We start from the raw sequence: 121,633 nt of genomic DNA, 5'->3' as shown, positions 1-121,633 counted from the left end.
CCTTCAGTATCTTTTTTTGTTTTTGAGACAGATTCTTACTCTGTAACCCAAGCTGGAGTGCAGTGGCACAATCTCGGCCCACTACAACCTCTGCCTCCCAGGCTCAAGCGATCCTCCTGCCTCAGCCTCCTGAGTAGCTGGGACTACAGGTGTGCACCACCATGCCCAGCTAAATGTTTTTGTATTTTAGTAGAGACGGGGGTTTCATCATGTTGCCCAGGGTGGTCTTGAACTCCTGAGCTTGGGCAATCTGCCTGCCTCAACCTCCAAAAGTGCTGGGATTACAGGCATGAGCCACCACACCTGGCCAGTATCTTGTCCTGGGATGAGGAATGGTTACATAATTTGTAAGACCTGCTGCAAAATGAAAATGCAGGACCCCTTGTTTAAAAGCAGAAACAAGCTGGGCACGGTGGCTCATGTCTGTAATCCCAGTGCTTTGGGAAGATGAGGTGGGAAGGTCATTTGAAGCCAGGAGTTCAAGACCAGCCTGGACAACATAGGGGAGAACCTGTCTCTACAAAAACTAAAAAACTTTAGCTGGGCATAGTGGTGTGTACCTGTAGTCCCAGCTACTCAGGAGGCTGAGGCAAGGCAGGGATAATTTGAGCCCAGGAATTTCAGGCTGTAGTGAGTTATGATTGAGCCACTGCACTCCAGTCTCGGTGACAGAATGAGACCTTGTCTCAAAAAAAAAAAAAAAAAAAAAAAAAGAAAGAGGAACAAAGCTTTTTTTGTTTTTGTTTTCTACAATTTCTCAACCTGTCATGGTATTCTTTTATTTGATATTTAATGTTGCAGTCCTTTGGACACGGGGACACACTTTCAAAACATAAATTCATGCTTGAACCTGGGAGGCAGAGGTTGCAGTGAGCCAAGATCATGCCACTGCACGCCAGCCTGGGTGACAGAGCAAGACTCTGTCTCAGGGTAACAAAAATTATTAAGAATTTCAAGGTCGGCACAGTGGCTCAAGCCTGTAATCCCAGTACTTTGGGAAGGCAAGGCAGGCAGATTGCTTGAGCATAGGAGTTCCGGAGCAGCCTGGGCAATATGGCGAAACCTTATCTCTACAAAAAGTAAAAAAAATGCTGGGCGCGCTGGCTCACGCCTGTAATCTCAGCACTTTGGGAGGCCGAGGCAGGTGGATCACGAGGTTGGGAGATCGAGACCATCCTAGCTAACACAGTGAAACCCCGTCTCTACTAAAAATACAAAAAATTAGGTGGGACTACAGGCAGGCGCCTGTAGTCCCAGCTACTCGGGAGGCTGAGGCAGGAGAATGGCGTGAACCCAGGAGGCGGAGCTTGCAGTGAGCCGAGATCGTGCCACTGCACTCCAGCCTGGGTGACAGAGCAAGACTCTGTCTCAGGGTAACAAACATTATTAAGAATTTCGCTCTCGCTCTCGCTCTCCCTCTCCCTCTCCCTCTCCCTCTCCCCTTTTTTCGGTCTCCCTCTCCTTCTTTTTTCGGTCTCCCGCTGTTATCGAAGCTGGACTGTACTGCCATGATCTCGGCTCGCTGCAACCTCCCTGCCTCGGGCTCCTGTGACTCGGCCTGCCGAGTGCCTGGGATTGCAGCCGCGCGCCGCCACGCCTGAATGGTTTTTGTATTTTTGGTGGAGACGGGGTTTCGCCGTGTTGACCGGGCTGGTCTCCAGCTCCTGGCCTCGAGTGATCTGCTTGCCTCGGCCTCCCGAGGTGCTGGGATTGCAGATGGAGTCTCGCTAACTCAATGCTCAATGGTGCTGAGGCTGGAGTGCAGTGGTGTGATCTCGGCTCGCTGCAACCTCCACCTACCAGCCTCCTGCCTTGGCCTCTTAAAGTGCTAAGATTACAGCCTCTGCCCCGCCGCCACCCAGTCTAGGAAGTGAGGAGCATCTCTGCCTGGCCGCCCATCGTCTGGGATGTGAGGAGCCCCTCTACCCGGCCGCCCTATCTGGGAAGTGAGGAGCGCCTCTGCCCGGCCGCCCATCGTCTGGGAAGTGAGGAGCGCCTCTGCCCGGCTGCCACCCCATATGGGAAGTGAGGAGCGCCTCTGCCCAGCCGCCCCGTCTGGGAGGTGAGGAGTGCCTCTGCCCGGTCGCCCCGTCTGGGAGGTGAGGAGCGCCTCTGCCTGGCCGCCACCCCGTCTGGGAGGAAGTGAGGAGCGCCTCTGCCCAGCTGCCCCATCTGGGAAGTGAGGAGCGCCTCTGCCCGGCTGCCACCCTCTATGGGAAGTGAGGAGCGCCTCTGCCCGGCCGCCCACTCTGGGAAGTGAGGAGCGCCTCTGCCAGGCCGCCCACACTGGGAGGTGAGGAGTGCCTCTGCCTGGCCACTCCGTCTGGGAAGGGAGGAGCGCCTCTGCCCGGCCGCCCCGTCTGGGAGGTGAGGAGCACCTCTGCCTGGCAGCCACCCCGTCTGGGAGGAAGTGAGGAGCGCCTCTGCCCGGCCGCCCCATCTGGGAAGTGAGGAGCGCCTCTGCCTGGCCGCCACCCCGTCTGGGAGGAAGTGAGGAGCACCTCTGCCCGGCCGCCCCGTCTGGGAAGTGAGGAGCGCCTCTGCCCGGCTGCCACCCCGTCTGGGAGGAAGTGAGGAGCGCCTCTGCCCGGCTGCCCCGTCTGGGAAGTGAGGAGCGCCTCTGCCCGGCTGCCACCCCATATGGGAAGTGAGGAGCGCCTCTGCCCGGCCGCCCCGTCTGGGAGGTGAGGAGTGCCTCTGCCTGGCCACCCCGTCTGGGAAGTGAGGAGCGCCTCTGCCCGGCCACCCCGTCTGGGAAGTGAGGAGCGCCTCTGTCTGGCTGCCACCCCGTCTGGGAGGAAGTGAGGAGCGCCTCTGCCCGGCTGCCCCGTCTGGGAGATGAGGAGCACCTCTGCCTGGCCGCCCCGTCTGGGAGGTGAGGAGCGCCTCTGCCTGGCCGCCACCCCGTCTGGGAGGAAGTGAGGAGTGCCTCTGCCCGGCTGCCCCATCTGGGAAGTGAGGAGCGCCTCTGCCCGGCCGCCACCCCATATGGGAAGTGAGGAGCGCCTCTGCCTGGCCACCACCCCGTCTGGGAAGTGAGGAGCGCCTCTGCCCGGCCTCCCTGTCTGGGAGGTGAGGAGCGCCTCTGCCTGGCCGCCACCCCGTCTGGGAGGAAGTGAGGAGCGTCTCTGCCCGGCCGCCCCGTCTGGGAAGTGAGGAGCGCCTCTGCCCGGCCGCCCGGTCTGGGAAGTGAGGAGCGCCTCTGCCCAGCCGCCCCGTCTGGGAGGTGAGGAGCGCCTCTGCCCGGCTGCCACCCGGTCTGGGAGGAAGTGAGGAGCGCCTCTGCCCGGGCGGCCCCATCTGGGAAGCGAGGAGCGCCTCTGCCCGGGCGGCCCCGTCTGGGAAGCGAGGAGCGCCTCTGCCCGGCCGCCCTGTCTGGGAGGTGAGGAGCGCCTCTGCCCGGCTGCCCTGTCTGGGAGGTGTACCCAACAGCTCCGAAGAGACAGCGACCATCGGGAGCGGGCCATGAGGACGATGGCGGTTTTGTTGAAGAGAAGGGGGGGAAGTGTGGGGAAAGGAAGGAGAGATCAGATTGTTGCTGTGTCTGTGTAGAAAGAGGTGGGCATAGGAGACTCCATTTTGTTCTGACTAGGAGAAATTCTTCTGCCTTGGGATGCTGTTGATCTATGGCCTTTCCCCCAGCCCCCTGCTCTCTGAAACATATGCTGTGTCAACTCAGGGTTAAATGGATTAAGGGCGGTGCAAGATGTGCTTTGTTAAACAGATGCTTGAAGGCAGCATGCTCTTTAAGAGTCATCACCACTCCCTAATCTCAAGTACTCAGGGGCACAAACACTGCAGAAGGCCGAAGGGTCCTCTGCCTAGGAAAACCAGAGACCTTTGTTCATGTGTTTATCTCCTGACCTTCTCTCCACTATTATCCTATGACCCTGCCATATCCCCCTCTCCCAGAAACACCCAAGAATCATCAATAAATTCTTCATAAATTTAAAAAAAAAAAAAAAAAAAAAATTTCAAGGTCGGCAAAGTGGCTCAGGCCTGTAATCCCAGTACTTTGGGAAGGCAAGGCAGGCAGATTGCTTGAGCATAGGAGTTCCGGAGCAGCCTGGGCAATATGGCGAAACATTATCTCTACAAAAAGTAAAAAAATTGCTGGGCGCGCTGGCTCACGCCTGTAATCCCAGCACTTTGGGAGGCCGAGGCAGGTGGATCACGAGGTCGGGAGATCGAGACCATCCTGGCTAACACAGTGAAACCCCGTCTCTACTAAAAATACAAAAAATTAGGTGGGCGTGGTGGCAGGCGCCTGTAGTCCCAGCTACTCGGGAGGCTGAGGCAGGAGAATGGCGTGAACCCGGGAGGTGGAGCTTGCAGTGAGCCGAGATCGCGCCACTGCACTCCAGCCTGGGCAACAGAGCGAGATTCCGTCTCAAAAAAAAAAAAAAAAAAAAAAAAATTAGCCGGGTGTGGTGGCGCGCACCTGCAGTCCCAGCTACTCCAGGGTGCTGAGGTGGGAGAATTGCTTGAGCTTGGGAGACGGAGGCTGCAGTGAGCTGAGATCGTGCCACTGCACTCCAGCCTGGGCAACAGAGTGGGAGAGTTGAACCCTGTCTCAAAAAAAAAAAAAAAAAAAGAAAAAGAAAAATAATTTCAACATAACAATCTCAGAGCATTAAACCCCAAGCACAGAACCCCTTTCTGAGCATGGGGCCCTGTAAGACTCCAACAATGGTTACACACATTAGATGACTGGCCCTGCCTGGAACATCCTCCAGGATCCCCCTGCCCCCTTTTTTTTTTAGACAGAGTCTCGCACTGTCGCCCCAGGTAGAGTGCAGTGGTGCGATCTCAGCTCACGGCAAGCTCTGCCTCCCAGGTTCAAGCGATTCTTCTGCCTCAGCCTCCCTAGTAGCTAGGATTACAGGTGCCCACCACCACGCCCAGCTGATTTTTTGTTGTTGTTGTATTTTTAGTAGAGACAGGGTTTCACCATGTTGGCCAGGGTGGCCTCGAACTCCTGACCTCGTGATCTGCCCTCCTTGGCCTCCCAAAGTGCTAGGATTACAGGCGTGAGCCACCATGCCCAGCCAGGATCCCCTTTGACCAGTCTTTGTCCAGTGAGGGTGGAGACACTGAAGTGTAAGCTACTGGAGGCAGGGAATTCTAAGGGCTGCTGGCACCGTGTACCTCTAATCACAGCTTCAGGAGGCTGTGGTCTTGACAGCTCTTCAAGACACTGGGAAGTAAAAGCTTCTTGGTCTAAGGCTTGGGATGCCACAGGGCTCTGGATTTCAGGATGCAACTGTCCCCTCCTTAGCCCCCTAGGTTTGACTTGTTGGGTTCTCAGAACCCTGAATTAGGATCAGAAACCTCCTGAGCTATTTGCTTCCCTGACATACAGTCCAGACAAGTGTCCCAAAGCACCTTCTCAACCCTTCTTCACTTTGTCCATTGCTCCCTGTGGTAGACAGAATAATGATCTGGACAAAAATGTCCACGTCCTAATCCCTGAAACCTGTGAATGAAGTCCCTAAAACGGACATTGCAGATGTGATCTTGAGATGGGTGAATTAAGGATCTTTTGGTTTGTTTGTTTCCCCACTTATGGGAAATTTTTAATTTTAATTCAGCCTCCAGAGTAGCTGGGACTGCAGATATGAGCCACCACGCCCAGCTAAGTTTTTGTTTAGAGTCTCGCTATGTGGCCCAGGCTGGAGTGCGGTGCTGCAATCATAGCTTATTGCAGCCTCAAACTCCTGGGTTCAAGAGATCCTCCGACCTCAGCCTCCTGAGTAGCTGGGACTGCAAGTGTGAGCCACCATGCCCGGCTAATTAAAAAAAAAAAAAATGCCAGGTGTGGTGGCTCATGCCTGTAATCCCAGCACTTTGGGAGGCCGAGGTGGGCCTGAGGTCAGCAGTTTGAGATCAGCCTGGCCAACATGGTGAAGCCCTCTCTATAATTATACAAAAATAAGTCAGGGGTGGCGGTGCACATCTGTAGTCCTAGCTACAAAGGAGGCTGAGGCAGGAGAATCACTTGAACCCAGGAGGTGGAGGTTCCAGTGAGCCTTCATTGCACCACTGCACTCCAGCCTGGGCGACAGAGCGAGACTCCATCTCAAAAAAAAAAAAAAATTTTTTTAGAGACAGGATCTTGTTATATTGTCCAGGCTAGTGTTGAACTTCTGGCCTCAAGCTCTTCTACTGCTCTGGCCTCTCAAAGCACTGGGATTACAGGCGTGAGCCCCTGCCCCCAGCCCCTCAGAAAGCCTTCCTGACCACACCAGTAACAAGGTCTTTTCACAAGTACTCACAGGACCATTAACCTATGTGGCACTTCAAATGCGTTTTGGGGACCTGGGCGCATCCAGACTGGTGTGAATGGATATCTTCCATACACATGTAATTTAGCAAAGGAGTTTCCTGGGCTATGGCAAGAGCTGTCCCCAGACTCCTGGACACAAACGGCACACCCATTCTCCATGCAGTATCAGGGCCACACCCCACTAGAGCCAGTTCTGGGTGTGAGAGGGAGAAGACTCCCAGGGGAGTGAGCAGGTCCCAATGCCCCTAAAGTAAAGCTGGAACAACTGATCACCTTCCAGTGCTGTGACAGCCTGGGTCTGTCTTAATATCTTGCTGTTCTTTGTTCCCAGTCAACCATCTGCCCAGAGTCACTGGCTCTCCCTCCTCCTTTTTATTTTTTTTTGTAGCAATGGGGTCTTGCTATGTTGTCCAGGCTGGTCTTGAACCCCTGGGCTCAGGCAGTCCTCCCACCTTGGCCTCTCAAAGCACTGGGATTACAGATGTGAGCCACTGAGTCTGGTCACTCTCCCTCTTCCTCTGTTCCTCCTCGCCCTGCACCTGAAGGAGGGCAGGTGAGCTGCAAGCTTGCCTTTTGTAAATCTTATTCTTTTCCTGTACCCTAGTTTTTTGTTTGTCTGTTTTGTTTTTTTGCCTGGTTAAGGTGAGGTTATGTCAAGCAATACTATTTCCCCCATATTGGTAGGGACTTTGGTGTTTCTGATCCATGGGAGTTGAAGTCTTGTTTCTTTTTTTTAGATGGAGTCTTGCTGTGTTGCCCAGGCTGGAGTGCAATGGCACAATCTTAGCTCACTGCAGCCTCCACCTCTCAGGTTCAAATGATTCTCTTCCCTCAGCCTCCTGAGTAGCTGGGATTACAGGCACCCACAACCATGTCCAGCTAATTTTTGTATTTTTAGAGACAAAATTTCACCATGTTGGGTGTATTTTTTGTATTTTTAGAGACAAGATTTCACCATGTTGGCCAGGCTGGTTTCGAACTCCTGGCCTCAAGTGATCCACCCGCCTCGGCCCTGTAAAGTGCTGGGATTACAGGTGTGAGCCACTGCACCCGGCCAAGGGAGTTGAAGTCTTAAAGGAAAGACCCAGGAAAACAGATATAGGGTCCAAAAGGCAGAAAAGGATTCTAGGGGTTGTAAACACCCAGGTAACCCTGGTGAAAGGCTTTGTTGCCTCCAGATGGTGGGACAGGAGTTCCACCACAGGCAGGATTAGGTGGTATTTTCATTCATTTCTTTTTAGGTTAAATACGTTGGCTTAGGGACAGAATCCTATTTCAGGGCTGAAGGGGATCTTGAGAATCAACTTACCCAATGCTCTCATTTTGTAGGTAGAATCTACAGCTCAGAGAAATTAAATGATTTGCTCATGGTCACATAGTTTTTCAACGCAAGCACCAGGAGTGATCCAACTCTTCTAAATCCTCTCTGGGCCTCATCACTGTCCCAAGGGCCTGGGTCCCCTGGGAACAGGGGTGGGAGAACTAGAGGATATCTGAGTACCAAAAAAGAAGTGGGACGACAGGGGCAAGTACCCTACGTTTCTGATTTTCATTTTAAAAATGTATTTTATTCGACTTGGAAAACGAGTACAAATCCCTGGGTGTTTTTTATCAGGGAGGAGTGGGGAGTAGACAGGAAAGAGAAGAGGGTAGCAGGCAAGGTAAGTTATGAGCATCACAGTGGCTGCCTCAAGACCCTGCCCAGGGAGGGTGGGGTGGGCTGGGGGTTGAGCAGGGAGCTCAGGTCCGGAGGAACACCATGGTGAGGAGGCCTGGAGGGGGGACAAAGAAAGAACAGGGTTGCATGGGCAGCCCTGGGGCTCTGTTAGCTCTCCTCCCGTCCCTTCTCCCTTTTTCCTGGGGCCTGGGTCCCTGGCCACTACTGTCCTCACCCAAGACGTAGGCGGCCACCAACTTTTGTCCCAGGGAGACGTGCAGGACTTGAGGCAGCTGGCTGCCGAGTTCGTCCTGGAGTGGGAGCAGCAGGAAGGCCACAGAGACAATCCCCGTCAGCAAGAAGAGGAGGAAGGAGCTGGTGGCCAGTTGCTGGCGGGGGTCTGAGAAACAAGACTCATCAGATGCTGCAGCCCCCACTCCTGCCCAGCCCAGGTCCTCCAGGGAAAAGCCTGAACAAGGAAGATGTATCTACTTTTTTTTTTTTAATTATCTTTTATTTTTTGTAGAGATAGAGTCTCACTACATTGCCCAGGCTGGTCTGGAACTCTTGGCCTCAGGTGATCCTCCTGCCTTAGCCTCCTAAGTAGCTGGGACTATGGGTTCATGCTACCATGCCCGGCTAATTTTTAAGTTGTTTGTAGAGGGTTTTGCTATGTTGTCCAAGCTGATCTTGAACTCCTGGCCTCAAGCAATCCTCCCACCACTTCAGCCTCCCAAAGCACTGGGATTATAGGTGTGAGCCACCACACCCTGTATCTACTTTTTTTTTTTTTTTTTTTTTTGAGACGGAGTCTCGCTCTGTTGCACCCAGGCTGGAGTGCAGCCACACAATCCTGACTCACTGCAGCCTCTGCCCCCTAGGTTCAAGTGATTCTCCTGCCTTAGCCTCCCGACTAGCTGGGATTACAGGTGCGAGCCACCGCTCCCAGCTAATTTTTGTGTGTTTTTAGTAGAGACGGGGTTCCATCATGTTGGTCAGGCTGGTCTTGAACTCCTGGCCTCAGGTTATCAGCCCACCTCAGCCTCCCAAAGCACTGGGATTATAGGCATGAGCCACCGCACCCTGTATCTACTTTTTACTGCCCTCCAGGGGTACACTGCAAGTGTCCTCTCCTTCCTACAGCCTCTGTCCCCATCACCACAAGAACTCTCTCCTCCAGTCCCTCAGCATTCATTTTCTCTCTTCTGTGGACCTATCCGGCAGGCAGGGACCTCTCTTGATCTCATACCCAGCACACAACTTGGTACAGAGTTAATTGCTCAATACAGGTTTCTTATTGAACTGAACTGAGCTACCACATGATAGGAAGTACTGCGGTTACAGTCAAGGAAGAACTTTTTCCTCTAAGTAGAAGTCAGAAACTAGGGAAGCTGTCAGTCTTTTTCCCCCTCACCTGATATAAAATCTCAACTCGGAGGAATGTTTCCACCAAAAGACAAAAGACTGAACCAGGAGACTTCTTCAAATCCAATTTATCTCATCTCTAGGGAAATGCTAGTTCCTCCCTCCCTACAGAACTCAAGATCCCAGTCTCCCAACTCACGCTCCTGGAAGTGTCTGGTCGTGGGTGGTGGTGTCCCAGCAGGAGGCCCTGGGTGAGGTGCTGGATCTGGCTGTCCCTGAAGCTCAAGGGGGTACGCTGGGGCTCTCAGAACGGAGGTAATGTCCTTGCGTCCCACCACTCGGCCCTCAGCTCCTTCCTCAGACAGCTCAATGCGGAAGCGGTCCTGGACATCATAGTGGCTGGGAATGGGTGCCACATGGCGAATCACACTGGTCCCAAGGTAGGAGAGAAGCCCATTGGGGTGAATGAGGCAGTAATCCAAGGAAATCTGGGCCTCCCCCCAGAAGTCTCTCCCTTAGGGGCACAGGCAGAGGGTAGGGCAAACAGGTTAAAGGAGGGCAAGGTCTCAGACCTCAGACAACAGGTGGCAGCGACCCCTGGCTTCCACAAGCCTCCCCACCCTCCCAGCTCACTCACATGTCAATGCAAGACTGGGGCTTCACATATCCCTCTGCGTCAAACACCGTGTATTTGGCAGGTGCTGTGCACAGGACTGGGGGATAGAGACACACACAGACAAGCCCTACCATGTGGGTCATTTGAGTCCCCTCTGCCTTCTGCCCCGGAGGCTGGACATGACTTTCCCACTCCACCAAAGCTGGACGTCCAACCCTACCCATCTAACTCCTCCAGCCAACACAGCCCCACAGTGTCCGGCCACCAGCCCCCCTGAGGCGCCGATCCCTTTACCTCGGAAGCGAAGCGCAGTTCCTGTGGGGTTATAGAGGGTCAGCAGCTGTCGGGGTCCGCTCCGCTGGTCCGCCCTGAATACTAGATCCGGGGGAAAGACCAGGACCGGGACAACGGGTCCCAAGGGAGGAGGGGCGCCCCGGGACCCCCGCCCAGGGGGCCCCGGACCCACCAGCTCCTGGTCCTGGGGCGCCCCACGGCGCATGCAGGCTCTGGGCGGTCGGACATCCGAGGGCAGAGCTCAGGGGACAGGGCCTGGAGTCAGAGCTGGGGGGCGTAAGGGGCGAAAGGGGACAAGATGAGCTCCCGGGGCAGGGCCTGGACTGACGCCGCCGCCGCCTTGGAACCCCGCTAGATGGGGCTCCCGCAGACCCAGGCCCAGGGCCCCCAAGACCTTCCCTCTTCCAGCTCTGCCCCAAGTTCCTTCGGACCAGCCGAGCCCCACCTCGACGGCCACGCCCACCCCGCTAAACCCGGCCCCTCGCAGCTCCCAACCCGGCCTTCTCCTCAGGCCCAGCTCGCGATCTCCATAAGCCCCGCCCCGCCGCTGGCCTCGCCCCTTCCGGGCGTTCCCGGACGCCCGCCTCCTCTCTCCAGCCAGACTCCGCCCGCTGTAGCGGCCCGCTGCGGAGCGACTTGTGATGCCTCGTGCTTCCTGGGAGACCTGTGTTTGCGTCTCCGGCCCCTCCCTAAGCTCGGACACGGGCGCCGTCGGGCTTCTGCCTCGAAACGGTTGCTCGCGCTAGGATGCCCGCCTTGTGGCCAAAGCACCTGCCAGTCAGCTTGTGGTCAGATTCATGGTGACATGTTCCCGAGAGTCCTTTTCTATACTTCCGCCGTACGGCGTCTGTCATTGGCTAGGACGTCTTTGTTTCTGCCGCAACTATACGCCGATTGGTGTGCTGAAAGACCAACCAGAACGCCCTCCTTCTGTCGTCTGCGATTGGCTGGATTCCGGTGACGTAACAGTTGTGCTGGCTCGAACTCGAGCCCTGAAGTAACTCAGAGAATCGGGGCGGGGTTTCGAACTGGGCTTTGTTCTTTCCTCCCTATTCTTGAGACCGTCCAAGTCAGTCTCCCACCGGGAAGCCCTTTTCCTTCTCTTCAATTCCAGGCTCTAGAAGCCTCTGCAGGAACCAAGCCTGTTTCCTTTTTTGCTTTTTTTTTTGAGACGAAGTCTCGCTCTGTCGCCCAGGCTGGAGTGCAATGGCAGGATCTCGGCTCACTGCAACCACCGCCTCCAGGGTTCAAGCGATTCTCCTGTCTCAGCCTCCCGAGTAGCTGGGATTATAGGCGTGCGCCACCACGCCCGGGTAGTTCTTTGTATTTTTAGTAGAGACGGGGTTTCACCATGTTGGTCAGGCTGGTCTCAAACTCCTGACCTCAGGCGATCCACTCGCCTCAGCCTCCCCAAGTGCTGTGATTACAGGCGTGAGCCACCATGCCTGGCCTCTTTTTTGCTTTTTTAGAGACAGAGTCTCACTCTGTCGCCCAGGCTGGAGTGCAGTGGCGCTATCATTGCTCACTGCAGCCTCCAACTCCTGGGTTCAAGCGATTCTCCTGCCTCAGCCTCCCGAGTAGCTGGGATTACAGGCGTGCACCACCACGCCTGGCTTTTTGTAATTTTTTGTAGAGACGATCTCGCTATGTTGTGCAGGCTGGTCTCGAACTCCTGGGCCCAAGCGATCCTCCCACTTAAGCCCCCCAAAGTGCATGAGAGCCACTGTCACTTCCCCAGGCTCAAAGTCTGTTTTCTATGGGTTGGAGGTTCCTCCCATCTGGGACTCTAGCCTAAGTCTCGCCTCCTGTTTCTCACCTTCCTGTAAGGGATGTGGGAAATCACTCACATTTGCACAGGGAATTAAGATTTGCTGATTTCAAACCCATGTTGTTCGAGGAATTATATATTTTAAAAAAGGATTTGCTAAACTCTGCCACTTTAATTGCATCGAATTTTCAACTCCTTTTACAGCCTGGATAAGGTGAAGAATCTGGGTCTCTCAGGGCACCCAGTTAGCAATGGAGCAAAGACAAAATTGATCTTATCTGAAAGTCTCCTCTGAACATCTTGTGAAGAATCTGGGTCTCTCAGGGCACCCAGTTAGCAATGGAGCAAAGACAAAATTGATCTTATCTGAAAGTCTCCTCTGAACATCTTATGTAGAATCCCCGTGTTCTCTTTTACATTTTCTTTCTCTTTTCTTTTCTTTTCTTTTTTTTTTTTTTTGAGACAGTCTTGCTCTGTCACCCAGGCTGGAGGGCAGTGGTACAATCATAGCTCACTGCAGTCTCCACCTGCTTGGTTGGGCTCAGCCAATCCTCCCGCCTCAGCCTTCTGAGTAGCTGGGACTACAGGCGCGCAACTTCACACCCGGCTAATTGTATTTGTTTTTGTTTTTGTTTTTTTGGGGTTTTTTTTTGTTTTGTTTTTTTGTTTTTTTGAGACGGAGTCTTGCTCTTTCACCCAGGCCAGACTGCAGTGGCGCAATGTCGGCTCACTGCAAGCTCTGCCTCCCGGGTTCACACCATTCTCCTGCCTCCCGAGTAGCTGGGACTACAGGCGCCTGCCACCAAGCGCGGCTAATTTTTTGTATTTTTAGTAGAGACGGGGTTTCACCGTGTTAGCCAGGATGGTCTCGATCTCCTGACCTCGTGATCCGCCCGCCTCGGCCTCCCGAAGTGCTGGGATTACAGGCGTGAGCCACCACGCCCTGCCCTGTATTTGTTTTTTTAATAGCACTTATAGTGATACATGACCTCCTATTTTATTGTTTCTCTCTCCTCCAGTAGAATGTTTTTTCCTTTTCACAAGAGCAGGGACTTTGTTTAGTTTTCTGTTGTATCTTTAGGACTTATGACAGTGCCTGCCATTTGGAATGAACAAATGAATGAGTGACTAGGATGAACTTTGAGCAGAGATCTGACTGGATTTAGGAAGTGAACCATGAGATATGTCTATGGAAGAGAATTCTGGATAGAGGAAACAGCAAAGGCTAAAACAGAAGTGTACTAGAAATGGGCAACAAGGCCGGGTGTGGTGGCTCACCCCTGTAATTCCAGCACTTTGGGAGGCCGAGGCGGGCGGATCACAAGGTCAGGAATTCGAGACCAGCCTGATCAACATAGTGAAACCCTGTCTCTACTAAAAATACAAAATTAGCCAGGCGTGGTGGCACATGCCTGTAGTCCCAGCTACTCAGGAGGCTGAGGCAGGAGAATCGCTTGAATCTGGGAGGCGGAGGTTGCAGTGAGCCGAGATAGCGCCACTGCACTGCAGTCCAGCCAGATCATGCCACTGTGCTCCAGCCTGGGAGACAGAGCGAGACTCCATCTCAAAAAAAAAAAGAAATGGGCAACAAACTGTGAAGTTGCCAATGTGACTGGAACAGATGATACATGGGAGATAATAGACATGAAGCTATGAGGCAGGAGAGAGAATGCAGATAATATAGGGCCTTGAACCCTTGGTAAGACTTAGGAAACTAGGGGAAAGTTTTAAGTAAAGGAAGGACAAGATGTGACATAATCGGCTGGGCATGGTGGCTCACGCCTGCAATCCCAGCACTTTGGGAGGCCAAGGGGGTGTGGATCACCTGAGATTGGGAGTTCGAGACCAGCATGACCAACATGGAGAAACTCCGTCTCTACTAAAAATACAAAATTAGCTGGGTGTGGTGGTACGCGCCTGTAATCCCAGCTACTCGGGAGGCTGAGGCAGGAGAATCATTTGAACCCAGGAGGCGGAGTTTGCAGTGAGCCGAGATTGCGCCATTGCACTCCAGCCTGGGCAACAGGAGTGAAACTCTGTCTCAAAAAAAAAAAAAAGATGTGACATATTTTCTTTTCTTTTTTATCAGACGGAGTCTCACTCTGTTGCCAGGCTGGAGTGCAATGGCACGATCTCAGCTCACTGCAATCTCCACCTCTTGAGTTCAAGCAATTCTTTTGCCTCAGCCTCCCGAGTAACAGGCGCCCGCCACCACGCCCAGCTAATTTTTTTGTATTTTTAGTAGAGACGGGGTTTCACCATGTTGGCCAGGCTGGTCTCAAACTCCTGACCTCAAGTGATCTGCCTGCCTTGGCCTCTCAAAGTGCTGGGATTACAGGCATGAGCCACCGCGCCTGGCCAAGACGTGACATCTTTTCTTTTTACTTTTTTAGAGAGAGTCTTACTCTTTTGCTCAGGCTGGAGTACAGTGGTGTGATCACAGCTCACTGCAGCCTCAGAGTCCTGGGCTCGAGCAAGCCTCCCACATCAGCCTCCTGAGTAGCTGGGACCACAGATGAGTACCACCACGCCCAGCTAATTATTTTTTGTAAAGACAGAATCTGGCCATGTTGCCCAGACTGATCTCAAACTTCTGGCCTCAAGTGATCCTCCCACCTCAGCCTCTCAAAGTGCTGGGATTACAGGCATCAGCCACTGCACCTGGCCTGTGACTTACATTCTTTTTTTTTTGAGACAGGGTCTCACTGTGTTCCCCCAGCTGGAGTACAGTGGCATAGTCACAGCTCACTGCAGTCGTACCTCCCCGGGATCAAGCGATCCTCCCATCTCAACCTGAGTAGCTGGGACTACAGGTGTGCACCACCACGCCTGGCTAATTTTTGTATTTTTTTTATGGAGAGGGGGTTTTGCCATGTTGCCCAGGCTGGTCTTAAACTCTTGGCCTCAACAGTCCTCCTGACTCAGCCTCCCATTGTGCTGGGATTACAGCTGTGAGCCGCCACACCTGGCCACATTCTTAAAAGATTATTCTGTATAGTAAATATGTGTTGAATTAATTAATGAATGAAAAGAAATCCTCAAGATGGACCCCAATACCATAAGCATGGAGATCTGATCCACTCCTCGTTAAGAAACATTTATTTGGATAAGAAAGAAGGCCTGAGGGCTAGGGACCGGGGCTGGCCTGCGTCTCAGTCCTGGGAGGCAGCAGCCCGCACAGGTTGGGAGGGGCACTTCCTCTTGCTTAGGTTGGTGAGGATCTGGTCCTGGTTGGGCCGGTGGAGAACCACAAAGCTCTCTGGAGGAAGGACGGGGCCTCTGTTCTCTTCTACCTGGCCCATCAGCAGATAACTGACTCCTGGAAGAAGGAGGGAGGGGTTGAGATCTCTTATTCTTGAGACCTGTCAGCAGGTCTTAAGATTCCACACCTTGAACGTTTCCCTGTGGCTTAGCTCGCCCCATCCCCATTTCCCCACATCTCTGTTACCTTTCTTCATGGGGGGGCACTGCTTGCAAGGCACGTAAAACTTCAGGGAGGCACCAGTGGGTGGAGAAGGCAGATCCAGTCCTCCAGTTTTATAAGCACCAATAAGACTGACAGTGACGGCGAGGCCCTCCCCTGGCTCCCGAACCATGGACTTCACTGTCGCAGTCACCACTGTGGGGGAATGGGAGTGAGAGATGAGGAGATGGGAGGTTCCAGATGGCAGAACTGGAAACAGAAGCGGGAGGTGGTTCGAGGAGCTGGAATGGGGTTGGGGGTATTCTTACCCAGGCTGCTGGCACAGAAGTTGCTCTGCAAGGTGCCTGTCCGGCGGCACTGCTTTGGGCAGGTGGGTGCATCTAGGAGGGAGGAGGGTGGAGGGTGACCTGCTCAGCAGGTAGGAGGGAGCACTGTCCCCATAACGGCCTCATTGACTTGAACTATTCAGAGCTTTGTCGGGCTTCCGGTCCCAGCACCCAGTAAGGGTGGTCGGGAGGAAGGAGGCACCAGTGAGTACCAGATGAATCAATGAGTGAATGTAGCCAAGGAGGAACTCTTTTGTTTAAGATGGAGTTTTGCTCTATTGCCCAGGCTGGAGTGCAGCGGCACAGTCATGGCTCACTGAAGCCTCGACCTTCCCAGCTCAAGCGATCCTCCCACCTCAGCCTCCGGAGTAGCTATGACCACACGCCTGGCTAAGTTTTTTTTGTTTGTTTTTTTGTTTTGAGACAGAATCTCACTCTGTAACCCAAGCTGGAGTGCAGTGGCACAATCTCAGCTCACTACAATCTCCACCTCCCAGGTTCAAGCGACTCTCCTGCCTCAGCCTCCCGAGTAGCTGGGATTACAGGTGTGTACCACCACACCTGGCTAATTTTTGTATTTTTAGTAGAGATGGGGTATTGCCATGTTAGCCGGGGTGGTCTTGAACTCCTGACCTCAGGTGATCTGCCTGCCTTGGCCTCCCAAAGTGCTGGGATTACAGGCGTGAGCCACCAGCCCAGCCTAATTTTTTATTTTTGAAAAGACAGGGTCTTGCTATGGTAAACTCCTAGGCTTAAGCGATCCTGCTGCCTGGGCCTCCCAAAATGCTGGGATTACAGGTGTGAGCCACAGCCCAGGTCAGAACTTTTTGAAATGGCTCCCTTCAATCTGTTTCCCCTTCCTCCCCTGTCCCAGACTCACCAGGGGCTGAAGGAGTTTCCTCTGTTTTCTCTGGAGGTTGGGACTTGGGGGGCAGCTTGACTTTGGGCTCAGTTCCCGGTTTGGGGCTGGGCCCTTGCCCTTTGGCAGTGCCCCGCGGCAGGGTCTTGTAGGAGGCTGAGAAGCCGTCAGCGGTGACACTGAGATCTGAGACGAACTGGACAAGGAGTTCATTCCCTTCGGAGGAGATGGAACTGCGGGTGGCCACCGAGCATTGGGGGAAGTGTCAGGGCGGGTGTGCACCACACTCTTCTCAGCCCCGTGACCTTTTTTGTTTGTTTGAGACAGGGTCTCACTTTGTCTCCCAGGCTTGAGTGCAGTGGCTCCATCTCGGCTCACTGCAGCCTTGACCTTCTGGGTTCAAGTAATCCTGCCCCAGCCCCGCAAGTTGCTGGGACTTACAGGCACGCCACCATGCCCAGCTAATTATTTTGTATTTTTAGTACAGACAAGGTTGCGCCATGTTGCCCAGGCTGGTCTGGAATTCCTAAGCTCAGGTGATCCTCCCGCTTCAGCCTCCCAAAGTGCTGTGATTACAGGCATGAGCCACTACCCCTGGCCGGGTGGCCTTTTAACTTTGTCCCGACTTCGCAGAGCCCCAGTCGCCTCTCTATCTGCGGACCCCAGACCCGGGGCCAAATCTCCTCTTTGCCTGGCCTCGAACCTGCTCCCCTCGCCGGTGTGGAGCCCTGGGGTTCAGATCCCGTCCCTTAAGCTGAACCCTGCCCCTCCAAACAGCCGCGTGCGCGCGGTCCCCCGACTCTCACCCGGACTTGCCCAGGTCCCGCCCCTCACCCCGGGACTGCGTCGCCGCAGAACTTCCCCAGCCTCCGGGAGTCGTCGCTCACGGCTCCGTTGAACACGCTGACGGAGTCGTAGCGGCAGTAGGTGTCCGGCTCCAGGTCAAACTTCTCGAAGGTCAGCGCGATGACCTGGCGGCGGGCGGAGGCGGGGGCTGCGCGGCGGGACACCCCTGGGCGCCTGCACCTCATTTTCTACTGGGTGCCTGCAGCAGCTCCCACTCCCACCTCCCGCGTCCCCTGGGCCCCTTTCCTGAAGGCGTTCACACCACAGCACGGAGGACCACACACACCCATGGGACCCTGCAGGGGCGTTGGTCGTCGTCGTTGGCAAGGTCAAGTCCTGGCGCACTCACAAGTGACAGGCCCGCGTGTTATACCAGGACCCTGTACCTCGCTCTCCTGAGACTTGTCTCAGTTGTAATTTTTACATTTTTGTTTGCGTGCATGCAGGGGTTGGGGCTGTTTTGGGTGCCCACCAGCGCAAGCGCAGTGTTCGGGACACAGCAGATCTTCAATAAATCTCTGCTGGCTGCAAGCTGGAGGGCGCCTCCTGGGTCCCCTAGGGCAGCCCGGGGAGGAGGGTCGGTACCTGGTCCGGGGGCGCGATGATGTGCCAGGAACAGCTGATGCCCGGGGGGTAATCGGACTCGGGCCAGTTGGGCGTGGTCAGGGTTCCCTGGGCCTTCTCCAGCCGCCCCCCGCAAAATTGGTGCTCTGGGGAGGGGAGAGAGGAGCGGGGGTGGGGGGCGGTGGAGACCCTCGGTCAGCTCGCGGAGAGCTCTAGGCTGGGAGCCCCGGCAGGCAGCTCGGATGTCTGGGGCTCAGGATGAGGGGACGAGAAGAAGGGGAGGTAAGACGGGGGCAGGTTAGCAGAGAGCGGCCGGGAGGAGCGCGGCTCGGGGAAGTCTGGGGCCGCAGGGCGCACTGGCGGGCGGTGGAAGCGGGAGGAGGAACTGGCTGGACGCCCCCTTCTGGCCCCTCCCCGACCCGCGGCCGCACCGCGCCTCTTCCCCTAGGAGATCCCATCTCCCCGGCCCTGCAGCAGAGTCCCCTTTCAGGCTGGAGAGGGTGTCCTCGACTTGGGGCACAGCCCCCGAGGCCCCCTTTAGGGAGGTCCCCGCCTGAAACATTGCAAGAGAGACTTCTGCCGCCAGGAGGGGGTGATGGGACCGCAATCGGGAGCCCAGGGCTGGGTGTAGGGGGCCCCCCCGGGTCGGAGGAACCTAGTCCCCCCAGCCCTGGGGTGCCCCCTCGCGCCCGTCAGAGGGAGCCCGATTGCGGACGGGGGCCGGCAGTTACTCACCGTCCCAGTAACCCCATGCCGCCCATTCCACCCGCGGGTCGGTGACCCATTTCCGCCTCGCGCCTGGGGGGGGCCCTGGAAGAGGGGATGGGTGGGTGCGGGAGGAGGGGAGAGAAGACGGGGAGGAGGGACTGAAGGGGCGGTTAGTGAGGAAAATGGGTCAGGGAGGTAAGGGGCCCTAGGCGCTGGGGAGCGGGGTGGGCGGGGCGGAGGTTAGGGCTGGGGGCGGGGCTGCGCCCGGGGCGGGGCCTGGAGGGGGGGAAGGCGGAGGTGAGGGAGTTCTCACCAGTGCCCGAGGTGGCCCGCCCGCTGTACCAAAGCAGGAAGCCTCGTCCTCCTGTGCCCTCATCCGCCGTCATCCTCAGGGTCACCTGGTTGCCGGGGGCGACTAGGGGCGCAGGCCGGAAGGTCCCGCAAAAGCGTCCGAGCCGCTGGCCGGAAGTCCCAGACCCAGCGAAGACCTCCAGAGCATCGTAGCGGCAGGCGGGGTGCAGCTCCAGGTCGAAGACTCGGAATGACAGGGACACAGTCTGGCCCTCGGGGACCTGATAGCGGGGACAGAGGCGGGGACCCACAGAGTCAGGCCCCACACAACCCAGCCAGAGGGCAGCTCCTCTGCCCCAAGCGTTTCTTGCAGAAACGGACTGAACGGGAAGGGGCCTCCATGCGAGTGCAGGGCAGAGGGCCTGGTCTCTGCAGCTCTGCTGGTGGCCTGTGCAGGGAACAAGAGCTGAGGCTTTGGAAGAGGAGGGAGGGCCAGGGACTGGAGAATGAAGATTTGAGGGAAGGGTTAAGAGGATGCGTGTTACGGTGGGAATGATGCCTTCAGTGACAGAGGGAAGACACTTGGAGCTGCCCCAGGTTGAGAAGGTGGTGCGGAGGGCGGGGGCGGGGAGGGGGTCCCCTCGCAGTCAGGCCTTTTTGCCTCTGAGACTTTGACAAGGGGTAGTGCCCAGAGGGGCTTCTCACCGTTATGGTCCAGATGCACTCCTTATTAGGGGGGTAGAGGTTGGGGAACCCCTCACTTGCCACGTAACCTGATTCCCCCTTCACATCCCCTCCGCACAGGAACACGGGTCTGGAGAACAGAAAAGGGATCAGGAAAGAGCACGGACGGGTGGGACGGGGGAGCACTGGCAAGATGGGGATGAGGTGATGAGGATGAAACTCCAAGGAGGGAAGCTGGGGGATGAAATGGAAAGGCCTTGAGAGACCTGGGGCAGCTTCCACCAGCCAGGACAGGGCTGGGGTGTCCCAGACTCCCACAAAGGTAAGGGAAAAGTGGGCCTGGCAACTCGACCATCCCTCCAACCCCCAGAGTCCCCACCCCCACCCCAACAGGAATTCCCGGAATCCTCCTCGGCCCCCCTTCCAGACTCCCGCCTCACTCTGCCTGGCAGTCCAGGGACAGGAGCCGCCTAACTACTTCCAGATGTGGACACAGCCACGAGGCGGTGGGGGGAAGGGGGTGGAGAGATGGAGGGAGCTGCAGTGGCGATGGCCCTCTGATTGAACCTGGAGGCCAGGCTCCGCGAGCTCCATACCTTAGCCCTGCCCCTGTTCCAAACTACTTCAGATTCTGACTCCCAAGTCTCCACTCGCTGCCCCCTCCTCCCCCTACAATCCCTCTCGAATTCCTTCCTGGAATCCAGCTACCAGGCAAGTTCAGGAGCTTGGCTCTCTCTTGGGTTCTATGGGGGGCCAAGGATCTGGGTGGGTAGGGAGACTTAAGAGACCAGAGGACGAAGGTGGGGGAACGGGAGCAGTGATGGCCTGCAGGAGACCAAGGTCTTGCAGCAGATGGGGAGGATTTGGGGGCCAGAGAAGGGTGAGGCGGTGGGGAATCTGGGGAGGGGTGTGTCAGCAAGGGAACCCAAAATATCTCCAGGCATAACCCCCAAGGAATTGGGGGTCCTAAGTTCACTGGAGCTGTCTGGAAGATGCCAAGAGACCTACCTGGTATAGTTGGGGGTCTGGCCCTGGGCAAAAGGCAGCAGGGCCCAGGCAGTGAGGAGGGGGCCCAGGAGGGAGGCTGTGGCTGCAGGCAGCATGGCCTGGGGGAAAGGCGCTGGGGTCCTCAAGACAGAGGCAGCAGCTGAATTTTGCAGAGCAGCAGCAGCGGTGGCGGCAGCAGCAGGATAATCAGCGCCAGATGGGGCAGCCTTGGGTGTGTGGGCGTGGGGACTGGCCAGTGGGGCGGGCAGTGGGGAAGGCGGGACAGTGGCGTGTCCTGGGACCTCTCTAGGTCTAGGACACATAAATGTTGACCTAAGGAGGGGGAGGAGCAGTGAGGGGCAGAGGCCGTCTCCCAGGCTTCAAGTAACGTCGTCGGGAACCCCACTCTGTCCAGTGAGGGAGTATCTCCGGGAACTTCTGAGGACTCCCTAGCCCCCATCCTCCCCTAGCCCCTACTTCCTCAGCTCAGGAACCCTCATTGCTTACCCACTGCCTGACCACCCCTGCCAGCTCATTTTCCACTTCATTTTTTTTTTTTTTTTTTTTTTGAGACAGAGTCTCATTCTGTGACCCAGGCTGGAGAGCAGTGGCGCGATCTCAGCTCACTGCAACCTCCGCCTCCCGGGTTCAAGCAATTCTTGTGCTTCAGCCTCCCAAGTAGCTGGGACTGCAGGCGCATGCCTCCACGCCTGGCTAATTTTTGTATTTTTAGTAGAGATAGGGTTTCAGCATGCTGTCCAGGCTGGTCTCAAATTCCTAGCCTCAGGTGATCCACCCGCTTCGGACTCCCAAAGTGCTGGGATCATAGGCGTAGCCACCACACCTGGTCTCCACCTCAAATCTCCATTGCCTTCTCTCCAGACTTGGGCCAGACTAGGCTGAGGAGAAGGAATTCTCACCCATGACCTCTTCCAACTACTTGAAGGTACAGGAAGCAAGGCAGGAGGCATGGGGTGTGGATGAAGGGAGTGTCCTTGTTACTCAGGAAGAGGTGGAAGGAGTAGAAAATAGAGCCCAAACCTGGGAGGTAAACAGAAGGAAGAGAGGAGGGGGCTGGCTTCAGGCCAAAGGGAGATGGGTGGGAAGCTTTCGGGGGTCAGGAGGAACAGGCTGCCTCAGGATGGGGACAAGTCTAGTGGGCAGGGGATCCCAGTGGGGTAGCCAAGAGCATCTGTGCATAGAGTTGTTCCAGAAGGTAGGGCCAGGACTACCCAGTCCAAACGACCAGGTGTGCTCTTGGGAGCAGGGAGTGGACAACAATGTGAAGGGTTTAGGCAGCATCAGCTCTGCTGCACCTGAGACCTGGAGCTGCTTGTGCTGCCTGCCCCTGCCTGGGTTCCTGCCCTCCTGCACCCACCAAGCCGGGCAGCAGACCCCCATCCCTGCCCCTGTCCCTCCCAGCCCCCAAGGCTTCCACACCAGGCCTCGCTGCAGCCTTTTATTCTATCCATCAAATCTCTTGTCCATGATAGTCAGGTTGGGGGCCCCTCCTGGGCAGCCCCCTGAACATTTTACAAAATAATTCCCTGCCTTACCCTGGTTAGCGGTCCCCACCCCCTAGCAACCCCTTCCCACACGCATGCGCACAATGGTCATTGCTCCTTAGTCCCTGGCCTGGGGCCGGACTCCCTCCAGGGACTAGGCTAGCATGAGGGGGATTAGGTCTCAGGGGCTGGGGGCCCTACACCACCCCCGCCTCCCTCAGCGCTCTGCAGCATGTCCAGGGCCTCCCAGAAGAAGTCCTTCTGTGCGGCCATCAGGGGCATCCACCCTACGATCTCCTTCATCTTCTCCATGCGGTCCTGCAACGTGTGGCAACTGTGGATCTGGCTGAGGTACTCCTCGCAGGCCTGGGCTGTCCCCCCGGGGTCCTGGGGCGCTCTGGCCCCCAGGCTGGGCTCGGGAGTCCCCACCACCCTGCTGGCCGGCAGGTCGCGATAGGGGGCGTGCTGCTCGATGTCGTGGCTGGACAGGATGTACAGGCACTCCCTGGTGGCACAGAGGGCGCAGGCACACAGAGGGACCTTGGAGGAGGAGAGAAAGGGGCATGGCTGAGTGGTGCTTTCCTTGCAGGGTTTCCCAGGGAGCCCGGGCCAATCTGCCTATTGCATTCTTCCCTCTCACACCAGCCCTGAGCCCGCTAAGTCCCAAGGGTGTGTGAGGTTGGGCAAGGCCAGCACAGTCTGCTAAGGGAGAGAGCAGAAAGCGTGGTGTGCGGCAGAGGAGGGAGGTGGGGTGGTGCTAGGGAAATGGGACCCCCTGGGTCCCTGCAGGAGCCCCAGCTACAGCCTGTGGGCTTCCTGGTTCATGGCTCTCATCCTCCCTGGGTGCCCACCCCCCTGACCCCGCTCTGACCTTGACTTGGAGCTTGACGAAAGAGGCACTTCCCTTGGGCCAGCCTGGGAGGCGGCCCCCAGCCCCACAGCCGCAGCCCAGCAGCTCCTTGCTGAACTCTGAGCTCTGGCTCAGCACCAGGGAGTGGTTGAGGCCGCACCACAGAGTGATGGGCCGCTGCAGGTAACGAACCTGGGGACACACGGCCAGGGGCCCTGAGCGGGGAGCACCAAGGGACTGGGGGGCTGGGGTGGGAAAAGGTTGACTGGAAGGCTTGGGGCAGAATGTGAACTGGGGAGGAAGAAATGGGAGCCAGCACTGTCCCACGCCCCAGGTCTGCCCTGCTGACCCCTGCAGCCCCCATACTCTAACTGGTCACATAGGGTCTTGCACTTCTGTTGGTACCTCATCTATGCCCCCAGAAAATCAGCTCCTTGCCTGAGCCCAGGGCCTGCTGTGGTGTACCCCTCATTCTCAGCCCACCCGTCTATGCCAGTCCAGCCTCTCATCCTGCCTGCCAGCCTCGGGGAGACTTGCTCCTTGTGCAATTCCAGGTTAGACCCCAACACCACCCTGAGGAAGGACTTTCCTTCCACTATCCCTCCCTTCCTGCTCTAGTATTATCTTTTCTTTCTTTCTTTCTTTTTTCTTTTTTGAGACAGAGTTGGAGGTTTGGAATGCAGCAGTGCGATCTCGGCTCACTGCAACCTCTGCCTTCCTGGGTTCAAGCAATTCTCCTACCTCAGCCTCCCAAGTAGCTAGGACTACAGATCCTTGCCACCAGGCCCATCTAATTTTTGTATTTTTAGTAGAGAAGGGGTTTTGCCATATTGACCAGGCTGGTCTCGAACTCCTGACCTCAGGTGATCTGCCTGCCTCGGCCTCCCAAAGTGCTGAGATTACAGGCATTAACCACTGTGCCCGGCCTCCACTCTAGCATTTTTATTTTCTCTTTTCTTTTTTTAGAGATGGGGTCTCATTCTGTTGCCCAGGCTGAAATGCAGTGGTGCAATCATAGCTCACTGCAGCCTTGAACTCCTGGGCTCAAGCCATCCTTCTGCCTCAGCCTCCTGAGTAGTTGGGACTACAGGTGTGTGTCACCACACCCGGCATGTGCCTATAATTTTTAAATTTTAAATTTTTAAATTTTCTATAGAGACAGTGTCTCACTATGTTGCTCATGGTGATCTCGAACTCCTGGCCTCCCACCTCGCCTCTAGCATTTTTCTTTTTTTTTTTGTAGAGATGGAGTCTCGCTCTGTTGCCCAAGCTGAAGTGCAGTGGCGCGATTTCAGCTCATTGCAACCTCCGCCTCTCCGGTTCAAGGAATTCTCCTGCCTCAGCCTCCTGAGTAGCTGGGACTATAGGTGCACACCACCATGCCCGGCTAATTTCTTTTGTATTTTAGTAGAGACGGGGTTTCACCATGTTGCCCAGGCTGGTCTCGAACTCCTGGGCTCAGGCAATCCACCTGCCTTGGCCTCCCAAAGTGCTAGGATTACAGGTGTGAGCCACCATGCTCAGCCTGGCATTTTCAACTTATCACATAATTCTTTTCCAAAATGGCCACTCTGTTTTTGAAAAAAAAAAAGCTTCTACTTGCTTCCTGCCGCTTCCTGCCTCTGTCTCTTAAGCAGCAGAGTTGGTTACATGACCAATCTGAGGTTGACCACATTACTGTTCCTTCCCACAGCCAGTCTTTCCAGCACCTCCCTGGGATCTTGCTTTTCTCTCTACTACATTACTGACATGCTCTTTCTAGAGGCACTTGGCCTCTCAGTGGCTAAATCCCAGGGCCTCTTCTGCCCCCTCATTCTCCTGAGCCTGTTAGCGCTTTAATTCCGAAGACACTGATAAGTAATTTATGGTCATTCTAGAAAAATTATGAAACATTGGCAAGCAAAAAATTAATTTTAAAATAATTGGAAATCCCACCATCTACTATTAACATCTTGCTAGATATTCTTCACTGTTGGCTAAACAAACAAATACACATAAGTTGTATATTTTTTATTTTTTAGAGATAGGGTCTCAGTGTCACCCAGGCTGGAGTGCAGTGGTGATCACAGCTCACTGCAGCCTCCAACTACTGGCCTCAAGCAATCCTCCTGTCTCAGCCTCCTGAGTAGTTGGGATTACAGATGCCAGCCACCATGATGGGCAAGTTGTGTATTTTTAAACAAAAAATGGGATGGGGCCAGGTGTGGTGGCTCACACCTGTAATCCCAGCACTTTAGGAGTCTGAGGTGGGAGGATTGCTTAAAGCCATGAGTTCAGTATAAGCTTGGGCAACATAGCAAGACCCTGTCTCTAAAAAAAAAAAAAAAAAATTATCTGGGCGTAGTGGCGCATTCCTGTAGTCCTAGCTGCTTGGGAGGTTGAGGCGGGAGGATCTCTTGAGCCCTGGAGTTGGAAGCTGCAGCGAGCTACGATTGTGTCACTGCACTCCAGCTTGGGAAGCAGCGGAGACCATGTCTCAAAAAAGTAATAAAAAAAGTAAAAAGAGGCTGGGTGCGGTGGCTCACACCTGTAATCCCAGCACTTTGGGAGGCCAAGGTGTGCAGATCACCTGAGGTCAGGAGTTTGAGACCAGCCTGGCCAACATGGTAAAACTCCGTCTCTACTAAAAATACAAAAATTAGCCAGGCATGGTGGTGGGCACTGTAATCCCATCTACTTAGCAGGCTGAGGCAGGAGAATCACTTGAACCTGGGAGGCAGAGGTTGCAGTGAGCCGAGATCGCGCTGTTGCACTCCAGCCTGGGAGACAGAGCAAGACTCTATCTTGAAAATAAAAATAAAAATAAATGGTACTATGTAAACCATTTCATAAAAGTCTTTTTCACCTAAAAATATGGCATGACTATCTTTTCCATGTCAGTAGTAAATGTATCTTACATTGTCACACCATCAATTAACCCTGCCACCACCCCCATTTGGAACTTCCTTCTCACGTGCCTTCTGGGACAGTATTAGAGGGGTGCACAGCCTGTCTTAGAGGCACCTCGTCTTCATCCCCTGCCTACCACGGGGCCTACTTCTCAGAGTTGCTTTTCAGTCTCTACTTCTGTCCGTTCAACCACGTTCCCAGGTAGAATCTAATTGCCAGCTAGATGTTTCCAATTGAGTGTGGTTTTTGTTTTGTTTTGTTTTGAGACAGAGTCTCTCTCCGTTGCCCAGGCTGGAATGCTGTGGCACGATCTCGGCTCACTGCAACCTCTGCCTCAGCAGTTCTCGTGCCTCAGACTCCCGAGTAGCTGAAACTACAAGCGCCCACCACCACACCTGGCTAATTTTTTATTTTTTCTAGAGACAGGGTTTCACCATGTTGTCCAGGCTGATCTCATGCTCCTGGGCTCAAGTGATCCGCCCACCTTTGTCTCCCAAAGTGCTGGGATTACAGGTGTGAGATATCATCTTTCTTCCAGAGCCACCTCTGTCTTATATCCCTCTCTTCTACATCTAATCAGTTTTGAGGCCCTATTCATTTTCTTCCCAAATAGCTCCTGTATCCATTCCTTCCCATTCTCGCTGCAGCACCAGGCTCTTGTCTCAAGTGCTGTCATCACTCAACAGCCTCCTGGCGGGCTCCCCGCCTTGGCCTCCTCTGCACAAGGCTCCTGACATGTTCTCAGTCACCTCTTGGGGGTTGCCTTCTCCTATTCCAGAACGTGCAGTGACTCTTCCCCAAATCTACACCTCTCTAGGCTTGTGCTCACCTGTACCACCTCATACCTCAGTGATTCCCAAGATGCCTTCTGTGCTTTAGTGAGACCCGTCTTGTCACTGTCCCAGGTATGTGCAAGTTTTGTGCCTATCCCCCTCCTCATCACACAGAATGCCTTCTCTATCCCTACCTAAGTCTTATGTAACCCACGATGCCCTGCTCACATCTTTTTTTTTTTTTTTTTTTTTTTTTCTTTTTTGAGATGGAGTCTCACTCTGTTGCCCAGGCTGGAGTAGGGTGGCACGATCTCAGCTCACTGCAACCTCAGCCTCCCAGGTTCAAGAGAATCTCCTGCCTCAACCTCCTGAGTAGCTGGGATTGCAGGCATGTGCCACCACAGCCAGCTAATTTCTTATATTTTTGGTAGAGACGGGGTTTCACCATGTTGCCCAGGCTGGTCTAGAACTTCTGACCTCAAGTGATCCGCCCACTTTGGCCTCCCAAAGTGTTGGGATTACAGGCATGAGCCTCTGCACCTGGCCCCTGCTCACCTCTTCCCTCTTCTAGAAGTTACTCTAGCCTGCCCAGGTCACCCACTCTACCCCTTCACTAAATTCCTATTGCATTTACAGTGTGCACTGCACAGAATGGACCTCATAGTGCCAACCCTGGGTAAGACATGGGGCAGTGCCACTGGCATTACATACTGATTGGCTTAACTTCCCAAAGGAGCAGAAACTGGATTCTATGGAATCTGGAGAAGAGGACAGATCTGGGGGTTAGGGAATTGGAGGAAAGGGGTTGGGATGAGAGTTGATGGGAAACAGTCTCACCTGTGTGGGTTCCCCTCGGTCCATTTTGTCCCCTGTTCCTAGCTGCCCGTATCTGTTATTTCCTTGCATGAAGATTCGGCCAAATTCATCCACCAGGCCAAGGTGGTTGTAGCCAAGAGCACAGAGTAGGATCTAGTGTGCAAGATAGAAAGGGGATAGGCATTCCATTCCCTCCAGAGGAACTCTGAGTTCCAGAGTCTTCCAGCCACTAACCTGCCATCCCCAGCTGATCTCCTTCTATATATATCCTTCTATATATATATATATATATATATATATATATATATATATATATATATATTTTAGAGATGGGGTCTCACTATGTTGCCCAGGCTGGTCCAGAGCTCCTGGGCTCAAGCGATCCTCCCTCCTCAGCCTCTCTCCGCACACAGCCCCCAGCTGATCTCTTGGCATACCTCTCCCTGGGGATCCCCTGCCCCTCTGGATCAATCATCTGATTCCTATAATACTTCAGACCTTTCAATCCCTACAGCCCCACCCCTCTGGTTTGCCCCGTCCCTCCAGGAGCCTACCTTGGCAGGCATTGAGAGAGCAAGCGGCATCTGCTGGTCCAGGGGGTCAAAGGCTTGAAGGGTCCCAAAGAGATCGCGATACACCCCTGGGGTATGCACCTCAAAATACACTCCCCCCTGGTCTGGGGGGTCAGGAGCCCTCAGCTCAGCAGCTTTGGGCACCCGTTTCCTAGGGATAAGGCCCCACCTGGGATGAAAGCTACAAGATCCAAGGAGTCTCATACCCACTAGGAATGCATCAACTATGATGCCTGGGAACTGAAAACACATCTTTTGAGACTGAGTCTCCCCTTGGTCGCCCAGGCTGGAGTGAAGTGGCACAATCTCAGGTCACTGCAACCTCTACCTCCTGGTTCAAGTGATTCTCCTGTCTCAGCCTCTGGTGTAGCTGGGATTACAGGCGCCTGCCATCACACCCAGCTAATTTTTGTATTTTAGTAGAGATGGGGTTTCTCCATGTTGGCCAGGCTGGTCTTGAACTCCTGACCTCAGGTGATTCACCTGCCTCGGCTTCCCAAAGTGATGGGATTACAGGCATGAGTCACCATGCGGGCCATAAACACATCTTTTCACTAGGATGCCCTCAGGGGTTCACCATGCAGCTGGAGTAAGGGTGAAGGGTGTCAGTGTTTGGAGGGTCTAACCAAGGCTGTGGGCTTGAGCTGGGGGGAGGTGGTCCATACCCGTGACATAGAGGGTGCTGCTCTGGTTGGAAGTCATGCAGGCCACGCGCAGGTGAGGCAGGTAGTGGGACACCTTCCTCAGCGCCAGCTGAACCGTGTAGGAGCGTGGCTGGTCAAGCTGGGTCTCATTCACTACCAAAGAGTAGATCTTTCCTTCCTCTGGGAGTAGGGGAAGCAAACAATTAGTTGGGGAGGGGATTCTCCAATATCCACATAAACATCTCAAGAGACTCCCTAAGCCATATGGGTGACACACTTACTGCCCTAGAGTGGGGCTGAGAAAGAAATAAGGGAAGAGTGACCCCAAGTCCCCCAGACTCCAGTTCCCACCATAAATCAGGGAAGTACTTCAGCATGAGAGATGAGCAGAGAGAAAAATCTAGCAGATTTGTTAGAATCCGATTTGAGTGAGAGGTCTGGGGATTGAGGGCCCTGCCTGGCATTCAGAAGTTTAGAGGTGGTCAAGTGTGGTGGCTCACACCTGTAATCTCAGCACTTTGGGAGGCCAAGGCAGGAGGATCACTTGAGGCAGGGAGTTTGAGACCAGCCTGGGCAACATAGCAAGACCCCATCTCTACCCTGCTCCAAAAAAGAAAAAAATATTTTAAGAAAAAGCCTAAAGGGTGATGTGGTTAAGTATAAAGGACATTGGGAGCAGTTTGGAGTATAGGGAGGTGCTTGGCATGGAAGCTGGGGAGATCTGATTTTTTTTTTTTTTTTTTGGAGATGGAGTCTCGCTCTGTTGCCCAGGCTGGAGTGCAGTGGCATAATCTCGGCTCACTGAAACCTCCACCTCCTGGGTTCAAGAGATTCTCCTGCCTCAGGCTCCCAAGTAGCTGAGACTACAGGTCCACGCCACCACACCCGGCTAATTTTTTTTTTTGAGACAGAGTCTCACTCTGTCACCAGGCTGGAGTGCAGTGGCGTGATCTCAGCTTACTGCAACCTCCACCTCCTGGGTTCAAGGGATTCTCCTGCCTCAGCCTCCTGAGTAGCTGAGACTACAGGCACGCGCCACCAGGCTTGGCTAATTTTTGTATTTTTTTTTAGTAGAGTCAGGCAGGGTTTCACCATGTTGGTCTCGATCTCTTGACCTCGTGATCTACCCGCCTCGGCCTCCCAAAAACTGGGATTACAGGTGTGAGCCGCTACACCCGACCTAATTTTTGTATTTTTTAGTAGAGATGGGGTCTTGCCATGTTGGCCAGGCTGGTCTCGAACTCCAGATCTCAGGTGATCTGCTCACCTTGGCCTCCCAAACTGCTGGGGTTACAGGTGTAAGCCACCACACCTGGACAGGGCCTTTTATTCATATAAAATATTAAGCAGAATCCTAGACTAGGAGACAGAGAAGGGCAGAGCTGTTAAGATGGAGACTAGGATAAGGTGGCATATGGAACCCAGTCTGAGGGGCCTCCCTCCCCCTCCTCTGCAGCAGGGTCTGAGGAATCTGCAGGAAACAGTTTGCAAAAGCCACCGCTTTGGGCCACACCTGTGAGGAGCAGTAGAGCCCGCTGGGTCTCCTGACCAACCAGCACGATCTGCTTGAAGGCCATGGAATGGTGGAATGTCATCTTGAAGACCCGCTGCCCACTAGACTGCAGATAGACCTCAACACAGTCACAGGCCCGGCTGCTGGTGGTACCCACCACTTCCTGCTGCTCCCGAGTGGCCAAGACGTAGAGGTATTTACGGTAAACTGTGTCACACCTTGGGTCCGAGGCAAACTGGGGGAAAAGATGAGGGCGTCTGGGATCTAGGGTTTCAAAATGGGATGGGGCTGGGGCAGCTGGATCCCGGGGTGGGAAGTGAAATGCTTGGGTCCAGAGTTGGGAAATGAGCCCTTGATTTCAAGTTCCTATATGGGAGGGCAGAAGTCATAGGAAAGACACCTCAAGACTGATAGGGGCCTGGGTCCTCAAAAGAGAGGTGGCGATATGGTTAGGCTCTGTGCCCCCACCCAAATCTCATCTCGAATTGTAATCCCCAGTGGGAGGTGATTGGCTCACAGGGGCAGTTTCCCCCATGCTGTTTTCATGATAGTGGGTTCTCACGAGGTCTGATGGATTTATAAGGCAGTTTTCCCTGCTCTTGCTTGCACGCTCTCGCCTGCTGCCATGTAAGACGTGCCTCTTTCCCTTCTGCCATGATTGTAAGTTTCCTGAGGCCTTCCCAGCCATGTGGAACTGTGAGTCAATTAAACCTCTTTGCCTTATAAATTACCCGGTCTCAGGTATGTCTTTTTTTTTTTTCGAGACGGAGTCTTGCTCTTGTTGCCCAGGCTGGAGCGCAAGAGTGCAATCTCGGCTCACTGCAGCCTCTGCCTCCCAAGTTCAAGCGATTCTCCTGCCTCAGCCTCCCAAGTAGCTGGGATTATAGGCACCCACCACCACACCCAGCTAATTTTTGTATTTTTAGTAGAGACGGGTTTCGCCATGTTGGCCAGGCTGGTCTCAAACTCCTGGTCTCAGGTGATCCGCCTGCCTCAGCCTCCCAAAGTGCTAGGATTACAGTTGTAAGCCACTGCACCCGGCCTCTGGTACTTCTTTATAGCAGTGTGAAAATGGACTAATACAGGTGGGCTCTCAGCTGCCAGGGTTCTGCTACTCACATCCTTGGCTCCACGACACAACACAACATAGCGACAGGCCCGCTTCCACTGCATCTGGCCAAGGGTGGAGACCAGGGCATTTTTGAGGAAGAAGAGGGTCCCCACGTAGTCAAGAATGAAGACATGATCCTTGGTGGGCAAGAAGCGGCGGTAGCCGTGGGCTAGCAAGGGGGCCACGCTCTTGCTGAGACATCGACGGCGGCCTCCAAATGCCTGGAAATACAGGCCCTTCGTGTCTGGAGGAAGGAAGGAGATGGAAGATTCAAGGGATGGGATGACACAAGGGAGATGAGTTGGAGCTTGGGTAGATTTCTCAGATACGCTGGTTTGTAGTTCCTCCCCATCCCCAGGACAGGGGAACAAACAGGCCCCTTTTGAAGGAGATGTGGAAAAGAAGCTTAGATTATACTTGACATGTGAACTTTAGTCTCCACCCCACCTCAGCCCAGAGTCAAACATTTGCTTCTTAGTGAGCAGTTCTTTGGTGCAACCTTGCATCAGTGATGTCGAAGAAAACTCTAAGAATAAAGACACAGAGGCCGGGTACGGCATCCTTCCCCCTCACCCTGAGCCCCTCCTCCCATCCTCACAATCCAGTGAATTTTTGCACGCCTGTAATCCCAGCACTTTGGGAGCCCAGGAGTTTGAGACCAGCCTGGGCAACGTGGCAAAACCCCATCTCTACTAAAAATACAAAAATTATCCAGGTGTGGTGGCGGGAGCCTGTAATCCCAGCTACTCAGGAGGCTGAGGCACGAGAATACTTGAACCCGGGAGGTGGAGGTTGCATTGAGCCAAGATTGCACCACTGTGCTCCAGCCTGGGTGACAGAGCAAGACCCTGTCTCAAAAAAAAAAAAAAAAAAAAAAAAAAAACCTCAAAAAAAAAAAAGAAAGAAAAGAAAAGAAAGGAAAAAAAGAAAGAAAAGAGAAGAGACAGAAACAGGAGTGAAAAGGAATGATCAATGAAGGCCGGTCATCCTCCCTCACCCCTAGCTTTGGATCTGTTTTCTGGATCCCCCTTCTCTTTTAATCTCCCAGTGAGTGTAAGAAGTACACTCTGGGGGATCCCTGGAGGGGAAGAGGGTTTATGGCGTGGTTCTCAGGCTAGGGGTGATTTTGTCCTTCAAGGACATCGGTTGTCACAATTAAGGGGGATGCTGCTGGCCATCTGGTGGGTGGAGGCCAGGGTTGCTGCTTAAACATCCCACCATGCAGAGGACAGCTCCCCACAACAAGGAATTATTTTGCCCAAAATATCAACAGTGAGTTCAGAAGCCTTGGGTTAGAGGAGGGAAAACTCCAGGTTTGGGGAGTGAGGGATGCCCCTAGGGAAAAAGCGGCAAGTGTCTGTGTACAGAGGGAGACTTGGCAGGGAGGCTGCTAATGGGGGCTGTGGGTGGATTCCGAAGACTTGGAGGAAGTACTCAAGGGAGACTGTTTGAACTAGACCCATTTCTTCTGGAGAAACGGGCCCTGGAAGCACTGTTAGGAGTGTGGGGGTCATCAGGGGACTTTAGAGAGCAGGAAGGCTAAGGTGGGACAGAGGCAAGGAGAACGGGAGGTTCTGGGGAAGGTGTACAGTTCAGAATGGCAGCTCTCTTCCAGGGCCGGACTCCAGAACCCTGATCTCGGAGGCGTGGACTGAGTCTGCGACAGATGCGTCTCCACACGCCTTCCCCATCGCACACTTCGTGGAAGTAGCGGCAGGTCTGGCCAAGGGCAACAAGGTCTCTGACTGGGAGGAATGAGATGATATGCTCCACCTGGGAGGGAGGAGGGAAGAAGCGGGGAGTCATTGGTGGCCCCTGGGTGGTCTGGCCCCCAATCCTATTATTCTTAACCCCCCTCCCCAAGGACTCACCAGCTCTGGGGGGAACAACTGGATGGAAATCGGATTCCCTTTCCCCCTCTTCTCTTCAACCCCAAGCTCCGAGCCACAAGAAGGGCAGCTTCTCTTCACCTACCCAAGAAGGGGTGCATAGCGTCCCATGAGGGTCCCACATCCTTTTTTCCCTTCTCTCCGCCTATCTTGGGGCTCATCTGACTCCAGCTGGGTGCAGTTATGTCCTCCCCTCTCTCTCCAGACCCATCCCTAACTTCTCCAAATAACTCCTCCCGATCTCCTGCAGCCAATCCCCCTCACCCGGAGCCCCTCCTCCCGTCCACACAGCCTGGTGAATTTTTGCAGCTTCCGTCTCTGGCTTCTCCTGACCATCCTGATTGCCCCCTCCTTGCTCCTGCCCTCCTGTCTCCTAGGCCCTTGGCCCCCTGTTCCTGCTGGCTTTCCCACACCATGTCCCCCGCCTAGGCTTGGGGGACCTCTGGGGCCCCTCTGCCTCTTAGGCCCCTCCCCCATGGAGTCTGGGGCTAACAAACCTCTCTGTGACCTCACTGTTTGGCCACTGTGACCTGTTCCCTTTAATCTTGCCCAGAACCCATCTCTTAGACAGCTCCTGGGTTCTAGCTCAGTTCTAGCCATCACATGGCTCAGGGGATATGCATTTTACTGGAGAAATAAAGTGTGAATTACTGGTAGGTGACATCTTTATTTCAGGGAGCAGGAGGAGGTTTTCCTACTTAAGGCCCTTTTAGCACTAACTCTGTAGAGAAACACTAGTGAATTCCTCACATTTCAGCAGGCCAAGGCCTCTAGGGATTGTAGCTCAAGAGTATAGACTCAAAAAACTATAAACTCAGTTTCACAGATCAGATGGAGAGGTGACTGTGCTAATAATCATTTAGCTCACAAATGATTCAGCAAACTCTTTAGACTTGTGAAAAAACACATCCAAAAGGAGACTGCAGCCTGGTGCCGGTGGCTAACGCCTGAAATCCCAGCACTTTTGGGTGGCCATGGTGCGAGGATGGCTTGAGGCCACGGGTTCAAGACCAGCCTGGTCAACATAGAGAGACCCTGTGTCTATATTAAAAAAAAAAAACTTAAAAATTACCCAGGTGTGGTGATGCACCCCTGTAGTCCCAGCTACACAGGAGGCTGAGGCAGGAGGATTGCTTGAGCCCAGTTTGAGGCAGCAGTGAGCTATGATCGTGCCACTGCACTCCAGCCCGGGCGAGAATGATACCCAGTTTCAAAAAAAACAAACAAAAAAGAAGACTGCTTTTGCTTTCCTGAGGGACAGTAACATCATTGCATGTATAAAGGACAACCTATTAAGGTAGGAGAAAGGGATGGATTTCCTCTGAAAGCTTAGGATTTCTCCCGGGGTCTCTGATATTAGCTTTGTCTTATGTGGGGTGACATTTATCAGGAGAAACAGCAGGGGTCAGGGTTGTGTCTGTACCGATCAGGGCAGATCTACACCAAGAAATCCAAAGAGTGGCTGGCTCTTGCAGGGGCTCAGAGGAGTCCCATCCTGCCAGACCACCAGCCCTCACCACACAGTGTCACAGATCTGTTCATTGACTGCACCAGACTGACCACCCAAATTCCCTTATGTGTGGTGCCTAGCCATAGCTAGGCTGGGATGCCTGAGATGGAATTTTAATACTTCAACAACTACTCAGGAATATCAACCTCTAAGATGTGAACTTAGGAGAAAGCAACTTCAGTGACTTGTTTCTGGGCAACCTACCACATAGTGAGGGGACTGCATTAGGGACTCATGCCACTAGAAAGGAAGATCTCCAAGTAGACAGAAAGGTATTTTCCATTCCTCTTGCATTTGGGTCCCCTTTATTCACTCCATTTCACCCCAGGAGGCAAACGAGAGGTTGTGAACAGAAAAAGTCCACTGTGGGCCAGGCTTGGTGGCGCACGCTTATAATCCCAGCACTTTGGGAGGCCGAAGTGGGAGCATTGCTTGAGCCCAGGAGTTTGAGATCAGCCTGGGCAACATAGTAGGACCCTGTCTCTACAAAAAACAATTAGCTGGCATGGTGGTGCGTGCTTGTAGTCACAGTTACTCGGGAGGCTGAGGTGGGAGGTGGAGGCTGCAGTGAGCCATGATCAAGCCACTGCAACAGAGCGACTCTGTCTCAAAAGAAAGAAAAAGTCCACTGTGGGCCGGGTGCGGTGGCTCACGCCTGTGATCCCAGTACTTTGGGAGGCAGAGGCAGGATCGCTTGAGGTCAAGAGTTTGAGACCAGCCTGGGCAGCATAGCAAAACCCCATCTCTACAAAAATTGAAAATAAATTAGCCATGTGCGGTGGTGCCGCCCGTGGTCCCAGCTACTTGGGAGGCTGAGGCAGGAGGATCACTTGGGCCAGGCATTCAAGGCTGCAGTGAGCCATGACTGCACCACTGCACTCCAGCCTGGGCGACAGAATCAGACCTTCTTAAAAAAAAAAAAAAAAAAAAAAAAAAAAAAGGCCGGGCGCCGTGGCTCACGCCTGTAATGCCAGCACTTTGGGAGGCCAAGGCGGACAGATTGCCTGAGATCCTGAGTTTGCGACCAGCCTGGGCAACACGGTGAAACCCCGTCTCTACTAAAATACAAAAAATTAAAATTAGCCGGGTGTGGTGGCAGGTGCCTGTAGTCCCAGCTACTCGGGAGGCTGAGGCAGGAGAATTGCTTGAACCCGGACAGTGGAGGTTGCTGTGAGCCGAGATCGCGCCACTGCACTCCAGCCTGGGCGACTGAGCGAGACTCTATCTCAAAAAATAAAAATAAATAAATAAATAAATAAATAAATAAATAAAGAAAGAGGAAGGGAAGGGAGAGGGAGGGAAGGAGGAAGACAGGAAGGGAGTGAAAACATCCATTGTGAAAACTGAGGGAGCGGGAAAGGGCTGTGCGTGGAGGATCCAGAGACCTGGTTTCTAGAGCAAGCCAGCCATCAGGAACTTGCTGTTCGCTCTTGATAACGCATCAACTTCCCTCTGCCTCAGTTTCTGCATTCGTAGCACCAAGGGCGTGTTCTAGGAGGTGAGATCCTTTCTAAGCCTCTAAAACCCCCTTGTCTGGTCCCCTCTCCATTCCTGTCCAGGGGAGCTCCTAGGGTGAGACGGCAGACCGTGCAACGCTGCACCTACACCCTCCCTCCTCGAGCTGGGCATCTCCAGGCTCTGAGAAGCCCCCCGCCCGCCCCCAGCCCGGGGGTCCCGAGACCCCTGCCAGAGGCTTCACCGTCGGAGGTCCCCCCGCTGTCCCTTCAGCTGCGACAACCGCCAGTGCACTGGCCTCAAGCAGTCGCCCGACTCCCCTCAAACCCTGGACGCCGGCTAGCCCCGTAACACGTCCAGCTCGCACTCGCCACTGCAGCGGCGCACTGTGTTCCCGGCCGGCCAGGAGCTCCGCGTTCATTCTTAACCTCAGTCTTAAAGTTCTAGCTCACCCGCCTCCTCCTTAGCAAAGGGACCGCCTTCTCGCCCATGCTATTGGTAGATAGAGCCGTCCCTCAGAGAAGAGGCCGGTCCAGATTCCCTTCGGAGGCTCTAATTGGCCTTCTTGACAGTCACTCGCCTGTATCTGGCTTACGATTGGTCTTTGGGGGACGAGGACTAGGCACCCCCTGCTTGCGGTCCCTCGGCCCGTTTTCCTGCTAGTTGAGTGCCGGTGTCCCCTCCTCTTGGTTGGACCTGATTGGCTCCACCTCCCGATCTGAGCATTGTGATTGGGTGCGGCTGCGCTGGGCGGGACGGCCTGGAGCGCCGGCCGTTGGCGAGCGCTCTATCCTTGTTCCCCTCCCTTCTCTCGTCAGACTCCGGCGCCGGAGCTCCACCCCACTGACGGGTTCTGATTGGCCGCTTCTGACGCGTCTCGGGGCCACGATTGGTCCGTCAGGTCCCGGCCACCGCTCCCTCCCCCTTGAGGCAACTACGGCGGCTCCAAGGAGGGGGTTGGGGAAGGAGGGACGGCCGGTCCCGTCAGTCAGGCAGCGGGAGCCGCCGGGAGCGGATGGCGGCGGCCGTAGCGGCTCCACTCGCCGCTGGGGGTGAGGAAGCGGCAGCCACGACCTCCGTGCCCGGATCTCCAGGTCTGCCGGGGAGACGCAGTGCAGAACGGGCCCTAGAGGAGGCCGTGGCCACCGGGACCCTGAACCTGTCTAACCGGCGCTTGAAGCACTTCCCCCGGGGCGCGGCCCGTAGCTACGACCTGTCAGACATCACTCAGGCTGGTGAGTGCAGCCAGGCCCCGGGCCCGACCAGGACCCTCATTTGCATAGCCCCACCCCGGGCCCCGCCCAGCCCGGGAGTCGGGCCCGCCCCTTCACCTGGCGGCCAGGGTTGCTGCCCCTCCTGATTGCCGTAAACCTGCAGCCACCCCCTCCCATCTTTGAGAACCCCCTAGACAATGAACGTGCTTCTCGTTTGCACAGAACGCCCGGCGCCTCCGAGTGTTGGGAGAGATTCCTCCTTTCTCTTTATTTGCATAGCTGCGCACCTGTAGGATGGTCCCGCCCCTCACCTGGTTGGCTTATTTACATGATCTCTTAACCTCAGCTCCAATCGGTCTATGAAGCAGTCCCCACGAGCTCCTCTAATAACTGCTTTCTCTCCTTCTTTAGCTACACCTCTTAACCCCCGTCCCACCCAGATCCGAACAGCCCCAGGCACCCCCTTCCCAGTGACTGGCCCCTAAGCTCGAGGTTTCTGCTTTCTGTGCCGCAACCCCGCCCCCTAAGGTCCTGGCCCTCTCCACTGTCCACGCAGCCCTCCAGCCTATGGGAAAGAAGCAAATCTCTACCTCCCCTCACTCTTTTCTCCCTGAGCTCTTCCGCCTATTATCCCCAACCCGCTTATCTGAGATTCCTCCTCCTCCTTCCTAAGCCTGTGAGGTCACTGTGGAGCCTGTGACCTCATAGGGATCTTAGAATTCCCATTTCAGTTTCTGCTTTCCCCCAGGGGAGGGACTTGAGGCCGTTGCTGGAGGGAAGGAAATCTTATCTCCTAGCTGGGAGTGCTGGCCAGCTAGAGACTGTCCTTCCACGCCTCCACCCGCAGGATCTGTCCAACCATGCACCCTCCACCCTGGTGTCTGTGGATGGTAGGGGGTGGGGGACTTAACTGTGACAGGTGAGTCAGGCCTCAGCTACTCAGGAGGCAGCCTATGACCTTGGCCCGGCAGCTGGGGGTGGGGATCAGGATCAGGGAGGAGGACTGCATTCCCGAAGCCTCACCCCAGCCCAGGCCTCTTCCTCCTCTCATCTGCACGGTGGGGGACCGGAGCTGGAGGAAAGTGCTTACTTCTCCCTAAGCAGGTGCCTGCTCACCTGGGAACACTCAGGCCGGCACTGGCACACACCCTCTCCTCTCTTCTGGGGAGAACCAGTCAAAACCTCCCCACTGATCTCGCCTGCTCTGCAACACGTGAGATGGGGAATGAGTGAGCTCCAGGAGCCATTCCTGCCCCTTACAGCCCGGTTCCCTCCCACCCCCACCTAACCCCACACTCCAGATTGACCTCAGCAGCTGTGTGACACTCACTGTCTGTTCCTTTCCCCTCCCCCTTGGTTGTTTTTTTGACAAAGACCAAATGTTATTCTTTACTTCCTTAGGCTGTCCCTGTGTGGACTCTTGGGGAAAACTACCCGGAGCTCCCCGGCCCCTCCCATCTCCCGCCCCCTGCCCCCTCCTCCCCCAGCATTCCGGCTCAGGGTGCAGCCGCGCTCCTGTGAGCTTGGGGGGGCAGAAATCCCAGCTTCCCGAGAACCCTCGTCTGCCCCACTCTCTACGCAGGAATCCTCAGTCCTTCCAGGGCCCAGGTTCTAGGCCAAGTGGGGTCCCTCTTGTCCAGAATTCTCTCCTCTGTCCCCTCTCCCTAAGCAGGGACAGAAAGGGGAAGTGACAAAAACATACAGTTGCCCATACCCTGCCCTCCATCTCTCCTCGCCCTCCAAGCAGACGAAAAGCATCAGTCTTGCTGCCCGGACTGCCTTGAGCCTTCCCCTCCCATCTCCCATCTCTTTCTGAGTGTCTTCTCTGCGTGTCCCCTAAGTCTTGGGTCCCTGATCTCCCTTGGACTAGGCTCCCTGGGGTGATAGTAGGAAGAATCCTGAGGTGGCGGGGAGGGGCCATCTTGCAAAGGAGAAGTGCAGCTCATTCTCTCCCAGACCACATCCTGTGCCCCCTGTGCCCTGCCTCCTGCCTGAGCTCCCTTCTGCTCCTAGCTTTTGTCCCCGCCACTGCCTACCCCATCAGAACTCTGAGAACTCGGTCTCCACCCGCTTCGTCCACATGCACACACACAAACACATTTGCCAATGCAGAGAAAGCGGGCAGGTGGAGGCGAGGCTGGGAGGGGCAGATGCCATCCCCCCACCCTCTCCAGAATGGTCATCTCCCAGGCCAGGGCTTCTGTGTGTGCACCAGGGCTGGGCAGAGAGGAAGAGAGAGGGGTCCCGGAGCATCAGGCTGTCATCCACCCTGGTAAACACGGGGCCTACCAGAGCCAGAACCTGACAGATTGTTTCTGCTTCATTTCCTGTCACAAGACTCATTTCCTTGGGGGATATACCCGGCTTCTCCTCTCCTCTGCTTGCTTTTGCTGGCCTGCCCTTCCCTGAGAAGGGCTCTTGGAGAAGCTCACCAGGTCTGTGGCCTGGGACTCCCCCTCGCGGGCCCTGGGCCCCTCCCAGGACAGGCAGGGCTGAGGAAACAGAAAGGCAGGCTTCTCCAGGTCTAAGCCATCAGTGGCTCCGTGCTACAGGGAATCCCGAGGCTGCCAGACTCCGCATAGCAAGGCGGTGCTCCAGATAAGAGAGCGATTGTAGACCCCAGCCCCCTCCCACACTCTCCACCCTTGCCATGCCTGAGATGCTCACACAGTTGCTGATCTCTTGAAGTCTGTGTCAGTAAGAGAGGAAGCAGAGTGGGGCTGCTAGGGCTAGCAGAGGGTAGGAAGGATGCCTGCCCTGGGCCAGAGAAGCCCAGATGGGAGGGACCTGGGAACTCCAGCTCCCATCTCCAACCAGGTCTTCTTGCCCTTCCCTCCCAGCCCTTGGGAATCGGTAACTTTATGGTTCTTTGGACCTGGCTTGCTGGTCCCTGGGGCTAGCGAAAAACTCGTCCGGCGTCGGGGACTTTATCTCTAGAACCAAAAGAGAGTGACCTGTGGTTTTTCCCATGTGGAAAACACACTGGAGTAGGGAAGAAGGGCCCTGAGGAGGGATGGGCTCTCCCTGTGGTTTGCCCCAGGGGTTTCCCATCTTCCCTCCGGGAGCCCCCCAGCCCCTCGCCTTACTGTTTTCTCATGAGCACCGACCCCTCCTCTCACCTTCTGTCCTCCACCTCACCTAGCATCTCTGAACAGGAACCACAGGAGTTGGAGACTCCAGCTGCTCTCCAGGATAGCCCTCCATTGACATTCCCCAACCCCCAAGTCTGAGGCTTCTCCAGCCCAGTGACGCTAAGGCCTTTGCCTTCCCTGTGCCATTCTGGTCGCGCCTGGAATGTGCTCCCGTTGGCGGAAGGCTTTGGTATCTCTCCTGAGAGGCCACATTGATGGCCTTTAATCTTTAAGTCTGGAGGTGAGGGAGCGGGCAGCCGGCTCTGGGGGGACTGAAGGTCCTGTCAGGGGCTGGGCCTTTCCGCAACTCTCCCCTGACACCTCCTCTTCCCTAGACCTGTCCCGGAACCGGTTTCCTGAGGTGCCCGAGGCGGCGTGCCAGCTGGTGTCCCTGGAGGGCCTGAGCCTCTACCACAATTGCCTGAGATGCCTGAACCCAGCCTTGGGGAATCTCACAGCCCTCACCTACCTCAACCTCAGGTAGGGAGGCCCAGCCAGGGCCACGTGGGAGCGTGTCCTTCTCAGTCTCAAGTACTACTGAGTGACCCACCCGGTGACCCCGAGAGGATGGCAGTGCTGGGATGCCATGCCTGGGGAGCCAGCCCGCTGCCTTTTCTCCCTTCCACAGCCGAAACCAGCTGTCGTTGCTGCCACCCTACATCTGCCAGCTGCCCCTGAGGGTCCTCATCGTCAGCAACAACAAGCTGGGAGCCCTGCCCCCTGACATCGGCACCCTGGGAAGCCTGCGACAGCTTGTGAGGATGGGGACGGAGCCAGGAAAGGGACCCTTGAGCCAGGCAGCAGGGACCTTCTAGGGGGAGGTTGGGGAGGGCCTGGAGCAAAGACAGAGACGGGAGGGTGGGTTCTGCTGGGCCTGGTCTCATGGCCCCTTCCCACTGCCTTCCTGATATCAGGACGTGAGCAGCAACGAGCTCCACTCCCTGCCCGCGGAACTGTGTGGCCTCTCTTCCCTGCGGGACCTCAATGTCCGGAGGAACCAGCTCAGTACGCTGCCCGAAGGTGAGAAGAATGAAGAACTGGAGAGAAGGTGTTTGTGTGTGCGTCCCAGTTGGCTCAGGCTGCGGTAACGAAAACACTGCAGACTGGGTAGCTTATACATGGCAGGCATTCATTTTTCACAGTTCTGAAAGCTGAAGTTCAGGATCTGAGTGCTTCCATGGTCAGCTTCTGGCAGGGTGCTTTTCCTGGCTGCAGACTGCCGGCTCCTCGTGGTACTCTCCAATGGCGGAGAGCAGAGACAGCCCTCTGGGGCCTCTTTGATAAAGGAGCACAAATCTCACTGATGAGGGCTCCACCGTCATGATCTCAGTTCCTTCCCTAAGGCCTCGCTTCCTAATCCCATCACTTTGGGGGTCAGGATTTCAGCAGAGGACTTTTTGGGGGACACATTTCGGTCCATAACAGTGTATGTGCTTTGAAGAAGTTACAGGCCAGGAATCTTCAGAGGAGAATTACACCTTCATTGCCCAGGCTTTTGCAGTATATAAAACAAACTGTAAACGATCTGATTTGATCTTTACCTAGCAACCCTCTGATGCTGGCAGGGCGCAGATGAGCAGCTCTGTTAGAAACGTGGACATAGGCACAGAAGGGGAGCTGGTGGGTGCATCAGCTCCAGGTAGACTGGCAAGGTCAGAAGGGGCCTTCAAGGTCATCCAGCAGCCCTGCTCACCCCAGCAGGGGCTCTCAAACACCTGAGTCAGGATGCTCTGCCACTCTTCCCGGAGATGCCAGGGCCGGTGCCAGGGCCCAAGTGGCTCATTTAGTGTGCTTGTTGTGATGCACTGATAGCCTCTGCCCCAAAGCAGGCATGCCTTTTGTTCAGCAGGCAGCAGCGTATGTTTGTGTCTGTGTGTGTTATGTCTTGTGTGTGTGTGTCTGTGTGCATGTATGTGTGTCTGTATGTGTGTGTGTGTTTGTGTATGTGTTGTGTCTGTGTACGTATCTGTGTGTTTATGTGCATGTGTATGTGTGTCTGTGTTTGTGTCTGTGTTTGTGTGTGTGTTGTGTTTATGTCTGTGTTATTTATGTCGTGTGTGTTTGTGTCTGTGTGTGCACGTGTATGTGTGTTTGTGTCTGTGTGTGTGTGTCTTTGTGTTGTGTGTATGTCTGTGTTGTGTGTATGTGTTGTGTGTGTTTAGGTCTGTGTTGTGTGTGTATGTGTTATGTGTGTTTAGGTCTGTGTTGTGTGTGTTGTGTGTGTATGTGTTGTGTGTGTTTATGTGTGTGTTGTGTGTGTTTGTGTCTGTGTGTCTGTGTGTTGTTTGTGTGTGTGTGGTTTTCGTGTGTGTGTGTGTGTGTGTGTGTGTATGATTCCTGTGTTGGGATCAGGTAGATGCGGGTGATGTGACTAAGATCTGGGGCCATCTCTTAGGGATTTAATGGCTTCTTGAGGAGAGACAGTCATAGGGAAGTTCCGTCGGGGGGTTCCCTGGGTGGGGGCTAGAGGGAGGTGGCACTGGACTCTGCGTGGGGGGCCTGGGGAAGACTTTACCGGAGGTGCAGGCGTAGTGGGAGCCGAACATTGAAGGAGAATTCCTCACCCTTCTGCATCCAGGCAGAGGACCCAGCATGTGCAAAGCACGGGCTTATGAAGAGGAGCCAGGCGTGGCAGGAAGGCCTGTGCCATGCTTGAGGGTGAACTTGGTTTTGAAGAACAAGGAGGGAGTGAGGTGGTCATCCACTTTCCCTGTCTGCCCACTCCCTGACCCTTTCCGCACCTGCCCTCTTCCTTCCCAGTCAAAAGGGGTAGGAAGGGCTCTCTCTGGGCCATGAAAAGAAATCCAAGCAAGATGCCCCGGGACAGAGGCAAGAGCAATGAGTTCCACCCAATCTGGGATGTCTGGAAAGATCCACCGAGGTGGTGACGCTTGAGCTGAACCTTGAAAGATGCGTGGACGGGGAAAATGGAGTTCTCCCAGCTGAGCAAACAGCACCTGGGAAGGCTCAGAAGCTGAGGGCCCGGAGGGGTAGGCAGTGAGGTGGCAAACGTGCATGGAGCCAGGTCATGGAAGCCTTCCTCATGCTGGGTTAGGGAGCTGTGGTTTTTATTCTGTGCTTATGGCCACCTTGAATCCAGACTTTGCCTTTTTTTATTGTTGTTGCTTTTTTTGAGATGGAGTCTCGCTCTGTCGCCCAGGCTGGAGTGCAGTGGCGCGATCTCGGCTCACTGCAAGCTCCGCCTCCCAGGTTCATGCCATTCTCCTGCCTCAGCCTCCCAAGTAGCTGGGACCACAGGCGTCTGCCACCACACCCGGCTAATTTTTTGTATTTTTAGTAAAGACAGGGTTTCACCATGTTAGCCAGGGTGGTCTCGATCTCTTGATCTTGTGATCCACCAGCCTCGGCCTCCCAAATTGCTGGGATTACAGGCGTGAGCCATCGCGCCGGGCCCAGACTGTGCCTTTTTAAGATGAGCAAAAGGCACCTTTCCCTGTGGGCAGGCAGCACTTCATGCAGGGTGCAGTGCTGGGCCCGTGCTGGGGAGAGGGGACTCCCGGGCGGCCACAACCCGCTCAACATCGGCAGCCCTGGGTGCATGTCACAGGAGGTGTTTGAACAGGGTTTGTGTCTTGTGCTGATCATTTGAAAATGGAGGGTGGGTTCGAGTGTGGAGTGGGCAGGCGAGGAGTGAGGAGGGACAGACAGGGCTGGGTGGGACCTGACGTCCGGATGGGCCTTCCCGGGGAGGCTGAGCCGACGTCCGGATGGGCCCTCTCAGGGAGGCTCACTTAGACCGTGGACCAGAATCGCGTGGAGAGAGGAACAGGGAGGTTGTTCCCGGGGAATGACTTGAGCCACCCAGGGGAGAGGCTGTGCTGGGCCCAGGGTGACTGGCCAGCTGGAGCCAAGGGTGAGGGAGTGAGTGTGAGGCCACAGCCCTGAGCATGCTCCTGACTTTTCCCTTGCCCACCTGCTCCAGAGCTGGGGGACCTCCCTCTGGTCCGCCTGGATTTCTCCTGTAACCGCGTCTCCCGAATCCCAGTCTCCTTCTGCCGCCTGAGGCACCTGCAGGTCATTCTGCTGGACAGCAACCCTCTGCAGAGTCCACCTGCCCAGGTGAGGCAGGTGCCTGGGGGGCCACGGGGACAGGGGTATGGCTAGGCAGGAGTGGGGTTGGTCCCCTTGGGTAGCTGAGCAGGATCCAGGGAGCTGCCCTCCCTGCCAACTCCCTGGCGTGTGCTGCCCCGCACACAGGTCTGCCTGAAGGGGAAACTTCACATCTTCAAGTACTTGTCCACAGAGGCCGGGCAGCGTGGGTCGGCCCTGGGGGACCTGGCCCCTTCTCGGCCCCCGAGTTTCAGTCCCTGGTAAGTCCTAGGTGGGGAGGAAGGAAGCCCTGGGATACTGAATGCCCCTTCCCGGCCCCAGGTACCCCCTGCTTTCTGGCAGGAGGATGGGGGGCTGTTGTCCAGCATCAGGCTGACCAGATCCGCTTGGCTGGCCCCAGCCCTGCAGAGGATCTATTTCCGGGACATCGGTACGATGGCGGGCTGGACTCAGGCTTCCACAGTGTTGATAGTGGCAGCAAGAGGTGGTCTGGAAATGAGGTAAGGGCGTCCTGTCCATGGGAGATTGAGGGTGTCAGCCCTGGGAGAGCACCTCTGAGCTGGGGACCTCCAAATTGCAGGGTGCCAGGCAGAGGCTGGAGCTGTCCTCTTCCTTCCCTCTGCCCAGCATCCCAGGGAAGGGCTGGCTCAGCAGAGACCCTGAGCTTAGTCCCACGCAGGACCCCCCCAGGTCCCGAGCCCCCACGTGCAGAGAGGCCATCTCCTATCTCTGCCTCTGCCTTTACAGTCAACAGATGAATTTTCGGAGCTCTCATTCCGGATCTCAGAGCTGGCCCGGGAGCCCCGGGGGCCCAGAGAACGCAAGGAGGACGGCTCAGGTGAGTAGCAGGGCTGGCCGGGAGTTGGGCTGGACCAGGGCCTGGTCCCCGCTCACTTGCTGACATGCTGGCCTCCCCAGCGGACGGAGACCCTGAGCAGATTGACTTCATCGACAGCCACGTCCCCGGGGAGGATGAAGAGCGAGGCACTGTGGAGGTGAGAGCCTAGCTGTGCCTCTCCCAAGGGAGGGGAGCTGGAGGAGGGGACAGGGCAGGCGTGGGCACAGGCCTGCCCTCAGCTGCTCTGCTGTTCTCTCCTTAGGAGCAGCGACCACCCGAATTAAGCCCTGGGGCAGGGGACAGGGAGAGGGCACCAAGCAGCAGGTACCTCAAGCCCCCAAACTGATGCCACTGCCCGATCCTCCCACCCCCCAACCACCTCCTTCCCTGACCCCGGGGTCTGCCCTTCTTGCCCTGTCTTGGTCCCTCAGGCGGGAGGAGCCGGCAGGGGAGGAGCGGCGGCGCCCGGACACCTTGCAACTGTGGCAGGAGCGGGAACGGCGGCAGCAGCAGCAGAGCGGGGCGTGGGGGGCCCCGAGGAAGGATAGGTGGGACCCAGGGCCGCCCGGGGCTGTTGCTGGACACTGAGCCCTGGAAATGGGGCCACCGAGCCCCGCTGAGCCGTTCTGCCTCGGGACTAGCTGACCCCACCTCTCCTTGTTCCAGCCTCTTGAAGCCAGGGCTCAGGGCTGTTGTGGGAGGGGCCGCCGCTGTGTCCACTCAAGCCATGCACAAGTAGGTCTCCTGCCAGCATCCCGTCCCCACTCCTCTTCCTATAACCATCCTTCTAATTCCCTTCTGTCTCTCCTCAGCGGCCCGCCTAAGTCCAGTGCCTCCCAAGCAGGGGCTGCAGCGGGGCAGGGAGCCCCCGCCCCTGCCCCCGCCTCCCAGGAGCCCCTTCCCATAGCTGGACCAGGTAGGACAGGAATTTTGGGAGGAGGATGGGGCCTGTGTTGGTGAGGGCTGGTTGGGAGAGAGGGACAGAGGGGATGCCTGTCTCACCTGCCCCTGTCGCTGTGTCCCTGGTTCCGGCCCCAGCGATAGCACCTGCTCCACGGCCGCTTGGCTCCATTCAGAGACCAAACAGCTTCCTCTTCCGTTCCTCCTCTCAGAGTGGCTCAGGTGGGTGTCCCACCCTCCCCAGTGCTGACCCAGTGCTTGCCAGCACCAACTGCTACATCACCCTTCTGCCCTGGGAGCGAGCCCTCTGGGTCTGTTGTACCTTTGTGTTGAAAATCCCACAAGCAAGCCGGGTGTGGTGGCTCACACCTGTAATCGCAGCACTTTAGGAGGCCCAGGTGGGAGGATCGCTTGAGCCCAGGAATTCAAGACCAGCCTGGGCAACATAGCAAGACCCCATCTCCATGAAATAAAAAAAGAAAATCCCACAAGCAGAGAGGCAGGAGGTGTGGGTGCCAGGCCACTGGGACCCAGCTACAGAGTCAGTGGTGAGCAGTGGAGGCAGCCCTATGCCCCCCTTATTCTCCTAGGCCCTTCCTCACCAGACTCTGTCCTGAGACCTCGGCGGTCCCCCCAGGTTCCAGATGAGAAGGACTTAATGACTCAGCTGCGCCAGGTGAGCAGAGGCGGGAGCTGCGTGGGCAAGGGCCTGGGCTGGGCACCTCCTTGTGTTGCTGTCCTTGGGACCAGCCTCCCTCCACATCCCCTGTGCCCACTCTGGCACCTCCCCTGAGGACAGGAAGGGACAGGTACAAGTTCCCTGCTAGCCCTGAGCCCCCCACTCTCCCTGCCTCCCAGACGCCTCTCCTTCCCTGACCCCTGCTCTATGTGATCTCCACGGCCAGGTCCTAGAGTCCCGGCTGCAGCGGCCCCTGCCTGAGGACCTGGCCGAGGCTCTGGCCAGTGGGGTCATCCTGTGCCAGCTGGCCAACCAGCTACGGCCGCGCTCCGTGCCCTTCATCCATGTGCCCTCCCCTGCTGTGGTCAGTTGGGGCCGGGGAAGAGGTGGGGGATGGGCCGGGGCAGCTGCGGCCTCTCCCTTACCACGTTTTCTTCTTTCACCCACCCCAGCCAAAACTCAGTGCCCTCAAGGCTCGGAAGAATGTGGAGAGTTTTCTAGAAGCCTGTCGAAAAATGGGGGTGCCTGAGGTATGGGGGCTGCTTTCTAAAGAGTGGTGGCATGTCGGGCTCAGCCGAGCATGTGGCATGGATGGTGGGCTTCCATTCGCAGCGGGTGTCTGCTCTCAGATGAAGGCACAGGCTGCCCCTGCCCTGCCCGGCATGCCCCCTGCCCTGCATGTCACCTGTCCTGCACATGCCCTGCCCTGCAGGCCCCATCTTGTCCTGCGTGTCACCTGTTCTGCACGCCCCCTGCCCTGCATGTCACCTGTCCTGCACATGCCCTGCCCTGCACTTCTCCTGCACTGCACTCCCCCTGCCTGGCACGTCAGCATGTGGGCGTGGTTCTGGCCCCAGCACGTGAGGGCAGGGGTGGGAGGGACTGTCCTGCTGCTGCTGCTGACGTCTGTCCCTTGTCCTTGTCCACCTGCTCTCCTCTCCCCCAGGCTGACCTGTGCTCGCCCTCGGATCTCCTCCAGGGCACTGCCCGGGGGCTGCGGACCGCGCTGGAGGCCGTGAAGCGGGTGGGGGGCAAGGCCCTACCGCCCCTCTGGCCCCCCTCTGGTCTGGGCGGCTTCGTCGTCTTCTACGTGGTCCTCATGCTGCTGCTCTATGTCACCTACACTCGGCTCCTGGGTTCCTAGGCCCCAGAATTGGCCGTCCCTCACCCCTTTCCCTCTCCCTCTATTTATAAGGCCCCTGCTCCACCCGACCCCACCTGCGGTGCCTTCAGCCCTGACCAAAGACACTAGTGCACCCCCTTCACAGACACTGACCTCAGAGGCCCCACTCTGGTGCCCCCAGACCCTGGGCCCCCAGCCTCTGGCCTCCCTCCAGTAGCCCCACGAGTCCCCACCTCTCAGTGCTGATGGTGCCTTCATGTCCCCGCCGGCCCTGCCCCTGCTCTCTGTGCCCCATGAGGGGTGGCAGGAGCTGGAGTCTCCCCCTTCCTCCTGTGTCCTCCCCTTCCCCCCCAACAGCTGCTATGGGGGGGCTAAATGATCTCTATTTTGTAGAAAGGATCTATATTTGTAGGGGTGCGGGGCCCAGGCTGGGTCCCTATCTCTGTGTATAAACTGTACAGACCGTGGCCACCCTGCCTGTGTGTGTATGTGTGCGCGCGTCTGCTCCGCGTGTTGGTGGCTGTGGCCATGGCTCTGTGCCCACCAGCATCTCCCTCCTGAGATGCCGGCCTCTTATGCTCCTGGAGCCTCCGCCAACCCCCCGTGTCATCTCCCTTCTGTTATCGCTGACAGCTTTCTTGCGTCTCATTTGTCGCCCAGCCCCGAGCGCACGGTGATGCTCGGGTCTGCCCCCGAACCCCTGCCACAGGCCGGAAGCCGCGGGGGGCACCGTGGGGAAGCTAACCCGGCCCCTTCCCCCAGGAGTCACTGTGCCAGCCCCACCACATCCTGGAAGAGGAGGGGGCCCCGGGAAGGGGCCTCCCCTACATCGCTGCTGTCGTCCATGCCCTGCTGGACCGGCCTTAGGGGTGAAGGTGGGGGCACAGGGCCCACCCCGCCCGGGACCCCGGGAGCAGAAGACGCGCCAGGGCTCCACGCTCTGAGACAAGCACTTGGTGAGGGTGGCCTGGGCCTGGGCTCCCTTGGCCTGCGGGCCTGGCTGCCTCCGGGGCCGAGGGTCTGGGTGGAAGGACCGCGGGTGTCGCAGGTGTCGTGTCAGCCGCAATAAACAGAAGCCAGAAGCCCTCTGGGTGGCCCTCAGGTGTAACTGTGTCTGAGAGCACGTGCGTCGCGGGGTTGTTGGGGGGCCTCTGTTTCCGGAATTCACCGCCCAGTAGCCAGGGGGCGCCCGCGGGAGCCCGGCGGGGGCACGCGCCACGTGGCCGGGAGACGCACAGGGCGCCGGCGTCGCCGCGAGGCCTCTGGGGTGGGTTCGCCAGGAGGGCAGGTTCGCGCCGCGCCGCGGAGGGAGGCTGAGCGGGCCGGGCCGGGCGGTGGGGACACGGCGGTACGGTCCTGCGCTCGGGAACGCGGAATGTTGCCCTGGTCGCCGCCGCGGTGGGGCGCGGGCCGGGAGGAGGCGCCCGAGGGACCAGGCCTTCCGGCGGGCAAGGACCAGGGCGAGCCCTGGAGCTCCGGAGCGGACGCCCCCAGAGAGCTGGGGACACCCCCATGGGACAGGTGAGGGGCTCGGACGGAGCCATGGGGGGACAGCGATTGGGGGCCTCCATGCCTTCACCACGCGCTCTACGGAGGCTTCTCCATTGTCCCTGCTGGAGATTGGGTCCCTCGGCCTCCCTTGCACCAGACACCCTTGGGCTCCAGGGGAGGGTGCGTGGGGGCGGTGTGGCTGCAGCCTCAGTCCCTGCCCCTCCAGCCCACAGCCCCCATCCCGTAGCCCTTCCTGGACCCGGAGAGAGCAGCTGCTGCTGCCCCACCACCCGCCAGGCCCGGCCACTGAGCAGCCGCCCGGAGCCCCAGGTAGGACGGGCCCTGCTGCCTCTACTACCCCTAAGAGCCTCTCACTGACTGTGAGCCTGTTATAATCCCCAAGCGTCCCCCCAGATCCCCGTTCCCCCCAGGTGGCCTGGGAGGTGGTCCCCTCGAGGATAACTCCACTGGCACCCTGGGATCCCAAGTATGAAGTCAAAGCAGGACCTCGGCCGGTGTGGGTGAGTTGGGGGCAAACCTGTGGGGCTGGCTGGGGCGCTCAGGGAGCTATGTGGTGGCCTGAGGCTCCAGTGCTCTGTCCTCCTCACCCTAGGGGGCCAACTGTAGCTCAGGAGCCTCGTTCTCAGGCCGGACACTGTGTCACCCCTCCTTCTGGCCGCTGTACGAGGCAGCCTCGGGCAGGGGTCTCAGGCCCGTGGCCCCTGCCACAGGGCACTGGAATGGACAGCAGGCGCCCCCAGATGCAGGTACCTCCCTTGGTCCCCTGGGGGCGCAAGGCTGCCCCAACTCCTCCAGGAACCAGTGCCCAGGGGTGGGAGCCCGCAGCCCGCCACCCTAGTGGTGTTTCCTCCTAGGGTTCCCGGTGATGTGCTGTGAAGACATCTTCCTCTCGGACCCTCTGCTGCCCCGGGGGCAGCGTGTTCCCCTGTACCTGTCCAAGGCCCCCCAGCAGGTGAGAGCTCTTTCCCCTCCCTGTCCTTACCCCAGGCTTGCCTGGCAGGAAACACATTCCATTCTCTCTCCTCAGATGATGGGCTCCCTGAAACTGCTGCCGCCGCCCCCCATCATGTCTGCCAGGGTGCTCCCCCGCCCGTCACCCTCCCGGGGCCCCTCCACTGCCTGGCTCAGCGGGCCGGAGCTGATTGCTCTCACTGGCCTGCTGCAGATGAGCCAGGGGGAGCCTAGGCCCAGCTCCTCCGCGGCTGGCCCCCCAGACCCTACCTCTGACCCACCCAGTCCCTGTGGTAGCCCCAGTAGTTCTCAGGGTGCTGACCTCTCTCTCCCACAGACCCCAGACACCCATTGTCCATAGCCTTCTCGGGGCAGAGTAGGCTGGTTGTGTTGACAATAAAACAGTGTTGGTTTGCCAAACAGGCTCCGTGTGGCTGGGAGCAGAGTAAGTCACAGAGGCAGGAATGGGGTCTCTTTCTGTCCCACTGCAGATCACCCCTTGCTGTGTTAGGTGGAGGACGAGGGTATCCATGACCTAAGGCATTTCTGGGCTGACCGGGCAGAGCCCCTTTAATGAGTGGGTGGGTGGTCTGTATGGCAGTGCAGGGCTGAATGTATACTAAGCAGGCAGGGGAGTAAGTAGGGGCACCTCACTTTTAGGGGGCACTAGCGGTAATATCCCTGGTGCTCCCACACCTCTTGTGCTGGGGCTTCAGGAGTTCAGTTCTGGGCTGGGTGGGATAGTTGTCTGGCTCAGAGGAGACACAAAGAACGCACTGCAGGTGTGGGGGAGGGTGCCGGTCCATGTGAATGTCACCTTTGGCGGAAAGGTGGCCCTGCCACAGCCGACCTGAGACTCTAGAGATTCTTGCACGAACTCTAGAGAAACAGAGGACAGAGGATCAGGGCTTCGGCTGAGAAAGCCCAGAAGTGTGTAGTCTCGGTGGTTTGGGCGGGGAGGGGTTCTAGAATTTTCTCCCACAAAATAGCCCAACTTCTTGGAGAACCTTTTACTCAAGACTTAGGTGCCACAGCTGGAAGGGACAGAGGGGGCAGGACCCCAGCTTGTTGCCCTGCAGGTCACTTGTCCGAGGTGGCATCTGGGCCTTAAAGCCCCTCACACGGTGGGGAGTTAGGAGGCAGGGTCAGGGCGTTACAATGCCATTCCCTCCAGTCCCTCCCTCAACCACCCCCCATCAGTCAGCAGGAGAGAGCTGCCTGGGTCTCAGATCTCCTCACCAGCACCTCCCGGGAGCTCTAGAACTCAATGCCCGCATAGCTATGCGGGCGGAGCGTGCGGGCCCTGGGGACGTCTCCAAGTGCCCCCAGAGAAAGGACCAGGTCCAGACGTAGCTGAGGCAGCTCGAACAGGGGCCTGGCGGTGCCTGTTCTGAGGCTCTCTGGGGCCGATAACTTGGTGCACACTTCACTCCCCAGCCAGCTCTGAGGGGTGCAGGAGCAGCGCTGAGTCCCTACCCGTCCCCAGCCAGCCCCCACATCATGATGGGCACTCCTGGGCCTGTGTCCAGGCTCCTGAACCCGGACTCGTAGGAATGGGCTCGTAGTCACTCCCCGCTCCCTTGGTTATGTAGCCCCCCACCCCGCCCATTGGGGTAGGAAGCTGCTGCCCCCAGCCTCGCCAAGGTCTTAAGGGCTGCTTGCTTGATCCCCTCTCCCAGACACCCCTGACGGCTCAGGCCGCTTGACTGGGCCGCAGAAGGTGGGGTCTCAGGGATGGGGGACAGGGAGTCTGAAGGTGCTCATAGGAGGGTTCCTGAGCACCTGGGCCTCATTGTGCCTGGAGAACTTTTTTTTTTTTTTGAGACGGAGTCTAGCTCTATTACCTAGGAGTGCAGTGGTTGATCTTGGCTCACTGCAACCTCCGCTTCCCCGGTTCAAGCGATTCTCCTGCCTCAGTCTCCCGAGTAGCTGGGATTACAGGCATGTGCCACCACGCCCGGCTAATTTTTGTATTTTTAGTAGAGATGGGGTTTCACCATGTTGGTCAGGCTGGTCTCGAACTCCTGACCTCACGCGATACGCCCCCGTTGGCCTCCCAAAGTAATGGGATTACAGGCGTGAACCACCGCGCCCGGCCTGTGCCGGGAGAACTCTAAACCTGCAAACCCTTTAATGTTTGAACTTTCGGCGACCTGGGGGAGGGGCGAGCCACGGATAAACCACAGCCAGAAGCCCCCGGGGCCCCCGGAAGCCCGGGGCTCGGGCTTCGCCGGCGGCACCGCGCTCCTCGAGCAGGGCGTTGTATCACGCCTGCTGCTCCGCCTCGCCTGCCGCCGCCACGCGCAGGCTGCTGTCGCGGGTGTAGAGGGCGATCAGGTGGTGCTGGCGCGCGTCTGCGCACTTGCTGGTGGTGCACGCGCCCGCCAGGCTCAGGCTGCGCTGGGGCCGCGCTCGGCACGCGCGAAACTTCTCGCTCTGGGAACACTCGGGACGCGGCGGGTCTGCGCGCAGGTGGCCGCAGAGCCGCACGTCGGCAGGGCAGGCCCAGGGCAGCGGCTGGCTGAGGGGCACGACGGCCATTGCCGGCTCTCCCCGGGGCCGCCGCCTGTGGGCTTCATTCAGGGCCGAAGGCAATAAAGTGGCTGCAGGAGAGGCAGAGACGGCTGGGGCTCATGTCTTGAGCACGGGGAGAGGCCAGCAGGGGTGGGGGTGAGGTGGCGAACTCGGCGGGCCGGGAGCAGCGGCCGGGCAGGCTGCCACCCGTCTTGATGCCCAGCGTCTCTCCCGGGCTCCCGACTGGAAGTTTGGAGCAAGGACTGGGCACAGCGAGTGTCCCGGTGACTGTTGCCCCTGGCCTGGGCTCCCCACTACCTGCCTCCCTCCCTCCCTCCGCCTACTGCTCCGGAATCCTCACCCCACGAGACTAATCCTCATGTCGCCCGGAAACTGGAGTTTGAGTAGGGAAGTCCAAGAGAGGCGGCCTCGACCCCAAGACTGAGCCTTTATGGGGCAGAGAGCGTGGGGGCGTCTCTACCGATCAGCTGACTGCGGTCCGGACACGTCGTCCGGGCAACCGAGAAAGCCTCGGTGTGAGGCTAGTGATCAGACTTGTGGCAGCGGTGGTGGTGCTGGCGATTAGAGGGCGTTGGAACGGGGCCTCCATGCACCCTGCTGGCTCCTGCCACTCCCCCCTCGGCCTGTAGGTGTCCTTCTTGTGTGTACCCCCTCCCAACCAGGAGTGGTTTTGTGCCCTTCCAAGTAACCAAAGAGCCACCGCCACTGAGCACTGCACTGGATTATTTCTGAGCTGGAGATTCAGTTTCTTGAGAGTTTGGGGTGATAGGTGACTTGGGATAAGTAAGCTCAGGGAGTAGTCCCTGTGCACAGACCATACCTGCGGGAACCCAGGCAAGTGGCCACTGAAGGAGACCTCGGAGGAAGAGGCCATCTCTCAAGAAGACCCCCTCGGGCTGCCCCATTGCTCTGGGCCCCTCCTTGCCACCACTGCCCAAAATACCACCCCGGGACCACCTGAAGGCTCTGACCATGGACGTGTGGACTTCCTGGTGGGGGTACCCTTTGCTTCTTGAAAAAATTGCGATTGGGCTGGGGATTGGACATTTTTGCACTCAGTTCTGATCCAAGGACCACTGACCCCGCAGGGGGATGGGGGTGAAGGTGCACCAGACAAACCAGCAGGTGACACCTGGTGGGACCTTAGAGGACCCTGAGATATCACCCAAGGCAAGTAAGGTGCCTAAAGGGGAAAGCCGAGGGTCAGGGAGGAGAGGCCAACATGCAGCCCCCATAAAGATGGCATTCAGGGAGGAGCTCCCTCAGGGAAGGAACAAGATATGACAAAGACAGAACAAGAGAACAGAAGCAAGGACCCAGACCTAGTCCAAGGGCCAGGGCAGCCTGAGCAGGGTGGGCAGTGCTTCCCGCCACACTTCCTGCTTCCTGGGGAAGGGGTCCCACGTGAGTGGGAATATGGGAGGCAAGTGCCGTGTGCATGGAGCTGGGGTCCTCACACACCTATTCCAAGGTCACATTGAGAGGGAGATGCAGGGAACCAACCAGCACCCAGCCAGCAGGCAGGTGGGACCCAGGGCCTGCTCCAGGTGACCTCTGGTAAGCCGAAGCCCCACTGGGGTGCAGGAGAGGCTCAAAGCACAGGTGGTGTGGTGTGGGGCGGGGGGGGGGCCGTGGGGCGGGGCTCAGCAACTGCCCAGTGTTGGGTGTTGACCACAGAGAGGCGATGGCTCCATAAGTGGCCAACAAAACTGGACTGTGTTCAAGGCCATAGCCCCACGTGGCCAAGGGCCTTGATACAGGCACCATGTGCAAAGGGGCAGGGACACAAAGGACATGTGCACACCCCTCCCCCTCCCAGTCCTGCTGCTGCCTCAAAGAGGCCACCAAAGGACCCCTGTCCCTGCTGTACTCCGGGCCCAGGAGACTTTTTTACACCCTGAGGCTTGAAGATACCCGAGGAAGATCTCTTTATACCTTCCCCTTCCCACTCCCCATCAACCAGGTCCCCCTGCAGCTCCCTTCCTTGTGAAATCACAGCTGCTATGACAGTGACCAGCTCCAAACCACCCTGTCACTGAACCTTGGGTGCTGGGTGATGCATGGGCAGGAAAGGCAGGAAGAGCAGGGATCTGAGGGCCTGGGGGCTGGGCAAGCCTCAGGGGTGGGGTGGGTGCTGATCAATGCCAGGTGATTGGACCCACTGAGTACCAGAACAAGCCTGGAGTCACGCAACTGGCCTACATCAGTTGCCTTGGCAACACACTGCCCTTGGCCCTACCCCGAAAAGATTTATTTCAGCCGGTAGCCCTGGTAACTTGAGTGGCTCCCCAGGGACAGGAAGTGGCAGAACCTCAGCTCTGCCTCTCCCGACCTGAGGGGTCCACTTTTCATCCCTGTCAGGGATGGGGCACTGCATTCTCAGCCCCTATGGAAGAATGTTATGGGTTTGGAGGAATCCACGGGGAGATTAGGCTGTTCCAGCATGCCCCTCCTTCCTCAGCCCGAGGCCTTGCTCCTCTGTGGAAGGCAACACAGAGACAGAGCCACACATTCAGCCCCTACCCTCAGCCCCGCTCCCATCTCCTGGCCTGCAGGTCTGACCCGCAAGCTCCAATGTGGAGACACTTGGGGGCTGACTCCTGCTTCCTCACACATGGGGATGGCCCACAGGTGACTGACTGGCTGAATGCCAGGGCCATGCTAGACGACTGCTGTCTGCAGAGCATGGTCCCCGCATTGGCCAGAAGTTGGTGTGAGCCCAGGTGAGTCACTCTAGCCCTGTGGTGTGTGCAGTGGGTTTATATCTGCAGCTACCAGGCAATGTTTTCTCCATTTCCTCTCAAGCCAGGTCTTTCTCCATTCTTTGCTACTCTCCAGGAGAGGCGGCTCATTGGAGGGCTGGAGCCTGAGCTGCTGGGGCTGTCTCCGGCCAAGGAGGGCAGCTCCTAGTGTCAGCCTGTGCCCAGGGAACCCTGGGGCCCGAGGCTGACCTGGCGTTAACTTCTTACTGCTCATCCAGCCCTCACCAGCCAGCAGGCTGGAGTCCTTGTGGGCTGGAGGGGAGGGAGTCTGCAGGGAGGACCCGGGCCTGGACCCAGATAGAGAGGAGATGCCGGGAGACAGCACAGGGTGACAGAAGCAGGGGAAAGCCCTTCAGTTTAGCCTCAGTTCCAAACCTCGGCGCTCCTGGCGTTAAGGGAAGGGTGATGGAAGCTGGGGGGAAATAACAGAAAGGCTCCTCCCCCTAATACACCATAACAGATTCCAGCTTCCCTCCCTCCGGCTCTAAGCGGAAAGGAAAGAACTGGTAAGAGAATTAGGTAGAGGGACACAGAGATAATCTAGGGTGGTGAAGAGGGGAGAAAGAGAAGAGATGGAACATGCAAAGGCCAGGGAGCGAAGCAGGAGACCACCCAGGAGACAGAAGGAGGGCAGAGGCTGGGAGAAGAACAGGAACAGACAGGATGGATCCTGATTCTTGGAAAAGACAGGGAGGCCAATCCCAGCCTTGCAAATAGCAGCAGCTAGAGGTTATTTCCAGAAAAATCTGCAAAGTAAATACACTGATCACCCAATTCCCATATCTCTTTGCTGCTCTCTGTGGAAGACCCAGACAAACCCCAAGAATGAATGGCCACGGGGCCAGAGCAAAGGTGGAAAGGGGGGCCTCACCTGGCTTTGGGCCAAATAGCAAAGTGGCCTTTTCCCAGCCAGGTGAGGTGTTTGCCACCCGCCCCCTGACCAGGTCTGTCTTGTCACCACACAAATAGCCCAGACACCACGGCTGTTGCCACAACATCCCCAGGTGGAAAGAGCCTGGGGCAGAGAATGTTCCAGACCCAGGAGGGGCCTACTTCCAGCACCACATTGGCACCAACCTCTCCTTTGCCCACCCTGGCCCCAGTGGGCATTCCCCTCGCATCCAACAAACTGCAGTCCCTGGCAGTGGCGGCCCCTCTCCCGCCACGCTTCTTCTCGTGCTAATGCGGGACTCTTGTTCAGACAGGGACGGGCTCTGCCCTGTCTCTGGCCAATGGCAGCATTATCACTGGCCCAGGCAGTCCAGCCCAACAGAGCCAGATCAAGGATCAGTCATGTTGACTGAGCTGCAACCCCTCAAAGTGGCCTGAAGCAAAACCACAAGTGCCGTTTTCTCTTTCGTTCAAATGCAGTTCTTTTCCAACATTGCCTGCAATGAGCTTTGGTGCAGAGATTTGGGGACAGGGAGGCACATGGAGAAAAAAAAAAAAAAAAGACCAGGCAATTGCACAAAGCCTTTCCCTGGAAAACCCAGGCTCTGGGGATGGTGGGGGTCAGGACACATGGCTGCCCCCCTCCAGCCCTGGAGCTCCGGCTTTGATGGTCGAGGCACAGATGGGGATTCATCCCATTCCCCACATACAAGAGCAGTCTGGGAGCGGGAGATCGGCTGGGTATGTGTATATATGTATGTATGTGCATATAGATAGATCTATTTATATATAATAGGCTATATTAGAAAATCCTCTCTATGTATAAATATAAAACACTGGTATCCAAACATGACACCAACGGCTAACTAAAGTGCTTGACAGGAGCCGGACCCGGGTGAGCTTGATGGTAAACCGCTCATCCTGGGCGCTGGGGAAGCAAAACAATGGGGGACCCCTTCAGCAGGGGTTGCCACAGGAGGGAAGTGTGTGCTGGCCAAGCTGGGCCACCAAGAGCACTTGGGCCACCTGGGCCTTCTGGGTCTCAGGACTGTCTGGTCACTGCCCTGTCAACACTGTGCCTCATCTTTCCCCTACCTTCCCCACTGTGCTCCCGTCCACGAGGAGCACAGCGCTGGCGAGCTAGGCCCAGGGAAGAGCTGTTCCACAGGGAACTGATCATTTGAAAAAAATCCCTCCCCCTCAACCATCACTCCTCCAGGTCAGGCCCTGCCCGCACTCCTCCTGGGCTTCCTGCCTGGGTGGGGGTGGGACGAGGGAGGGGAGCAGAGGCTTTGTGGAATCTGAGGGCAGCCACCTTTCACCTGTAGGCCCCAAGCAAAGCATTAGCACCTCCACCATCCCCAAGGCCCATAGAAATGCCCACAGGCAAGTGGTCACCAGAGCTCTAGGGAGCAGAGGGGCCCCAGAAGGCAGGGAAGAGGCCCCCCAAAAACACAGTGCTACAAGAAGGGGTTAGTGGTTGGAGGCTTGGAGGCGAATGGGCTTGATGAGGGTCCAGTCTGGAAAGAAAGAACAATACATTTTCCAGTTAGGGGAGAGGAACTGGAAGCTTAGAAGAAAGGCAGCCAGGAGTCCTTTCTCCTGAAAAATCACTATGCTGAGGGCAGTGGGAAAGTGAGGGAGTAAAGGCCGGGCACGGTGGCTCATGCCTGTAATCCCAGCCCTTTGGCAGGCCAAGGTGGGCTGATCACCTGAAGTCAGGAGTTCAAGACCAGCCTGGCCAACACGGGAAAACCCTATCTCTACTAAAAATACAAAAATTAGCCATGTGCAGTGGTGCACACCTGTAGTCCCTGCTACTTGGGAGGCTGAGGCAGGAGAATTGCTTGAACTCAGGAGGCAGAGGTTGCAGTGAGCTGAGACTGGGCCTAGGAGAGAGTGAGACTGTCTCAAAAAAAAAAAAAAGGAAAGTGAGGGAGAAGGGAGCCAAGGGCAGGCTGGAACAGCATGGGAGATGCCAGGGCCCAGAAGAGCTGAGGCCCAAGCTCAACCCTGGCTTGGACAACGCAGACCTTCACGAGGAAGGGGCACAGGGGCCACCTCACATCAGCCTCTTCTGGAAGGATTGTCCCAGAGGGAAAGCCCACGAGCCCTACCACAGCACCCCTGCTGGGACACTCACCATGAAGGGGTTGGTGGAGATCCCAGCTGGCTGGCTCAGTGGCCTCTGCCCCAACTTGGCTGATCCTAAGTCCCCGAAAGAAGAGCCTAAGGGGCGAGAGCAGTCACTCGGCTGACACCAGCCAACCTTCCTGCAGGCGGACAGCAAGGGGGGCCCTCCTAAACTGGGGGAGTAAGGGAACAGAGCAGTGGAAGTACCCGGGCGGGTCTGGTGCTTCCCTAGTCCCCCCTGCTGGTCAGAAAGGGCACTGCATGGGCTCTGATGAGGTCGGAGGAACAACTAACTGATCTCTATGCAGAGACGGGATGGGGTGAAAGGGGTTGTCCATCTACAGCTCTTACCATTCTGCTGCTGAGCCAGCGGGGTCTGCGGCGGGAACAGCGGTGCTGGGAAGGAGCTGGCAAAGGCCCCGGTGGGTGGCACTGCCTGGGGGAAGCCAGGCCCAGCACTGCCCATCCCAAAGCCGGGCCCTATGGAGTGAAAGGCGGGAGGCTCAGGTGAACTTCTGGAAGGTGGGCTGGAGAACTGTTTTTCCTAAGTCCCTCTAAGATGGGAAAATGGGATATAGTTTTTCCTGACATGAGGAGCGAGGGACCCAGCCATGGAACTCTTCTGCTTCTCACACCACCAAACAACCCTGCCCTCTCCCTGCCCGGGGGTACGTGGCAGGGAGGGCATGGTGGTTCCAGGCACAGGCGCATTGCAGGACTGGGCTAGCCTCCCACTAAACTGCAAAAACGGTACAAACTTCTAACGCTGTCTGTGCTTCAGTTCTCATCTCTAAAATGGGACAGTCTGTCTCCTAGGGCTACTGTGAAGATCAAATCAGGGCCACGAAGCCCTCAGCACTGGGCCCACCACACAGCTCTTCTGTGTTTGCTCTTATTCCTCTCCCCCCGGCCTCAAGGCTTCAGCCAGCATGAGTCTGAGGGGAGAGCAGCAGAGGTTGGGGAGGGCCAGGGTGAGAGGAGACAACAGGCCTGGAGTTGATGGAAGCAGAGAACAGCGTGAGTGTTTCAGGTGGCTTAAGCTTCGGGGGACAGAAGGGACTGGGGCTGGGTGCCCAAAGGGACACTGCTGAGGGCCGGAGACAGGAGAATCGTTGCCACTGTCAGTCAACTCTAAAACAGTCTTCAGTGCGGTCTCTGGTAAGTAGCCGCCTGTGTGCTTCTAATTCTAAAATCTGGCTCTGTGACCTGGGTGCTAGGTGGCCTGGCACCGTGTGGGCAGGGGAAGAACCAGGCTGTCTGCTTCTCCTGACAGTGTGAGACCAAGGGTTAAGGGAGAGGCTGCAGGGTAATGTGCGCCTTGGGAGTCTCAGATGGTCAGGACAAGGGACCGTGCTGGAGGCTTACCTGGCGCCAAGCCGTTGGGCTGGAACGGGTTGGTGGAAGGCAGCGGGGGCTGGGCGGAGGGAGCTGCGAAAGGGTTGGTGAAGGCTGCCCAGGTGGAATGGGGAGCAGCAGGAGACAGAGATGGTTACTTTTTTTCTCACGTGCTTCATCCTGTGATGCCTGAGCATTCCTCTCAATCTCTCCCCTTCCCACCCTGTCCAGAGTCCCTAGACTCCTCCTGGCCTCAGGTCCCCTCCCCTGGGTCTCCACAGGCAGGACTCACCTCCAAAGGCCAGCCCTGTGCTGCTGCTGCCGCCCGTCGTGACAGACTGGAGCGGGGGGACCTGGCCAGCCATCCCGAAGAGGCTGCAACACGGGGAGAGAGAAGTCATGCACAGCTGCCAGGGCCAATCAAACCTGAGCAAGGGGCCAGTAGATGCCAACCCACCCTGCTCTCCAGGGTGAGTGAGAGAGAGAAGGGGAGGGGAGAACCGCCAGGAGATGCCGATGGGGCTGGAAGGAGCAAGGCCAGGCTTCAGGCGGCTCTCCTGCCCTACAGCAGCCTGCCCACTGTCTGTACCTACCTGCTAGGAACACCTGCAGCAGGCACCCCGGGTCCCAGGAAGCTGCTCACGTCTGCGAGGCTGTTTGGCTGACTGGCGGGTACCAGGGGAGCGGCACCAAATGGAGTCCCCTGGCTGCTCCCTGGGCAGTTGTGGAAAATACAACAGGGAGAGCTGAGGTGAGACAGGGCAGGAGGGGCAGGAGAGGAGATGGAGGTGGTGGTGGTGATGGATTGGAGTCATGGCATGACAGGTGCCCGCTGGGTTCTCTGAGGCAGCCCATTTTCTCAGGGACCACCCAGTTCAGGAGGTCTTGTCTCCCACCAAGAGTTCTGGGCAAGGTGACATCCCAGCCCTTCTCTGTGTCCCCTGCGCTCAAAGCTGTGCTGCGGAGAGGAAAGCAGCTCGTCCCCAGGTCAGGCTGTCCTTCTGCTCCAGTTTGGCTTTCATGTCCCACTTTTCCCTCAAGAGATGGAAAAGCCTGTCCTTTCCTCAAGCCTGCATTTCCATTTATCAGAACATGGCAGGGAGGGGCAGGCAGAGGCGCCATGGAGGACAGCAAGTCCCATCACACTCAGGAGACTCCTGGCCTGTGCAGCCTCCAGCCGTCAGCACTGTCCCTTCCCCATTTAGCCGCTGCTTCTCGGAAGGCCGCCCCAATGCCCTGAGCCTGGACGCACTGCTCATGGGGCCAGCCCCGCTGCCAGGTTCTCCTGCCCTGCCTCTTCTTCAGAGCCAAAAAGAAAAAGCACAGAGGGCAAGGCCCACATGGAAATCTTACAAAACAGCTGAGGGCCAAGAGTCCTGGAAATTCTAAGCAATCTTGTCTCAGGGGAAGAGGCTGAGTCCCTGTCATTTTAAGAAAGCCTCCTGTCTGCACATCAAAGTCTCGTCTCTATCTTGGGACCCTATCGACCACACTACTGGGCTGCTGTGAATGTAAAAGGAGGGTCCCGATGGAAAAAGGCTTTATTGACAGGACGTGGTGGTTCATGCCTGTAATCCCAATACTTTCAGAGGCCGAGGCGAGCAGATTACTTGAGGTCAGGAGTTCGAGACCACCCTTGGCAACATGGCGAAACCCTGTCTCTACTAAAAATACAAAAATGAGCCAGGCACAGTGGCAGGTGCCTGTAATCCCAGCTACTTCGGAGGCTGAAGCAGGAGAATCACTTGAACCCGGGAAGCGGAGGTTGCAGTGAGCTAGGATCACACCATTGCACTCCAGCCTGGGCAATAAAAGCGAAACTCCATCTCAAAAAAAAAAAAAAAAAAAAAAAAAATGGGAGATCTGGCCGGGCGCGGTGGCTCATGCCTGTAATCCTAGCATTTTGGGAGGCCGAGGAGGGTGGATCACGAGGTCAGGAGATCGAGACCATCCTGGCTGACACAGTGAAACCCCGTCTCTACTAAAAATACAGAAAAAAAAAAAAAAATTAGCCAGGCGTGGTGGCGGGCGCCTGTAGTTCCAACTACTCAGGAGGCTGAGGCAGGAGAATGGCGTGAACCCAGGAGGTGGAGCTTGCAGTGAGCCGAGATCGCACCACTGCACTCCAGCCTGGGCGACAGAGTGAGACTCCATCTCAAAAAAAAAAAAAAAAGGGAGATCTTCCACATGCCAGGCACTATGCATAAATAACAGCGACCCAGGCCCTAAATGGGAGAAGCTGAGAATCTAGCAGGGAAGACGAAGTGCCCAGTGCCTACCTGCTGCCAGGTCCTGAAGCCCCGCTCCCTCTCATTGAGTGTCGGCACTTGTAAGACAGTGCTCTCCTTTGCCACCTCCTTTCTAAATGCCTGGGCTTTCTAGATGAACGAGTGCTGGCTGCCAGCTTCCTCCTGGGCAAGGCTACAATGCCACTGTGCTTACTTGGTCATCAATCCTTTCTAATCCACAGGATGTAAGACAGGCTAGAAAGCCACCTGGGTGGGGCTGGGCCCAGTGGCTCACACCTGTAATCCCAGAACTTTGGGAGGCTGAGGCAAGCAGATCGCTTGAGGTCAGGAGTTCGAGACAAGCCTGGCCAACATGGCAAAACCCTGTCTCTACTAAAAGCACAAAAATAAGCTGGGCGTGGTGGTGCATACCTGTAATCCCAGCTACACGGGAGGCTGAGGCACCAGAATCACTTGAACCTGGAAGAGGAAGATTGCAGTGAGCCAAGATTGAGCCACTGCACTCCAGCCTGGGCGACAGGGAGAGACTGTTTCAAAAAAAAAAAAAAAAAAAGCCAGCAGCATGGTGTTAGATCCTCTACTGACTCTCCCAGCCGAGGTCTTTCCCTGCCTGCCTGCCTCCAAGTACAGTATGTGGAATTTCCACGCAAGCATGGCTCCCTCTCCTCGGATGGCTGACTCTTTGTACTGCTGTGGTCCTTCATGTTCCAGGAGCTTCATCCAGTGAGGACCAGGCTGGGAGAGAGGCTGCAGGCCATGCTGTGCCTCCCTGTGGACACCAGGGGGCAGAACCATCCCTAGCCCAGGCGGGGTTGGCCCTTTGCAGAGAGGGTGCATTCTCACAAAGGAGGCGGTGGCCCAAGAAACACCTGCACTCCTGTTTGCTTTTCATTTCATGCACTTTTTTTTTTTTTTTTTTTTTGAGACAGGGCCTCATTCCAGTTGCCCAGGCTGGAGTGCAGTGGCATGATATCAGCTGACTGCAGCCTCAACCTTCAGGGCTCAGCTGATTCTCCCACCTTAGCCTCCTGAGTAGCTGGGACTACAGGCACGCACCACCATGTCCAGCTAATTATTTGTATTTTTGGTAGAGATGAAGTTTTGCCATGTTGCCCAGGCTGGTCTCGAACTCCTGAGCTCAGGTGATCTGCCCACCTCAGCCTCCCCAAGTGATGGGATTACAGGCATGAGCCACCACACCCGGCCTTCACGCGCTTCTTACACCACGCAGCTAGATTTCTGCCCTGCCTTATCACAGTTTGAGGGAGAGAAGCAGTTTTGAAAACCTCCCCTCTCTCCATACTCCCCCTCAGAAATATAAAAATAAAAGCAGGTTTGTCAGAAGAGACACCCACCTCTCAAAATCTCCTCTCTCAGTTCACACCCAATAGCTAAGTCACACTCACGGGAACACCTGCATGATCATGGTGTAGTGGGAAGTGGTTCTGCCAATTATCAGCATTAGATCTGGGCCAAGTTGAGCCAGTATCCTGCAAAGGGAAGCTCTTTCCTTCCTCATGGACATAATGCACGGAGGCACCCAACAATGGCAGGATCCTCGGAAATGTTCCTTGGCTCTGGGTTTGGCTGTAGATTGACTGTTTTTGTTTTGTTTTGTTTGAGACAGAGTCTTGCGCGGTCGCCCAGGCTGGAGTGCAGTGGCACAATTTCAGCTCACTACTACCTCAGCCTCCTGGGTTCAAGCAATCTTCCTGCCTCAGCCTCCCCAGTAGTTGGGACTACAGTCACGCACCACCATGCCTGGCTAATTTTTGTATTTTGGTAGAGAGGGGTTTCACCATGTAGGCCAGGCTGGTTTCAAACTTCTGACCTCAAATGATGCACCCCACTCAGCCTCCCAAAGTGCCGGGATTACAGGTATGAGCCACTGAGCCCAGTGATTGACTGCTTTTTGAGACAACCAGATAGTGGACAAAAGGTTTAATGCTTGGGACATCGGTGGAGCTGAGCCCTTCCTTCTCTCTGAGTCTGCCCCAAAAACTGTCTTTACGGTGAAACCCCATCTCTACTAAAAATACAAAAAATTAGCCAGGTGTGGTGGCGGGCTCCTGTAGTCCCAGCTACTCAGGAGGCTGAGGCAGGAGAATGGTGTGAACCCGGGAGGCGGAGTTTGCAGTGAGCCGAGATCGTGCCACTACACTCCAGCCTGGGTGACAGAGTGAGACTCCATCTAAAAAAAAACAAAAACAAAAACAAAAAAACTCTCTCTTTAGAGCAATCAATTGTACTGGGAAGGCATTTCAGAAGGGACGCAACTATAACAACTTTATATAGGCTGTTTCCTTGAGTGCTCCCATTCCTAGGAGCACACCTTTCTTACTAAATTGAATATTCCTGCACCAATGTACAATTCCTGCCAACAGCGCACAAGAATGTCCTTTTCCCCACATAATACTGGCCATTATCAATCTAAAAATTTTGCCAATATGATGTGCAAAACTATCTTATCCTAGTTTGCATTTCTCTGATTAGTTAGGTTGAGGATATTTTCTTTTGTTTTTTCTTCTTTTTCGAGACAAAGTCTCGCTCTTGTCGCCCAGGCTGGAGTGCAATAGCACGATCTCTGCTCACTGCAACCTCCGCCTCCCGGGTTCAAGTGATTCTCCTGCCTCAGCCTCCCAAGTAGCTGCTATTACAGGCGCCTGCCACCACGCCTGGCTAATATTTGTATTTTTAGCAGAGACAGGGTTTCACCATATTGGCAAGGCTGGTCTTGAACTCCTGACCTCAGGTGATCCACCTGCCTCAGCTTCCCAAACTACTGGGATTATAGGCATGAGCCACCGCGCCTGGCCTATTTTCGTATTTTTTTTTCTGGGTGTTACCTGCTTATATGTCTTGTCCATTATTATATTCTCATATTCACAGGAATTTTAGAAATACTCTATGGATACTAACTTCCATCTGTTTTCCATGTTGTATCTTCTCTCCATCTGTTTCATGCCTTTAAGCTTTGTTTATGTCATCTTTTATCATACAGAATGTGACCTATGGCCAGGCATGGTGGCCCATGCCTATAATCCCAGAACTTTGGGAGGCCAAGGCAGGCGGATCACTTGAGGTCAGGAGATTGAGACCGGCCTAGCCAACATGGTGAAAACCCGTCTCTACTAAAAATACAAAAATTAGCCAGGCGTGGTGGCATGCACCTGTAATCCTGCTACTCAAGAGGCTGAGGCAGGAGAATCGCTTGAATGAGATTGCGCCATTGCACTCCAGCCTGGGCAACACAGTAAGACTCTGTCTCAAAAAAACACACAAACAAAAAAACAAAACAAAACAACAAAAACCAGAATGTGACCTATGTGATTTCTCTTTGTTAGAATTTATGGAGGTTTTTTTTCCTATAGTTTCTTTCTTACTTGTCTGTTAGTCATGTGGGAAAGCATATTATAGTCTCCTACTCCTTTGGCTTTTTAAATTCTGATTGTGTCTAATAGTTTTTGCTTTGTGAATCTCATGGGTATGCGGTCAGTTATTTTAAGTACATGATTTTGAGAACCTCTTTGTGAACTTTTTTTTTTTTTTTTTTTTGAGACAGAGTCTTACTCTGTCACTCGGGCTGGAGTGCAGTGGCAGGATCTCGGCTCACTGCAGCCTCTGTCTCCCAGGTTCAAGTGATTCTCCTGCCTCAGTCCCCCGAGTAGCTGGGATTACAGGCGCCTGCCACCATGCCCAGCTAATTTTTGTATTTTGAGTAGAGACAGTGTTTCACCATGTTGGCCAGGCTGATGTCAAACTCCTGACCTCAGGTGATCTGCCCACCTGGGGCCTCCCAAAGTGCTAGGATCACAGGTGTGAGCCACCATGTCCGGCCAACTTTTATCAATATGAAATGTTTCTTCTTGTCACCCTCCAAAACGATAAAATAAAAACAAAAGCAGCTAATCAGCTCACAGTGGCACAGTGAGAAGGCTGTGGGCAGAGCATGAGTCAAGAAGTCTGGGCTCTGGTCTCAGCTTGGTCACTCTGTGGCCTGCATGACTAGGGAAATTGCTTAACTGCCTTATCTGTCAAATGGCCAAATTTTAAGGGTTCCTTCCAGCCCTCAAAACTCTATGATCAGAGGAACTTGGGTAGGCTCTGGGGTGGGAAGAATAACTTACCAAAGCTGTAACTTTCAGTTAGCATCCGACTGGCTGGCAGTGAGGGTGGAGAAGAGAAGGGTGGGTAGAGGAAGAGAGAAAGAAAGAGTGTATATCACTGGCTTTTCCCCAGACATCTGAGCCTGACAGCGAGCACTGCAGCTGCCCTCCCATGTGTCCAGGATGTCCAAAGGCAGAAGGCACCCAAAGGCTATGAAGACTCAATGTGTAGAGCTTGGGAAGGAGCAGAATGCTTTAAGAAGGCCTGAAAAGTCTCTTGCAATGGCTAAATAACACAGTTTATTTGGTTTTGTTTGTTCGTTCGTTTGTTTTGAGACAGGGTCTCACTGTCACCCAGACTGGAGTGCAATGGCACAATAATCACTCACTACAGCCTCAAACTCCTGGGCTCAAGCGATCCTCCCACCTTGGCCTCCCAAAGTGTTAGGATTACAGGCGTGAGCCATTGTGGCTGGCAGCAACATAGAGTTTATAGGCCTTTGGTCTTAGAGGGATGGATGAGGACTTCTGGAGACTACCTTGACCCTTGACCCTTTGGGACAGTATACTATGCAGACAAGAGCACCTTAGAGAAAAAGTCACGTCCATTTTCAATTTTTCTAGGACTCAGGTCTTCCATACTTCCTAGTGAAAAGTTTCCTAGTGTATAACCCACACAGCTCCTGCTGCAATCTTAGTCATTTTCCTTTCATGAAAAAGCAGAACAGTAGAGCCCCCTCTCCCTGACAAGAATGTGTCAGACATGCTCATCCTCTCCTGGACCTGCTTCTCTTTGTGCTTTGCTGCTTTGCGCAGTTCTTTAGGATAGTGAGGATATGAATGAAGGGTGATTTATGGACATGAACAAATGGACACAGTTGGAAGAGAAAGGAAGCCAGTGGGGCAGAGTTTACCTGCAGGAGTTGGCTGGGCCTGGAACGTGGCTTGACCAGCTGGAGGGAGGCTTCCAAACACAGAAGAGCTGGGGCCACTGCTAAAGGCATCAAAGTTGGCAAAGCCTCCGTGGGAAGGTGCCTGGCCTGTAGGTAGAAGAAACATAAAGGTTATATAGAAAATTGTCGGGTGTGGTAGCTCACGCCTGTAATCCCAGCACTTTGGGAGGCCGAGGCGGGCAGATTACTTGAGGTCAGAAGTTCAAGACCAGCCTGGCCAACATGGTGAAACCTGTCTCTACTAAAAATATAAAAATTAGCTGGGCGTGGTGGTGCATGCCTGTAATCCCAGCTACCTCGGAGGCTGAGGCATGAGAATTGCTTAAACCTGGGAGGTGGAGGTTGCAGTGAGCCGAGATTGTGCCACTCTACTCTAGCCTGGGTGACAGAATAAGACTCTGACTCAAAAAAAACAAAACACAACAGAAAAAGAAAAGAAAATGTATATGCCTATCCATGTAATATAGCTACTAATTCTAAAGGCCAAGGCCACTCTTATGGGACATCTGCCTTTCCACAGGGTTCTCTTCAAAGGGAAATGGGTGGGGCCTGGGGCCAAGAGCCAGACCCACACAGGGGGACAGGGGCACCCAGGGCCTCCAGGTTCACTCCCTGCCCTCTTCTGTCCTTACTCCATGAGGCATTAACATTTTTGTCAGGGCCTAGTTTGGAGCATGAAATTTTTTTTTCATGGAGGAAGGAGCTTGAAATTTTTTTTTTTTTTTTTTTTTTTGAGACGGAGTCTCACTCTGTCACCTAGGCTGGAGTGCGGTGGCGCGACTGTGGTTCACTGCAACCTCCACCTCCTAGGTTCAAGCAATTCTCCTGCCTCAGCCTCCCGAGTAGCTGGGACTACACGCGCATGCCACCACACTTGGCTAATTTTTTTTTCTTTTTAGTAGAGACGGGGTTTCACCACGTTGGCCAGGCTGGTCTTGAACTCCTGACCTCAGATGATCTGCCCGCGTCAGCCTCTCAAATGCTAGGATTAAAGGTGTGAGCCACTGTGTCCGGCTTAAAAATTTTTAAAGAGGGAAAACAGATTCTATGCTGCTGAACCCTCTACTGGCTATTGTTGATTTGGGGGAAGAATAATCTTTGGTGAAATGGAACACGTGATAATCCCCCTCCTCCCATTTTAACAGAGACAGAAAATAATTTTTAAAAAGGCTATTTCCAGTGTTCTAAAAGGAAGTGCTAGGAGCTCTCGACTGTAATGTTTTAGGATCAAACTCCCAAACATAATCCTGGCTGTACTTATTTGACCCCAATCCTCCCAGCCTCACTGCTTCAGAGTGACCTTCACATTTGTTTGCATGAGAAGATCTAGAGCCATGGTCATCTCCAGGGACTGGATCTCTCATGTTGTAAGTATATATGCTGTAGGGACGGTCCCATCCCAAAACCCACTTACCCCCAAAGGCAGGGAATGCAGCAAAAGCTGGTGCCATCTGGGGTGCGGCAAAGGGGTCTCCACCGATGTCAGCCAGCAGGTCAGTACTGGCTTTTTTGACAGAGGAGTGGGGAGGTGGCTGAGTGCTCCGGGCCTGGGATGTCCGAGCGTGAGACTGACTGACGGGCTTGGAGGAGAAGGAATGCATACAGCCCTTAGAATCCCAGACATGCCCCAGGCCCTCCTCTGGCTCCCCAGGTTGCCCTCAGATAGGCAGGTAGAGAGAGAAGACAGTGAGTAACTGCCCTCAACCTAGAAGTTTCCTGGGCAGGAGCTGCCTTAGCCCTTCTCATAGCTCATATCATCCTCATCTTCTCAGTATACCTGCTCCAAGAACCACACATTTTACAGCACATGAGCCAAGGTAACCCTGAGATATACAGGAATATTGCCCAACACTGCCCCCGGGGCTGTTACTCCTTAACTTTCCCAGGTATTGGACACCATATTCCAGCCCCTTCTGTGTTTCTTTGATGGAATGCTCAGGTTTGGAGCTGATATTCTGACTTTCCTAAATACCACTTCCTGTTAGGTTCTGACTTCCAAAAATATGAGGTTCAGAAGTGACAAATACAAGATACAGGTTAACAGCAGAGCTGAGACCCAACTCACAGCTCCTGCACTGTTGTCTGCTAAGTCTGGGGAATCTGATTCAGGAAACTGACACTCCTGTCTCCCAAATCTCAACAGAAACATGACGAGCAGATCTGAGAGTTACCTGGCTCGAGGTGGAGGCAGCAACTGAGAGAGACGGTGCAGGATCACCCAGAAGTGTCCGAAGGGGCTTCCCTTCTGGGATGGAGCCCTGCACAGGGGTGGAGGCACTGCCTTTGGTATAAGTGGGCCCCTTGACTTGGTCTGGGGGGACATACCTTTGAGAAAGAACAGTTAGGCTGTAAAGAGAGGGATGAAACTTTGGACAACGCTCAGCTTAGGTGTTTGGGAAGACAGGTTACAGGAGTCAAAATCTATGATCATTTTTCTCTACTAATTCCCTTTTTTGAAGGGAATGGGCAACTTAGCAAAGTTCTTCCTATCTTGAGCATCCCCTTGAACATCTTTTGGTTTTTTTGAGACAGGGTCTCGCTCTGTCACCCAGGCTGGAGTGCAGTGGGGCAATGTTGGCTCAACACAGCCTTAACCACCCAGGCTCAAGTGATTCTCCTGCCTCAGCCTCCCAAGTAGCTGGGACCACAAACAAGTACATGCTACCATGCCTGGCTAATTTTTTAATTATTTGTAGTGACGAGGTCTCGCTATGTTGCCTAGGCTGGTCTCAACCTCTTGGCCTCAGGTGATCCTCCTGCCTTAGCCTCCAAAGTTCTGGGATTACAGGCGTGAGCCACGGCACCTGGCAAAGGTCCCCCTCTTTTATTTTCTGGGTGTTTCTTCAGACTCCTTCTTCTCAGCTCCATAGAAAAGCTGCCTGCCGCCTCATCCTCTAGGTGCTCACAATCCACACTTCTACCCTGCCAGCTCCTGCTGGAACAATTCCCTTCCACTACAGTGTATGTGGCCTCTACTCTGTAAGTGTCATCTTAATCCCGAGGACATCCGTAGGAGGGACTCCGCAGTGTGGTCTTATCCACATCAATCTCTTTGTTCTCTGCATTCTCTTCTCTACCTCACAGTTACCTCCCAACATGTACACACCCCAGAAATCCCACAAGAAGTGATACCAGGGGAGAGGAAAGGTAAGGGAGAATGGAGATGCTGTTTCCTTCATCAGGAAGACAAAATATAGTTGTCCCATGGTATCCTCAGGGAACTGGTTCCAGGATCCCCCTGACAATTCCATAATCAGAGGACGGGACGCTCAACTCTCTTATATAATATGGTGAAGTATTTGCATATCAAATATGTACATCCTCTAAGATACTTTAAATTATCTCTAGGTTACTTATAATACCTAATACAATGTAAATGCCATGCAATAGTTGCTATATTGTATTGCTTTTTATTTGTATTATTATTTTTTTTTTTTTTTTGAGACGGAGTCTCACTCTGTCACCCAGACTGGAGTACAGTGGCATGATCTCGGCTCACTGCAACCACCGCCTCCCAGGTTCAAGCAGTTCTCTGCCTCAGCCTCCTGAGTAGCTGGGATTACAGGCGCCCACGACCATGCCTGGCTAATTTTTTGTATTTTTAGTAGAAACGGGGTTTCACCATGTTGGCCAGGCTAGTCTTGAACTCCTGACCCTGTGATCCACCCGCCTCGGTCTCCCAAAGTGCTGGGATTACAGGCATGAGCCACCGCGCCTGGCCTTATTTGTATTGTTTTTTATTGTTGTATTGTTATTTTTTGTGTTCCCTACTTTTTTTTTTTTTTTTTTTGAGACAGTCTCTCTCTTTGCCCAGGCTGGAGTGCAGTGGCATGATCTCAGCTCACTGCAACCTCCGCCTCCTGGGTTCAAGCGATTTTCCTGCCTCAGCCTCCAGAGTAGCTGGGATTACAGGTGTCCACCACCACACCCAGCTAATTTTTTTGTATTTTTAGTAGGGACGGGGTTTCACCATGTTGGCCAGGCTGGTCTCGAACTCCTGACCTCAAGTGGTCTGCCCACCTCAGCCTCCCAAAGTGCTGGGATTACAGGCGTGAGCCACCTTTCCTGGCCTGTTTTCCCAAATATTTTTGATGTGAGGTTGATTGGATCCATGGTTCCAGAATCTACAGATACAGAGGGCTGACTGTACATATAAATCATGAAACAAGGCCAGGCGTGGTGGCTCACGCCTGTGATCCCAGCACTTTGGGAGGCCAAGGCAGGCAGATCACTTGAGCCCAGGAGTTTCAGACCAGCCTGGGCGACATGGTGAAACCCCATTTCTACAAAAAATATAAAAATTAAGGCCGGGCGCGGTGGCTCATGCCTGTAATCCCAGCACTTTGGGAAGCCAAGGCGGGTGGATCACGAGGTCAGGAGATCGAGACCATCCTGGCTAACACGGTGAAACCCTGTCTCTACTAAAAATACAAAAAATTAGCCAGGTGTGGTGGCGGGCGCCTGTAGTCCCAGCTTCTCAGGAGGCTGAGGCAGGAGAATGGCATGAACCCGGGAGGAGGAACTTGGAGTGAGCCGAGATCGTGCCACTGCACTCCAGCCTGGGCGACAAGCGAGACTCCGTCTCAAAAAAAAAAAAAAAAAAATATATATATATATATACACATATATATATATATATGTATATATATGTATATATATGTATATATATATATGTATATATGTATATATATGTGTATATATATATGTATATATATGTATATATATGTATATATATATGTAAATTAGCCAGGCATGGTGGCACACACCTGTAGTCCCAGTTACTGGGGAGGATGAGGTAGGAGGATCACCTGAGCTCCAAGAAGCTGAGACTGCAGTAAGCTGTGACTGTGGCACTGCACTCTAGCCTGGGCAACAGAGTGAGAACTTGTCTCAAAAAAAAAAAAATCATGAAATGATGGGTTAAAGGAATAAAACTATAGGATGTGTGCTTCCAGCCATCTCTCCCCATACACAAGATCAGCTGAGCTATAAAAATGAACACCCACAGGCCTGCCTCCCGACTCCAATCAGTCTACTATCTCTCCAAAAGAGAGGACATAAAAATCTGCAGGGTTAGTGACTGAGAACAAGTTGTCCTTTCATGTAGATTTATTTTAGCCGTAACTGAATGTGAGTGGAACAGAATCAACCCAAGTCTAGTCTTTGTGAGAAGGCCAAATTCAACTCTAGAAACTGGACTGTCAGATGAAGAATGTCTTGAACACGTTTCCGTAGCAACCTCTTTCCTACTCCTTACCATCTCTTCTTCTCATATTTTTCCTGGAGAAACTCCTTCACTTTCTGAGGATCCCTGGAATCTGGTACTAAAGATGTCCGAGCATCAAATAGACCCAGCCAAATCTTCCGGCAAACCTAAAAGAATGAAGGTGTCAGAGGAGTGGGAGCAGAAAGCAGGAAATACAAAAGATACCACTTCCTTTTTTTTTTTTTTTTTTTGAGACGGAGTCTCGCTCTGTTGCTGGGCTGGAGTGCAGTGGCACAATCTCAGCTCACTGCAACCTCCACCTCCGGGGTTCAAGCGATTCTCCTGCCTCAGTCTCCCAAGTAGCTGAGACTACAGGCGTGCGCCACCACGCCCAGCTAATTTTTGTATTTTTAGTAGAGGTGAGGTTTCACCATGTTGGCCAGGATGGTCTCGATCTCTTGACCTGGTAATCTGCCCATCTCAGCTACCCAAAGTTCTGGGATTACAGGCATGAGCCACTGCATCCAGCCACCACTTCCTATTTATTCATCAGTAAATATATATTGGCTGGGTGTGGTGGCTCACACCTGTAATCTGAGCACTTTGAAAGGCCGAGGTGGGTGGATCACTTGAGTACGGGAGTTCAAGAGCAGTCTGGGCAACACAGCGAAACCCACTCTCTAAAAAAAATGCAAAAATTAGTGGAGCGTGGTGGCACGTGCCTATAGTTCCAGCTACTTGGGAGGCTGAGGTGGGAGGATCGTTTGAGCCCAGGAGGTTGAGGTTGCAGTGAGCCAAGATTGCGCCATTACACTCCAGCCTGGGTGACAGAGCAAGACCTTGTCTCCAATGAATAAATAAATAAATAAATAAATAAATAAATATTGAGCATGGACACAGTGCTAGGATCTGGGTCTATCTACAAACCAGACATGATTCCTGCCCTCGCAGAGTTTATAATCCAATGGGGCAGTCATATCTTAGATAAATAAAACTAAAGTTATAATCACATTTTGTGACATGTATTGAAAAAGGAAAATAGAGGGCCATGAGAATTATGGAGAATTAAATTTCGATAAGGGTAGGGTCCAGGACAATTTTCAGAGCTCTGGCTTCCAGGACACCTCCAGAGGCCCTTGAGGACACCCTCTAAGTAAACCAATCACCCATAAGCTAGGAGTACTGCTAACGCCAAGGATACCAACTTCTGATCAGCAGATTTAGCTAGGGAAGGGGTTTAAGTCACTTCCAAGTAAAAGATATGCACTTAAATCCAGGTTGTCAAGGCTTAAGGCAGCAGAGCTGGCTCCAGGAAAGCTTCCTCAGAGGGGCTGGCCCAGTCAACTCTGAATGCTCATGCTCTGGAGCTCTGGTCATTCCACCCCTCCATTGCTCGGGTGCCACATCCTACAAAGATATTGCTACTTCCCCTGACTCCTGAAAAGGGGGCCTAGACAAACCACGATTTGTATAACAGAATAAAGATTCTGTAAATATACCTAAGGAAAGAAATCATACATATGAAAAAATTAAGAGAAACTCAACCAAAAATAAAACCGTAAGGTTTCCCTACAATCTTGAGGCAAAGTCCCACCTGCAGATAGGGCGACCTTCTCACTACTCCATCAGTGGCAGCTCACCTCATTTCCACGGGATTGCAGGAATACTACTTCAGGCTCAGTGAAAGTTGTCATGGAGATTGACTTGACACGATGAGGGGGGTTCAGCCCTCTCCTACGGGAGAGAAACAGGAAGAAAGAGAAGTATAATGCAGTTAGCACAGCAGGCTGTTCATGGGAGGAGGAGGAGGGAGAAAGGGTGAAAGAATAGCATATAAACTAAGCTCAGATAGAACCCCCCCATCTGAAGCTACTTCCTAATTCCAGGAAAGAAGGGAAATATTTGGAATATTTTGGAGACATTAGAAGTCTCCAAAGAGAGGCCAGGCACAGTGACTCACACCTGTAATTCCAGCACTTTAGAAGGCCGAGGCAGGCAGCTCACTTGAGGCCAGGAGTTCGACACCAGCCTGGCCAATATGGTGAAAACCCATCTCTACTAAAAATGCAAAAATTAGCCAGGCGTGGTAGTGCACGCCTGTAATCCCAGCTACTTAGGAGGCTGAGGCACGAGAATCGCTTGAACCTGGGAGGCAGAGGCCACAGTGAGCCGAAATCACCCCACTGCACTCCAGCCTGGGCGACAGCAAGACTCTGTCCCCACTCCCACCACCCCCCTCCAACCCCCAAAAAAAGAAGTCTCCAAAGAGACAGGGAAGAGAGAGTCAGGAACATCCTGTGATCCCAGTAGTTCTGGAGAGGAAAGGTAGAGCCTGCCCATCCAGAAGCCTCCTCTAGCCTGGCTCAGATCCCAATAGTTTCAGTGTTCAGCCTGTAGGCCGAGGGGGTACTTCTGGGAACTCAGACGTGTGACCACTTCCCATTTCCTACTTTATCATTGTTTTAGACCTGCAGCCCATCCCCAAGGTCCCAGGGCCCACAAAAACACAAATCCTTCAAGCATGAGGGAAGGCAAAAATGAAGGCCCAGTACTATTCTTGATAACACTAACAAAAACAGGATTTGGTGACAAAAAACAGTCTCTAGCCCAGCTGACCCTCCTTGTGTCTACAAAGAAGGGTGGAGTGGTGGTGGGATGGAGAGGGTCCCTCTCTTTCAGGAAGCCATCTCTAGGAAAAGAAATATTTGATTTTCTTATTTCTATATCGCTCAGTAAAGCAGGAAGAAGTCAAGTTCAACCATAAGCTATGAGGCTGGCGTGGGCAAGGAATATGTATCCTGTGGCAATGCTTTTGTGCCTCCTCTGTATGTTCTGTTAACTCCCTGGGAATCCAGTTCTGCCTCCAGGAACCCTGTGGAGATTACAAGAGAAGAGAAGCCTTCCTTGTCCCCACTCAACTGGTCTCAGGAGTGTTCTAATACAGGAAACTTGGGGCTAAGCCAGGCAGGGCTTCATAGGTTCTCCTGTCGTTGCACCTTAAGTTTTATTCTGGTCTAGGTCTACTACCCTCATCGGATTAAAACAAAACTGCCCAAACCAAAACAAGCTAGACCCTGGGACAGAAGGGAAGCAGTCTCAGCAGATGAGGCCTCTTCAGACTTTTACTCTCATGGAAACAAAAAATGGCCAAATCGAGTTGCTCAAATAAAAATCCAGAATAGGGTCCTGACTGACATCCTCAGGAAGTGCAAAGGGGGAAAAAGAGACAAAAATATTTAACAGATGAAAATCCTGAAAATTCACAAAGAAGGTGGGGAAAACATACATTCACACTAACAGGTGCACACACAGAATCCAAGTGCTCCTGCCAAGTCTGGGAAAACAGCAGCGAGGTGTAAGCAAAAGCAGCGGTGGTAGGGGGGGTGGTGGCAGGGAGTGGGCGGACTCAGTACAGAGTGAACAGTAAAGGGCGGCCACCCTGCGGATGATAAATTACTCATTATGGGATTTTTAACAAAGGACAGGACACTGGAGGCTCTAGTTGACGCTGTTTGCAGCAATTCTGCTGCTAGACCTTTAGGTATAAAGGGTCTCAAAAATGCTCTTATAAAAGACAAGCAATATCAAAGAGGACTGATGCCCCCAAGGAAAGATAAGCTCAGGGATAAACAAAAGCAAGGCTTTGTTACTACATATCAAACAATAGCTCTTAAGCTTGATCTGCCCTGAAGACTGTCTTCCGATCACATTTCAGAGATAGTCCGTTCTCTCTCCTAAGGCTTCTGTTGCTAATGGCTTGGTTTGGTTTTGCTTTTAATTCTAGCCAGCCTGCTTTTATACTCTTTCTCACCTTAACCACTAGGCCCTTTCCCTTCAGAATGTCAGAGCTTTCTGAAGTCTAGCCAGACCTCACTGTCTCTGTGATCTCAAAGGTCTTCTCCTTCACCTCCTACAAACAAAATTTACTTTGCCAAAACACAAGGCATTATGGGAGGCACTGTGGGGGATACAAAAATTATAAGACGGAGTTATCTTATCACCAGGAGCTCACAAGAAGAACCCACGAAGCCTGGACAAAGGTACTTCTCACTGCTGTAGGGTGCTATTCAGTCAGGCACTGATGGATCAGGGAGAACGTGACTCCAGGATGCAGCAGTTGCGGAAGGAAGAGAAACGGTCATGGGGAAGGTAAAACATATTATGTTTACACTAGAAAAACAGATTCTAAGCCTATCACAAAAAGGTCATTGACATTTCCTGAATGGATAACCAGGAACTGTTAGAGAACTGTAAACAGGGAGGTGTGCTTCCTTGTTAGGAGGAGGAGGCGGGACTCAACCCAGGCATCAATCAAAATGGGATGCTTAGAACAGAACTTATGGTTGAGCCTGGAGTTTATTTTTGGTGGGGGTGGCAGGGAGCGGGGGGCGGCAGACGTGATAGGATGATGGGAAGGCAGAGAAAATAAGAAATGATTTAGGTGCTTTGGGCCAAATGAATCTGATGGAACAGGATGTTTCCATAGCACAGTACAAAAAGCATTGCTCTGACCTTGATGTCTGTAGACTGGATTTTGTACAACCAGAGCCACAGTCTGGGGGCAGGGAGAATTCTCTACAAGGCAACACTGCAGCCTAGGAAGGGGGCCTAGTTACATGGCCTATGAGTCAGAGTTTTTCTTTCTGAATCACAGAGAGGCCACTGCTGGCCAAAAGAAGCAATTTAGAAACAAGAGCCCCCTTCCTCCTGGTAGCTAAAATCATGTGGCCGAGGTGTGCTGCATTTCACTGCATACATACCAGGGTCATGCAGCGGACCAGATGTGAGTCACTGGCCTGGAATTAAACAGGCCCAGCTCTCCTACTTGCACCCAGCTCCCCAACATAACTCTCAGGTTCCTCGCAAAAGAGGTAATCACAGCAAATTCATTCTGGTATTTCTAACCAGGAAGTGCTGGGGAGGAACACAGATCAATTTATTTTCTCAGAATAGAGTAAGTTTTTCCAACTGAAAGTACATTATTACTAGGACTCAAGCCTCCAGCCAGTCAGGTTGTCTTTATCCACTTCGGTTTCTTTTTCACAGGGCACCTAAAGGGCATTTGAAGTATTCTGAATTATTTGGCAGCTGAAGCCACTTGTATGTGTAGCTGCTAACATCTGCCCAGTCCTCTCTCTTTCCCTCCCTCCCGTCTCCCCTCTGATTCCATTAGGCATAGTACTATTTCCACAAATACCACGCCTTTTGTTTTTCTGTGATCATCACCCTCATGCTGGCCCATATTTTTGCTTCTATCTTGCTTCATAAAAGCATCAAACCTGCTCAGCTGCTCAGATAAGAAAGTTCTGCCAGGTTGACAATGGAAAAAAACCAGTTCCACCCAGCACCCAAGTTCTTTTTCATTTGTGCCAAATTTGGACTTGGGAAATCCTTGCCTTTGAACAATTGTGTTCAGATTCATACACCCCAGATCGTGTTTCTTTGCTCTGGGATTTCACTCCTCTGCTTCTGAACAGGGTACAACTAAACCAGTTTAGCTCTTATGTTGGATGCAAACATCGCCATGAAGAGTCCCTGTTAGGAACTTTTAATAGTCCCTAAGAGGAAGGCTCTCCTATTACCCTGCTCCAGGGTCAGTTTCACTAATTTTAGGAAACCTCTTCCTGATCTAAATTCTGCTTCAACCCATTTCCTTTGTTCCTCCTCAGCAGCAATGATAAACAGCTGTCCTGTTGATTAGAGCCAGGTAGACTCCTGATAGCATCCAGCTGCCCTTCCCTTTAGGCTCAACCTCAATCTTTTTTACATGTCTCCCTCTGCCCTCACCTGTCTCACCACCACCCCCCTCCACAACCAACACCACCCCACTCACCACCCCACGTCGAGCTTTTTCTCATCCCTTTAGTAATTTATTACTTCTTTAGGGGTTTTTCAAGTAGTTCATGCACCCCTTATGAAACAGCACCTACATCTGTAATTTAGTGAGACTCTGTCCACCTCTGCCCAGCAGAGGTCAACATGAAAGGTGACAGAGAAGGGGATGGAGGGATGGGACTAAAACAGGGGCAAGGTACATGTGTACCTCTCCAACCCAGACAGATGGAAAAGTACTGAATTACTGAAGAACATACTGTACCTTTCCTCCCATGGAGATTAAAATGCTTCAACTAAGAACCCCAGCAAGCCTGACAGGGAAAGTAAGGCACAAGGAGGGCAGGAACTTGTCACAAATAAAGAGCTGTCAAGTGCATTCTTGACACCCAGTCCAGAGCTCTGCCCACCTTAATTCTGACTCCTGTGATCATAGTAAAGTTGGGCAGAAATAGAAAAGTGTCTATTACGAACGCCTGAAGAACAATGAATTGAGGATGGACCCAAACAGCCACATCAAGGAAACATGTCATACTTTGCTGAAAAAATTGGGTGTCAAAGTTAGTCCATCCTTATGTCAATGAGATCTCAGGCCTCAACATCCATTTTCTTTCTGAGGAACAGTGGTTCATCCACAGAAGCATTCAGGCAAACCAGAACAAGAAAGAACATTTAAAGCACTGCTTTGCAAATAGATGCTTTTTAGCAGCAATTTTTACCCCGTCTTAAGATTCAAATGACAGATTCATCCTCCAAGAATTAGAAATGTAACTAAACAAACAAGCATATGTGTATGTTGGGGAAATTAAACAGATCCACATCTAGGTTAAGGAAATTAGGTACTGGAAGAAAACCAAATGAATAAAACTAGGTCAGGTGTGGGACCTACAATTGTGGCAGTATGTATGTAAATTTAGGAACAGCAGAAACTAGCAGCCTTTCTCTCAAGCCCTCACACCAACGCTGTAGGTTTTTGCTACAGCTGAGAAAATATTTCTCATTAAAAAAGAGAGAACAAGAATGAGTTCATACATGCAGGGATGCAGGCAGAGTCATACCCACCCACCAATATTAAAATGTGTGTTTTTCTTCAGATCTTAGGAAATTCAACTTTGGCTGGAATCATCAACTTTGCTACATCGGCCAATCCAACCAGCTGGGAATTCTAGTAATTTTGCTCACTGCCCCCAGACGACTCTATCCCCTTATGAAGGAGACATATTTGTAACCCACTGAACAGAAAACTGGCCTTTAAAATAATGTCATCCTGCTGTCTCCTTTCTCTGGCTAAGGTGCTAAGTGTGGTATTTCAATTTCTTCCCTCAATATCCTCTTCATTTTAACAAAGAATATTTCTTCTCGAGGCCAGGCACAGTGGCTCATGCCTGTAATCCCAGCACTTTGGGAGGCCAAGGCAGGTGGATCACCTGAGGTCAGGAGTTTGAGACCAGCCTGGCCAACATGGTAAAACCCTGTCTCTACTAAAAATACAAAAATTAGCTGGGCGTGGTGGTGTGCACCTGTAATCCCAGCTACCTGGGGAGGCTGAGGCAGGAGAATCGCTTGAAACCAGGAGGTGGAGGTTACAGTGAGCCAAGTTCGGACCACTGCACTCCAGCCTAGGCGACAGAGCGAGACTCCGTCTCAAAAAAAAAATTAATAATAATATTTCTTCTCTTTGCATCATACCTCAGTTTGGTATCACTCTAACCCACAGAGCTTCATTTTACTTCATAGCTTTTAGCAATACAGAATGATTTCTTTATAGTCCATGGCTTCCACTAGGATGTCAGCTCCATGAAAATGGGAACTTATCACTACTGTATCTCCAGTACCTAAAACAGTGTCTGGCGCTTGATAGGCACTGAATAAGTTAGTGTTGACTGACCGAATGAATGAACGTGCTGGCTGTCAGCCGACCACAATTTTCACTTCCCACCAACACCAAACCCTAATCTACAGGTAATCAATCATGTGGATTTAAGATGCTAATTGGTCTCCGTGACACCATGGAGCCATGCCTCCAGAAATAAGCATCCCTGCCTCACATTCTGCCTTACAGCCCACCTACCAGCTCCCACTCCTTCCCACAGCACATCAAAGGGACACAGGTAATACTGTGTTAAGACCCCTTTACAAGGGTTATATGCCTTGCCCTTGTCATGCGTATATATAATTATATAGGGAAACCCCAGCTTTCTTGCCGAGTTTCTCCTGAAATTTCTCTCCTTAAACTCTCAACATGCCTTCAATTCAGCTTCATTTACTGGCCTAACCTCTTGATCTTTCATTTCACTCTCATTTCCTACTAACAAAGGGTTGGTCTAGCTTCTCATTTCCCAAATACCAAAATATGCTCTCTAAATCCGCCGCCGTGAGAATCACTCCCTGATTTAGTCTCATAATGCTTTACCAAAAAGCTAAGCAGGCTGGGTGCCGTGGCTCACGCCTGTAATCCCAGCACTTTGGGAGGCTGAGGCAGGTGGATCACTTGAGATCAGGAGTTCGAGAGCAGCCTGGCCAACATGGCGAAACCCCATCTCTACTAAAAATACAAACATTAGCCAGATGTGGTGGCGCGTGCCTGTAGTCCCAGCTACTCAGAAGGCTGAGGCAAGAGAATTGCTTAAACCCAGGAGGTAGGGGTTGCAGTGAGCCGAGTTCGCGCCATTGCACTCCAGCCTAAGCAACAGAGTGAGACTCCATCTCAAAAAAAAAAAGAAAAAAGAAACCAAGTTTTTAATGTGTCCCAGATACCTTAGCTTTGTGTCCTGATTGAGGGGTATTATAAGGGAAATGTTATCTGTGGGACACTTTAACAAAGATCTACAAAATAATGATAACAATGTCAGCACTTCCCAGTTACTCAATTTTATCCATCAGTTTCATCCTTCTGCTTCTCATAGCAGGATCTTCAGGAATCAGCTCTTTCTCTTTCTACTTTACCTATACATACTCCCTTTTTTTTTTTTTTTTTTTTTTTTTTTTGAGACAGAGTCTCGCCCTGTCACCCAGGCTGGAGAGTGCAGTGGTGCGATCTCGGCTCACTGCAACCTCCACCTCTTGGGTTTAAGCGATTCTCTTGCCTCAGCCTCCTGAGTAGCTGGGATTACAGGCACCTGCCATCATGCCTGGCTAATTTTTGTATTTTTAGTAGAGATGAGATTTTGCCATGTTGGCCAGGCTGGTCTTGAAACTCCTGACCTCAAGTGATCTGCTCACCTTGGCCTCCTGTACATAGTGAGCCACCGAGCCCAACCCCTATACATACTCCTAAACGTTGCTCAATCTCTCCCCAGAGTTCTTCACCCACTCTCAAATCCCTATCCTCTTGCTTCATTTCAGTCCATCTCAGTTTATGACACATTACTGTTTGGGTTCTCAATCATTATCCCAAGAGCCACGATGGCTTTCACTTAGACCAAAGTCGAATTCATCCTTACAACCCACAAGTGAGGTTGATCAGAACTCAGGGAGAAGTTTAGCAAAGGAGGTTAAAATGAAGTAAATAATTCCAAACTGTATCTTGGGAAAACTAAATCCTCACTGCTGGTCTGCCATGATCATCACTAATATCAAACAACAAATGTTGGAAACAGCAATGCCCATATGGCACTGGATAAGTTACGAAACCTCTCTTTGCTTCTGTTGTCCCATCTGTCTTGCAAGAACAATAGTGCTCGCTCCCTGGCTCCTAAAGGTATCAAGACAGGGAAAGCTTTTTTTTTTGAGACGGTGTCTTGCTCTGTCACCAGGCTGAAGTGCAGTGGCATGATCTTGGCTCACTGCAACCTCCACCTCTCGGGTTCAAGTGATTCTCCTGCCTCAGCCTCCCAAGTAGCTGGGAGTACAGGTGCGCACCACCACGCCCAGCTAATTTTTGTATTTTTAGTACAGATGGGGTTTCACCATGTTGGCCAGGATGGTCTCGATCTCTTGACCTCATGATCTGCCTGCCTCGGCCTCCCAAAGTGCTAGGATTACAGGCGTCAGCCACAGCGCCCGGCTGGAAAGCATTTTTTAAAAAACAAAACAAAAACAACAGTGTCTTAAAATAAGACTAAAAAATTGTCAAAATAAATCCCTTGACAAACTTATTAAAAAACAGAGATCCAGGCCTGATATCAGATGTGAATCATGCATCTAACCAAATAATATCTTAATTTGGGGGTAGGAGGAGTGCAGAGGGGAGTGGAGGGGGGTTTACTATATAACCAGAAATCTAGGCTAGAACTGTGGCTGTAAATTCACTCTGGCATGACCGAACAGTACCAATGCCAAGAGTAGCACTCAGATGATGCACCAAAGCCCCTCCAAAATCTAGAATTTCCTGGATGCTACCGCCAGGATCCAGTCATGGCAACAGGGAGCTTAAAGGTGTAAACGATTAACCTTCAGGATGGCTCACCTAGATGCGCAAACGTTTGAAAAAGCTAAGCTCTCTACCAGGGTAACCCATTGGCTCTCATCTCTTAGATTTCGTAAGAGTTTTACCCTCTGGGTAACATTTCAAAGCCCTGCTAAGATTAGTATCTACACCTGAACTCTGGACCATGGCTCCCTTCCAGCCACTATCTCTAGGCTGTCAATCGGGGTTAATTCGCTTTTTTTTTTAATCCTGTACTCTAATCATAGGAATTTCAACCAAGTTTCAGCTGGCTTCTGCATCTCACACTCCAGCAGGGACACAAGCCCGAAGGAAAAAAGGTGCTCGTCCATCTCCAGGCCGGCTTTCCCCACCTTTTTCCTTTTTGCTTTCCACCTGCATGAAGTTCCCTCTGAAGGTGCATGTCATTTTCTGGCCCTTTAAGTCCCGACACCGCATCCCACTCCGAATTCCCTTCCATCCTCCGCACTTTCTCCCCTCCCCACTTGCAGTTTGCCTCGACCCCCTCGGGGAGTTTCTCGGTCCCTCTCCGGGCGTCCTTCTGCACCCGCACCCTTCTCTCCGCAGAGCGACTCCGGCCTTGCTTCCTCTCCCCTGCCCTTTCCCCTCCCCACCACACCGCTGCAGCAGAAGACCCCGTCCACACAGCCGGCGCGTTCCCTGACCTCCCCGCCGCCCCTCACCTTGGCCCCTTTCCCTCGCGCCCCGGAGCCCCGGCCTCCTCACCCCGCCCCCGGGTCCCCGGGGTCCCCCCACGCCGACCTCGGCCACTCCCTCCCGGTCACTCACAGGAGGCCGGAGCAGGTGGTGCACACGAAGCTGCCCACGGTGATATCCACGTAGGTGACCCCGCGCTGGGCGCACTCGAAGCAGTGGCGGTTCCCGGCCTGGCTGCAGCCACCCAGCTCCCGCACCCGACGGCACCACACCTCCGAGGCCGCCTCCGCCTCCGCCTTGCCCCCGCTGACCCCGCCGCCCGGGCCCGGGCCCTTCTTCGCCGCCATCACCATCGCTGCCCACTCCCTCCCCGCTAGTCAGCAATCACCCCTTCAACCACTGCTGCCTTCCCGCCTCCTCAGCCGCCTCCGCACGCCCGGCTCCCCTGACAGAAGCTCGGGAGCGGGCGGCGTCCGCAGGAGACTTAGCCGCCCCCCACCCTCCTTGCCCGTCCTGCACACTGATTGGCTAGGTTTCTCCCACCTCCTTACTCCGATTGGCCCGCCCTGGGACGGCCTCCGGTTGCTGGAGCCGCCAATGCCACGCCCCACCGCCTTCAGGCCTCAGGCCTCTCCTATTGGCCGGCAGAGACCCCAGCAGCGAGAACTGTGCGTGCCCTCTCCTTGTCCCCGCCCCCTCTCGCCACTGCCTCCACCGTGGCCCGCCTCCTAGTTCCGATTGGTGAGTCCTCGGCACTCGGGCTTCGACGCTAATTTTGATTGGCTGGAGGGGCTGCAAAGTTAGCGCGCGAGACAGAGGAGGTGCCCCGCGCGTGCGTAGCTGTCGTCCTCCCGACTGATGACGTTAATTCCCGGCAAATTTCAAAGGCTAATTCTAGACTGTGTAGAGTGTCATGCAAAGCGGAAGAGAAGTAGCCATGTAAGGGGCTGAGCAGCAGGGGGAAAGAAGAGAGCGCTTAAGGGAGAGGGAGAGGGAGCAAGAGTGCTTTACTAGACCAGTGCTGTAATTCCTGAGCCACAGAGCGAAGGGAGTGCTTTATAAATGTCATTTCATTAGCTCCGCCTATCCCAGAGGTGGAATCCCCATTTTACACCCTTAGGTTCAACAACTTGCGGCAGATCACACGAGTACGTGGCCCAGGATTCCACTCTGGGTCTTCCAACTTTAGAAACCCCGCCTTTAACCCTCCTAGTAGGTGGACTAGTATTCGATTATTCATCTAACAAACAGTGTCTGTTAGGTTTCAGGCACGTTCTAGACACTGGGAATAGAATACAACAGCGAAGCAATCAAACAAAATATTCTTATAGAGCTTACTTTCTAGTAGGGGGAAGCAAACAATACACAAATTAAAGAATCACCAGTTAGTGATAAATCCTATGCAGAGAATTAAAATCGCACCTTGGAAAAGACTTTTTGGGTACTTTTTAAATTTTTTAATTTAATTTTAATTTTTTGAGATGGAGTCTCATTCTGTTGCCCAGGCTGGAGTGCAGTGGCACGATATCGGCTCACTGCAACCTCTGCCTCAGTCTCCTGAGTAGCTGGGATTACAGGCGGCCACCACCACCCCCAGATAATTTTTGTATTTTATTATTATTATTATTATTATTATTATTATTTGAGATGGAGTCTCGCTCTGTCGCCCAGGCTGGAGTGCAGTGGCACGATCTTGGCTCACTGCAAGCTCCGCCTTCCGTGTTCACGCCATTCTCCCACCTCAGCCTCCCGAGTAGCTGGGACTACAGGCGCCCGCCACCACGCCCGGCTAATTTTTCTGTATTTTTAGTAGAGACGGGGTTTCACCGTGTTAGCAAGGATGGTCTGGATTTTCTGACCTCGTGATCCGCTGGTCTCGGCCTCCCAAAGTGCTGGGATTACAGGCGTTAGCCACCGCGCCCGGCCAATATTTTTATTTTTAGTAGAGACAGGGTTTCACCATGTTGGCCAGGCTGGTCTCAAACTCCTGGCCTCAAGTGAGCCTCCCGCCTTGGCCTCCCAAAGTGCTGGGATTACAGGCGTGAGCCACAATGCCTGGCCACTTGTTGGGTACTTCAGATTGGGTTGGTCACCATTTTTAAAACAATGACTTTTTTTTGAAACAGGGTCTCGCTTTATCACCCAGGCTAGAGTGCAATGACACAATCATGGCTCACTGCAGCCTCAACCTTCTGGACTCAAGTGATCCTCCCACCTCAGCCTTCCAAGTAGCTGGGACTACAGCTGTGTGCCACCATGCCTGGCGAATTTTTAAAAATTTTTTGTAGAGACTAGGTCTCACTATATTGCCCAGGCTGGTCTGGACCTCCTGGGCTCAAGTGATCCGCCCACCTCAGCCTCCACCTCCCAGGTTCAAGCGATTCTCCTGCCTCAGCCTCCCAAATAGTTGGGATTACAGGTGCGTGCCACCAGGTCTGGCTAATTTTTGTATTTTTAGTAGAGATGGGGTTTCACCATATTGGCCAGGCTGGTCTTGAAGTCCTGACCTCAAATGATCCACCCACCTTGGCCTCCCAAAGTGCTAGGATTACAGACGTGAGTCACCGCACCTGGCCTCTTTGCCTTTTTTTGTTGTTGTTGTTGTTGTTGTTGTTGAGACAAGGTCTTGCTCTGCTGCCCAGGTTGGAGGGCAGTGGCACAATCATAGCTCACTGCAGCCTCAACCTCCCCAGCTCAAGTGATCCTCCCACCTCAGTCTCCAGAGTAGCTGAGACTACAGGCACACACCACCATGCCTGGCTAATTTTTTATTTTTGTAGAGAAGAGGTCTCACTATGTTGTCCAGGCTGGTGGCTGGCAGCCTGCTTTCTCTCTCTCTCTCTCTTTTTTTTTTTTTTCTTTTTGAGACAGGGTCTTACTCTGTCACCCAGGCTGGAGTGCAGTGGCACAATCTTGGCTCACTGCAACCTCCGCTACCTGGGGCTCAAGTGATCCTCCCACCTCAGCCTCCCAAGTAGCTGGGACTACAGGTGCATGCCACCATGCCCAGCTAATTTTTTGTATTTTTAGCATGTTGGCCAGGCTGGTCTCGAACACCTAAGTTCAGGTGATCTGCCCTCTTTGGCCTCTCAAAGTGCTGGGATTATAGGCGTGAGCCACCGCACCTGAACCCATTTTTCAATTAATGGCACCATGAGCCACGTAGTTGCCCAAAGCAAAAATCTAGAGCTACTCTCTTCAATACGGCAGCCACTAATCATATGTGGCTATTTAAGTTTAAATTAAATTAAAATGGGCCGGACGCGGTGGCTTATGCCTGTAATCCCAGCATTCTGGGAGGCTGAGGCAGGTGGATCACGAGGTCAGGAGTTCGAGAAAAGCCTGGCCAACATAGTGAAACCCTGCATCTACTAAAAATACAAAAATTAGCCAGGCATGGTGGCAGGCACCTGTAATCCCAGCTACTTGGGAGGCTGAGTCAGGAGAATTGCTTGAACCTGGGAGGTGGAGGTTGCAGTGAGCCGAGATCTCGCCATTGCACTCCAGCCTGGGTGACAGAGCGAGACTGTCTCAAAAAAAAAAAAAAAAGAAAAGGAAAGGAAAAGGGGAGACTAAAGGAGGAGTAGGTTAGGGCAGGGGTCCCTAACCCCTGGGCTATGGACCAGTACCTGTCTGCGGCCTGTTAGGAACCAGGCCACGCAGCAGGAAGTAAGTGGTGGGCAAATGAGCAAAGCGGCATCTATATTTACAGCCACTACCCATTGCTCCCATTACTGCCTGAGCTCTGCCTCCTGTCAGATCCACAACAGTATTAGATTCTCATAGGAGCAAGAACCCTATTGTAAACTGTGTATGCAAGGGATCTAGGTCATGCACTCCTTATGATAATCTAATGCTTGATGACCTGTCACTGTTTCCCATCACCCCCAGATGGGACCATCTAGTTGTGGGAAAACAAACTTAGGGCTCCCACTAATTCCACATGATGGTGAGTTGTATAATGATTTTGTTATACATTACAATGTAATAATAATAGAAATAAAGTGCACGGGCTGGGTGCGCTGGCTCACACCTGTAATCCCAGCACTTTGGGAGCTGAGGTGGGCAGATCACGAGGTCAGGAAATCGAGACCATCCTGGCCAACATGGTGAAACCTCGTCTCTACTAAAAATACAAAACTTAGCTGGCCATGGTGGCATGTGCCTGTAATCCCAGCTACTTGGGAGGCTGAGGCAAGAGAATCGCTTGAACCCAGGAGGTGGAGGTTGCAGTGAGCCAAGATCGTGCCACTGCACTCCAGCCTGGTGACAGAGGGAGACTCCGTTTAAAAAAAAAAAAAAAGTGCACAATAAACTTAATGTGCTCAAATCATCCCAAAATCATCCCCCCAACCCCCACCCGCCAGTTAGTAGAAAAATTATCTTCCTGGTCTGTGGTGCCAAAACAGTTGGGGACTGCTGGGTTAGGGGGTGCTGATAGGCAGAAATCAGTAGCTTGGTTTTGGACCTGTTGATTTGAAATCCTTGTGAGGCATCCAGTGGGTTGATAAGCAGGCAGGTGGTTGTATAGACTGGATTTCCAGGCCAGGCCAGAGCTGGAAATGTAGGTTTAGGAGTCATCACTTAGACCCATGGGACTGGTTGCTTAGGCACAGCATGTAGAGAGAGACTAGAAGCAGGCCCAGAAGTAAACCCTGGGCACCCAATGTGTACTTTGTTCCTTTTCTCCAGTTATCACAGCCACATGCATTTCAACATCCCTAAAAAAAGGCAATACCAGACCGGGCGCAGTGCCTCATGCTTGTAATCCCAGCACTTTGGGAGGCCGAGGCAGGTGGATCACCTGAGGTCAGGAATTTGAGACCAGCCTGCCTAACATGGTGAAACCCCGTTTCTACTAAAAATACACAAAATTAGCTGAGCATGGTGGCGCACACCTGTAATCCCAGCTACTCAGGAGGCTGAGGCAGAATCGCCTGAACCCAGAAGTCGGAGGTTGCAGTGAGCTGAGATTGCACCATTGCACTCCAGCTTGGGCAACAAGAGCAAAACTCCATCTCAAAAAAATAAAATAAAATAAATACAAAACTACAAAAATCAGCTTGGTGTGATGGCGCATGCCTGTAATCCCAGCTACTCAGGAGGCTGAGGCACAAGAATTGCTTGAACCTGGAAGGCGGAGGTTGCAGTGAGCCAAAATTGCATAGCTCCAGCCTGGGTGACAGAGCGGGACTCTATCCCCCTCACCCCCGTCTTCAAAAAAAAAAAAGAAGGCAATACCGTCACATCCAGATATGCAGATGGGGCATCTCAGCCTACTAAACATTCCTTCTGAATCGCAGAGTTCACAATTTCCAAGTGCTGCCCATGCCTCCTCTAGCTTCTCATTAGCCAAGGGTTATTTCTTTTTCTTTTTTCTTTTCTTTTCTTCTTTTCTTTTATTTTCTTTTTGAGATGGAGTCTTGCTCTGTTGCCCAGGTTGGAGTGCAGTGGCACAATCTCGGCTCACTGCAACCTCCGCCTCCTGGGTTCAAGCAATTCTCCTGCCTCAGCCTCCTGCGTAGCTGGGACCACAGGCGCCTGCCACCACGCCTGGCTAATTTTTTGTACTTTTAGTTGACACAAGCTTTCACCATGTTAGCTAGGTTGGTCTCCATCTCCTGACCTCATGATCGGCCCACCTCAGCCTCCCAAAGTTCTGGGATACAGGTGTGAGCCACTGTGCTCGGCATTTTTTTTTTTTTTTTTTTTTTTTTTTTTTTTTGAGATGGAGTTTCTCTCTTGTTGCCTAGGTTGGAGTACAATGGTGCAATCTTGACTCACTGCAGCCTCCGCCTCCCGGGTTCAAGAAATTCTCTTGCCTCAGCCTCCCTAGTAGCTGGGATTACAGGCGCCCACCACCACACCCGGCTAATTTTTTGTATTTTTAGTAGAGACGGGGGTTTCACCATGTTGGCCAGGCTGGTCATGAACTCCTGGCCTCAGGTGATCTACCCACCTCAGCCTCCCAAAGTGCTGGAATTACAGGCGTGAGCCACCGTGCCCAGCTGAGCCAAGGGTTATTTCTTATCATCTTGAAACTTTGAGCAAATTTGTAAATTTAACTACCACCAATAGTGAATGAAAAAAATTAGAACATTCATGTAGATAGTGATGGTTTTCTGCTGATTTTTGCCATTGGGTGTGGTGGTGTGAGGGCTGTTGAGGAGCTCACCCTCCTCCCATCTCTACTCCACCCAGGTCATACTGGGGAGCAACACTCCCATTTTCCCTTCACAATCAGAGGGAGCACAGCCAGCATGGGGAGACCTTTTGCCCTGGTGGCAGGAGGAGTCCTAAATAACCAGGTAGAACTCTTATTGGGTTCCCTGGCAAGAACCTTGCCCTTGGGCAGTTAAGCCACAGAACATGAGTGACTTGGGGCGTGGAAAGCAAATATCTTCTTTTTTTTTTTCTTTGAGACGGAGTTTTGCTCTTGTTGCCCAGGCTGGAGTGCAGTGGTGCGATCTCAGTTCACTGAAACCTCCCGGGTTCATGCAATTCTCCTGCATCAGCCTCCTGAGTAGCTGGGATTATAGGCGCCCACCACCATGCCTGGCTAATTTTTGTATTTTTGGTAGACATGGGGTTTCACTATGTTGGCGAGACTGGTCTCAAACTCCTGACCTCAAGTGATCCAGCTGCTTCCACCTCCCAAAGTGCTGGGATTACAGGCACGAGCCACCGCGCCCGGCCAGCAAAAAATTTTTAGAAAGAAAAATAATAGTGACAGCTACTCCCCACTGTCCCCCTTAACTGCAACCCTTGGTTTCTGGACCTCTCTATTGACTGAGGAAGACTTGGCGCTGCAATTCAGTCACTGTGAGGATCACATATCACTATCAGCGAGGGAGCATTGCAGCCTCACAAGTGTGGTCTCGTGGATACTGACTAGATTTGTTTTTGGTACACCAGTTCATTGTTCTACAAGGCCAGCTGTTTCTGGTGCATGGGAAATAGGATAACGGGGCCCATGGCTGGCCAACTGTCTTGTTTTTCTTTTCTTTCTTTCTTTCTTTTTTTTTTTTTTTGACACAGGGTCTTGCTCTGTTGGCCAGGCTGCAATGTAGTGGCACCATTGTAACTCATTGCAGCCTCTAATTCCTCGGTTCAAGCGATCCTCTTACCTCAGCCTCCCCAGGAGGTGGGACTACAGGCGTACACCACCATGCCTGGCTAGCTTTTTTATTTTTTGTAAAGAGAGAGTTTCACCATGTCTCCCAGACTGGTCTCGAACTCCTGTGCTCAAGCGATCTGCTCACCTTGGCCTCTCAAAGTGCTGGGATTGATTATAGGCGTGAGCCACTGTGGCCAGCCCATGGTAACTTAGTTTTGTTTGTTTGTTTGTTTGTTTGTTTTGCGTGTGTGTGCGTGTGTGTGTGTGTGTGTGTGTGTGTGTGTGTATTGAGATGGAGTCTTACTCTGTCACTCAGGCTGGAATGCAGTGGCACGATTTCAGCTCACTGCAACCTCCGCCTCATGGGTTCAAGCGATTCTCCCTCCTCAGCCTCCCAAGTAGCTGAGATTATAGGCACCTGTCACCACGCCCAGCTAATTTTTCTATTTTTAGTAGAGACGGGGTTTCACCATGTTGGCCAGGCTGGTCTCAAACTCCCGACCTCAAGTAAGCCACCCGCCTCGGCCTCCCAAATTGCTGAGACTACAGGCATGAGCCATGTGCTCATCCTGTGGTAACTTTGTATCCCAGATATTTACCCTAAATTTCAGGAACAAGTTAGGAGATGTTCCCTGGAAGAAGAATAATTATCTGCTGAAATGTGGTCTTGTTTCAACACCCCAGAGGCCTCCAGGGAGACTGTCTACTGGGTGTGGCAAAGGTTCAGTGGGCTAGACCCCTCTGGCACCACTGGATTGGCCAAGCCATAAGGGCATCTTGCTTTGTAACCTGGACTAACTTAGAAACTTCCTCTTTCACACAGGCGCGGTGGCTCATGCCTGTAATCCCAGCATTTTGGGAGGCCAAGGCAGGTGGATCACGAGGTCAGGAGTTCAAGACCAGCCTGGCCAACCACCATGGTGAAACCCCGTCTCTACTAAAAATATAAAAATTAGCCGGGCGTGGTGGCACACACCTGTAATTCCAGCTACTCAGGAGGCTGAGGCACGAGAATCACTTGAATCAGTGAGGTGGAGGTTGCAGTGAGCCAAGATCATTTCACTACACTCCACCCTGGGTGACAGAGAAGACTTTGCCTCAAAAAAAAAAAAAATTAAATAAAAAAAATAAAAATGCCCAAGTCTATCCTCCGGAAATGAAATCTGGAATGTCTGAGATGAAAAGTACAGTGGATGGGACTAACAGCAGACTAGATACTACAGAAGAGAATATTATGAACTTGAAGACATAACAGTAGAAAGTATAAAAATGATTTATAGAGCTACGCACAGTGGTGTGCACCTATAATCCCAGCTACTCGGGAGGCTGAGGCAGGAGGCCTAGGCAATATAGCGAGACCCTGTCTCTATTTTTTAAAATATTGGAAAAATGAAAAAAGACTGATAAAAACCCAAAACCCACAGATGAACAGAACACCAGTGAGCTGTGAGACAACTTCAGGTGGCCCCCTCAGGAATTGGTGGCAACAGGTATAATACATCTGGGGTAAAGGTAGAGGTTAAAAATAAGGATATTGACTGAAAATCAGTTTTATTTTATTTTATTTTATTTTATTTTTTTAAATTTTTTTTGAGATGGAGTTTTGGTCTTGTTGCCCAGGCTGGAGTTCAATGGCACGATCTCTGCTCTCTGCAACATCTACCTTTGGGGTTCAAGTGATTCTCCTGCCTCAGCCTCCCAAGTAGCTAGGATTACAGGCACCCGCCACCAAACCCGGCTAATTTTGTATTTTTAGTACAGACGGGGTTTCACCATGTTGGTCAGCCTGGTCTCAAACTCCTGACCTCGTGATCCACCCACCTCAGCCTCCCAAAGTGCTGGGATTATAGGCGTGAGCCACTGTGCCCTGCCTGAATGTCAGTTTTAAAACACATTAGAGCCAGATATGGTGGTGTGCACCTGTAGTCACAGCTATTCAGGAGGCTGAGGCAGAAGGATTGCTTGAGCCCAGAAGTCCTGGGTTGTAGTGCGCTCTGCTGATTGGGTGTCTGCCCTAAGTTCAACAACAATGTGCTGACCTTCCAGGAGCGAGGGACCACCAGGTTGCCTAAGGAGGGTTGAACCTGCCCAGGCTGGAAATGGAGCAAGTCAAAACTCCTGTGCTGATCAGCAGTGGGGTCACACCTGTGAATAGTCACTGTATTACAGCCTGGGCAACATAGTGAGACCCGTCTCTAAATTAAAAAAAAAAAAAAAGGCATTAGACTCACACAAACATTGGTTGCACTTCTATACATTAAATATGATCAATGTCAAAAGGAAATTACAAAAACAATTACATTGGCCAGGTGTGGTGGCTCGCCTCTGTAATCCCAGCACTTTGGGAGGCCGAGGCGGGCAGATCACTTGAGGTCAGGAGTTCGAGACCAGCCTGGCCAACATGGTGAAACCTCGACTCTACTAAAAAAAAAAAACAAAAATTAGTCGGGCGTGGTGGCCTATGCCTGTAGTCCCAGCTACTTGGGAGGCTGAAGCAGGAGAATTGCTTGAACCTGGGAGGTGGAGGCTGCAGTGGGCAGAGATCGTGCCACTGCACTCCAGCCTGGGTGACAGAGTGAGACTCCATCTCAAAAAACAAACAAACAAAAAAAACCCACAAAACATAAAAACAATTACATCTACAATAGCATCACACATAATAAAATACTTAGGAATTAATTTAACCAAGGAGGTGAAAGTCTTATACAATGAAAACTATACAACATTGCTGAAAGAAATTAAAGAAGACAAAAATTTATGGAAACACATCCCAGTTCATGAATTGGAAGAGTTAATATTGTTAAGATGTGAATACTAACCAAAGTGATCTACAGATTCAGAGCCGGGCTCAGTGGCTCACTCCTGTAATCCCAGCACTTTGGGAGGTGTAGGTGGGCGGATCACCTGAGGTCAGGAGTTCGAGACCACCCTGGCCAACATGGAGAAACCCTGTCTGTACTAAAAATACAAAAATTATCCAGGCATGGTGGCATGCACCTGTAATCCCAGCTACTCAGAAAGCTGAGGCAGGAGAATCGCTTGAACCTGGGAGGAGGAGGTTGCAGTGAGCCGAGATCGCACCACTGTACTCCAGCCTGGGTGACAGAGCGAGACTCTGTCTCAGACAAACAAACAAAAACCAACAAAGTGATCTACAGATTCAGTGCAATCTCTTTCAAAATCCCAATGATGTGTTCTGCAGAAATAGAAAAGCCCATGCTAAAATTTCTATGAAATCTCAGGGGACTCCAAATAGCCAAAACACTATTTGAAAAGACTAACAGGCTGGGCACGGTGGCTCACGCCTGTAATCCCAGCACTCTTAGGAGGCCGAGGTGGGCAGATCACCTGAGGTCAGGAGTTCAAGACCAGCTTGGCCATGGTGAAACCCCATCTCTACTAAAAATACACAAAATTAGGCGGGCATGGTGGTGCATGCCTGTAATCCCAGCTACTCGGGAGGCTGAGGCAGGAGAATCGCTTGAACCCGGGAGGCGGAGGTTGCAGTGAGCCAAGATCGTGCCATTGCACTCCAGCCTGGGCAACAGGAGCGAAACTCCGTCTCAAAAAAAAAAAAAAGGGACTAACAAAATTGGAGGACTCACACTTCTTGATTTCAAAACTTATTACAAAGCCATGTGATCAAAACAGCATGGTACTGGCATAAAGACAGACATATAGGCCCGGGCATGGTGGCTCATGCCTGTAATCCCAGCACTTTGGGGGACCGAGGTGGGTGGATCATTTGAGGTCAGGAGTTCAAGACCAGCCTGACCAACATGCTGAAACCCTGCCTCTACTAAAAAAAAAAAAAAAAAAAAAAAAAACAAACATTAGCCAGGTGTGGTGGCACGTGCTTGTCTTCCCAGCTACTCGGGAGGCTGAGGCAGGAGAATCACTTGAACCTGGGAGGCGGAGGTTGCAGTGAGCCTAGATTGTGCCACTGTACTCCAGCCTGGGTGACAGAGCAAGACTCCGTCTCAAAAAAACAAAACAAAACAAAAAACTGTCTTTTCAACAAATGGTATTGGGATAACTGCATATCTACATGTGAAAGAATGAAGTGGAACTCTTACCTAACACCATATACAAAAATTAACTCAAAATGGATAAAAGACCTAAATGTCAGACCTAAAACTAAGAAAGATTTAGAATAAACCATAGGGCAAGAGCTTCATGACACTGGATTTTGCAATTACAGTTGACCCTTGAACAAAGCGGGAGTTAGGGACAAAGGACTTGAACAGATATTTCTCCAAAGAAACACAAATGGCCAATAAGCACACAAAAAGATGCTCAACATCATTAGTCATTAGGAAATGCAATCAAAGCCATGGATGAGATACCACTTCACATCCATTAGGATGGCTGTAATCAAAAAGGGAAAACTGGCAATTGTTGGTGAGGATGTAGAGAAATTGGAACCCTTGTACATTGCTGGTGGAAATGAAAAATGGTGCAGCTGCCATAGAAAGCAGTTTACCAGTTCTTCAAATAGTTAAACATAGAGGCCAGGCACAGTGGCTCACGCCTGTAATCCCAGCACTTTGGGAGGCCAAGGCGGGCAGATTGCCTGAGGTCAGGAGATTGAGACCAGTCTGGCCAACATGGTGAAACCCCATCTCTACTAAAAATACAAAAAAAAAAAAAAAAAAAAAAAAGTAGCCGGGTGTGGTGGTGTACGCCTGTAATCCCAGCTACTTGGGAAGCTGAGGCAGGGGAATTGCTTGAACCAGGGAGGCAGAGGTTGCAGTGAGCCGAGATTACGCCACTGCACTCCAGCCTAGGTGACACAGTGAGACTCTGTCTCAAAAAAAAAAAAGTTAAATATGGAATTACTATATGACTCAGCTGTTTCACTCCTAGTTATATACCCTAAGGAATTTAAAACAACTATTCAAACCAAAACTTGTACACGAAAGTTCATAGCAGCACCATCCATGATAGCCTAAAGGTAGAAATAATCTAAATGTCCATTGACAGATGAGTGGATAAAGAAATTGTGGCATATACAGAACGGGGCATGGTAGCTCACACCTGTAATCTCAGCTTTGGAGGCTGAGGCAGGAGGACTGCTTGATCCCAGTAATTCAAGACGAGCCTGGACAACAAGTGAGACCCCCTATCTCTACAAAAATTAAAAAATAAATAAATAAATTAGCCAAGTATGGTGGCACACGCCTGTAGTACCAGCTACTCGGGAGGCTGAGGTGGGAGGATCACATAGCCCAGGAGCAAGAGCCTGTCTTAAAAAGAAAAACAAAAACAAAGAGAAGCAACTGGAAAGAAACAGATACTATGTAAAGAGAAGAAAATTTTACCCAAAACCCACCATAATTAATATCCTTAGAGAGATAAGATACCATTTTCATGAAATATAGACAGGACGTTCTTTCAAAAGGAATATTCAGGCTGGGTGCAGTGGCTCACGCTTGTAATCCCAGCACTTTGGGAGGCCGAGGCAGGTGGATCTCCTGAGGTCAGGAGTTCGAAACCAGCCTGGTCAACATGGCGAAATCCCATCTCTACTAAAAATACAAAAATTAGCCGAGCGTGGTAGTGGGAGCCTGTAATCCCAGCTACTTGGGAGGCTGAGGCAGGAGGATTGCTTGAACTCAGGAGACGGAGGTTGCTGTGAGCCCAGATCTTGGCATTGCACTCCAGCCTGGGTGACAGAGCAAGACTCCGTCAAAAACACAAAACAAAACAAAACAAAACAAAACAAAAAAAAACAGAAAAAAAGGAATATTCAGAGAACAAGAAAGAAATCCTGGAAATTAAAAATATAAACATGAAAACCTCAGTTGAATGGTTGGAAGATAAAATTGGAGAAATCTTGCAAAAAGCAGTTTAAAATATGAGGTAAAAAAATGATTAAAGGTAAATAAAAGAACAGTTCAGTAGATCTAATATATAAATAATAGAGGTTACAGAAGGAGAGAAGAGAAAAAATGGAGGGGAAAAATATTACTGAAAAATTTAGCAAAATTTTCCAGAATTAAAGGGCATGAGTTTCTAGATTAACAAGACCTTAGTCAGGTGTGCTGGTTCACACATGTAATCCCAGCACTTTGGCAGGCTGAGGCAGGTGGATCACCTGAGGTCAGGAGTTCCAGACCAGCCTGGCCAACATGGTGAAACCCCGTCTTTACTAAAAGTATAAAAATTAGGCCGGGCGCGGTGGCTCACGCCTGTAATCCCAGCACTTTGGGAGGCCGAGGCGGGCGGATCACGACGTCAGGAGATCGAGACCATCCTGGCTAACATGGCGAAACTCTGTCTCTACTAAAAATACAAAAAATTAGCCCGGTGCAGTGGCGGGCGCCTGTAGTCTCAGCTACTCGAGAGGCTGAGGCAGGAGAATGGCGTGAACCCGGGAGGCGGAGCTTGCAGTGAGCCGAGATGGCGCCACTGCAGTCCAGCCTGGGCAAAAGAGCGAGACTCTGTCTCAAAAAAAAAAAAAAAAAAAAAAAAAAAGTATAAAAATTAGCTTGCCATGGTGGCGCGCACCTGTGATCCCAGCTACTCAGGAGGCTGAGGCAGGAGAATTGCTTGAACCCAGGAAGGAGAGGTTGCAGTGAGCTGAGATTGCGCCGCTGCACTCCAGCCTGTGTGACAAGAGCGAAACCATCTCAAACAAACAAACAAAAAACAAACTAAAAACCAAGATCTATCAAGTGCCATGATATAACTGATAAAAACCAAGAACCGGCTGGGCGCGGTGGCTCACGCCTATAATCCCGGCACTTTGGGAGGCCGAGGCGGATGGATCACGAGGTCAGGAATTCGAGACCAGCCTGGCCAACATGGTGAAACCCCGTCTCTACTAAAAATACAAAAATTAGCCCGGCATGGTGGCGGGCGCCTGTAGTCCCAGCTACTCCGGAGGCTGAAGCGGGAGAATGGCTTGAACCTGGGAAGCAGAGGTTGCAGTGAGCCGAGATCGCGCCACTGCACTCCAGCCTGGCGACAGAGCGAGATTCTATCTCAAAAAACAAACAAAAAACCCAAGAACCTCACCAAAGCATATCCTTGTAAAATTTAGAATGGTGGAGATAAAAAAAAAATCTTACAAGTTCCTAAGAGTACAAACAAATGACCTATATTAGGATTTTTAATAGCAACCCTGGAAGGTAGAAGGACAAGGTGCATTGCACTCACAATTTTATAGGAAAGGCCAGGCATGGTGGCCCAGGCCTGTAATCCCAGCACTTTGGGAGATTGAGGTAGGAGGACCACTTGAGGCTAGGAGTTCAAGACCAGCCTGGGTGACATTTTGAGGTTCTGACTCTACAAAACAGAAAAAAAATTTGAAGGAAATCATTTTCAACAAGTAATTCCATCCACGGCCAATCTACAACTATGAATTATTCTAGAATAAAGACATTTTCAGTAATTCAAGGTTCAGATGCAAGTGACAGAAAACCTAAGACAATAGTTACAATTTTCTTTCTCTCTGACATAAAAGTCTAGGTCAGTGGCCAAGCATGGTGGCTGATGCCTGTAATCCCAGCACTTTGGGACGCTGAGGAGGGCAGATCACGAGGTCAGGTGATCGAGACCATCCTGGCTAACACAGTGAAACCCCATCTCTACTAAAAATACAAAAAATTAGCAGGGCGTGGTGGCTCGCGCCTGTAGTCCCAGCTACTCGGGAGGCTGAGGCAGGAGAATCGCTTGAACCCAGGAGGTGGAGGTTGCAGTGAGCCGAGATCAGGCCACCGCACTCCAGCCTGGGTGACAGAGTGAGATTCCGTTTCAAAAAAAAAAAAAAAATCTAGGTCAGTACAGTGGCTCTGTTCCATGAAACTCTCAGCAACCCAAGTTCATTCCAGCCCCAACTCTGCAACACCCAGGGTGTGGCCCTCATCTTCATGGATAGGATGGCAGCATGTGAGCACCAGACACTGGGTGATAGAAGAGATGATGAAGAAGGCACCAGGGGCATGTGCCAGCTATTTCTTCAGAAAGTTCTTCCGAAGAACTTTCACTTCTCCTTGCATCCCATTGGTCAGAATTTGGTCACACGGCCACACCAAGCTACAAGGTAGGGTGGAAAGTGCAGAAATATAGACTTTATTTTGAATTATCTTTTTTTTTTTTTTTTTTTTTTTTGAGACAGTGTCTCATTCTGTTGCTCAGGCTGGAGTGCAGTGGCACAATCATGGTTCACTACAGCCTGGACCTCCTGGGCTCAAGTGATCCTCCCAGCTCAGCTGCTGGAGTAGCTGAGACTATAGGCGCATGCCACCATACCCAGCTAATTTTCTCATTTTTTGTAGAGACAGAGTCTCCCTATGTTACCCAGGCTGGTCTTGAACTCCTGGGCTCAAGTGATCCTACTGCCTTGGCCTCCCAAAGTGCTGGGATTACAGGTGTGAGCCATAGTGCCTGGCCTTTGGATGGTTTTATGCCTAGATAAAAACTCTGTTACTATGGAAGAATGGAAGGATACTGGTGGAATTAGTCACATTCTCTGCTACACAGTCTTGAACATTTCCTGAACATTCTCAGGAAGCTATCAGTAGAGTACACCACCTACGTAAAGGGATAAAGCAAGAAAGAAGACTTGGGATCCATGAGTGAGGGTATCCAATTCAACAAAGACGAAGGGAGTCCTTAGGGTAATAGTGAGAGGAAACCCCAAAATGACAGCTGAGTTGCTGCCCTAGAAAGCAGCTAGTCAAAAGTAGAGAATATCAGAAGGTAGGTTTCACAGAGAGCAGGCAATAAGATTTTTAAAAAGGTAAAAAAAAAAAACAACAACAAATCAGAAGGTTCTTGGAGGGATTCCTTCAAGAAGATGAAACTGACTGAAGACCTAATAATTTACCTTCACCTGGCAGGTGCAGCAATATGCCTTCACTGCCCTGTGACAATCTACTCTGTATGTTTGAACATAATGAGAAGACTTATTTTACAGCAGGGATTCAATTAGGATTAATACCTAGAAACATCAGCAAACCAAAAGATAAGGCAATTATTAACTCCAAGGGAAACAAATGGCTCAATTATGAATAGCATATATACACTTATAAAAATATAACCCTAGGACAGGCACGGTGGCTCACACCTGTAATCCCAGCACTTTGGGGGGCCGAGGCAGGTGGCTCGCCTGAGGTCAGGAGTTCGAAACCAGGCTGACCAACATAGTGAAACCCCGTCTCTACTAAAAATACAAAAAAAAAAATTAGCTGGGTGTGGCGGTGGGCGCCTGTAATCCCAGCTACTTGGGAGGCTGAGGCAGGAGAATCGCTTGAAACCAGGAGGCGGAGGTTGCAGTGAGCCGAGATTGTACCATTGTACTCCAGCCCGGGTGACAAGAGCGAAACTCCATCTCTCTCTCTCTCTCTCTCGATATATATATATATACACACACACACATACTTACACACATATACGTATATATGTGTGTGTATATATATATATACACATATATATGTGTGTATATATATATACATACACATACATAAAATCCTAAATCTCTTTCTAACTAAAATGACAAATACAGAGGCTCCCTGACTTATGATGGAACTGTGTCCTGATTAATTCATTATAAATTCAAGAAAATCCTTAAGTCAAACCACCCTAGCTCCCTGACTTATGATGGGACTGTGTCCTGATTAACTCATTGTAGAGTTAAGAAAATCATTAAGTCAGACCATCCTAAATTGGGGGACTGTCTGTGTTCAGAGGATGGTGGGATGGGAAGTGTGTGTGTGTGTGTGTGTGTGTGTGACTGGTGTGTGTGTGTGACTGGTGTGTGTGTGTGTGCCTGGTGTGTGTGTGTGTGTGTGTGACTGGGAAGTGAAAGAGAGCTAACCCTCATTGTCCACACGGTAAGTTAATAGATAATAGGTAATACTGGGGAAAAAAAACGAGCTAAAGACATAACTGTATTATTTAGACATATAAATATAAACCAAATAACAAAAGGATCAGCTATAAGAACTGAAAAAATGCTTACTTCTGAGGAGCTGAAAATGGAGGAGAGTTGAAAAGGATCTTCTCTTTTTTCTAACATGCCTTTGGAAGTATTTAACTCTTTAAATTACGACCACGTCCAACTTTATTAAAAATAAGACACAAATTTGGCTGGGCGTGGTAGCTCATGCCTATACTTCCAGCACTTTGGGAGGCCAAGGCAGGAAGATCACTTGAGGCCAGGAGTTAGACGCCAGGCTGGGCAACACAAGACTCCATCACTACAAAAAATAAAAAGTAAAATAATTAGCCAGTGTGGTAGCCAGCTACTAGGGAGGCTGAGGTGGGAGGATTGTTTGAGCCCAGGAGTTGAAGGCTGCAGTGAGCCATGATCATGCCACTGCACTACTGCAGCCTGGGCAACAGAGTGAGACCCTGTTTCCAAACAAAACAAAACAAACCCCAACCTAAAACATAAGTTTTAAAAAATGAAAAGATAGGCTGGGCGCGGTGGCTCATGCCTGTATTCCCAGCACTTTGAGAGGCCAAGGCGGGCAGATCACCTGAGGTTGGGAGTTCAAGACCAGCCTGACCGACATGGAGAAACCCCGTCTGTGCTAAAAATACAAAACTAGCCGGGTGGTGGTGGCGCATGACTGTAATCTCAGCTACTCAGGAGGATGAGGCAGGAGAATTGCTTGAACCCGGGAGGCAGAGGTTGCAGTGAGCTGAGATCGCGCCATTGCACTCTAGCCTGGGCAACAAGAGCGAAACTCCATCTTAAAAAAAAAATAAATATGAAAAGATAAATTAATCAGATTTTCTTTCTTGAGCCTTTTAGGTGAGAAATGTGGAATCAGGTAGAAGGAGACAAACACTAACAAGTGGTAGGTAGTGGCTAAATCACATTGACACTTGGAGGGAGAGGGAACATTCACCAATTCCTTTTTTTTTTTTTTTGAGATGGAGTCTCGCTCTGTTGCCCAGGCTGGAGAGCAGTGGCACGATCTCGTCTCACTGCAACCTCTGCCTCCCAGGTTCAAGCGATTCTCCTGCCTCAGCCTCCCTAGTAGTTGGGACTATATGCACGTGCCACCACACCCAGCTAATTTTTTTGTATTTTTAGTAGAAATGGGGTTTCACCGTTAGCCAGGATGGTCTCCATCTCTTGGCCTTCTGATCTGCCCGCCTCAGCCTCCCAAAGCATTGGGATTACAGTTGTAAGCCACCGCGCCCGGCCCATTCGCCAATTCCTATTGTGAAGCACCTAGAGTTTTCCTGGACTCAGAACTTCCTTGGGTTTCAACCTACATGAATTCTGATTCCACTATGACTTAGTTCTAAGAGATCTGGTCTCCCTTATCTATCTCTTTCTCTTACCTGAGCTTTGTTGAGTGAACTTTTTTGTTTCTTGCAGTGAAAAAAGCCCTGCTAAAATAGAGGTAGATGCTGCTTCCAGAATTCCTTATTAGTTGAAAGTATAAAATGTAGCAAGTTGGCCTGATGCAGTGGCTCATTCCTGTAATTCCAGCCCTTTGGGAGGCCAAGGCAGGATCACTTGAGCTCCAGAGTCCGAGACCAGCATGGGCAACACAGGGAGACCCACATCTCTACAAATAATTTAAAAATAATATGACTGTGACAAATGATTGCAAAGAAAAAAAATTTTTTAATTAATAAATAATTTTTAAGGCCGGGCGCAGTGGCTCACACCTGTAATCCCAGCAGTTTGGGAGGCTGAGGCAGATGGATCACGAGGTCAGGAGATTGAGACCATCCTGACTAACACGGTGAAACCCTGCCTCTACTAAAAATACAAAAAAATTAGCTGGGCGTGGTGGCAGGCGCCTGTAGTCCCAGCTACTCGGGAGGCTAAGGCAGGAGAATGGCGTGAACCCAGGAGGTGGAGCTTGCAGTGAGCCGAGATCGCGCCACTGCACTCCAGCCAGGATGACAGAGCGAAACTTTGTCTCAAACAAACAAACAAAAATAATAATAATAATTTTTAAAAAGAAATAAAAATTAGCTGGGTGTGGTGGTGTGTACCTGTGGTCCCAGGTACTCCAGAGGCTGAGGTGGGAGGCTGAGGTGGGAGGATCACTTGAGCCCTGGAGGTCGAGGCAGCAGTGAGCCATGATCATGCCACTGTACTCCAGCTTGGGTGACAGAGCAAGACCCTGTCTCAAAAAATAAAATAAATAAAATGCAGTAATTTGTCCTTCATTCTCTGCCCCCCCATCCCCCACATTTTGAAGAAGATCTTATATTACTAAGGAATATTCATTGCTAATTATTATTCATTACTAATGAATATTCATTACAACTTACTATTCATTACTAATGATTTTCTAAGAACTCTACTGATGTGGCAGGTCCTTGCTTTTCTGCCACTTACATCTCACAACCCCATTACATCCATGTCTCAACAAGACATGGAGGATCTTTGATACTTCCTCAAGTCCAAGGCAAATCAGCATGATATCGTCAATGACGATCAGGATGCCATCCTACAGAGGAGTCAGTTAGTGTGATCAACCATCCCAGTTTGCCAGGGACCTGGGGGCTTCCTAGGATGCAGAACTTTCAGTGCCCAAATAACAGTTTCAGGCAAACCTAGATGGCTGGTCCCTAGGTAAAGTGGACTAGGTCCCTGTGAAGGGATACTGCTACCACTTCCAGGTGAAGATAAATAGCTGGGATAGGTAAACAGAAACACAGGCCAGGTGCAATGGTTCATGCCTATAATCCCAGCACTTTGGGAGGCTAAGGAGGGAGAATTGCTTGGTGCCAGGAGTTGGAGACCAGCCTGGGCCACATAGTGAGACCCCATCTCTTTTAAAAAAATTAAAAAAAATTAGCCAGGTTCAGTGGCATGTGCCTGCAGTTTTTTATTTGTTTGTTTGGGTTTGTTTGTTTTGATTTGTTTTGAGACAGAGTCTCTCTGTTGCCCAGGCTGGAGTGCAATGGTGTGATCTCGGCTCACTGCAACCTCTGCCTCCTGGGTTCAAGCAATTCTCCTGCCTCAGCCTCCCGAGTAGCTGGGAATACAGGTGCCCGCCACCATGCCCTAATTTTTGTATTTTTTTTTTTAGTAGGGACGGGGTTTCACCGTGTTGGTCAGGCTGGTCTCGAACTCTTGACCTCAGGTGATCCACCCACGTTGGCATCCCAAACTGCTGGGATTACAGGCATGAGCCACTGTGCCCATCTGTGCCTGTGGGTTTGAGGCTGTGGTGAGCTGTGGTTGTGCCTCTGTACTCCACTGTTGGCAACAGAATGAGACCCTTTCTCTAAACTGAAGACAACATATCAAGTACCCACGTAATTAAGCCCAAGGTAATCCTCCATTATTTTTCAAGTCCTGTCAATCTTTGGTACTAACCAGCCTGGAGAAACAGCCTCCAAGGTTCCCATCCTCCTCTTCAGGAACTCTGGGTCAAGAAACTTATTCAGGGCCAGGCACGGTGGCTCACGCTTGTACCAACACTTTGGGAGGCCAAGGCAGGAGGAGACCAGCCTGGGCAACAGAGTGAGATCCCATCTCTACGGAAAAAAAAAAGAGAGAAACTTACTCAGGGTTGGTTAAGGCTAGAGGGACTGTGACTATGTAGTGTGCTGGCTTGACTTAGATCTTTGTTCATTAAGCTAAGGAATTATCTTGCTTTACAAACCAAGCTGAACACAGGCCCGCCCGTCTGCTCTGTTCCTGCCACTACTTCAAACAGAAGCCAAAACCTCAACTCAGTGTGTTAGGCCATTTCTTGCAGCAAATGTACCACACCTACTTGGCTTTTGCCTTTTTGTGGCCACAGCCAGGGGTGATATTCAAAATATTTCACAGCTGGTTACCACATGGCCGGCAGCCATTTAGAACAGACACTGACTTTAGCACTAAGTCCTGTTCCTGGAGATCAACAGCTATGCTGGGGATTAACTCTTTAGTTGCTGAAAGAGAGGGAGGTCTGGCCGGCATGGTGGCTCATGCTTGTAATCACAGCACTTTGGGAGGCTGAGGTGGGCTGATCACTTGAGGTCAGGAGTTCAAGACCAGCCTAGCCAACATGGTGAAACCCCATCTCTACTAAAAAAGCTAGCCAGGCGTGGTGGTGTGCACCTGTAATCCCAGCTACTCAGAAGGCTGAGGCAGGAGAATTTCTTGCACCCAGGAAGCAGAGATTGCAGTGAGCCAAGATCGCGCCACTGCACTCCAACTTGGATGACAGAGCAAAACTCCGTCTCAAAAAATAAAAAATAAAAATAAGGAGAGGGAGGTCTGGGGGCCTGGAGGCAAGTGGATGGGGTGGGGAACTCAGGAGGCTGTTGGCAGCAATTTACCAACTGCTAGGAAAGCTTTTCAGTATTTCAACAACCAGTATTGGCAGGGCATGGTGGCTTACGTCTATAATCACAGCACTTTGGGAGGCCAAGGCGGGCAGATCACCTGAGGTCAGGAGTTCAAGACCAGCCTGGTCAACATGGCAAAACCCTGTCTCTACTAAAAATATAAAAATTAGCCGGGCATGGTGGCATGCGCCTGTAATCTCAGCTACTTGGTAGGCTGAGGCAGGAGAATCGCTTGAACCCGGGAGGTAGAGGTTGCAGTGAGCTGAGATTATTCCACTGCATTCTAGCCTGGGTGACAAGGCGAGATTCCGTCTCAAAAAAAAAAAAAAAGTATGATCAACCAGGCCATGTACAGGAGAAGGGAAATGAGGGAATGGGGTGGAGAGAGGGAGAGAGACAAAGAGAAATGAAGGGAGGGAAGAGGGAGGAAGGAAATGAATGTTCTATCCTTGATTTGGTCTGTCCTCCTTGATTACAACCCCACAGGATTCGAGTCCACATAGTTACTCCTGTAACAGCTGCCTAGAAAATTAGCCTCTAATTCCTCTTTTCCCTACTTGGATTTTGCACACCATCCATGGTTTCATGATATTTCCAAATTCCTGTGATCAGATGTTCCTCATTAGGAAGTGACTCATCACATTTGCTTAGCAATCATGAATACCAGAGAAATTACTTGGAGGGACCCAGGGGACTAGGAAGCCCCATGCCCTCAAGATATTGCTCTTCCAACCTCCAGGATTTCAGTCTTTGATAATCAAAATCTTAATGTTAACTACAGAAAGCCAGCACAGTTGTGAACTTAGCAAATGCTGTGATTTGTCAATTTACATTATCTTTTTTTTTTTTTTTTGAGACAGAGTCTTGTGCTGTCGCCCAGGCTGTGGTGCAGTGGCGCAATCTCGGCTCGCTGCAAACTCCGCCTCCTGGGTTAATGCCATTTTCTTGCCTCAGCCTCCCAAGTAGCTGGGACTACAGGCGCCCGCCACCACGCCCAGCTAATTTTTTGTATTTTTAGTAGAGACAGGGTTTCACCATGTTAGCCAGGATGGTCTCGATCTCCTGACCTCGTGATCCACCCACCTCAGCCTCCCAAAGTGTTGGGATTACAGGCATGAGCCACCGTGCCCGGCCTACAGTATCTTTTTTTATTATAAAATATTTGGCAGGTAAATTTTATAATATATTTTTAAATATATAAATACTCTATATCATACCTGTTGATTATGATGCGTAAAAATAAATGAACACTGGGCTGGACGCAGTGTCTCACGCCAGTAATCCCAGCAGTTTGAGAGGCTGAGGTGGGCAGATCACTTGAGGTCAGGAGTTCGAGACCAGCCTGGCCAACATGGTGAAACCATGTCTCTACTGAAAATACAAAAATTAGCCAGGCGTGGTGGCACAAGTCTGTAATCCCAGCTACTCAGGAGTCTGAGGCAGGAGAATCGCTTGCACCTGGGAGGTGGAGGTTGCAGTGAGCTGAGATCGTGCCACTGCACTCCAGCCTGGGTGATAAGGTGAGACTCTGTCTCAATAAATAAATAAATAAATAAATAAACACTGGTAAACCCAACACTCAACATAAGTTGAATGTAGTCAATATTCACTTTAGAGATCTAATTTTTAGTCTTTTCCAATCCCTGGCTGACAGTAGTAAATGTGTTTTTTGGTAAGGTACAGTGGCTCATGTCCCAAAGTACCCAGCACTTTTAGATGCCAAGGTGGGAGGATCGCCAGAGGCCAGCAGTTCAAGACCAGCCTAGGCAACATAACAAGATCTCGACTCTACAAAGAAATAAAAAAATTAGCCAGGCATGGTGACGTGTGCCTGTATTCCCCGCTACTTTGGGGGCTGAGGTGGAAGGATCCCTTGAGCCCAGGAGGTAGAGGCTGCAGTGAGCTGTGATGGTGCCACTGAACTCCAGCCTGGGTGAACGAGTTAGACTCTGTCAAAAAAAAGTCAAAACAACAACAAAGATGTGTTTCTTTTTGCTGGTATACAGAATGGCCTTGAATGTTGTTTTCTTTCCTTTTTTTTTTTTTTGAGATGGAGTCTTGCTCTGTTGCCCAGGCTGGAGTGCAGTGGTGCCATCTCGGCTTAGTGCAACCTCCACCTCCCAGGTTCAAGCGATTCTCCTGCCTCAGCCTCCCAAGTAGCTGGGATTACAGGCGCACGCCACCATGCCCAGCTAATTTTTGTATTTTTAGTAGAGACGGGGTTTCACCATGTTGGCCATTCTGGTCCCAAACCCCTGACCTCAGGTGGTGTACCTGCCTAGGCCTCCCAAAGTGCTGGGATTACAGGCATGAGCCACTGTGCCCGGCTGAATGTTGTTTTCTGATTCTACCCAGTCATCCTAGTTCCTCCTTTTTTTTTTCATTTCCTTCCTTCTTTCCTTCCTTCCTTCCTTCTTCTCTCTCTCTCTTTCTTTCTCCTTTTTTTTTTTTTTTTTTGACAAGGTCTCACTCTGTCGCCCAGGCTGGAGTGCAGTGGCATGATCATGGCTCACTGCAGCCTTGATCTCCCAGGCTCAAGTGACCCTCCCACCTTAGCCTCTTGAGTAGCTGGGACCACAGGTGAGTGCCACTACGCCCAGCTAATCGGAAAAAAAAAAAAAAAAAACTGTAGTTCTAGAGTCTCACTATGTTGCCCAGCCTGATCTCAAGCTCCTGGCCTCAAGCAATCCTCACCACTCAGCCTCCCTAAGTGCTGGGATTACAGGCCTGAGCCATCACGCCTGTCCTTTTTTCTTATTTTTCAACTCTTTAGCTCACTGTCATAAAAAAATGTGTCCCTTCTTAAGGCAAATCACATAATGTTTTGAAAAATGTCCATGTAACTCCATCTTTATCCTCCTTATTTCTTTAGAATGTCTCTGCAGCAGTGCTTCTCAACTTTGATGTAGGTTAGGGTCAACCAGGGAGATATGAAAAATCTTGCTGCCCTGGCCCTGCCCCAGAACAATTAAATCAGAACCTCTGGGATACAACCTGGACATCCATGCTTTTTAAAGTTTTCCAGGTGGTTCTAATGCGCTCTAGAGAAGCAGCAATAAAATCCACCAAAGCTTTACCTTTTTTTTTTTTTTTTCAGATGGAGTCTTACTGTCTCCAGGCTGGAGTACAGTGGCACGATCTCGGCTCACTGCAACCTCTACCTCCCGGGTTCCAGCAATTCTCCTGCCTCAGCCTCCGGAGTAGCTGGGACTACAGGCACGCACCACCACGCACGGCTAATTTCTATATTTTTAGTAGAGATGGGGTTTCACCGTGTTGGTCAGGATAGTCTTGATCTTTTGACCTTGTGATCTGCCCACCTCAGCCTCCCAAAGTGCTGGGATTACAGGCGTGAGCCAATGCGCCCAGCCCAAAACTTTACTTTCAAAGGACATAGTATCTGAATACTAAGACTTTATGAACTGTTTTATCAGTCCATGGACTTCTAACCTCCCATTCAGGGACATGGAGATCATCTCTGACTCCCTCTCCACTGTGTTACTATGAAGATTCCATGCCTCTTTGGAGATTCTGTTGCTTGCAACCCCGCTCCTGGAATAGAATTCTGCGCTTGTTAGAGTAGTTTGGTATTTCATTTGCAAGAAACAAGAGCTAACTGCAAATTTTAGGGGAAAAAAAGGGCTTGGACATACCATAAGGATATAGGTGGGCTGGAACTGAAAATCTAAGAATTTTAGTTTGGCTGGGAACTGGCCACTGTCTCTTCCATCTTTCATGACCCACATAGCCTCCTGTATGGCATCCTTTTCTCTCTCTCACTGTTACCTTCCTAAGCAGTGGGGATTTCATTAGGCTGGCTAATCATTTTTAGACTCTGAATGTCAGAGCCCAAGTCAGTAATAATAATAGGAGACTTCCATACCCCGTTTCAATAATGGAGACGCCATTAGGCAGAAGATCAACAAGGAAATAGAAGACTTGAACAACAGTATAAACTGACCAGACCTAACAGATATCTATAAAATATTCAACCCGCCAACTGCATAATCTATATTCTTCTGAAGTCCGCAAGGACACTCTCCAGAATAAACTATATGTTAGGCCATAAAATAAGTCTCAATATATTTAAAAATATTGAAATCATACACAGTACGTTCTCTAACCATAATAAAACAAAATTAGAAATCAATAATAGAGCCCAGGCGCAGTGGCTCACACCTGTAATCACAAAATTTTGGGAGACCGAGGCGGGAGGATCACTTGAGGCCAGGAGTTCAAGGCTAGCCTGGCCAACATGAGGAAACCTCGTCTCTACTAGAAATACAAAACATTAGCCAGGCAAAGTGGCATACGCCTGTAATCTCAACTACTTGGGAGGCTGAGGCACAAGAATCGCTTGAACCTTGAAGGTAGAGTTTGCAGTGAACCTCAGTGAACTGAGATTGTGCCATGGCACTCCAGCCTGGATGACAGAGCGAGACTCTGTCTCAAAATAAATAAGATAAAATATAAAATAAATCAATAATAGAAATTTGAGAAATTTAAAACTATGTGGAAATTAAACGCAGTCCTAAATAACTCATAGGTCAAAGAAGAAATCACGGCCAGACACGGTGGCTCACACCTGTAATCCCAGCACTTTGGGAGACCGAGGTGGGCACATCACCTGAGGTCGGGAGTTCGAAATCAGCCTGGCTAACATAGTGAAACCCCGTCTCTACTAAATATACAAAATTGGCTGGGCATGGTGGTGCATGCCTGTAATCCCAGCTACCTGGGAGGGTGAGACAGGAGAATAGCTCTAACTCAGGAGGCAGACGTTGCAGCGAGCAGGGATCGCGCCACTGAACTCCAGCCTGGGTGGGTGACAGAGTGAGACTCCATCTCCAAAAAAAAAAAAAAAAAAGAAATCACAAGAGAAATTAGAAACTACTTGGAGATAAATGAAACTGAATGATATACCAAAAACTTAAAGGATTTAGCTAAAGCAATATTTTGAAGGATATTTATAGTTGTAAATGCCTACAGTGAAAAAGAAGAAAGATCTCAAATCAACAACCCATTTATTTATTTATTTATTTACTTATTTATTTATCTATTTATTTATTTTTTGAGACAAAGTCTCGCTCTGTCTCAGGCTGGAGCGCAGTGGCGCGATCTCGGCTCACTGCAACTTGCGACTCCCCGGTTCAAGGGATTCTCCTGCCACAGCCTCCTTAGTAGCTGGGATTACAGGCGCCTGCCACTGCACCCAGCTAATTTTTGTATTTTTGGTAGAGACGGGGTTTCACCATTTTGGCCAGGAGAGTCTCGATCTCCTGACCTCGTGATCCACACGCCTCGGCCTCCCAAAGTGCTGGGACTACAAGCGTGAGCCACCGCGCCCGGCTAATTTTTGTATTTTTAGTAGAGACATGGTTTCTCCATGTTGGCCAGGCTGGTCTCAAACTGCTAACCTCAAGTGATCCGCCTGCCTCGGCCTCCCAAAGTGCTGGGATTACAGACAGGAGCCACTGTGCCTGGCCTGCATGTCTTCTTTGATCTGGCCCCACCCCGCCTTTACTTACTCTGTTTCTTCAAATTGGAATGTCCTTCAGCCTCCACATCTGCAACAATGGCTGGAATTGTCTCCATTCTTCAAGGCCTGATTATAATTCCATCATCTTCATATAACCTTTTTTTTTTTTCATCCTACTCTTCAACTGATGGAGCACAAAGTCTGGTAGAGGAGATAAAGGAGACAATCGGGTTCTGTCTTGCAATGTGATAACACTCTGGTGGGTGTGTGCACAGAATCCTAGGAAGGCAGGAGGGTGAGGTAGAAACTGTTGGGTTAGCTGAAAGATAGAAAATTGCACACTCCAGTTGACTTCCACTTCTGAGGGCTCAGAACTCCATGAGGAGGCATCGATTTCATCTTAAAGGATCCCTTTCTACACTCATTTCTTTTCTTTCTTCTCTTTCTTTCTTTCTTTTTTTTTTGTTTTTTTTGTTTTGTTTTGTTTTGTTTTGTTTTTAGAGACAGGGTCTTATTCTGTCACCCAGGCTGGAGTGCAGTGGTATGACTGTAGTTCACTGCAGCCTCCAACTCCTGGGTTCAAGTGATCCTCCATTTCAGCCTCCCAAACAGCTGAGACTACAAGTTTGCACCACCATGCCTGGTTAATTTTTTTTTTTATTTTTGGTAGACATAGAATCTCACTCTGTTACCCAGGCTGATCTCGAACTCCTGGCCTCAAGCAATCTTCCCACCTCGGCCTCCCAAAGCACTAGAATTTCAGGCATGAGCCACCACACGTGGCCTAAACTGCTATTTTCTCAAGAGCAGGGCAGTTTTTAATTTCTGGACCTATAGCATCTAGCAAGGTTCCTGGCCAGAAAAAGTGAAAATAATTTTTTTTTTTTTTTTTTTTTTTTTTTGGAGACAGAGTCTCTCTTTGTTGCCCAGGCTGGAGTGCAGTGGCGTGATCTTGGCTCACTGCAACCTCCACCTCCCGGGTTCAAGTGATTCTCCTGCCTTAGCCTCTAGAGTAGCTGGGATTACAGGCATGTGCCACTACGCCTGGCTAATTTTTTTTTTTTTTTTTTTTTTTGAGATGGAGTCTCACTCTGTTGCCCAGGCCAGAGGGCAGTAGAGTGATCTCGGCTCACTGCAACCTCTGCCTCCCGGGTTCTAGCGATTCTCCTGCCTCAGCCTCCAGAGTAGCTGGGATTACAGGCACCCACCACCATACCCGGCTAATTTTTGTATTTTTAATACAGACAGGGTTTCACTATCTTGGCCAGGCTAGTCTTGAACTCCTGACCTTGTGATCTACCTCCCTTGGCCTCCCAAAGTGTTGGGATTACAGGTGTGAGCCACCACGCCCTGCTGCCTGTCTAATTTTGTATTTTTAGCAGAGATGGGGCTTTTCTATGTTGGTCAGGCTGGTCTAAAACTGCTAACCTCAAGTGATCCGCCTGCCTCGGCCTCCCAAAGTGCTGGGATTACAGGCATGAGCCACCACACCCGGCTGGGACTTGCTTTTAATAAACTGAATGTGATGGAAATGACAGTGTGTGATTTCTGGGGCTAGGTCATAAAAGACATTGTGCTTCTGCCTTGCTCTCTCTCAGAGCCCCCACTCCGGGGGCAAGCCAGCTGCCGCATCATGAGGACATCCACGCAACCTATAGAGCCGCTCAGGAGGAACTGAGGCCGGCTGCCAATAGCCAGCACCAACTTGCCTGCCGTGTGAGTGAGCCATCTGGGAAACCAAGCCTCCAGCCTCCATGAAGCCTGCAGGTAACGTCAGCCCTCCAGTCTTCCAGTCTTCCAGCTGAGGCCCCACACGTTGTGGAGCAGAGCCAAGCCAATCCCGTCATGCCCTGAATTCCTGATCCACAGAACTGCGAGAGAATACATGAAAATTGTTTTAAGCCACTACACTCTGAGAAAGTTTGTTATGCAGCAAACAACAACTGATGTAACAGTGGCAGGTGTACACGGAGTGCCAAGGGAATGCAAAGAACAGACACTTAGGGGCTTGGAGTGGTGGCTCATGCCTGTAATCCCAGCACTTTGGGAGGCTGAGGCATGAGAATCACTTGAGACCAGGAGTTCAAGACCAGTTTGGGCAACATACGAGACCCCTGTCTCTAAAAAAAATTTTAAAAATTAGTTGCCCACACTGGCACATGCCTCTAATCCCAGCTACTTTGGAGGCCGAGGCAGGAGGATGGCTTGAGTCCAGGAATTGCAGGCTGCAGTGAGCTATGACTGTACCACTGCACTCCAGCCTAGGAGACAGAGTAAGACTGAGGCCCTGTCTCAAAAAATATATATATTATAAATACTGAATTCTAAATTTTATGATATAATTGTATTGAGAGGATAGAGGAAGGGAAAGAGTTTTGTGTGGGGGTGTAAAAGTTAAATCCTCATTTCTTGTTTTAAGAAATCGTAGATCATATCTAAAATAGAAAAATCAAGGAATAGCTGTACAAGCAAGTTATTTAGAAACTGGAGCTGGGCTCATGCCTGTAATCTCAGCACTTTGGGAGGCCGAGGCAGGAGGCTCACCTGCGGTCAGGAGTTCGGGGGTAGTCTGGCCAACATGGTGAAACCCCATCTCTACAGAAAATACAAAAATTAGCTGTGCATGGTGGCACGCGCCTGTAGTCCCAGCTACTCAGGAGGCTAAGGCACGAGAATCGCTTGAACCCAGGAGGCGGAAGTTGCAGGGAGCTGAGATCATGCCACTGCACTCCAGCCTAGGTGACAGAGCAAGACTCTGTCTCAAAAAAAAAAAAAAAAAAGCAGAAAAGAAACCAGGAGGCATATACTGGAAGAAACAACTGAAGAAGTTGGTTGAATCCAAGAAGCAGGTCAAGAGTAGAAAGAGCGGGGATTGCTTTTCACCATTGTTAACCTTTTAGTACAATTTGACTCTTAAAATTGTGTATGTGTATAACTTGACAAAAATAAAAACAAACTAAAAAAAGGTCAGGGAGAAGGAGCGATAAAATAGGAGATTTAGGTGAAGCGATGGAACATGTTGTTCTTTGTATTTTATTTTATTTATTATTATTATTATCATTATTATATTTTGAAACAGAGTTTCCCTCTTGTTGCCCAGGCTGGAGTGCAGGGGCGCGAGCTCAGCTCACCACAACCTCTGCCTCCTGGCTTCAAGCAATTCTCCTGCCTCAGCCTCCCGAGTAGCTGGGATTACAGGCATGCGCCACCACACCCAGCTAATTTTGTATTTTTAGTAGAGATGGGGTTTCTCCATGTTGGTCAGGCTAGTCTCGAATTCCCAGCCTCAGGTGATTCACCTACCTTCACCTCAGGTGATTCACCCTCCCAAAGTGCTGGGATTACAGGTGTGAGCCACCATGCCCAGCTTGTTCTTTGCATTTTAAATTAAGAGGCAGGGCACATCAAACTATTTAATATGTGCAATGAACAATAAAATATATCCTTAGGATTTATATGGGGCAATTATAGAGCAAAGATACAAGAAGACATAGATGTCAGGAGAGAGTGTGATGGAGAAACAAAGGACGGAAGGAAAGAGAGGGGAAGAGATAGAAACAAATGCCAAGACCCAGGAAAACACAGAAATACATACCCAGCCTCATATAAACTCAAAGTGAGAAGGTGGAGAGACATAAAGAAATCCACAGGTGGCTGGGCGTGGTGGCTCACGCCTGTAATCCCAGCACTTTGGGAGCCCGAGGCGGGTGGATCATCTGAGGTCAGGAGTTCGAGACCAGCCTCGCTAACATGGAGAAACCCCCGTCTCTACTAAAAATACAAAAATTAGGCGTAGTGGCACATGCCTGTAATCCCAGCTACTCCGGAGGCTGAGGCAGGATAATTGCTTGAACCTGGGAGGTGGAGGTTGCAGTGAACTGAGATCAGGTCACTACACTCCAGCTTGGGCGACACAGCGAGACTCCATCGCAAAAAAAGAAAAAAGAAAGAAATCCATGGGCTATAGAAGTATGTACGCTCACTCATGCACACACCACCAAGCGTGACAAAGACCCAAGTCTACATAGATAGCACCTCACACTTTTGTTAAATAGCACAGAATTAAAGAATTATCCCAGTCTGGACAACATGGCAAAACTCTGTCTCTATCAAAAGTACAAAAATTAGCGAGGTGTGGTGGTGCGCGATGTAGTCCCAGCTACTTGGGAGGCTGAGGTGGGAGGATCTCCTGAACCCAGCAAGCTGAGGTTGCAGTGAGCCACGATCACACCACCGCACTCCAGCTTGGGCAACAGAGTGAGACCCTGTCTTACAAAAAAAAAAAAAAAAAAAAAAAAGAAAGAAAAGAAAGAAAAGGAAAGGAAAGGAAAAGAAAAGAAAAAATGATTGTTGAGGTAGGAGGCGAGACTCAACTCCAGAGGCAGGGCATGGACACCAGACCAAATTGAAGACTAGCTAAAAATGGGTTGGGACAGAAGCAGCTTTCCATAAAGACATCCCTTCCAGAGTGCCATGTCAGTTTACCATTGCCATGACAACACCCAGAAGTTATCTCCCCTTTCCAGGGCAACCACCTACCGACCTGGAAGTTACCACCCTCATCCTAGACATTTCTGCATAAGCCACCCCTTAATTTGCATATAATTAAAAATGGGCATAAATGAGTTTAGCCCTGCCTCTCAGCTGCTATTCTGGATGCAGTGCTTATGGGTTATCCCTGCTCTGCAAGGAGTGGTACCTTTGCTGCAGCTGTGCACTGAAGCTTCAATAAAAGTTGTAACACTGGCTGGACACGAGTGCTCAAACCTATAATCCCAGCACTTTGGGAGGTGGAGGCGGGTGGATCACTTTAGCTCAGGAGTTCAAGACCAGCCTGGGCAACATGGTGAAACCTCGACTCTACAAAGTACAAAAAATATTAGCCAGGCATGGTGGTGTGTGCCTGTAGTCCCAGCTTCTCAGAAGACTGAGGTGAAGGATTGCTTGAGCCCAGGAGGCAAAAGTTTCAGTGAGCCTTGATCATGCCACTGCACTCCAGCCTGGGTGACAGAGTGAGACCCTATCTCCAAAAAAAAAAAAGTCTTGTTCTACCAGCTAATTGGATTGGCAGTGACCTCATTTTTTATATATATATATATATAGGTATGTGCCACCACACCTGGCTAATTTTTGTTTGTTTGTTTTTTTTTTTTTTTTTGAGATGGAGTCCTGTTCTGTTGCCCAGGTTGGAGTGCAGTGGCGCGATCTCGGCTCACTGCAAGCTCCGCTTCCGGGGTTCACACCATTTTCCTGCCTCATCCTCCTGAGCAGCTGGGACTACAAGTGCCTGCCACCATGCCCGGCTAATTTTTTTTTTTTTTTGTATGTGTGGTAGAGACAGGGTTTCATGTGCTAACCAGGATGGTCTCGATCTCCTGATCTTGTGATCCGCCCACCTCAGCCTCCCAAAGTGCTGGGATTATAGGCGTGAGCCACCGCACCTGGCCTAATTTTTGTATTTGTAGTAGAGACGGGGTTTTGCCATGTTGCCCAGGCTGGTCTCTAACTCCTGGGCTCAAGTGATTCGCCTGCCTTGGCCTCCCAAAGTGTTGGGATTACAGGCGTGAGCCACCACGCCAGGCCTCATGAGTTTCTTATGTAGCTGTATCAAACTGTTGTTTCTCTTTCGAACTATGATTACAGTTCCAGTGTTCATATGCTGCCCTGCAACTAGGTTATAAGTGCATGGGGGACAGGAACCAAGCCTTACCTACTGAAGAATATTCCTTGGGCCCAGCTTCCAGGGAGGCTCTGAATTTGAAGCCCCTCTCTGCCATTCACTTGCTGTGTGACTTTGGGCAGGTTACTTGACCTCTCTGTGTGTCAGAGCTTTTATCTTTAGAGATATCACTGGGTTGAATGACATAAAATTGCCAATATTCTATTATATTTGACCCCAAAATGGCAATTTCATATGGTTCAACCTAATAAAACCACTAGCTCTTAGGTATTTTGAGGGTTAATTGTCATGTCTATTGTATCCCAGGCAAGCACCATCCTGCTGAGTACAAAGTGGGCCTGATGGTAAAGCCCCTCAGACTTTGTGGAACAAAAGCAGGACCCTAGGAATGGCAGAGCAACCAGCTAGAAAGAGCCTGGCTCCTGATGAACTGCAGCCTCCATATCTGTTATGAATTGCTAATGTCTGGACCCTTATATGAGCAAGATGTAATCCCCCATTTAGGTTAAACCACTGTTCTTTGGGTCTGGGTTTTTTTTTTGTTTTTTTTTTTTTTTCTTTGAGACGGAGTCTCGCTCTGTCGCCTGAGCTGGAGTGCAGTAGCGTGCTCTCGGCTCACTGCAATCTCCGCCTCCTAGGTTCAAGTGATTCTCCTGCCTCAGCCTCCCCAAGTAGCTGGGACTAAAGGTGCCCACCACCACGCCCGGCTAATTTTTGTGTTTTTAGTAGAGATGAGGTTTCGCCATGTTGACCAGGCTGGTCTCAAACTCCTAAACTCAAGTGATCTGCCCCTCTTGGCCTCCCTAAGTGCTGGGATTACAGGTGTGAGCAACCATGCTCAGCCTGGGTCTGTTTTGAAAGAGGTAAACTGACATCTTAATTAATAATGGGTGTGTGTGAGACAGAAATAAACCATGTACTTCCACATAGAGATTTCTGCCTTAAGGCCAGGCACAGTGGCATACACCTGTAATCCCAGCACTTTGGGAGGCCAAGGCGGAAGGATTATCTGAGGTCAGAAGTTCCAGACCAGCCTATACAACATGACGAAACCCTGTCTCTACTGAAAATACAAAAATTAGCCAGGCATGGTGGCGCACGCATGTAATCCCAGCTACTCGGGAGGCTGAGGCAGGAGAATCACTTGAACCTGGGAGGCGGAGGTTGCAGTGAGCGAAGATTGCACCACTGTATTCCAGCCTGGGTGACAGCAAGACTCCATCTCAAAAAAAAAAAAAAAAAAAAGATTTCTGCCTTGGGAGACTGAATGTGATGCCACTGGCTGAGATGGACAGTCTAAGACATGAGGGCTGGTTGGGGAAGTAATGATTTCAATTGCAGATAGATTTTTGTTTCTGTTTTTAGAGACAGGGTGTCTCGCTCTGTTGCCCAAGGTGGAGTGCAGTGGTGTGATCATAGCTTACTGCAGCCTTGAAATCCTGGGCTCAAGTGATCCTCCCACCTCAGCCTGCTGAGTAGCTGGGACTACAGGCATGTGCCACCACGCCTAGCTAGTTATTATTTTTTATTTTTTGCAGAGATGGGGGTCTGTCTATGTTGCCCAAGCCAGTCTCGAACTCCTGGCCTCAAGTGATCCACCTGCCTCAACACCCTAAAGTGCTGGCACTATAGGCATGAGCCACGGCACCCAGACGCTGTAAGCCTTTTTGCTTCACCTAGCCACCAATCTAAATGGGGAGAAAGTGTTCTCCATTTTTTTAGATTTTCATATCTGTAAGTAGACCAACCATGACAGCTTTATGACCCAAATACAAGGCTACATTTGATGTTACTAGCGAGCAAAATAACTTCAGATCTACATGGGCAGTGAAATAAATAGTGTGCATCTTTAAAATTTCCCCTCTAGTTCTAATCTTTTCAGGTTTCCCCCTCATTACTCTGAAATTTCTGGAATGTGTACATGTTGCTGTCACACCCATTCCTGGGCTTTAAGGCAGGAACACCAAAAAACATCAGCATAAGGTCACCACTTGGTCAGTGGAAATTTTTTTTTTTTCTGAGATGGAGTTTCGCCCTGTTGCCTAGGCTGGAGTGCAGTGGCGTAATCTCAGTTCACTGCAACCTCCACCTCCCAGGTTCAAGCAATTCTCCTGCCTCAGCCTTCCAAGTAGCTGGGATTACAGGCGCATGCCAGCATGCCCAGCTAATTTTTTGTATTTAGTAGAGATGGGGTTTCGCCATGTTGGCCAAGCTGGTCTCAAACTCCCGACCTCATGATCTGCCCCCCTTGGCCTCCTAAAGTGCTGAGATTACAGGCGTGAGCCACCGCGCCCAGCAGGTCAGTGGAAATTTTTTTAAATGGTGGTGACACCATCTCTGGTGCTTCCACCCTGTGGCTCCTGGCTCCCAGCCATTTTTCATGGTGGCAAAGACTGCCCCCAGGGTGGTGGCAGAGGCCAGTGTGTGGCCTGGATGAGTCCCAGCCAACATGCTCCTCACCCCATCCTGGACGCAACTTGGAGGTGGTAGAGAGAGAGGAGCAAGGGAAGCTGGACCCCCGCAGAGTGGACCACTACTCTACAGGGACATGCATGAGGGACACCTGGATCTGAACAGCTAGCACTGAGACACTCCAACACACGGTACCTGGAAACCGCAGGTGGCACTTTGAGGAAACAACCAGGTACGTGCAGAGATTTTTTTTTTTTTTTTTTTTTTTTGAGACAGAGTCTCATTGTCAGCCTAGGCTGGACTGCACTGGTGCAATCTCAGCTCACCGCAACCTCCGCTTCCCAGGTTCAAGTGATTCTCCTGTCTCAGCCTCCCGAGTAACTGGGATTACAGGCGCCCACCACCACACCTGGCTAATTTTTATATTTTTAATAGAGACAGGGTTTCACCATGTTGGCCAGGCTGGTCTCGAACTCCTGGCTTCCAGCAATCCACCCGCCTTGGCCTCCCAAAGTGCTGGGACTACAGGTGTGAACCACCTCATTCTGCCTTTTTTTTTTTTTTTTTTTTTAAGAGACAGGGTCTCCCTCTGTCCCCCAGGCTGGAGTGCAGTGGTGCAATGATAGTTCACTGCGGCCTCCGTCTCCTAGGTTCAAGTGATCCTCTCATCTCATCCTCCTGAATAGCTGGGACTAGAAGGGTATACCACCATACCTGGCTAATTTTTTAATTTTCTGAGAATAAGGTCTTGCTATACCGTCCAGGCTGGTTATTTTTAGTTAGAGAGATGTTGTGTGTTTTGGGAGGGGCTTCCTAGATCATCTGCTCCCAATCCTTATTTTTTTCAAAGGAGAAAAATGTTTGACTCATCATATTGACTTAAAAAAACCCACTTTTTATTGTGGAAAATTTCAAGCAGACTCACGCACAAACAAAACAATATAATGAACACCCATGTACCCATCATGAAACAATTACCATGAGTTGGTACTCATGGACATTCTTTTTCTTTTTTTTAAGACGGAGTTTCACTCTGTTGCCCAGGCTGGAGTGCAGTGACGTGATCTCGGCTCACTGCAGCCTCTGCCTCCTGGGTTCAAGCAATTCTCCTGCCTCAGCCTCCCGAGTAGCTGGGATTACAGGCACCCACCACCACGCCTGGCTAATTTTTGAATTTTTAGTAGAGATGGGGTTTCCCCACATTGGCCAGGCTGGTCTCCAATTCCTGACCTCAGGTGATCTGCCCGCCTCAGCCTCCCAAAGGACTGGGATTACAGGCGTGAGCCACTGTGGCTGGACTCGTGGCCATTCTTGTTTCATCTTTTCATCATGTACCTTCTCCTTCCCATTTTATTTTGAATCAAATCCCAGACCTTGTATAATTTCTTCTTTAATATTTCAGTATTATTTCTTTAAGGACTCTTAAAAATATATAACCACAATGCATTATCATGTCTAAAAATTAATAATAATTCCTTAATATCATCAAATATATCCAGTCAGTGGTAATATTCCCAATTGTCTCATAAATATAATAAATGAGGGGTTTCATTGGTTTGTTTTAGAGACAGTCTCTCTAGGAAAAAAATTCCTGGAAGTGGAATTTCTGAGTCAAAATTATACACATTTTATTTTTAAATAAATATGAAACTGATCTTCAAAAGGGCTACATTAATTTATATTTACATAATGAATGACTGTTTTCTGCATATATTTGCCATACTGATGTTATAAATTTTCTTCAGTTTTGTCTGAAAGGTGAAAAGTATTTTATTATTGTTTTATTTTGCATTATTTCATTATTGCTAAGGCTGAACATGTTTACTCTTAACTTCTGTATCTGGTGAGTTATTTGTTTATGTTCTTGTTCATACCTGTCTGGGTTCCTTTCTCCTCTTCTTACTGACTCATGAACCTATATACTATATTAATCTTTTTCATATGCGTTAGAAATATATTTTGTAGTTTGACTTGCTATATAGAAGTATTTTTGTTTTGTTTTAAAGAGATGGGGTCTCCCTATGTTGTCCAGGCTGGTCTGGAACTCCTGGGCTCAAGCAATCCTATTGTATTAATCTTTTTCATATGTGTTAGAAATATGTTTGTAGTTTGACTTGCCATATAGAAGTATTTTTTTGTTTTAAAGAGATGGGGTCTTGCTATGTTGACCAGGCTGGTCTAGAACTCCGGTGCTCAAGCAATCCTCCTGCCTTGGCCTTTTTGAGACAGAGTCTCACTCTGTTGCCCAGGCTGGAGTGCAGTAGCACCATCTTGGTTCACTGCAATCTCCGCTTCCTGGGTTCAAGCAATTCTCCTGCTTCAGTCTCCCAAGTAGCTTGGATTACAGGTGCCTGCAACCATACCTGGCTAATTTTTTTTTTTTTTTTTTTTTTTTGTATTTTAGTAGAGACAGGGTTTCACCAAGTTGGCCAGGCTGGTCTTGAACTCCTAATCTCAAGTGATCCGCCTACCTCTGCCTCCCAAGGTGCTGGGATTACAGGTGTGAGCCACCGTGCCCAGCCCACATTTTCCTTTTAATGTTTGTTTTTACATTGAAGTCCTTTGGCATAATAAATGAAATAGAGATGCAGCTTCCCACCCTCCCCCTTCTGAGTAGTTAATTCTTTAAGAAACAACTATTAGGCCAAGTCAGGAGGATCGCTAGAAGCCAGGAGGGTGAGGCTGCAATGAGCTATGATCGCACCACTGCACTCCAGCCTGGATGACAGAGCAAAACCTTGTCTCTAAAAAAACATAAAAAATATGGCTAGACGCAGTGGCTCACACCTGTAATCCTAACATTTTGGAAGGTCTAGGCAGGAGGATCGCTTGAGGCCAGGAGTTCAAGATCAGCCTGGGCAAGACAGTGAGACTCTTTCTATACAAAATATTTTTTTAGGCTGGGCATGGTGGCACACGTCTGTAATCCCAGCACTTTGGGAGGCCAAGCCGGGTGGATCACGAGTTCACGAGATCGAGACCATCCTGCCTAACATGGTGAAACCCCATC

At 51.7% G+C, this 121,633-nt stretch overlaps 8 protein-coding genes and 3 long non-coding RNA genes across 33 annotated transcripts; 5 read left to right on the top strand and 6 right to left on the bottom strand.

Moving 5' to 3' along the window:
• Positions 1-7,825: 7,825 nt before the first annotated feature.
• On the bottom strand, positions 7,826-11,152 carry MOSPD3 (motile sperm domain containing 3). Of its 7 annotated transcripts, none has more exons than XM_063725922.1 (6): positions 10,990-11,152; positions 10,219-10,485; positions 9,946-10,021; positions 9,508-9,737; positions 8,179-8,343; positions 7,826-8,058 (listed from the first exon to the last, which is right to left on the bottom strand). In XM_063725922.1, exons 2-6 carry the CDS (start codon positions 10,421-10,423, stop codon positions 8,027-8,029), a joined length of 708 nt encoding a protein of 235 aa, XP_063581992.1. In that variant the 5' UTR covers positions 10,424-10,485; positions 10,990-11,152; the 3' UTR covers positions 7,826-8,026. The 7 variants fall into 7 exon arrangements, with proteins under 7 accessions (XP_063581992.1, XP_054416255.1, XP_063581993.1 ...); XM_054560280.2 differs by having other exon boundaries at positions 9,946-10,051; positions 10,990-11,103; XM_063725923.1 differs by having other exon boundaries at positions 10,883-11,018.
• Positions 11,153-15,067: 3,915 nt separating this feature from the next.
• Positions 15,068-20,901, bottom strand: PCOLCE (procollagen C-endopeptidase enhancer). Its single transcript, XM_002817768.4, has 9 exons — positions 20,697-20,901; positions 19,710-19,818; positions 19,027-19,285; positions 18,027-18,151; positions 17,430-17,566; positions 16,617-16,828; positions 15,719-15,790; positions 15,435-15,605; positions 15,068-15,305 (listed from the first exon to the last, which is right to left on the bottom strand). The coding sequence occupies exons 1-9, from the start codon at positions 20,789-20,791 to the stop codon at positions 15,139-15,141; spliced, it is 1,347 nt and encodes a 448-aa protein (XP_002817814.2). The 5' UTR covers positions 20,792-20,901; the 3' UTR covers positions 15,068-15,138.
• Positions 19,809-33,893, top strand: LOC112134296 (uncharacterized). Of its 6 annotated transcripts, none has more exons than XR_010140813.1 (8): positions 19,809-20,010; positions 21,558-21,621; positions 22,402-23,213; positions 23,453-23,584; positions 26,737-26,824; positions 30,181-30,430; positions 32,964-33,085; positions 33,213-33,893. It is a non-coding gene; the product is annotated as an uncharacterized LOC112134296 (long non-coding RNA). The 6 variants fall into 6 exon arrangements; XR_010140817.1 differs by lacking the exon at positions 19,809-20,010 and adding an exon at positions 20,807-20,907; XR_010140814.1 differs by having other exon boundaries at positions 32,964-33,893.
• Positions 22,121-37,436, bottom strand: FBXO24 (F-box protein 24). Of its 4 annotated transcripts, none has more exons than XM_054560272.1 (10): positions 36,655-37,436; positions 33,220-33,318; positions 32,938-33,121; positions 31,357-31,592; positions 30,238-30,472; positions 28,746-28,904; positions 28,063-28,184; positions 27,530-27,661; positions 23,052-23,222; positions 22,121-22,720 (listed from the first exon to the last, which is right to left on the bottom strand). In XM_054560272.1, exons 1-10 carry the CDS (start codon positions 36,691-36,693, stop codon positions 22,355-22,357), a joined length of 1,743 nt encoding a protein of 580 aa, XP_054416247.1. In that variant the 5' UTR covers positions 36,694-37,436; the 3' UTR covers positions 22,121-22,354. The 4 variants fall into 4 exon arrangements, with proteins under 4 accessions (XP_054416247.1, XP_054416246.1, XP_054416248.1 ...); XM_054560271.1 differs by lacking the exon at positions 36,655-37,436 and adding an exon at positions 36,447-36,647; XM_054560273.1 differs by lacking the exon at positions 33,220-33,318 and having other exon boundaries at positions 36,655-36,708.
• LRCH4 (leucine rich repeats and calponin homology domain containing 4) lies at positions 37,195-48,625 on the top strand. Of its 4 annotated transcripts, XM_024249545.3 has the most exons (18): positions 37,195-37,437; positions 40,883-41,027; positions 41,176-41,302; positions 41,462-41,567; positions 44,491-44,627; positions 44,766-44,878; positions 45,019-45,118; positions 45,366-45,456; positions 45,537-45,613; positions 45,719-45,780; positions 45,888-46,004; positions 46,123-46,191; positions 46,269-46,372; positions 46,495-46,578; positions 46,947-47,032; positions 47,262-47,399; positions 47,488-47,565; positions 47,982-48,625. In XM_024249545.3, exons 1-18 carry the CDS (start codon positions 37,218-37,220, stop codon positions 48,177-48,179), a joined length of 2,052 nt encoding a protein of 683 aa, XP_024105313.2. In that variant the 5' UTR covers positions 37,195-37,217; the 3' UTR covers positions 48,180-48,625. The 4 variants fall into 4 exon arrangements, with proteins under 4 accessions (XP_024105313.2, XP_054416243.1, XP_024105314.2 ...); XM_054560268.1 differs by lacking the exon at positions 45,888-46,004 and having other exon boundaries at positions 37,217-37,437; XM_024249546.2 differs by lacking the exon at positions 46,123-46,191 and having other exon boundaries at positions 37,217-37,437.
• Positions 48,626-48,645: 20 nt separating this feature from the next.
• Positions 48,646-49,270, top strand: LOC103891072 (collagen alpha-1(I) chain). Its single transcript, XM_024249549.3, has one exon. The coding sequence runs from the start codon at positions 48,646-48,648 to the stop codon at positions 49,225-49,227; it is 582 nt and encodes a 193-aa protein (XP_024105317.2). The 3' UTR covers positions 49,228-49,270.
• Positions 49,271-49,374: 104 nt separating this feature from the next.
• Positions 49,375-51,041, top strand: SAP25 (Sin3A associated protein 25). 4 transcript variants are annotated; one of them, XM_024249548.2, is made up of 6 exons: positions 49,375-49,679; positions 49,897-49,979; positions 50,064-50,170; positions 50,263-50,416; positions 50,525-50,622; positions 50,698-51,041. In XM_024249548.2, exons 1-6 carry the CDS (start codon positions 49,534-49,536, stop codon positions 50,980-50,982), a joined length of 873 nt encoding a protein of 290 aa, XP_024105316.1. In that variant the 5' UTR covers positions 49,375-49,533; the 3' UTR covers positions 50,983-51,041. The 4 variants fall into 4 exon arrangements, with proteins under 4 accessions (XP_024105316.1, XP_024105315.1, XP_054416251.1 ...); XM_024249547.2 differs by having other exon boundaries at positions 49,876-49,979; XM_054560276.1 differs by having other exon boundaries at positions 49,397-49,679; positions 50,525-51,041.
• A 1,368-nt stretch (positions 51,042-52,409) lies between these two features.
• Positions 52,410-54,760, bottom strand: LOC129060589 (insulin receptor substrate 1-like). The gene is made up of 2 exons (XM_063725920.1): positions 53,497-54,760; positions 52,410-53,224 (listed from the first exon to the last, which is right to left on the bottom strand). The coding sequence occupies exon 2, from the start codon at positions 53,160-53,162 to the stop codon at positions 52,887-52,889; it is 276 nt and encodes a 91-aa protein (XP_063581990.1). The 5' UTR covers positions 53,163-53,224; positions 53,497-54,760; the 3' UTR covers positions 52,410-52,886.
• Positions 54,761-57,266: 2,506 nt separating this feature from the next.
• Positions 57,267-84,165, bottom strand: AGFG2 (ArfGAP with FG repeats 2). Of its 3 annotated transcripts, XM_054560274.2 has the most exons (13): positions 83,800-84,154; positions 74,432-74,525; positions 72,843-72,958; positions 69,757-69,910; positions 69,000-69,165; positions 67,547-67,672; positions 66,654-66,686; positions 60,871-60,991; positions 60,570-60,652; positions 60,308-60,391; positions 59,294-59,422; positions 58,953-59,038; positions 57,267-58,329 (listed from the first exon to the last, which is right to left on the bottom strand). In XM_054560274.2, exons 1-13 carry the CDS (start codon positions 84,018-84,020, stop codon positions 58,270-58,272), a joined length of 1,473 nt encoding a protein of 490 aa, XP_054416249.1. In that variant the 5' UTR covers positions 84,021-84,154; the 3' UTR covers positions 57,267-58,269. The 3 variants fall into 3 exon arrangements, with proteins under 3 accessions (XP_054416249.1, XP_024106191.1, XP_063581989.1); XM_024250423.2 differs by lacking the exon at positions 66,654-66,686 and having other exon boundaries at positions 83,800-84,165; XM_063725919.1 differs by lacking the exons at positions 57,267-58,329; positions 58,953-59,038; positions 59,294-59,422; ... (2 more) ...; positions 60,871-60,991; positions 66,654-66,686 and adding an exon at positions 62,471-62,985 and having other exon boundaries at positions 83,800-84,155.
• Positions 84,166-97,294: 13,129 nt separating this feature from the next.
• Positions 97,295-110,852, bottom strand: LOC129060588 (uncharacterized). Its single transcript, XR_008527389.2, has 7 exons — positions 110,581-110,852; positions 104,091-104,251; positions 102,755-102,885; positions 102,089-102,318; positions 100,752-100,989; positions 97,946-98,074; positions 97,295-97,392 (listed from the first exon to the last, which is right to left on the bottom strand). It is a non-coding gene; the product is annotated as an uncharacterized LOC129060588 (long non-coding RNA).
• Positions 110,853-112,141: 1,289 nt separating this feature from the next.
• On the top strand, positions 112,142-118,066 carry LOC134761747 (uncharacterized). Its single transcript, XR_010140821.1, has 2 exons — positions 112,142-112,298; positions 117,750-118,066. It is a non-coding gene; the product is annotated as an uncharacterized LOC134761747 (long non-coding RNA).
• Positions 118,067-121,633: the final 3,567 nt, after the last annotated feature.

Source organism: Pongo abelii, chromosome 6 (assembly GCF_028885655.2).
Source record: "Pongo abelii isolate AG06213 chromosome 6, NHGRI_mPonAbe1-v2.0_pri, whole genome shotgun sequence".
NCBI lineage: Eukaryota > Metazoa > Chordata > Mammalia > Primates > Hominidae > Pongo > Pongo abelii.
This window is presented reverse-complemented; position numbering and strand designations above follow the sequence as displayed.

Coding starts and splice junctions, on each gene's coding strand:
- FBXO24 (XM_054560270.1), bottom strand. CDS start 33,837: ATGGCTAGAACTGAGCTAGAACCCAGGAGCTGTCTAAGAGATGGGTTC. Junction 30,473..31,356: donor TGTGTCGTGGAGCCAAGGAT/GTGAGTAGCAGA, acceptor CTTTTCCCCCAG/TTTGCCTCGGACCCAAGGTG. Junction 28,905..30,237: donor GGCTCTACTGCTCCTCACAG/GTGTGGCCCAAA, acceptor CCCTACTCCCAG/AGGAAGGAAAGATCTACTCT.
- PCOLCE (XM_002817768.4), bottom strand. CDS start 20,791: ATGCTGCCTGCAGCCACAGCCTCCCTCCTGGGCCCCCTCCTCACTGCC. Junction 15,791..16,616: donor GGAAACTCCTTCAGCCCCTG/GTGAGTCTGGGA, acceptor CCTCCCTCCTAG/ATGCACCCACCTGCCCAAAG. Junction 15,306..15,434: donor GTGCCCCCCCATGAAGAAAG/GTAACAGAGATG, acceptor TCCTTCTTCCAG/GAGTCAGTTATCTGCTGATG.
- MOSPD3 (XM_054560280.2), bottom strand. CDS start 10,423: ATGCGCCGTGGGGCGCCCCAGGACCAGGAGCTGGTGGGTCCGGGGCCC. Junction 9,738..9,945: donor CCCCAGTCTTGCATTGACAT/GTGAGTGAGCTG, acceptor CCTTGGGACCAG/TGTGATTCGCCATGTGGCAC. Junction 8,344..9,507: donor GACCAGACACTTCCAGGAGC/GTGAGTTGGGAG, acceptor CTTGTTTCTCAG/ACCCCCGCCAGCAACTGGCC.
- SAP25 (XM_054560275.1), top strand. CDS start 49,534: ATGTTGCCCTGGTCGCCGCCGCGGTGGGGCGCGGGCCGGGAGGAGGCG. Junction 49,680..49,875: donor GGGACACCCCCATGGGACAG/GTGAGGGGCTCG, acceptor CTGCCCCTCCAG/CCCACAGCCCCCATCCCGTA. Junction 49,980..50,063: donor GCAGCCGCCCGGAGCCCCAG/GTAGGACGGGCC, acceptor GCGTCCCCCCAG/ATCCCCGTTCCCCCCAGGTG.
- LRCH4 (XM_024249545.3), top strand. CDS start 37,218: ATGGCGGCGGCCGTAGCGGCTCCACTCGCCGCTGGGGGTGAGGAAGCG. Junction 41,303..41,461: donor TGGGAAGCCTGCGACAGCTT/GTGAGGATGGGG, acceptor TCCTGATATCAG/GACGTGAGCAGCAACGAGCT. Junction 46,005..46,122: donor GGGGCCCCGAGGAAGGATAG/GTGGGACCCAGG, acceptor TCCTTGTTCCAG/CCTCTTGAAGCCAGGGCTCA.
- LOC129060589 (XM_063725920.1), bottom strand. CDS start 53,162: ATGGCCGTCGTGCCCCTCAGCCAGCCGCTGCCCTGGGCCTGCCCTGCC.
- AGFG2 (XM_054560274.2), bottom strand. CDS start 84,020: ATGGTGATGGCGGCGAAGAAGGGCCCGGGCCCGGGCGGCGGGGTCAGC. Junction 72,959..74,431: donor TGCAATCCCGTGGAAATGAG/GTGAGCTGCCAC, acceptor TCATTCTTTTAG/GTTTGCCGGAAGATTTGGCT. Junction 59,423..60,307: donor GCCCAACGGCTTGGCGCCAG/GTAAGCCTCCAG, acceptor TTCACTCCATAG/GGCCCGGCTTTGGGATGGGC.
- LOC103891072 (XM_024249549.3), top strand. CDS start 48,646: ATGTGTGCGCGCGTCTGCTCCGCGTGTTGGTGGCTGTGGCCATGGCTC.